Consider the following 144,179-nt stretch of genomic DNA (forward strand, 5'->3'; position numbering starts at 1 on the left):
TGTCCCTTTTACTCTACGATGCACCGTTTTCGAGATATTGAACATTATGCATTTAAGCCCCAAATTTAATGAATCGAACTAGCACGGCACGTTACCCTCTAAGCTAGCTTTCTTGACAAGAGCAGCAGCCATCTTGCGCAAGCATCCTTAAGGAGTCTCATAAGGTGTCGTGTATAGCCGCCATCTTGTGTACGCCATCTTGCGCAAGCATCCTTAGGGAGTCTCAAGCCATCTTGTGCAAGGACCCTTAAGCCGTCTGATAAGAGCAGTCGTCATCTTGAGCAAGCATCCCTAGGGCGTCTCATAAGGAGCCATGTATAGCCGCCACCTTGCGCAAGCATCCCAAGGGAGTCTCATAAGTACATATGTATAGCAGCCATCTTGCGTAAGCACCCTTAAGGAGTCATGTATAGCCACCATCTTGTGCAATTAGCGTTGAGAGATGGCTGCTGTAGAATTTTTTTTAAATTATCCGCCACCATATTACAAAGGTAGTAGCTAAATAGTGCTGCACTGAGGTTTGCGATGCAAGATGGCGGATGACAGCTGTGACGTAGAAATTGCCCACTACTACGATAAAGATAGCAGCACGATGCTCTGTTGATTACAGATAGCTGCTGTCAAAAAGAATTTTTCAAATTGTCCGCCACCACATGTTAAATGTATGTAGCTAAAGAGGGCAGCACGGTGCTCTGTTGATTAAAGATGGCGGATGACAGCTGTCAAAAAAGCACGTGGGTTTGTTTGCAAACAAGAGCGAGTGGAATTTTTCAAATTGCCGCCACTACATTTCAAAGGTAAGTAGCTAAAGTGTGCAGCACGGTGCTCTCTTGATTAAAGATGGCGGATGGTAGCTGTCAAAAAAGCACGTAGCTTTGTTTCCAAACAAGAGCGAGTGGAATGTTTCAAATTTCCTCCACCACATTTCAAACGTATGTAGCTAAAGAGTGCAGCACTGTGCTCCCTTGATTAAAGATGGCGGATGGCAGCTGTCAAAAAAGCACGTCAGTTTGTAAAGCACTTCGAATTTGCCGCCACCACATTTCAAAGGTAAGTAGTTAAGGAGTGCAAAACGGTGCTCTCTTGATTAAAGATGGCGGATGACAGCTGTCAAAAAAGCACTTGGCATTGTTTCCAAACAAGAGCACGTGGAATTTTTCAAATTGCCACCACCCCATTTCAAAGGTATGTAGCTAAAGAGGGCAGAACGGTGCTCTCTTTATTAAAGATGCCTGGTGTCACGTGGAATTGCTTGCCACCACATTTCAAAGTTATGTAGCTAAAGAGTGCAGCACGGTGCTCTGTCGATTAAAGATGGCTGCTGTCAAAAAGCATTTTTCAAACCACCATATTTGAAATGCAGCTAAGGAGGGCAGCACGCTGCTCTGTTGATTAAAAATGGCGGGTGACAGCTGTCAAAAAAGCACGTGGCTTTGTTTACCGATTCAGATCTTGCGCTAGTAAGGTTAGGTTGGCAGCACTGAGGTTTAGGCCCGTCAAGATAGCAGCAGTGAGGTTAGCGATGCGTTGTTGTCGATGATAGCTGTCAAAAAGCACGTGGTTTTGTTTACCAATTCATATTTCCCGCGTGAGGAGGAGGCCGCCGAATTGCCCACTTTATCTACTCATGGAGTCGCTCATATCTGCTACTAATCACAGGTACTGTAAAAGCCGTCGAGCCCTCGTTTGCTACTAATCACAAACCTGTTTCGTACCCAACATGGTGGTACTACGCGCAAATATAAGCGACCCATGGTGTTCCCCGCGTGGTGGTACTAATCACAAGTAGTTTCATGCTTCTAAGACAATCATCCCTTGGTCGCCCCTTTTAGTCGCCTCTCACGACAGGCGGGGGATACCGTGTGTGTATTATTCGTCTGCATGCCTCACCCACAGGGTGTAGAGAAAAAGGAAGAAATAAGAAGGGATCCGTCACTTCGAAAAATGAAGTAAGGGACGAAGAAAGGCAATGGCAACGAAGGGCGTGAAAATGAAATACTCCTTAGGCCTCGAATGCTCTAATACCGTCGGGGTCGAAAAAGAACAAGAGTTGTCCAAGGGAGGTCGGACAGAGTAGATAAAAGTGAGGAGCCTGGCATAAATAAGTGGAAGCAATGTCAGGACTCAGCTAAGGGCCCCTAGGTCGCCAACCCACGCTACCAAGTTGAGAGCCCCTTGGGCCCCTTTGAGTCGCCTCTTCGACAGGCAGGGGATACCGTGGGTGCATTCTTCATCTGCGTCCCCCACCCACAGGGGGTTATTTTAATTTGCTTATTTAGTGCACTGGTAAATGAACGATTTGGAGTCTCCCTCTTCAACTTCGGTTGTCCGACGTAGGAGAACAGAGACTTGTTCCATCCTGAAATACTAGCATGCATTCCTGTATGTGGAGTTTAAATGTCCTATATATCCTTTTAACCATTGTACTTGTGCTGATTTCACTGTTTCAGTTTCCTCAACTGCATGTACCATTCCCTCTTCTTTTTTTCCGTACCTTCATCAGCATGTACCCTTCCCACATTCACCACTTTCATTTTTTCTCCCACAAACCTTGTAAAATGATCAATAATTTCTATAGATTCCCTGGCCTTCTCCACTCCCTGTTCAATAATTTGACAAGGCAATAATATTCGGATTCTCTCTCCATCTCTACGTTTCCAAGTATTTAACCCGTAATGCTCTATACAGTAGGCGGGACAGGCCGGTGATCTACATTAAGTGCGCCGCATAGGCCGTGGATCTATATCAAGTACGCGATCCAGCCCAAGGTTGTATATAAGGTGCTCAGTACTGGGCGTGGATCTGCATAAACTGCGCGGCACAGGCCGTGGATCTACATAAATTGCGCGACCCAGGTCAAAGGTCTACATAAAGTGCGCAGTACTGGGCGTGGATCTATATAAATTGCGCGACCCAAGACATGAGTCTATATAAAGTGCGCAGCACTGGGCGTGCATCGGTATAAAGTGAGCGGCACAGGCCGTGGATCTATATACAGTGCGCGGCACAGAACGTGGATCTATATAAAGTACGTGGCACAGCCGGGATCTATATAAGTGCGCGGCAGAGGTCGTGGATCTATAGAAAGTGCGCGGCACAGGCCGGAAATCTATATAAAGTGCGCGGCACAGGCCGGAATCTATATAAAGTGCGCGGCACAGGCCGCTGATCTATTTTAAGTGCGCGACCCAGGCCAAGGATCTATATAAAGTGCGGGTACAAGGCCAAGCATCTATATAAAGTGCGCAACCCAGGCTAAGGATATATAAGGTGCGCGACCCTGGCCAACGATCTATACGAAGTGCGTGGCACAGGCCGGAGATCTATATAAAGTGCGCGGCACAGGCCGTGGGTATATATCAAGTGCGCGCCCCTGGCCAAATATCTATATAAAGTTTGCGAACCAGGCCATGGATCTATATAAAGTGCGCCACCACGGCCAAGGATTAAGTGCGTGACCCAGGCCAAGTATCTATATAAGGTGCGTGACCCAGGCCAAGTATCTATATAAGGTGCGCGGCACAGGCCGTGTATCAATATAAAGTGCGCTGCACGGCCAAGGATCTATATAAGGTGCGCGGCAAAGACTGTGGGTCTATACAAAGTGCGCGACCCTGGCCAAAGACCTATATAAAGTGCGCTAGCCTGAAAAATGATCTAGATAAAGTGTGTGGCACAGGCCGTGTAAGAATACAAAGTGCGCGGCACAGGCCGTGTATCAATATCAAGTGCGCGGCACAGGCTAAGGATCTAGATAAATTGCGCGACCCAGGCCTACGATCTATTTAAAGTGCGCAACCGATGCCAAGGATCTATATAAAGTGCGTGACCCTAGCCAAAGATGTATATAAAGTGCGCAACCCTGGCCAAAGATCTACATAAAGTGCGCGACCCTGGCCTACGATCTTTTTAACGTGCGCGAGCGAGGCCAAGGATCTATATAAAATGCGCCACTTTGGAGAAATCTCTGTACAAAGTGCGTGACCCAGGCCAAGGATCTATATAAGGTGCGTGGCACAGGCCGAGGATCTATATAAAGTGCGCGGTCCAGGCCAAGAATCTATATAAATTGCGCGACCCAGGCCAAGGATCGATATAATGTGCGCGGCACAGGAAGTGGATCTATATAAAGTACGTGGCAGAGCCGGGGATCTATATAAGGTGCGCGACCCTGGCCAACGATCTATACGAAGTGCGTGGCACAGGCCGCGTATCAATATAAAGAGCGCGGCGCAGGCAAGGATCTATAAAAATTGCGCGACCCAGGCCAACGATCTATTTAAAGTGCGCAACCGAGGCCGAAGACCTATATAAAGTGCGCTAGCCTGAAAAAGATCTAGATAAAGTGCGTGGCACAGGCCGTGTATCAATATAAAGTGCGCGGCACAGGCTAAGGATCTAGATAAAGTGCGCGACCCGGGCGTACGATCTATTTAAAGTGCGCAACCGAGGCCAACGATCCACATAAAGTGCGCGACCCTGGCCTACGCTCTATTTAAATTGCGCGACCGAGGCCAAGGATCTATACAAATGGCGCGGCGAGGGCCAAGATTCCATAAAAATTGCGCGACCTTGGCCAAGGATGTATATAATGTGCTTGGCACAGCCCGTGTATCAATATAAAGTGCGCGACCGTGGCCTATATCTATATAATGGGCGCTACCCTGGCCAAAGATTTATATAATGTGCGCGACCCAGACCAAAGGTCTATATAAAGTGCGGGACCGAGGCCAAGGACCTATGTAAAACGCGCGACCCTTGCCAAGGATCTATATAATGTGCCTGGCACCGGCCGTGTATCAATGCAAATTGCGCGGCGAGGGCGAAGATTCTATAAAAATTGCGAGACCCTGGCCAAAGATGTATATAAAGTTCGCGAAACAGGCCAAGGATCTATATAAAGTGCGTGGCACAGGTCTTGTATCAATATAAATTGCGCGGCACAGGCTAAGGATCTAGTTAAGGTGCGCGGCACAGGCCGTGGTTCTATACAAAGTGCGCGACCCTGGGCAAAGATCTATCTAGAGTGCGCGAAACAGGCCAAGGATCTTCGTAAGATGAGCAGCACAGGCCGTAGATCTATATAAAGTGCGCGACCCTGGACAAAGATCTATATAAAGTGCATGGCACATGCCGTTTATCAATATAAAGCACGTGGCACAGCCCATGGATCTATATAAAGTGAGCGACCCAGGCCAAGGATCCATGTAAAGTGGGCGGCTCAGGTCAAGGTCCTATATAAAGTGCACGACCCTGGATAAGATCTATATCAAGTGCGCGACCCGGGCCAAGGATCTATAGATGGTGAGCGGCACAGGCCGTGGTACTATTGAAGTGCGCGACCCAGGCCAAGGATCTATATAAAGTGCGCGACCGTGGCCAAAGACGTATATAAAGTGCTATCTATATAAAACGCGCGACCCTCGCCAAAGATCTATATAAAGTGCGCGACCCAGGCCAAGGATGTATATAATGTGCGTTTCACAGGCCGTGTATCAATATAATGTGCGCGGCACCGGCCAAGGATCTCTATAAAGTGCGCGACCGTGGCCAAAGATCTATATAAAGTGCTCGACCAAGGCCAAGGATCTATATCAGGTGCGCGGCACAGGCCGTAGATCTATAAAAACTGCGCGACCCTGTCCGAGGATCTATATAAAGTTCGCGGCACCGGCCAAGGAACTATATAAAGTGCGCGACCCTGGCCAAAGATATATATAAAGTGCGCGACCCTAGCCAAAGATGTATATAAAATGTGCGATCCTGGGCAAGGATCTGCATAAAGTGCGTGGTACGGACCGTGTATCAATATAAATTGCGCGGCACGGGCCAAGGAAATACATCAAGTGCGCGGCACAGGCCGTGTATCAATATAAAGTGCGCGGCATAGGCCAAGCATCTATATAAATGGCGCGACCCAAGCAAAGGATCTATATAAAGTGCGCGACCCAGGCCAGGGATGTATATAAAGTGTATCGACCCAGGCCAAGAATCTATATAAATGGCGCGACCCAAGCAAAGGATCTATATAAAGTGCGCGACCTTGGCCAAAATGTATATAAAGTGCGCGACCGTGGCCAATGAGATATATAAGTGCGTGGTACAGGCCGTGTATCTATATAAAGTGCGCGGCAACGGCCAAGGGTGTATATATAGTGGGCGACACTGGCCAAAGGTCTACATAAAGTGTGCCATCATGCCAAGGATCTATATAAAGTGCGCGAACATGGCCAAAGATCTATATAAAGTGCGTGACCCAGGCCAAGGATCTATATAAAGTGCGCATCCTGGCCAAGGATCTATATAAAGTGCATGCCACAGTCCGTGTTTCAATATAAAGCGCGCGGCACAGGCCAACGATCTACAAAAAATTGCGCGACCAAGGCCAAGAATCTTTATAAAGTGCGTGGCACTGGCCGGGGATCTAAAAAAAGTGCGCTCTACAGGATTTGGATCTATATATAGTGCGCTGCACAGGCTAGGATCTACATGAATTGCGCGACCCAGTTCAAGGGTCTATACAACGTGCGCGACCCAGGCCAAAGACCTATATAAAGTGCGCGCACCAAGCCAAGGATCTATCTAAGGTGCGCGGCACAGGCCGTGGATCTATATAAAGTGCGTGACCAAAGGCCAAAGATCTATGTTATTTGCGCGGCACAGGCCGTGGATCTATGTAAAGTTCGCGACCCTGGCCAACGATCTATACGAAGTGCGTGGCACAGGCCGTGTATCAATATAAAGTGCGCGGCACTTGCCTAGGATCTATATTAAGTGCGTGAGCCAGGCCATGAATCTATATAGGGTGCGCGGCACAGGCCGTGTATCAATATAAAATGCGTGGCACAGGCCAAGGATCGATATAAAGTGCGCAACCCTGGACAAGAAGTATAAAAGTACAAAAGTACGCGACCCTGGCCAAGGATCTATATAAAGTGCGTGCCACAGGCCGTGTATCAAATAACGTCCAAGGATCTATATAAAATGCGCGACGACGGCCAAAATGTATATAACGTGAGCGACACTGGCCAAAGATCTATATAAGGGGCGCAACCCTGGCCAAGGATCTATATAAAGTGCGCTACCATGGCCAAAGATCTATATAAAATGTGTGGCACAGGCCGTGTAAGAATATAAAGTGCGCGGCACAGGCCAAGGAACTATAAAACGTGCGTGGCACAGGCCGTGTATCAATATAAATTGCGTGGCAAAGGCCAAGGATCTATATAAAGTGCGCGACACAGGGTCAACGATCTATATAAAGTGCGCGACCGAGGACAAGCATCTAAATAAAATGCGCGATCCTGACCAAAGATCTATCCAAAGTGCGCGACTCAGGCCAAGGGTCTATATAAAGCGCGTGGCACAGGTCGTGTATCAATATAAAGTGCGCGGCACAGCCCAAGGATCTGAATAAAGTGTGCGACTGTGGCCAAACATCTATATAACATGCGCGACCCAGGCCAACGATATATGTAAGTTGCGCGGCACAGGCCGTGAATGTATATAAAGTGCGCGACCCTGTCCAACGATCTATATAAAGTGCGTGGCACAGTACGTGTGTCATTATAAAGTGCGCGGCGGGGGCCAATGATCTATAAAAATTGCGAGACCCTGGCCAAATATCTATATAATGTGCGCGGCACAGGCCAAGGATCTATATAATGTGTGTTGCAAAAGGCCGTGTATCAATATAAGGTGCGCGGCACAGGCCGTGGATCTATATAAAGTGCGTGACCCAGGCCAAGGATGTATATAAAGTGCGTGACCCTGGCCAAGAATCTATTTAAAGTGTGAGGCACCGTCCGTGGATCTATATGTAGTGCGCGACCCAGGCCAAAGATCTATATAAAGTGTGCCACCAGGCCAATGATCTATATAGAGTGCGCGAAAATGGCCAAAGACCTATATAAAGTGCGTGACCAAGGCCAAGCATTTATATAGGTGCGTGGCGCAGGCCAAGGATTGATAAAAATTGCGCGACCCTGGCCAAGGATCTATATAATGTGCGTGGCAAGGGCCGTGTATCAATATGAAGGGCGCGCCAAAGGCCAAGGATCGATATAAAGTGCGCGGCACAGGCAGTGATCTATATAATGTGGGCGATCCTGGACAATGATCTATATAAAGTGCATGGCACAGGCCGTTTTTCAATATAAAGTGCGCGGCACAGGCCGTGGATCTATATAAAGTGCGCGACCCTGGGCAAGTATCTATATAAGGTGCGCGGCACAGGCCGTGGATCTATATAAAATGCGCAACCGAGGCCAAATATCTATATAAAGTGCGCGACCCTGGCCAAAATTCTATGTAAAGTGTGCGGCACCGTCCGTGGTACTATATAAAATGCACGACCCAGGCCAAATATCTATATAAAGTGAGCGACCCTGGACTAAGATGTATATCAAGTGCGCGTCCCAGGCAAAATATCTATATAAAGTGCGCTACCCTGGCCAAAGATCTATATAAAGTGCGTGGCACAGGCCGTGTATCAATATAAAGTGCCCGGTACCGGCCAAGGATCGATATATAGTGCGCGACACTGGCCAAAGATGTATATAAAGTGCGCGACCCTGGGCAAGTATCTATATAAGGTGCGCGGCACAGGCCGTGGATCTATATAAAATGTGCAATCCAGGCCAAATATCTATATGAAGTTCGCGAACCTGGCCAAAGATGTACACTGACTGACAGAGCAAATACAACACCAAGAAGGAGTGGTTCGAAAGGGATGAAAGTTGGGGAAAAAACAGAGACGGCACGGACGAATAATTGATGTTTATTTCAAACCGATATGCAGGTTACACAATGCGCACGACATCGACTCAGTAGGATGTAGGACCACCGCGAGCGGCGATGCACGCAGAAACACGTCGAGGTACAGAGTCAATAAGAGTGCGGATGGTGTCCTGAGGGATGGTTCTCCATTCTCTGTCAACCATTTGCCACAGTTGGTCGTCCGCACGAGGCTGGGGCAGAGTTTGCAAACGGCGTCCAATGAGATCCCACACGTGTTCGATTGGTGAGAGATCCGGAGAGTACGCTGGCCACGGAAGCATCTGTACACCTCGTAGAGCCTGTCGGGAGATGCGAGCAGTGTGTGGGCGGGCATTATCCTGCTGAAACAGAGCATTGGGCAGCCCCTGAAGGTACGGGAGTGCCACCGGCCGCAGCACATGCTGCACGTAGCGGTGGGCATTTAACGTGCCTTGAATACGCACTAGAGGTGACGTGGAATCATACGCAATAGCGCCCCAAACCATGATGCCGCGTTGTCTAGCGGTAGGGCGCTCCACAGTTACTGCCGGATTTGACCTTTCTCCACGCCGACGCCACACTCGTCTGCGGTGACTATCACTGACAGAATAGAAGCGTGACTCATCGGAGAACACGACGTTCCGCCATTCCCTCATCCAAGTCGCTCTAGCCCGGCACCATGCCAGGCGTGCACGTCTATGCTGTCGAGTCAATGGTAGTCTTCTGAGCGGACGCCGGGAGTGCAGGCCTCCTTCAACCAATCGACGGGAAATTGTTCTGGTCGATATTGGAACAGCCAGGGTGTCTTGCACATGCTGAAGAATGGCGGTTGACGTGGCGTGCGGGGCTGCCACCGCTTGGCGGCGGATGCGCCGATCCTCGCGTGCTGACGTCACTCGGGCTGCGCCTGGACCCCTCGCACGTGCCACATGTCCCTGCGCCAACCATCTTCGCCACAGGCGCTGCACCGTGGATACATCCCTATGGGTATCGGCTGCGATTTGACGAAGCGACCAACCTGCCCTTCTCAGCCCGATCACCATACCCCTCGTAAAGTCGTCTGTCTGCTGGAAATGCCTCCGTTGACGGCGGCCTGGCATTCTTAGCTATACACGTGTCCTGTGGCACACGACAACACGTTCTACAATGACTGTCGGCTGAGAAATCACGGTATGAAGTGGGCCATTCGCCAAAGCCGTGTCCCATTTATCGTTCGCTACGTGCGCAGCACAGTGGCGCATTTCACATCATGAGCATACCTCAGTGACGTCAGTCTACCCTGCAATTGGCATAAAGTTCTGACCACTCCTTCTTGGTGTTGCATTTGCTCTGTCAGTCAGTGTATATAAGGTGCGCGGCCGTGACCAACGATCTATATAAAGTGCGTGGCACAGGCCGTCTATCAATATAAAGTGCGCGGCACAGGCCAAATATCTATATAAAGTGCGCGACCCAGGCCAAGGATGTATATAAAGTGCGTGGTTCAGGCCGTGTATCAATATAAAGTGCGTGGCACCGGCCAAGGATCTATATAAAGTGCGCGACCGTGGCCTATATCTATATAGGGGCGTGACCGTGGCCAAGGATCTATATAAGGTGCGCGGGAGAGGCCGTGGATCTGAATAGAGTCGCGACCCTGGCCAAGGATCTATATAAAGTGCGTGGCACAGGCTGTGTATGAATATAAATTGCGCGGCATAGGCCAAGGATGTATATAAAGTGCGCGACCCTGGCTAAAGATCTTTATAAAGTTCGCGAGCCTGGCCAATGATCTATATGAAGTGCGCTACCCAGGCCATGGATCTGTATAACGTGCGCGACCCTGGCCAAGGATGTATATAAAATGCGGGACCCTGGCCAAGGATCTATATAAAATGCCTGGCACAGACCGTGTATCAATATAAAGTGCGCGGCAAAGGCCCTGGATCTATATAAAGTGCGCGACCCTGGCCAATGTTCTATATAAAGTGCGCGACCCAGGCCAAGGATCTATACAAAGTTGGCGACCCTGGCCAAAGATGTATATAAAGTGCGCGACCCTAGCCAAGGATCTATATAAAGTGCGTGGCACAGGCCGTGTATCAGTATAAATTGCGCGGCAGAGGCCAAGGGTCTTTATAAATTGCGCGACCCTGGTCTAGGTTCTATATAAAGTGCGCGACCCAGGCCAAGGATCTAAAAACGTGCGCGGCACAGGCCGTGTATCAATATAAAGTGCACGACCCAGGCCAAGGATCTATATAAAGTGCGTGAGCCAGGCCAGGAATCTATATAAGGTGCGCGGCACAGGTCGTGGATCTATATAAAGTGCGCGACCCTGGCCAACGATCCATATAGTGTGTTGCAAAAGGCCGTGTATCAATATAAAGTGCGCGGCGCAGGCCAAGGATCTATAAAAATTGCGCGACCCTGGCCAAGGATCTATATAATGTCCGTGGCACAGGCCGTGTATCAATATATCGTGCGCGGCACAGGCCAAGGATCTGTATGAAGTGCGCGACCCTGGCCAAAGATCTATATAAAGTGCGCAACCCAGGCCAAGGATCTATATAATTTGCGTGGCACAGGCCGTGTATTAATATAAAGTGCGCGGCACCGGCCAAGGATCTATATAAAGTGCACGATCGTGGCCAAAGATCTATATAAAGTGCGCGACCCAGGCCAAAGATCTATATAAAGTTCGCGGCACGGGCCAAGGAAGCATATAAAGTGCGCGACCCTGGCCAAAGGTATATATAAAGTTCGCGACCCATGCAAAGGATCTATATAAAGTGCGCCACCCTGGCCAAAGATGAATATAAAATGCGCGACCCTGGCCAAGGATCTATATAAGGTGCGCGGCACAGTCCGTGGATCTATGTTAAGTCGCGACCTTGGCCAAGGATCTATATAAACTGCGTGGCACAGGCCGTGGATCTATATAAAATGCGCGACCCAGGCCAAGGATCTGTATAAAGTGCGCGACCCCGGCCAAGGATCTATATAAGGTGCGCCGCACAGTCCGTGGATCTATATAAAGTGCGCGACCCTGGCCAAAGGTATATATAAAGTGCGCGACCCAGGGCATGGATCTATATAAAATGCGCGACCCTGGATAAGATCTATATCAAGTGCGCGACCCTGGCCAAAGATCTATATAAATTGCGCTACTCCGGCCAAAGATCTATATAAAGTGCGTGGCACAGGCCGTGTATCAATATGAATTGCGCGGCACAGGCCATGGATCTATATAAAGTGCGCGCCCCAGGCGAACGATCTGTATAAGGTGCGCGGCACAGGCCGTGGATCTATATAAAGTGCGCTACCCAGGCCAAGGATCTGTATAAAGTGCGCGATCCTGGCCAAGGATGTATATAAAGTGGGTGACCCTGGCCAAGAATCTATATAAAGTGCGCGGCACCGGCCGTGATCTATATTAAGTGCGCGACCCAGGCCAAGTATCTCTATATCGTGCGCGACCCTGGCCAGAGATGTATATAAATTGCGCGACCCTGGCCAAAGAACTATATTAAGTGCGCGACCGAGGATACGGATTTGGATAAAAATGCGCGACACTGGCCAAAGATCTATATAAGGTGCGCGACGCAGGCCAAGGATCTATAAAAATTGCGCGACCGAGGATAAGGATTTAGATAAAATGCTCGACCCTGGCCAATGATCTATATAAAGTGTGCGACCCAGGACTAGGATCTATATAAAGTGCGTGGCACAGGCCGTGTATCAATATAAAGTGCGCGGCACCGGCCAAGGGTCTATATAAATCGCGCGACCGTGGCCTATATCTATATAAACATCTATATAAACGCGCGACCCAGACCATGGACGTATATAAACATTGGAATCGTCACTAAAATCAAACCATTTACATAGATAATACACAAACCTCATAGACATGTATAAAATCATTTTCGCATACCTTAAGGCCGCTATTAGCCGTGGGCGACTAGTGGCGCAACTAGTTGCCAGTATATTTAAGTACCGGGCGATCAGTGGCGCAACTTGTGAATACTTGCTCGGTTCATACCGCGCAATAGTCAGTTGAGAGAATGGCGTCCTACGAAGAACTTCTTCTTGTTGCTCTTCTATTAAAATGGAAAAACCGAAGGGTTAGGAAAGTGCGGAAAAATCCTATATTTGTTTTTCGGTTGACTAGAGGATTATATTATATATTGTTTGACGATCTAAATGAGGATGATAGTAAATGTTTCAATTACCTGCGCATGTCAAAGTCGTCATTTTGCGAACTGCTTGGCCACATAAAAGAATAAATGGGAAACGACATATGACTAAACAAGTGTTTCCCAGTTGAGTTGTAATTCACTAATAGAGCCATATAATGGATCAATGGTACTTGTAAATGTAAACGATTATAGAATTTATATGGGCATTACATACTGTATTTCCATATAAGAGTAGTAAACGTTTTATAATACTCACACACCGGGCGAGTTGGCTGTACGGTTAGGAGCGCGCAGCTGTGAGCTTGCATCCGGGAGATAGTGGGTTCGAATCGAACTGTAGGCAGCCCTGGAGATGGTTTTCCGTGGTTTCCCATTTTCACACCAGGCAAATTCTGGGGCCGTAGCTTAATAAAGGCCACGGCCGCTTCCTTCCAACTCTTGACCCTTTCTTATCCCCTCGTCCCCATAAGACCTATCTGTGTCGGTGCGACGTAAAGCCACTAGAAAAAAGAAAATTATAATACTCACCTAAAGTTATTTAAAATGCTGTTGCGAGAATTCGGTGTTTTTATTTTGTCAGTGTAGGCCTAAGCTTCAGTTCTGGAATCCCAAGTGACCGGTTTACATTCTAAGTCAAAAATGGCCATCATTTATTTGACTTTCAAATTATTTTGCCATCTGCTTCATTTGCTGTTGTAGTTTATTTGATGTCTCCATGTTCAATAAATAAACTATCACAATAAGTAAAATATTCACTCTGCCACAGCACGAGACCAAACAAGGTAATGAAGAAAGACAATGGTTAGGTGGATCGCTGATTCATTTGCGTTTCATCGTCCGCATTACGTCAAGCTGGTGTGAAAACACGAACTTGAGTGACGTTTCCGTATGCGTGGGGAGGTATATCCGGCGACTAGTTGCGCCACTAGTCGCCCACGGCTAATAGGCTACATTTACTGCAATGCCCCGTCACGCAGTTGATTAACTAAAAGTCGCCAGAGCAGTTGCCGGCTCAGATGACGGCCGGCAACTAGTTGTTCAGTTGCGCCACTAGTCGTCCACGGCTAATAGGCTCCATTTGATCCAATGGTCCGTGACTCGCCAGAGCAACTAGTTGCGCCACTAGTCGCCCACGGCTAATAGCGGCCTAAAACTTCCCCAGTAAACAAATCATTCAATTTATTTAATGTGCAAGTCACTTTGTAACCAAGAAATGATTCCCCTATTCTCTGTTCCAGTTGCATTTTCAAATTTTTCATAACAGTATATACCTAAAAGACTGCCAGATCACTCGCTTCAAGAGTAAGAATGCCTCATTGAAAATATCTGCTCAATGTAACGAAAAATGTAGATACAATTCTACTAGAAGTGTTTGCTTACCAGAATCTGATTCCGAGAAACCTAACAGAATATTTCTTAATGAATACTGGACAGTCATCAACACTTGAAAAGTAAGATACTATCGCTGGGAGGTTTCTCAGCAGTCTTTCAATAGCAGGTTTTATAGAAAGCCATCTTGTTGACACATGTCTTAACAAATTAGTGTAAGCAATATCAAGAAACTGAAAGAATTCTTTTAAGTGTGAAACTCTTTTTGCTGAATTTGAATTAATTGAATACTTTCATTATCAACATTTCAATATCAATTGACATAGAATTCATTCCAGCTTTACATTAATTGTGAACAACATGTGCACAACAATTAACTTGACCAAGGTTGGATTTTCTGCCTTTAGGTGTACATATACAGATATCCCCCCCAAAATTAGAATTTGTGTTGTCAGCAGTAAAGCTTCAAATCTGGGACAACATTAAACCATGTTCCGAAATTCTGTTATAAATTTGTTGAGACATTTTTATAGCACTTTCGTCCGCATCTTCATAGAAGTCTATAATTCTGTTACAAATACCTAGTTTTTCGTCGAAATACCTCACAGCTATTAGGAAACATTTTGGGTTTCCTTTATTTGAAGCATCAAAACCCACACCAAAAAGACATGTTTTCTTAATTCTTTTGTTACACATTCCACACTATATGGATCCAATACAGCTTTCACTAGAGCAGGGCCTCTTAGGGTGCATGCGCCTTGCAGTGCACGGGCGCAAGGTGCAGGAGACGACTTCACTAGTTGACCAGAGTGCAAACCCCCACTCGACTTTCCCTACACCTGTCTCACCCGTTCGGTCTTTCTTCGCCTTCTCCACCTTCCCCGCTGATCCTTCCCTCACTGCGAAATGTTTATATGCGGTGGGCGGTGATACTATTGTATGGGACAATATTACCAGTGTTAAAACACTCAATTTGGTTTGAGCAGACAATTTATCTTCTCTGACTCTTCTTTTCCTTTATCTTTGCAATGATACCAGTTATGCGTGGAACAAGGGACCGGCTGACAGCAATTTGGGAGCCTTCTTTAAATTACAATCAGAAATGGGCCTACTCGCACGTAAGCTAGTTTTCGTGCAAGTCCAAGCAGGAAAAAATACCTTTCACATTATGCAAGTGGAACCAAACAGAAATAATCTTAGCTGCTTCTCGATGCAGCTTAGGAAAATCTCCCTTCGACAAATTCTCGTAGAATTTGAACAAAGCCTTTGTATTGGAAAATATATATTTTTGATTAACATCACATAATTATTGTCCCACGGATTAAGCATTTGGCTTTATCGTCACGGCTGACAAAGAAATACGAAAGTTCCCAGTTCGGTTGAAATGGACTTTCGGAAGTCTTTGCTTTCTTCGAAACAAGTTTTTCTATTATTATGCTGTTGTCTTGCGCTAATCTTTTTCACTGATAAACAAGCCGTCTATCACCGAACGCTTCGTCGCTCTCAGCGCACTACACCATCCGAGTCAAGCCGAGTTGAGCCGAGTCGGAACGATGTACAGTGCACGGAGTCTCTGCGCCTTGATTTGCACGCTTGAGATTTTGAGCGTTTGAGAGGCCCTGCACTAGAGCCTCACACTTTGTCTTCCCACAAGATATTTCATTTGCTAGGGAAGAATCCGGAAATAATTCTGACAGAAGTTTGACGTTGTAGTCTGTGCTGACGTAACTTAGGTGGTGTTTTACAGCATGGTATACAAACGTAAGTTCCGATGCACTTTTCTGAAAGAAAAAAATAGGTCTACATTATAGACTACTCGTTTAAAGAAATCTACGCTGGCCCATCTCTTTCAATGAAAATGTTGACTTACCTACCTTTTCTGACTCGGAAGAATTTTTCTGAAAGTAGCTTTTCAATACAGTTGCATGCCGTGCTGAATTCTGCCTCTCCTTATGCGAAGCACTGTTGAAATGTTGCCGTACATCCGTTATTCCGCCATGACTAATAGAAAAGCTTTCTCCACCTATTGCAGTACACAGTCTGCATCTCGCTTTGTACTTATTACCCACGACGTACTGTAATTCTGGGAAATATTTTTCCCAGACGGAACGATACTGCTGCAACCTCCTTTTCTTCTTTGTGTCTTTCTCTTCAACTTCATCGATATCTTCCCTTTCTCGTTTATTTATAAATTTATCCATTACGGTTATCACTCAAAATATTCCATGTGGTTAATGTAGCTGTCGTTTACATAACACACTATGCGAAAGGAATGTCTTGTTTACCGCACACGTCCTGCGCCCGCTCACAATGCAACTCCAGAAAAAATGGAGGAGACTCGTTCTACATGCCCACTAGTACGCTAGCACACTGCCAGAGGCGCTGTTCTCAACTCTGATGGCTGATCATTGGTCAAAAATCAGAACACAGAATATTTTGATCATAACCGCGCACTTTTTCATACTATACTGTTGTCTAAACCGCGATAATTTAAAAAAACCGGAACATTGGGCGTACGGTTTAAAGAGTGCACCGTACGGGGAACAAAATGAGAAAAAACCGTATTGTTCCGGGCAAAACCGTACATTTGGCAACCCTGATCCTGGCACCCTTCTCTAAACTTTATTAACAGTGCACATCCTCTATCGTTAACATCACCGCACTCAATTCGTCACATCGTTCTACCCATCTTCATTCATGGCACCACAAAGACCTCTTCCATACCCTGGCCCGAGAGAGAGCGTAAATCTCTAGAGGGCCCGCCCCGCTCTTCGGGCGGAGAATGAAAAAAATAAAGGGCAGGCATATCAAGACGAGTTATCTGACTTACTGTATTTATAACGAATGCTGCGGAGCAAGACGAGCTCACTAGTTATTATTATTGATACCGTGGTTTGGTGGATCAGCAGAGGTGAAAGAAGGTGCTGGGATGAATAGGTCTCAATCTACGAAATTAAAGTTAATTTAAAATTTAACAAGCTTTTCAAGATCAAGAAATAACAAATATAACAGGTACTTAGTAGCCTAGCAACAAATCGAGAATGTACAATTACAGTGGTTACAGGATTTGGGCTCCGAGAGCCAGACACACAATTCTTGAGCTATAAGCCCAACTTTACCCATATACAAGATTCGACAAAGGGGCAGAAGACCCCAATCATGCCCAGGAGCTCTTGCTCCCAATTACACAGTAAAGCCTCCTCGAGGCACGCAGAAACAAGTTTTTTGGGAAGAGCAACCCGCTCTCAAAGTTCCAGCCTATCAAAGGCCACACCAAATTCCACCTTCAAGCTGTCCTCCAAGGACATAGACACAGGGGTAAAAATACCCAACCTACTGAGGCCTATTCACGAAAGAAACAGGACAATTACATGGCCCCAAAATACAAACTTGAGTGGAGGCGTAACTTGCACTCCGAATATACTTTATTAAAAACTATTTGGCTCTAGGCCGCTTATGCAAGGGCTAATCCCATACTACAGACGTGACTTATATAAAAAAAAAAAATTATATTACATTAGGAAGGGAAGAAACGGTTGTGAAAATAAGTTCACCTCAAAGCAATAGGAGTGGGAGCTCGAGAGGGTTAAGCACTCTCTATCCCAATATGTAGTTTAAAGAGATAGAATTTTTACCAAGTGTCTTTTACATGTTAGAGGAAAGTTACATGGTAAAGGCTTCGAACCTGCCCCGAGAGTTAGACTGCTGAGCTAGCAAGAAAAGAAGTTATTAAAAGGCCATTACCTTATTGAAGAACTGCTGCCCGACGAAAGAGGCGCTTCCCGCCCCCTGCTACCTAATTTACACTATGATAGATGTTACTGAAGTGGCCCGGAGACCCGAAAATCAGCAGTTTATATACCCTCGTGGAACATTCGAGACCTTTCAAGAATAAGAACACCCGCCCACAAGCTTTTTATTGGACGGCCAAAACATTACATGTCAAAACTGAAGAAGAAAACCAGGATCGGGGGAAAATTAATTACAGAAATTTGCGATTGGCCTATTTCAAAACTGGCGGAAAGAAAGGGTTAACATTGCCAATTTAAACAATGGCAGAAAGAAATGTAATAAGGAACCAACTTATAAATACTAAATTTCTTCCAAAAAAAAAGGTTCCTATACTTCGCACTAGAGTGCACAATTGTAGTTCTAAAGAGGTGCCATCTAGAAGAGAATGTTCACACTTCTTGCTACAGGGAAAACAAAAATACATCGAAAACAACACAGTTCAGAACACTTCAAAATTTACAAGTAGGGACATCTTCTGCGAAACTTGAGAATTAACACGGTAGTTAAAGTTCAGGCTTCCTCCAGTAGAGGAGTTTCAACTGGCGCAATGTTTGAATTAGCGGCGTGGAGGTGTACCGCCCGGTGCAATTATTATTATTATTATTATTATTATTATTATTATTATTATTATTATTATTATTATTATTATTATTATTATTATTCCGGGGTATTTGTGGATCGCAGAGGTGAAAGAAGGTGCCGGGATGAATGGGTCTAACTACACTGTCAAGAATAGAATTTAAAACTTAAAGTGAAGGTTATATTTTTAGACACCAAAAATGACAATTTTTACAAGTAGCAAACGTTAAATAAGATTGGTAAAAAAATCCAAGATTCAGAATCTTAACACCTTGGGCTTTAAGCCCCTAGCTGTACATTTCCTGAGTTACACGCTCAATTTTACAAAAATCACAAACTTACTCAAGCGCAGAAATCCCACTAATTCATGGAGCACTTGCTCCCAAAACACACCATCTAGCCTTCCAGAGGCATTCATAAATCTTACTTTGAAAAAGTTCTAACAGGCTCTTAGTTTCTTCTAGCCTATTCAAGGCAATATCAGAAAATTACAATCACTCGCCATCAAGGCACAGCTTAGAAATTTGAAACAGGGGTATCTTGTACCCAACCTATTGGGCCTTTGCGGAAAAGAACAGGTTAAGTAAATGGCCCGAAACACAAATTGAACGGAGGCGTGTACTTGCACTCCTAGATATGAACTCTTAAAACCTGAAGGGCACTAGGCCGATGAAACAGGGGCTATTCCCAAACTATGGAGGTGACTCGTATACGAATAAATGAAGACATTACGGAAAGGAAGAAAGCCAGTTATAAAACGTAGTCACCTCAAATCAATATGAAGGGGAACTCGAGAGGGTACATCACTCTCTATCCCCGATTTACAGTTAAAGATTTTATGAAGTTTTTACATTAGCCGGCAGAACTTACATTTTAGAGAAGTTGGTTACATAGTTAAAGTTTCGGACCTTTCCCTCGGGTTAAACTGCGAAGCTAGCAAGAAATGAAGATGTTAAGTGGCCATTACCTTGTCGGTGTACTGCTGCCTGATGAAAGAGGCGCCGCCCGCCTCCTGCTTGACACACATTCTAGGTTAGGTGATGATCAATTGGCCAAGAGACGTGAAAATCCGCAGTTTATAAATCCTCGGGGAAAGTTCGAGACCATTCAAGATTAACTAGCCACACCCTCGCAATTTTATTGGTTCATTTAAAAGTTACACACAAAATCGAAGAAGAAGGCTGTGATTGGTAGAAAATTAATTACAGAAATTAGGGATTGGCTGGATTCAAAACTGGAGGAAAGAAAATATAAATATTGCCAACCCAAAAATAAATGAACATCAATTAGAAAAAAATTATGAATACAAAACTTCTTTAAATCAAAAGTTCTTTCACTTCAAACCAGGGTGCATGATCATAGTTTTTAGCAGTGACATATATGGAAGAATGTCCAAACTTCTTGATGAGTGACAAATAAAACAACTAGAAATATAGTCAGTTCAGGAAACTTCACAATAACAAAATTATATCATATTTTAGTGGTGACATCTTCTGGGTAAATTTATAAGTTGGTCTAGTTTCAGTTTCACTGTTTCACCATTAGAGGAGTTCTTATAGGTGCTAGATTTAAATGCGCGGCGTTGGGGTGTACCTCCCGGTACAATTATTATTATTATTATTATTATTATTATTATTATTATTATCATTATTATTATTATTATTATTATTGTACCGGCTGGTACACCTCTACGCCGCACATTTGAATTTCCGCCTTAAAGTACTCTACATGAGAAACTCTGAACTTTAACAACTGTATCAACTCATACGTTTCTCAGAAGATGTCACTACCGTAAATTTTGTGATTACGAAGTTGTCAGTACTGTGTGGAGTTTAACTTGTTTTGTTTTCTACTGATCAAGAAGTGTGGACATTCTCTGATAGATGTCTCTACAAAAAAAACTATGACCGTGCACCCTGGTGCGAAGTGGAAGAACTTTATTTGAAGAAATTTTGTATTCATAAGTTTGTTCTTTACTAAATTCCGTTCTTTCATTTGTGGGTTGGCAATATAAATCTTTTCTTTCCGCCAGTTTTGAAGTTAGCCAATCAATTATTTCTGTAATTAATTTTTGACCAATCGTGTCTTTCTTCTTCAATTTTCATGTGTAACTTTTAGCCAGCCAATAAAAGACTGTGGGGGTGTCTTAATTATTCATGAAAGGTCTCGAATCTTCCCCGAGAGTATAAAAACTGCTGATTTCCCTGTCTCTCGGCCACTCGAACAACATCTAGCCTAGTGTATGGAAGTGTAGCAGGAGGCGGGAAGCGCCTCTTTCATCCGGCAGCAGCTCTTCAACAAGGTAATGGCCACTTAACCATCTTTATTTCTTGCTAGCTCAGCAGTTTAACCCGCGGGGAAGGTCCGAAACCTTTATTATGTAACCTATCTTCAAACATGTAAATTGCAGTCACTTTTGTAAAACTTCATATATCTTTAACTGTAAATCGGGGATAGAGAGTGCTTTTCCCTCTCGAGCTCCCCTTCACTTTTGCCTTGAGGTGACTATGTTTTGGTAACCTTTTCTTCCTTAATGTATTAAATGTTCTTATACGAGTCACCTCCATAGTTTTGGAATAGCACCTGGTTCATCGGCCTAGTGCCTCTTAGGTTTTAAAAGATTTCATGTAGGAGTGCAAGTACACGCCTCCATTCATTTTTGTGTTTGGGCCATTTACTTAACCTATTATTTTTCAACTAAGGCCCAGTAGGTTGGGTACGAGATACCCCCGTGTATTAAGTGTAAAAATCTGCTATGGCCTTGTAATAGGCGTGAAAAATTGAGAGCGGGTCAGCTCGTGTATATGTGGTAAAAGTGCCTCTAGGAGGCCTGACATGCTTTTTTGAGCTAATGCTCCTTGTATTAAGGGGTTTTCTGCCCTTTGAACTAATGTATGCCTGGGTAAAGTTGGCCTAGTAGCTCAAGGATTGTAAATTGGGGCTCGAAGCCCAGAACTTGTTAAGATCCCTGAACTTGTGCTTTCGTTTGTAAAACGTATACCTTGTACCTGATTTTTCATTGTTATTTCACCTAGTGAAAATGTGTTAAATCTTGTTGTCTATTGAAAATATAATCTTCGGTTAAATTTTAAGTTTTGGTTTCATATTCTGGATAGACCCATTCCAGCCCGCACCTTCTTTCACCTCTGCATTCCACGGGTAACTCCGTAACAATTATTATTATTATTATTATTATTATTATTATTATTATTATTATTATTATTATTGTGGTGGTGGTTGGTAGTGAGGTAATTTATGTAGAGGCGTACGCAGAATTTTTTCGCGGGTTGGGGGATATTAAATATCAAAATTTGAGGACCTATAAAATAATGTTGGGTGCATATTGTGAACTTAGAAACACTAAATAAATTAAAACTTTCCAAATAACACAATTAAGACACATTTGTATTCTTGCTGATGATTGCAATATCAGACGTCCTCTGGGGTTTTTGGCCAACTCATGCATGATCTGCCACGAAATTTGAAAAGTGGTCTGCGGGCTGGTACGGTGTCCACTCATCCTAGGAAGGTCAACTGAGTATAGGGGGTTCGATTCCCACCTCAGCCATCCTCGAAGTGGTTTTCCGTGGTTTCCCACTGCTGGAGGAAAATGCCGGGATGATGCCTCACTGAAGGCCACGGCCGCTTCCTTCCCTCCTCCTTCCCTATCCCAATCTTCCCCTCCCCCCACCAGACCCCTGTTCAGAATAACAGGTGAGGCCACCTGGAACGCGCCACGTTGGAGTATCACCTCTCTCCGTGCTACGCCTGCGTAGCAGGTTCGTCCCTACGTAAATGTAAACAACGTGCTGGTCTGAGTGCCTCAGGCGGTTGAAGCGCTCGCCTCCTGACCTCAACTTAGCAGGTTCGATCCTGGCTCAGTCCGGTGGTATTTGAAGGTGCTCAGGTTCGTCAGCCCCATGCCGGTAAATTTACTGGCACGTAAAAGAACTCCTGCGGGACAAAATTCCGGAAACCGTCAAAAGTAGTTTGTAGGATGTAAAAAATGATTATTAGTATTGTTATTACAGCCGAAATCGATTATAACGACCCCGAAGCGACCGCCAATCAAGGTCGTTACAGGCGACAGTCATACAAAACGTCTTTTCTTTTTTGCTAAAAATATCATATCTGTAAGATTTAGGCTGCACACTTACATGGTTAATTAATAGAATTAAATTAAGACTACAAAAAAACGTGCCGATAACTGAAATAAGTGCTGTATCTACAGTACAGTATTAGTGGAGAGGAAATGCGAGGAATTTTATTGGCTTTCGCTTGAAGAGTAAGTCCATTGATCGGCACATTATTTGTTCTTTGCTTGGTGAAGTAAAGATTCTTCAATATCGTTGTGCTCAGATAATCTGGCACGCTTGATTTGTAAATAATTCTCTTCGAAACGAGGCTGTGTTTTTTTTTTCTCTGTCCTTTCAAATTGAAGAAATTGTTCAGTGCAGTACATCTAATTCCTTCCCGACTCTGACATTTGTTTCCCCATTTTCTGAACGCCATATTATGTGTGAATTTTCTTCATTGTAAGCACTTTTCTTTTCTTTTGCAACATATTCACGGCGATTCTTACCTTGACCATTTAATAGATTTGAAATCTCCAATAATAAACGTTACATTGTCGACAGCAATCCCCAAATACGTAACATACGACGTTATAGCCGATACATTTATCCGAAAATCTATATATATATAATTGGATGTTGGTATGTTTGAAGCTAATAGACTCAAAAACTACTGGACCAATTTCGCTGAAATTTTCACAGTTTGTTCTTATTACATCTGAGAGGGATTATGAGGTAGTTTGAACGAAATCTGATTGGTAGTTCGGCACTAAGGGGTGAAAAATAAAACTGGGGAAGATAAGCAAACCGCAAGACAAGTCCGATCAGCGGGTTGCCTACCCAACAATATGTGGAGATTATGATGTGTTCCTTAAAACTTATTTCTGCTTTTATCTGAAAAAATTACTGTAGGGGCAAGAAACCCTAGCACCCCTAAAGGAAGGGGGTGAAACATAAAAATTCCGAAAATGACGATATTAGTGACGAATTCATAATCTTTGGCGTAGCTGAGATGAACTGTGACACTCTGAATGCCGTTTAAGTCAAAGTTCGTTCCCACTCGGTATGGTGAACATATTATGACTTACTGTTTGGGAAAGAAAACTTTAGGGTAAGACACATACGGGCGGGATCGTACAAATGAAGATATTACATTGGTATTTGGAAACTTCTTTAAAAATAAACACACTTTTTTATTTTTGGAAAATCCATAAACTATATTGTTGGTATTAAATGTTCATAAAATTATTGAAATGGGCAGGATAAACAATATAAAATGTCGTATGGCTTTTAGTGCCGGGATATCCCAGGACGGGTTCGGCTCGCCAGGTGCAGGTCTTTCTATTTGACTCCCGTAGGCGACCTGCGCGTAGTGATGAGGATGAAATGATGATGAAGACAACACATACACCCAGCCCTCGTGCCATTGGAATTAACCAATTAAGGTTAAAATCCCCGACCCGGCCGGGAATCGAACCCGGGACCCACTGAATTATGCACCTGACCGTTCAGCCAGCGAGTCGGACAGGAAAAACAATATGACTACGACAGACATATCAAGATGAGTTATCTGACCTATTTATAAGGAATGATGTGTGTACCGGGTGGTACACCTCCACGCCGCTAATTCAAACTTTGCGCCAGTTGAAACTCCTCTACTGGAGGAAGTCTGAACTTTATCTACTGTGTTAATTCTCAAGTTTCTCAGAAGATGTCCCTACTTGTAAATTTTGAAGTTTCTGAACTGGGTCGTTTTCGATGTATTTTTGTTTTGCCTGTAGTAAGAAGTGTGGACATTCTCTTCCAGATGGCACTACTGAAGGACTACAATTATGCACCCTAGTGCGAAGTGAAAGAACTGTGTTTTTGGAGAATTCATAAGTTTGTTCTTTGTTAAATTTCTTTCGGTTATTGTTTAAGTTGGCGATATTAACCCTTTCTTTCCGCCAGTTTTGAATTCAACCAATAAGGAATTTCTGTAATTAATTTTCCACCAATAATGTGTTTCTTCTCCATCTAGTGTAGGGGTTTTCGTTGTTAGCCAATAAAATGATTGTGGCTGGGTGTTCTCATTCCTGAAACGCCTCGAACTTTCCACGAGGGTATATAAACTGCTGATTTTCGGGTCTCCGCGCCACTTCAGTAACATCTATCAGTGTGTAAAGTACGTAGCAGGGGGCGGGAAGCGCCTCTTTCTTCGGGCAACAGTTCAACCACCAGGTAATGGCCGTTTAATAACTTCTTTTCTTGCTAGCTCAGCAGTTTAACTCTCGGGGCAGGTCCGAAGCCTTTTTTTACCATGTAACTTTCCCTAAAATGTAAAGACACATCGGTATCTATTCGATCTTTTTAAACTACATATTGGGATAGAGAGTGCTTAACCCTCTCGTGCTCCCACTCATATTGCATCGAGGTGAACGTATTTTCTCAACTGTTTCTTCCTTAACGTAATGTAAATTGTCTCCTTCTATAAGTCACCTCTTTAGTATGGGATTAGCCTTTGCATTAGAGGCCTAGCGCCGAGTAGGTTTTAAATAAAGTGTAGTAGGAGTGCAAGAACGCCTCCTCTCAAGTTGGTATTTTAGAGGCCATGTAATTGACCTGTTTCTTTACTTAATAGGCCTCAGTAGGTTGGGTATTTTTACCCCTGTGTATATGTCCTTGGAGGACAGCTTGAAGGTGGAATTTGGTGTGGCCTTTGATAGGCTGGAACTTTGAGAGCGGGTTGCTCTTCCAAAAATTTTGATTTCTGTGTGCCTCGAGGAGGCTGTACTGTGTAATTGAGAGCAAGAGCTCCTGGACATGATTGGGGTCTTCTGCCCCTTTGTTGAATCCTGTATATCGTAATGTTGGGCTTATAGCTCAAGGATTATGTGTCTGGCTCTCGGAGCCCAAGTCCTGTAACACTGTAATTGTACATTCTCGATTGGTTGCTTTGCTACTCTGTACCTGCCACTCTTGTTATTTCTTGATCTTGAAAAGAAAATATAACCTTGTTAAATTTTATCTTAACTTTAATTTCGTATTTTGAGACCTGTTCACCCCCGCACCTTCTTTCACCTCTGCACATCCACAAAACTCCGTAACAATGTGGATCAGCGCACGGGTCCACTAGTATGATATAAATACGTCTTTGTATACGATATGTCGTAATAAGCGACGCTGTACTAAGCGATTAAATACAATAATTATATAGGATTTAGACGGGAGGGATTCAGTTGAAGGATTCAGTTGAGGGATTCAGTTAGGTGGAAATGTAGTAAGCAGCCTGGCCTATGCTGACGACTTGGTCTTAATGGCAGACTGTGTCGAAAGCCTGCAGTCTAACATCTTGGAACTTGAAAATAGGTGCAATGAGTATTGTATGAAAATTAGCCTCTCGAAGACTAAATTGATGTCAGTAGGTAAGAAATCCAACAGAATTGAATGTCAGATTGGTGATACAAAGCTAGAACAGGTCGATAATTTCAAGTATTTAGGTTGTGTGTTTTCCCAGGATGGTAATATAGTAAGTGAGATTGAATCAAGGTGTAGTAAAGCTAATGCAGTGAGCTCGCAGTTGCGATCAGCAGTATTCTGTAAGAAGGAAGTCAGCTCCCAGACGAAACTATCTTTACATCGGTCTGTTTTCAGACCAACTTTGCTTTATGGGAGCGAAAGCTGGGTGGACTCAGGATATCTTATTCATAAGTTAGAAGTAACAGACATGAAAGTAGCAAGAATGATAGCTGGTACAAACAGGTGGGAACAATGGCAGGAGGGAACTCGGAATGAGGAGATAAAGGCTAATTTAGGAATGAACTCGATGGATAAAGCTGTACGCATAAACCGGTTTCGGTGGTGGGGTCATGTGAGGCGAATGGAGGAGCATAGGTTACCTAGGAGAATAATGGACTCTCTTATGGAGGGTAAGAGAAGTAGAGGGAGACCAAGACGACGATGGTTAGACTCTGTTTCTAACGATTTAAAGATAAGAGGTATAGAACTAAATGAGGCCACAACACTAGTTGCAAATCGAGGATTGTGGCGACGTTTAGTAAATTCTCAGAGGCTTGCAGACTGAACGCTGAAAGGCATAACAGTCTATAATGATAATGTATGTATGTTAGACGGGACCGTTATATTTCGCCGTTATATCCAGTATATCGTTAAAAGCGATGTCGCTATAAACGGTTTCGACCGCATTTGTAACCAATATGAAATTGTTCTAAATACATACATACATACATACATACATACATACATACATACATTATCATTATAGACTGTTATGCCTTTCAGCGTTCAGTCTGCAAGCCTCTGAGAATTTACTAAACGTCGCCACAATCCTCGATTTGCAACTAGTGTTGTGGCCTCATTTAGTTCTATACCTCTTATCTTTAAATCGTTAGAAACCGAGTCTAACCATCGTCGTCTTGGTCTCCCTCTACTTCTCTTACCCTTCATAAGAGAGTCCATTATTCTCCTAGGTAACCTATCCTCCTCCATTCGCCTCACATGATCCCACCACCGAAGCCGGTTTATGCGTACAGCTTCATCTATCGAGTTCATTCCTAAATTAGCCTTTATCTCCTCATTCCGAGTACCATCCTGCCATTGTTCCCACCTGTTTGTACCAGCAATCATTCTTGCTACTTTCATGTCTGTTACTTCTAACTTATTCATAATATATCCTGAGTCTACCCAGCTTTCGCTCCCGTAAAGCAAAGTTGGTCTGAAAACAGACCGATGTAAAGATAGTTTCGTCTGGAAGCTGACTTCCTTCTTACAGAATACTGCTGATCGCAACTGCGAACTCACTGCATTAGCTTTCCTACACCTTGATTCAACCTCACTTACTATATTACCATCCTGGGAGAACACACAACCTAAATACTTGAAATTATCGACCTGTTCTAGCTTTGTATCACCAATCTGACATTCAATTCTGTTGAATTTCTTACCTAATGACATCAATTTAGTCTTCGAGAGGCTAATTTTCATACAATACTCATTGCACCTATTTTCAAGTTCCAAGATATTAGACTGCAGGCTTTCGACACAGTCTGCCATTAAGACCAAGTCATCAGCATAGGCCAAACTGCTTACTACATTTCCACCTAACTGAATCCCTCCCTGCCATTTTATACCTTTCTGCAGATGATCCATGTAAACTACAAACAGCAAAGGTGAAAGATTGCAGCCTTGTCTAACCCCTGTAAGTACCCTGAACCAAGAGCTCATTCTACCATCAATTCTCACTGAAGCCCAATTGTCAACATAAATGCCTTTGATTGATTTTAATAATCTACCTTTAATTCCATAGTCCCCCAGTATGGCGAACATCTTTTCCCTCGGTACCCTGTCATATGCTTTCTCTAGATCTACGAAACATAAACACAACTGCCTATTCCTCTCGTAGCATTTTTCAATTACCTGGCGCATACTGAAAATCTGATCCTGACAGCCTATGAAGCCATTTCATCCCTGCCTTCCCACTATACTTCACCATTTCAGGTCTAATTTCATCTATTCCTGCTGCCTTATGACAATGGAGTTTATTTACTATCCTTTCCACTTCCTCAAGTATAATTTCACCAACATCATTTTCCTCCTCCCCATGAGCATGGCTGTTTGCATCACCACCATTATGATTTCCTTTTACATTGAGAAGATGTTCAAAATATTCCCTCCACCTTTCCAGTGATTCCCTGGGATCTATTATGGGTTCACCTGAATTACTCAAAACACTGTTCATTTCTTTCTTCCCTCCCTTCCTAAGATTCTTGATTACTGTCCAGAAAGGTTTCCCTGCTGCTTGACCTAGCCTTTCCAGGTTATTACCAAAATCTTCCCATGACTTCTTTTTTGATTCAACAACTATTTGTTTCGCTCTGTTTCTTTCATCTATGTACAAATCCCTGTCTGCCTCGGCCCCTTTTTGGAGCCATTTCTGATAATGCCTCCTTTTTACGTTTACAAGCCGCTCTCACTTCATCATTCCACCAAGATGTTCGCCTTTTCCCATCTTTACACACAGTTGTTCCTAGGCATTCCCTTGCTGTTTCTACTACAGCATCCCTGTATGCCACCCATTCACTTTCTATATCCTGAACCTGCTTACTGTCTACTGTTCGAAACTTCTCACTGATCATATCCATGTACTTCTGTCTAATTTCCTCGCCCTGGAGATTTTCTACCCTTATTCGTTTGCAGACGGATTTCACTTTCTCTACCCTAGGCCTAGAGATACTTAGTTCACTACAGATCACATAGTGGTCTGTATCATCGAAAAATCCGCGAAAAACTCGTACATTCCTAACAGATTTCCTGAATTCGAAGTCGGTTAAGATATAGTCTATTATGGATCTGGTACCCCTAGCCTCCCATGTGTAGCGGTGAATAGCCTTCTGCTTGAAGAATGTATTCGTAACAGCTAAACCCATACTAGCACAGAAGTCTAGCAAACGCTTCCCATTCCCATTAGCTTCCATATCTTCCCCACATTTACTAATCACCCTTTCGTATCCTTCAGTTCTATTCCCAACTCTCGCATTGAAATCGCCCATTAGCACTATTCTATCCTTGCTGTTGACCCTGACCACGATGTCACTCAATGCTTCATAAAACTTGTCAACTTCATCCTCATCTGCACTCTCACATGGTGAATACACGGACACAATTCTTGTCCTAATTCCTCCCACTGACAAATCTACCCACATCATTCGCTCATTTACGTGCCTAAGAGAAACTATGTTACGTGCAATGATATTCCTGATGAAGAGCCCTACCCCAGACTCTGCCCTTCCCTTGCTAACACCCGTCAAGTACACTTTATAATCTCCTATCTCTTCCTCATTATCTCCCCTTACCCGAATATCACTTACTCCTAGCACATCCAGATGCTTCCTCTTTGCTGACTCAGCCAGTTCTACCTTCTTTCTTCCATAAGCCCCGTTAATATTGATAGCTCCCCATCGAGTTCCATTTCGTTCGCCAAGTTGTTTCCAAGGAGTCCCTCGCCTGTCAAATGGGAGTGGGACTCCATTACTCCCATAGGTCCGAGGCTTGCTTAAAGTGTTCTGAGCTCTAAATAAATAAAGTCAATATAATTTTTTTCATACACTATCCTCAAACATCGTCCTTACATTTATTTCTGCAACAGAGGTGTAAAGACATGTGTAGATTTGTCGCATAAACATGTCCTGAATGTTGCCTAGATCGATGTGTGTATGTATGTTCAGTCTTCAGCCCTAAGGCTGATTGGATCCTCAACAGCTCCGCCATCAGCTGTCATAGATGGCCTAGGCATCACTGAAGAGGCGTACTAGGGAAATGCGGAGTGATGTAGTTTCCCGTTGCTTTCCTCACCGAGCCAGAAGTTACTGCTACATATCAGTCTGCCAAGCCCACTGAAATGCATGCACCAACAGACCCTATGAGCAACGTTTTCACACCATTCATAGCAGGGACTGGCTGCACAAGGAATGGCATTACTAGCATCACTCATACCTCAGTCACTTTCATATTGTCAAAGCCAAGGATAAGACAGAGACAGGTCAATGAAAGTAACAAAATTGCTCTAGCCCATACCCAAAGACATATTGCACTGTAAACACTAGGTCCTGCCAGCCAAGGATTGCCTAGATCGAAAGGCACTAAAATGTTTAATTAATAGGCAATGCCATAAGCTCTTAAAGCTACAAAATAGCCACTTACGGATCAACCCAGAAATGAGAAAACGGACCCTTATATATCCACATTATTACAAAATAGGCTTTTTGTAGGTGCACCAAAAAGGAGAAAATAAAAACTTTTGTGTGCACCAAACAAATTAAAAGGGTGCCGGTAGGTAATTTTATAAGCCCCAATACAATAGGTTCAAGTTAATGCAATATATTTTACAGTAGGTTTTATAATAAAAATAACATGAAAAAAGGTGGTCTCTCCCAGCTATTTCCTATTTTCTTTCCAGAAACGAGCCAAGTGACCCCCCGAGGAATACGTGACGTAGCTGTCATTTGGGAACACGTGATTTTAGAACTCCCATGGATTTCGTATAACTGCGCATGTCGGCCCCTCTCCCTTCCCCTCAGCTCAATGTGCTCTGTACGTTTCATTGTCAGTTTCGTCGTTGATAGCTGCACCTCGCGTGTTTTACTCTGGTGTCGTCACGCCAGCACAGCAGAGCTGTACGAAAGGTAGGCTATAATATTCACGAGCTTTATTCACACCGTATCCTAATTTAACCAGGCAATTTCTCAGCACTCTTGCGCTTCGGCAAATTAATATCCGACTGATAGCTTTCCGATGTTGGTGATTGTCTTCTTTTAGTCTTTACGGTTTCTTAAAATTTAATCAGATTCATATTGAACTACGGAGCATCCAAATGGCGACAGCAGCAGTGATAAGAATTCCTAACTTCTTTAAGTCTCCAGTTTGTCCTCGTCAAATGTGCCTCTACGGCGAGAAGAAGCGCTCCTTAAAACTCGTAGAATCGTTTAAGCTGCATACACATACTGTAGGTGGATTCTCCCTGATCAGACGTAATGAAACTTCAATTAGACTTAACAAATTGGAATTTTAAGCGTAGTAAGCTCCCGTAATATCTGTAGTTAAGCTCTAGTGTAGCTCTAATTTCTAGTTCTCTCCATGAAACTTTCATCTTGAACATACTATTCAAGTCTTCCCGAAGTTTAAATTTATCGAGATACGGTATGATTGTTTAATACTGAAGTATGAAGGTATCTTATTTTCTCCTTTTAGGCTTTACGGTTTCTTGATAGTGTACTATTGATACTGGTACAACAGTACTAAAAGCATTTTTTATATCACAGAAATTAGCGTTTCTATTTAAACCCTTAAAGTTCCTGCCATAACTGAAATTTCCAATGTCTCCAATACTTCAAAATGGACTAGACTTTTGCCGAGCAAAACCTTCAACGGCCAAACAAATTGTATTAAGGCGTATGTACATTTAAGATTTTCTCCCTATGTTTAGTAACAATTTAAAGAACTCCTTCAGGGAGGGGGGGAACCGTTGTGGTAATACGGTCAGATGCAGTGGTTACAGTCGGCTAGTATAGGTCGGTAGGTATACCGAAATTCAAAGAACTAGTCGATTTTAACATCAACCAGCCCTTGCAATTCAGAAATACCATAGCACTGTATAAATGTTGTAGGTAACTTAAAAGTAATCGCAATCAAAATTAAACTAGGCCTCAAATATCCTTCATTTTAATTGCTCTGACATTTTTGTGTAACGTTGGGTAAACTAGCATGTTTAACTGCGAAAATTAACCTTACGTGCAATCAATTAGAAAACTTGGTAGTAATTACAGAAATTTGACGTACGATTGTTACCATAATACAGTTTTAAGTTATCCTAAGTAGGCCTACCGGTACCTTTGTTAAAAGTACAGTACGCGAACTTTTTCTTGAGCCCTGAGCCCCATAGTACTGAATGGGAACTAGGGCTCAAGAAAAAGTTCGCGTACTATAGATTATAAAGAGAACGTCCATATTACTTGGAAATGTCGGAAGTAGACTATTTAGAAAATAGAAACGAATGAAAGTCCATAGATTTGCATACAGTAGATCTTGAACAAATAACTAGTGTAAACTATGCTATTATCACGAATGTTTCGACCTTCCTAACAAAGTTTTGGTGAATGCTGGTAACGATAATTACCCATAATTGAATTAAATCCCAATCCAATCGGCTTTAAGTTTTAAATTTTTAATTCTCAAGCGCTCACAACTTGCGCAATTCACAAAGCTTCGAAATTTTTGATGGCTTACTTCACACAAAGTAGGAAATAGATTTTTTTGACATATTAGGAAATGGAGAGCTATTGTACATTCCAGCTGTCTGGGCCTTACGTGGGCACAAAAGTAGATTTGTGTATGGTATCTCTATTAATACAAATTCCCGAATTTGTAGAAAGGCAAGGTAACATACAAGCAGCGTGAAATCCTTAAAACGCAGTCTGCGCAAGTTTCAGCGAATCCGTGTACCTTTACAAATAGGCTAAGTAGGTGAGATACGAAATTAACAATATCCTAAATTTGTTTCCTGAGCACATGTACAAATACGGCGACTTTTAATTATGTATGGTACATGAGAATTTTGATATGCTTTCAGAAGACTAGCCTGAATTATTTAGCGAATAATAGGCTAGGATCATGAAGATATTTATATTTCATGCCCATTAAGCCTGGATATATTCCGAACAATGCTTTATCATTGTTTACTTGCATTCCAAAATTGATTTTTCTCTTAAGGCCCCTTTACACGTTGACATCTACACAGATCTGTCTGTACAGACCGTGCTTGTGCAGACAAATCGAAGAGTAGTCGCGTGTAAATGAATCACCGGGGATCCTAGTTTTTGGTGCGAAGTCTGGCGGGGTTTGAACTAACACAGACCACGCGCCGACAGATAACTGTCCTTTAGTGTAGTATAGTGCCGTGCTCCATTGTTCGCTCTCAGTTAAAAGAACAGCTATGAGCGAGTCTTAGCAAAATTCGCGTTATTATGCACGTACATTTGCTGTAGTGATAAAGCAGATACTACAGCAGAAAATTTAAGATCCGCATAGCTCCTTCCAGTCTCCAGGAACCTCAATGTTACCAAGTCTTTCAAAAGCACTTATTAATTTTCTCATGACATTATCCTGTCTGCTTACACACGATGTGACACATTGCAACAGCAGTAAGAATGTATCTTCGTCCATTCTCAAATAGTTAAACCAGTCATCTTTTTCGAATTTCAACGCCTTCAAGTGACATGCTGTAGAAACCAGTCCTTTGTCCACCTACGTTGTGATTTCTCCCTCATAACTTCCGAAATAACACTAGACAGAAGAACCATTTTCTGATCTAATTTACATAATTTCGCCATGATCAGGAAATACTCTGCGATCTTGGATTACGAATTCAGGACTGTGCGAGAGCTGCACGTATGGTCGGGATATGTAAACGCAGCGTCAGCAGTGCTGACCAAATGTGCAGACGGTCTTTGCGAATGTGGTCTGTGCAGACAAATCTGAGCGTGTTAAAGGTCGCTTGAAGTACCGGTGCTTGTTTGACAAAGTATTGCTTGCATACTTCCTTTCGTACCGGGTGGTTAAATAAACTTTACTTACTTAACCCACTTTGGACAGGAAACTATTGGTAGTACACATACCAAACTCTTTAATGTCCTGATTATGGGCTACAAGATTTGCATGGTTCGCCACACACTGTCTTCATTAGGGAAACTTTCCCGCGTGTGCCGATCTGGAGAGAATCACATCGAGGTATCAGACATAACAATGGAAATGCTTCTTGCAGTCGAACATCAAGCTATTGTACACTTTCCTGAACACAGATGACCGGGTGGGGGCGGTAGAATTACACCCACGGTACCTCTGCTTGTCGTAGGAGGCAGCTAAGAATCTCCAGGGGCTCTTAACTTGGGAGCGTGGATTGCCGACCATGGGGTCCTCAGACGAGTCGTGGTATTGCTTTAACATGTGCCAGGCTCCTCACTTTCATCAATCCTATCTAATCTCCCTTGGTCAACTCTTGTTCTTTTCGAACCCCGACGGTATTAGAGCACTTCCATTTCCACGCCCTTCGTGGTCCTAGTCTTTCTTTGGCAGATAGCTTCATTTTTAGAATCCTTTCCATTTTTTCTCTATGATTATAGTGCTATATAGAGGATGGTTATATAGTTCTACTTCATGTTGAAATAATCGCCACCAACAAAAATGACCGCCATTTCGAACACACTTTGTAGTGTGACGGACGCTGTAGTCCCAAAATGTTCACAGGGAATGGCGAAATTAAAGAAAACAATCAAAAGAGAAGGTATACGCGAGAAATCAGAAGGGATACTCTGGAGTTAGGCAGAGGGCATACGGCGTGTACCGTCGACTACATGTTCATAAAAAAGTCGCTACAAAATGTAGCCTAACTGTTTCATTGGAATTAACGGTACCATAAACTGGGGTTTCTTTGACAGTTTTGACGATTTCTTCAATATAATCGGAATATTATGTATTGAGATTTTTCTATTATCGTATGCTTCCATCCTTTATTCATATTATGGAACAATTTTTATACTTGTATTTCCATTTAATCACTTAATATTTAAAAAAATTGTCCCAATATTACCCTGTTTGGTGGGTTACTTTGTGACGCCATCTTTTTACCATTGCATTTCCATGTTTGGTGCAGTTGTCACAGTTACCCCCATTAAGTGGTTACATAAAACTTCGGCTAAATATACAAGGATAATTTTTCAGAATCACGATAATACAAACACACTGTATATTTTTTAAACCCTCAGATATAACCACTTGAAATATTTGCATCATTCAACAGAGAATAGTTTACAAACTGTTTACCAGTACTTTGCGCTCTGTTTCCAGAGTTCTGGAATGTCATAAATTTCAAGTTTTCCCCTTTGTATGATTGTATTAATTTTACACAATATTTCGTCATCTGCGTACTATATTTCATCCTTGATATCCGGTCACTTCACGGTGCCATCCATAACACGGGAAACTGCACCTTGCTTGTATACTTTCGTTACGATTCCTGGATAGTACGGTACTTGCTTTCGAATATTACAGTAACGCGTGTTCCAAGAATCTTATAGGATATATCGAAGATAAGATTTTCACGAATAGGAAGTTCTTCATGGTCAGAATTAAATTCTTCTTTTGGTTCAGTATAGATGTCATCATTTCATTTTTTACATGAATCCTCTTTTCGTTGTCTTTAATATTCTTTGAGCGACAGTTTCCGTTGGTGTCACTATAGCTAGGAATCTCGTCTACAGTGTCAAAATCTGAAGCTGTCATACCTCTTCTAGGTGGCACATTTCGTTTCAATTTTCATTTCTGTTCGTGCTTAGTAATAACCCATTGAACAGAAATTAGTATACCGGTACGTGTGAACGTAGTTTAAACATTATTGTAGTTTATTGTAGGAGGTTAAAGTCAGAATTTGAACCTCACTTATCCTATTAAAAATTAGCGTGATTCCTACCTGTTTCCACTCATTTGACCGGGTCAGGAATGAAATGAAGCCCCGTTCTAGCGGCCAGGATGGGAATTGTGCCGACTCCCGACGCCTGTCGCACTCCTTTGGGGCAATCATTAATGGAATGAAATGATATTGGAGAGTGATGCTGGAATGAAGGATAACGGGGGGAAAAGGAGTACCCGGAGAAAAACCTGTCCCGCCTCCGCTTTGTCCAGCACAAATCTCACGTGGATGACCGGGATTTGAACCACGGAACCTGGTAGTGAGGCAGGCGCGCTGCCGCCTGAGCCGTGGAGGCTCTAGCGTGATTATTTTATTGTGAAATATGTGTAGTAGAACTGTGTAGAAACTCTCGTACTAGAATTGTTGTGATTAGGATAGGCTTAACTGCAGTTTGCCGGCCCCGTGGTAAAGGGGTAGCGTGCTTTCCTCCTACGGGGAGGCCCCGGGTTCGATTCCTGACTAGGACAGTGCTGGTTTGGGATCCACTCAGCCTACATAATTAGAATTGAGGAGCTAGCTGACGGTGAGATAGCGGCCCCGGTCTAGAAAGCCAAGAATAACGGCCGAGAGGATTCGTTGTGCTGATCACATGAATCCTAGTCATCTGCAGCCCTTCAGACTGAGCAGTGGTTGCTTGGTAAGCTAAGGCCCTTCAGGGCTGTAGTGCCATCGGGTTAGGTTAGGTTAACTGCAGTTTAGAAAATTCTTGTGTATTCCTTTCGCTATTCGGTAATTAACGGCAGTTCTCATCCTGTTAGGGTGTTGGATAAAAATATAGTACGACTAAGTAGTATTGTAGTGTAGTAGTATATTAATTACATTATTGTGTGATCTTTGTGTACTAACCTAGACAATATTTCTTGATTTCCTTTCATTTTTTGTGTATGTGCACAGAATAAGTTATTTTATTTCATTTTCATTATTCTGTAAAGAATGGCTAAGAAGTGCAAGTTTAGGAACTGTGGGATTATAAAGGAGGAGTTGGAGAGTTTGAGGATATGAGGATATACTTAGGAATATATCAGAAGACAGGAAGGAGAGTAGGCCTCCCTCAATGTACAGGATACAGTAGGTGTAAGAGGAATGGGAAGGAAAAGGCGATTGTAGAAAACAGGTGGTCTAATGTTTTAAGAGGAAGGACATTGCAGTCTTGTCGTGACACAGGATTTGGACCTCGCAGGAGGTTGGTAGTTTGGCTGGCAGGTTGGTTGATTAGAAAGTTCCCAAGCGGTTGGAACGAGTTGGTTAGGAAGCTCTAACTAGGTGAGAAGATATTGCTGCTCCCCTGATGAAAATTCACTAGTCTTGAAAAACTGAACTATGTACACTATACAAATGAATAAGACTCCTCCAGTGACTTGTCTTGAGCTGAAGTCGTCAAGGCAAGCCTTAATACTCGGCTACTAAGTTAAGACTTATTATTCTCGGTTGTGCAATTGTCTTGTCGACTGACAAGGATTCCTCCAGCAACTGCTCCGGCGAATTCTAACAGAAGGCCTCGAGGCCAAGTTACCGAGGCTTTTATAGGCACTAGGGCCTCACCCAAATGCTCTTGAAGCCCATTGAATGTTCCATCGAACGTTATCTTAGAACCTTCCTTGGTTCTAGCCAATCAGAGGTCTGTATCTCGTATAATTCCTCTATGACTTAACCTGCTTAGCGGCCAGACCTATGTTCTGTACGCTTATGACTCGTGACTATTACTCTAAGCCTTCTTGCTCAAGATTCTGAAACTCATTCTTTCAACCATATTACAATTTTTGGGAGTCACATATTATAATTTCCTTTACCATATTTGTAAGTAACCGTAATTATGAGTACTGAATCCCAGCTTCTATGCTGGTTAACTCCAATGTCAGGCCGCAGCAGTTCCTCCTGCTTCCCTATGGGTCGATCTTCGGAGGAAACTGCCGTCCTGAGTTCGTCCCGGGGAGGACATGAGAGGCCAAGGGCTCAATTCAGGACAGGTGTCTCTAAGAAATCTGTACAAGTCACTGCAGGTAGAACGCGAGATGGGGAACAGAGGACTGTTGCTGAGAAGTGTAGAAGTAGGAGGAAAGGAAAAGGTAGGAAAGGGAAATGTAGAGTAGAGGATAGGAAAAGACAGGTGGAACGAGGTCATGGGAGGGAGAAAAGGCAGGAGGAAGTAGCTTCTGCAGCCGTCAGGAAAGTTAAGGATGATCAGGAGGGGAGAGGATCAAATGAGGTGGGTACAGTTGAGTCTGTGGTCATGGGGATTCCATTGTTAGATGGGGGGAGGGGGAGCATTTGAAAAAGAACCAGGGTAGTGTTATCCTGGAATTAGGTTCAGGCCGATGTTGAGGAAAGTAGAAGAGGGAAAAGAAAAGGTACAATCAAAGATAAGCGTAGAGTTTCCCACCTGTTCAATACTACAAAATAGTGAAATTATTAAAACATCACTTTTTGTCACTTTGCCATCAGCCTAGGAGACTGTTGGACATTTTGGATAACTACATTAAAATACTTACGACATATGTATGTACATAATCAGGACCTTCTAGACTGTTTTATTACAGTTGTGTGTATACCTTGAAATAGACCAAATCAATTCTTATGAGGTTCTAAATAAGTCATAAAATTATACAGTCTTTTAAATATACAGCTCCTTGCATTGTCAAATTGTTTGTAACAATTATAAAAGTTTTGTTGTAACACCAAATTTTAGATAAAATTTCCTTTTTAAGTATATCTTATTCAGCTGTTAAGGACATACAGTTAGCCTTGAAGAGGTATAAAAACATTTAAATTTGTCTTAGGCACTCTTTAAAATAATAAACTAACAGCTGGTTTCATTCTAGAATATTGTATAATATAAGTATGTAGAAGAGCATTTTCAGTGACCAATTTTGATAGAAAACAGTTCCTCATAGAATGTAATTAATGAACCATATTGTGTTCATATTTTTGCTTATTCCACAAACCTGCTACGCTGGCGTAGCAGGGGGAGAGGTGATACTCCCACGTGGCGCGTTCCAGGTGGTGGATAGGGGGTCGTAACCGGCTTGCTGGCAGACTTGAGGGAAATAAAATACCTCTTGTGGACCAAACACCCACCCCCTGTGGGTGGGGGAGGCAGACGAAGAATTCACCCATGGTATCCCCTGCCTGTTGTAAGAGGCGACTAAAAAAGGGGCAACCAAGGGATGATCCAATTAGAACCATGAATCTACTTGTAATTAGTACCATCATGCAGAGAACACAATGGGTCGCATTTACTTGCGCGTAGTACCTCTATGTTAAGTATGCGATAGGTTTGTGATTAGTAGCGACAGTGTGTGAATCAGGAGGTGGGTCATACAGTACCTGTGATTAGTCCCCTATATGAGCGACACCATGGGATGAGAGACACCATGGTTCTGCCTTACCTATGCTCAGTTCCCACTATGTGAGGAATTCCATGGGATAGGAGTCCCTGTAATTAGTCCACTTATGTGAGGAACGCCATAGGTTTGCGTTGCCTGCAAATAGCGCCGCAATGTACGAAACACCATAGGTCTGTTACATGTGCGCATTACACTACCTGTGAATAGTACCATAATGTGTGGAATACCGCGAGTCTCTGCTACTTTTGATTAGTACCACAACATTACACATAGCATGGTTCTACTCTCCTAGTGATAAATACCATTATGAGGGGCTGATGACCTGGATTTTGGACCCATTTCGACTATAAGCATAATCAATTCAGCATCATGCTATAGTAGTAGTCCCTTGGTCAGTATAACTGTTGTTCTGTGCCAGCTTCTGTGCATGTGAGGCACTGTGGATCACATCCACTGATTGTTTTAAATTCATATCCGTCCATCCATTCGTTCTTCGTCCTCATGCTTTGAATTCTGGTCAGTGGAGGATTTTGGACTTTCAAGTTGTCATTTCATTTCGTCTCATTTCATACCATTACGGGCTGATGACCTGTGTTAGGCCCCTTTAAACAAGAAACATCAATCAATTTTTCCTTAGACTAACAGATTTAATGACATGTCTTGTATGGATACACTGAATCAGCTTAACTTAATGACGTCATTAGTATTTGGTCCTATATTTTAATATTGTATCCAACGCTATGTGGTAAACTTGAAGCCGTAAATTGATCGACGAGATTTCTTGAAAATACGCTGTTTTCAGGTGGATTGTAATGGATCGAGAAAGATCTCGAACCAAAATGGACCTTGAGTACCAAGTTAACAAGCGACGATTTAGAGAGGAACTTCTTGACATAAATAAAAAGTTCTTGACCTTAAAAAAGAAAGGTGGTAGTTTGTCACGCTATTACCTACAACGTAAGGCAAGCAGGTATAAATACCAACAGAGTTGGGGATGTGACAGATCTGGTAAATGCAGCACGGATGAAGTTTAAGGCAGCAGGAATACTGTGTAGGAGGGAAACTGACTAGAAGGTGACTGAAGATTTACATAAGACGTGGGGAAACTGGGAGTGAGATTTCTAGATCCTAATGGGTGGATAGGAGATAGGGATCTGCTCAGATGGCCTTCGCTTAAAACAGCAGTATAAGTTAGGAAATTAGTTTGTAAGGGTTATAAGGAGGTACATTCAGGGAAATGGGGTGGTCTAGGGAGCTGTGATAAGGGTACAAGGACCTGGAAGTCAAGTACGGATGACAAAAAAAAGTTAATATTGAACTGACAAACATGAAATGCTAAGTGTAAGGCAACTTGATATTTTTGGAGTGTACAGACTGGGAAAGGGTAGCATTGATGCTGATTCGGAATTATTAGCTAAGATAATTAGCTATATGGAAAATGCTAATGGAAAAGAACATGATTGTAGCGGGTGATTTCAATTTAGCACATGTCAATTCGGAAGGTAATGCAAACTGCAGGAAGCATCACCAACAAATGGCAAATAAGTTAATATGGGAAGGACAGCTGATCCAGAACGTGATGGAACCAGCTAAAGGGAAGAAGATTCTGCACGTGGCACTATTAAAACCAGATGAGCTCTATAGAGAAACTGAAGTAATACACGGTATGGGTGATCACGAACCTGTTTTTGTTGTAGTTAAAAATGTGATAGAAAGGAAGGGCTTAAAATTGTGACTCCTATGCAGTATCATATGGCTGATAAAACAGGCATGATGGAGTTTAAAAAAGTCAATCACTACTGATCTGCATTTAGGGCAGTCACCCAGGTGGTAGATTCCCTAGATTTCCCAGCATTTTCTTAAATATCGTTGTCACAGGTCAATTTTAATACTTTAGTATTAGTCACCTCCCCTATCTGGACATTATCCTTGTAACCAACAGTGTTTATATAGCCTACTGCTGCGAGTACTTCTTCCTTTTGAAGATCCTCTTGCACACACTCCTTGTTCATTAATGATTTCCAGGAATGTGTAAACATGTTCCTAAGTCGCTGACTAACTTTTGAAACATATACAACTGCATTTATATTGAAAAATCTGAATATCTGCATTTGAAATGGAAATTATGAAAATTAATTTATTAAATAAAATACACAATCATCGAACCCTGGACTCACACTTCTTACCTGCTTATTTACACATACGTTATTTGAAGGGCGCCAGCTACCACTCAGTGCAGCAATAATAGAATGAGAATCTTGACTATCTCTAGGGTGTGGGGTAATAAGCTTACTTTTGACAACATACCATATAAGTTCTGGGAAAAGGAGATTGGCGTTCGGTTTCCCCATTAATTTTGAGGTTAAGATATTTTACTGTCATTGAAATAATATTATGAAATCATTTGATAAAACAAAATATATTCTTTAAATAATACATAAAAAATTGTGAGTCTTGTTGTGATAAAACAGATGAGAATATGAAATTGACATTGCAACTGAAAGAAACTAGGCATGAATTTAAATTCTTCTTGACCGGACATTTAACAATTTATACAAAATACATCCCTCACTGTTTCACTTGACTGAACCTTCAACACTTTGAGTGTAATTACGACGTATTCCTTAAATCTGGTGTTTACTGTAGATGTGTCACGCCTAATTTGGTGATGTATCCATATGACTGCTTCTTCTCCATATCATATGATTTCTTGGTAAATCTGTATGGTATCACTTCTATGCAAGTGTGTCCCTCTGTGACTCCATGGTAAGCCTTTGCGTCCGTATCTTCAACTAGGTGACTGACCAACTTTGGCCTCACTCTCTCAATGACCAACAACTAATGTTTCATTGAGTCTTCATCTCGTTCACACTCGTTGACTCTCGTTGACTGACCGACTTCGGGCCTCTGCTTCCAATTGAATGACTGTTCACTTATCCATTTTGGCTTCTTCACTGTACTGCTTCCGTTTAACTAATGACTGATGCTACAATATACAGCCACCTTTTATAGACGTTGCATGGCACACCTACGTAATCTCCAGAAATAACAATGACCTACTCCCACAACGCCTCAAACTGTTGCATGTAATGGTGAAATCCCCTGGGGCTCCCTAAGAAAATCAAAGGAACAGAGCTCAGTGCTAAGTGAGCACGATGAAGTAGCCATGACGTGGCGATGCCATTTCCAACATCTGATATATAACAATTCTCACTGTACATATCTTGAGTGTTATTCTACACATACGTATATATGCATACATCTAATTACAATCCTGCAAGCGACAAGCATTGCAAATTGAATTGAATAAGAATGATAATTATAATAATAGTAATATCACAGATAAAATAATAATACTGATATAATAATAATAATAATAATAATAATAATAATAATAATAATAATACAGATATCATCTTGTAACGGGATTTGAACCGTTACAAATGTCCTTCTTGGAACCTGTTTCTGCCTTAGAGCACATACACATACCCTTCCATTTTTCACTAAATGAAGTCATTATGATAGGTGGAAAATGATAAATAAAAATTTAAACATACTCTTGCATGGGTTTCAAGCAGTTGTTGAGGAATGTGAAAACAGGTCTTTATAGTTGGTGAGGAATGGTAAAGGCCCACTTTGGTTTAGCAGAAGTAAAGAGACTAGGGGGATGATGCAGGTTGGAAAGATAGTTAGAAATGGCTGTGGAAGCAAGTAGAAATTAAAGGAACTTGCTAGGAAATTGAATCTAGCAAAGAAGGCAGCTACAGATAACATGATGATTAAGGATAATTGGCCATCATACACATTTTAGTGAACAATTGAAGGGTGCATGTACGTGCTTTAAGGCAGAAACAGTTTTCAAGGACATTCCAGGAATCATTAATGAACAAGGGGAGTATGTATGAAAGGGTCTTCAAAAGGAAGAACTATTGTCAGCAGTGTATAGATTGTTGGTTACATGGATAATGTCCAGATAGGGGAGATGACAATCATCATTTCCCTTTATCCAGCTGTAGCCGGGTAGGGGGAAATGTGGTTCCTCTCCACTTTCTTCGGTCTTTCCACCACTCCTCCTCCAACACTGTCCCAGTCCAGGTTTCTTTCTATAATGCTGCGTTGGATGGTATCCTTCCATCTCAATCGCGGTCGTCCACGGCCTCTCCTTCCTTGGATTTGCATTTCCATCACCGTTTTTGGCATTCTTTTGTCGCTCATTCGCTTTATGTGCCCAAACCATCTTAGTCGGCTCTTCTCTATTCTATCATTCATTTTTTCCACTCCAATTTCTTTCGGGATTTTCTCATTCCTTATTTTGTCTCTTCTACTCTTCTGTATCATACTCAAGAATTTCATTTCGGCTGCCTGTATTCGACTCTCATCCTTCTTTGTCATTGTCCAAGTTTCTGCTCCGTAAGTTGTTATGGGTACGTAATACATCTTGTACATAGTATCCTTTGCTTCAGTTGGCACATAATTGTCCCATAACATGTTTCTTACACTATGATAGAAACAACTTCCAGCTTGAATCCTTTTACTAATCTCAGCATCCAGTCGAGCATTCTCCATTAATTCACTCCCCAGGTATTTAAACGTTTCCACTACTTCCAGGGGCTTGTCTGCAAGTCTAATCTGACCTTTCCCTTCTTTCTCCCCTCTAGTCATAACAAGAGTTTTACTCTTTTCTACACTTATTTTCAATCCACTTTCTTCGATCTTCCCATTCACCACATTCAACTGTTCTTGAACCTTCCCGTCGTTTTCTCCCCAAATCACAATATCATCTGCAAATATCATGTTCATTTCTCTTCCTCCATATGCTGCTTTTGCTGTTCTCATGTCATCCATTACTATTGTAAACAGGATTGGTGATAGAACACTTCCCTGTCTCAGCCCACTAGTTATTTTGAACCAACTTGTCCTGCCAATTTGTGTTTGCACACAACTACAACATTCCTTATACAATGCCATGATCATTTTTATTAATCCCTGTCCAATTCCTTTTTGCACCAGACTGTCCCAAACTTTCATCCTAGGGACACTGTCATATGCCTTTTCAATATCAATGAATGTCATCACCATATCATTCCCGTACTCCCAGTGCTTTTCCATTAGTTATCTCATAATGAAAATGGGCTCTATTGTTGACCTTCCACTTCTGAAACCAAACTGATTTTCCTGTATCTGATTCTCAACCCTCAACCTTATTCTACTTTCCAGTATCCTTTCCATTATCTTAGCAACATGGGATATTAGAGTAATTCCCCTGTAGTTCTTCAAAACTTTATCACCTTTCTTGAAAACTGGGATGATTATTCCTTTTTGCCAATCCTCAGGGTCCTCCTTATTCTCCCAGACATTCCTGAGAACCCGATATGTCCACTGCAGGCCTACAGCTCCAGCTGCCTTTATCATCTCCACTGAAATTTCATCTATTCCAGCAGTTTTTCCATTCCTTATCTTTCTTACTGCCATTTCAATTTCATTCATTGTAATTTCTTTATCCATTTCTTCAACTAATTCCCTTTCCTGGTCGTCCATTGAATGACTGTCATCCGTTCTTATGTTCAGCAGCTTCTGAAAATACTTTCTCCATCTCTTTCTTATTTCTTCTGGCTTTGTTAAAATTATGCCACCTTCATCCTTCACAAATCTGGTGTTTACTTGATCTCTCTGTTTCTTAAGATACCATACAGTAATTTCTTGCTGCCCTGCGTATCATCTCTCAATTTTTGTGTGAATAAGGCCCAGCTTTTCCTCTTCTTCCTCCACTACTTTCTTGGCCAAATTCTTTGCCTCCACATATTTTCTTCTACTTTCTTCAGTCTTAGATGTTTTCCATGCTTTCCATGCCATTTTCTTTTCCTTCACTTTAATCTTTACCCTATCATTCCACCAGTGTGTTTCTTTGTCTTTCACATTTCCTGATGTTCTACCACACACCTTTTCTGCACATCCAACCAGTGCTTCCTTAAATCTTTTCCATTCCTCTTCAACATTCCCCACCTCTGTCCTGGGTACCAAGGGTATTATTTCCCTTTGAAATTCTTCTTGTATGCTTTTCTCCTTCAACTTCCATACCTTAATTCTTTTCTCTCTTCTTAATTGGGGTTTTTCAATCTTTCCAACTTTCAATTTTCCTATCACAACTCTACGATCTCCACCAAAAGCTTCTTCAGGCATGGCTGTTACATCTACAAGGTTCTTCCGGTGTTCTTTCTCTATGATTATATAATCAATCATGGTCTTTGTTTATCTGTCTCCCCAACCATACCTTGTAATCTGACTGTTCTTCCTAAACCAGGTATTTCCAACAATCATTTGATTCCTCATGCAAAAATCCACCAACAACTCGCCTTCTGGATTTACATTTCCATATCCAAAGGGCCCTACATCTTCCTTTCCTTGTCTTTCCATTCCAACTTGTGCATTTAGATCTCCCATCAATAGTACTTATCTTCTATCTGTCTCTCCACTTCCTCTAAGAAGTCCTAGATGTTCATCTATGCAACCAGTTTGTGGGGCATACAACTGAAATAGATCTTTGTATATTCCAGATATTCTTGGATTTCTCTTCTAAGTATGATGGCCACTCCATTTTTTGCTTCAGGTCCTCCGCTGTAATACAGCCTGTATCCTTCTCTCACAGGGATCTCCCCTGTACCCCTCTTCTTGGTCTCGCACAGTCGAAGTATGGCTATATCTTTTTCTATCATGAAGTCAACCAGTTCTGTCTTTCCCGTCAGTGTCAGTACATTAATTGTTGCAATTTTGATGTAGTTTGGTGCTGGTTGCTCATTTTTCACAGTTCCCCCAGCACCTGAAGAGCTGTGCGTCGCTTTTAGCAGGGGACGCCCTAACCTTTTCCGAGGCACCATATCTGCTTTGTCCATATAGGCTATTGTTACGATGGGCTCGCCACACCCAAAGGCATTTTATACCTACTGCCAGGTTCAAAATTAGGCCGCCCCTAACATGGAGACAGACGCCTTTCGTAGCCGCTCCTCTGGAGTACAGACGCTACAAGTATGCCCCTTCCGCCATCTCCGCCGTACTTAAGTCCACCTTCTCCGCCGTAGATGCCGTTGAGGTCTTCACTCGTAACCCTGAGCTGGGACCCATACCAGATGTTACACACCGGGTCAGTGTGCTCTGGGACTCACATAGGCAGGGGCGCCACTCCCTGGGTAGGGCTGCCTCCGAAGAGGGTCCCTACCTGCTACAAAGGTGACTAATACTAAAGAAGTATTAAAATTTACCTATGCTAATGACATTTACAAAAGGGTATAAAATATGAAAACTAGAAAAGCAGCTGGTATTGATGAGATTTCAGGGGATATACTACAGACACTCGGTTGGGATATAGTACCGTATCTGAAGTACTTGTTTGCATGAAGGAGCTATACCAAATGAATAGTTGCTATAGTAGCCCCTGTGTATGAAGGAAAGGGTGATAGACATAAAGCTGAAAATTACAGGCCAGTCAGTTTGACATGCATTGCATGTAAGCTTTGGGTAAACATTTTCTGATTGTATTAGGCAAAGTGGTTCCATAGAAGGCAGTTCGGATTTAGGAATGGTTATTCCACTGAAGCTCAACGTAAGATTCCAGCAATATATAGCAGATATCTTGGATTCAGGTCAAATGGACTGTATTGCGACTGACCTGTCTAAGGCAGTTGATAGAATAGATCATGGGAGACTACTGGCAAAAATGACTGCAATTGGACTAGAAAAGTGACTGAATTGGTGGCTATATTTCTAGAAAATAGATCTTAGAAAATTAGTAGATGAAGTTTTATCTGACCCTGTAATAATTAAGAGGGAAATTCCTCCAGGCAGTATTATTGGACTAGTGTTCTTATATATATTATATTATATCTATGATATGACTAAAGTAGAATCAGAGGTCAGGGTGATATTCTGTATAGAATAAGTTAAGGACTGTGAGAAACTACAAAATAACTTCAATAATGTTGAACAGTAGGCAATGGTATGATGGTGTTAAGTCAGGCTGCAAATTTCACAAATGGAAAATGTCCTGTTTTATTTACTGCATTAGAGTGAAAGTTCCTTTTGAGAATCACTGTTAAGTACTTAGGTGTTCATATAAGGAAAGATCTTCATCAGGGTAATCACATAAATGGGATTGTAAATAAAGGGTACAGATTTCTGTACATGGTTTTTAAGGGTTTTTATGGGTTGTAGTACGGATGTAAAGGAGAGGGCATATAAGTCTCCGGTAAGACCCCCAATTAGAATATGGTTCCAGTGTATGGGACCCTCACCAGGATTACTTGATTCAAGAACCGGAAAAATTCCAAATAAAAACAGCTCGATTTGTTCTATCTAGGTGATTTCCAACAAGAGTAACATTACAAAAATGTTGCAAAGTTTGGGCTGGGAAGACTTGGGAGAAAAGGAGACGAGCTGCTTGACTAACTTATTTCATATATCAGTACAGTAATGTATTTTGTGTGTTTTAGATGTTTTAGGCATATGTATATAATTATTTGATTTACACTTAAGGCTGATAATGGCACATGGATGACAAAACTAGTACCATTTGACATGTGATTGAATCACAATAAAATATATTGAATAGGTGGACCTTGAAAGAATTTTAATTTACTGTAATCCCACTTCAATACGGAACACAATGAAATTGATAACTATAAGTAGTATGTTCCGAGCTGTCAGAGACATGGTGTGGAATGACATTTGTAGGTAAATAAGTTTGAGTGGTGTCTTTAAAAGTAGGAAAGATTTTAATATGAAGACAAAGTTGGAATTCAAGAGGACAAATTGTGGCAAGTATTAGTTTATAGGAAGGGAGTTACGAAGTGGAGTAACTTACCAAGGGAGATGTTCAATAAATTTCAAATTTCTTTGCAATCATTTGAGAAAAGGCTAGGAAAACATATGGAATCTGCCACCTGGGAGACTGCCCTAAATGCAGATCAGTGGTGATTGATTCTAGTAGAATACATCGCACAGAAGCAGAAACTGGGAAAAACGGTAACTTCACCAGTTCTGGATAACTTGCTCAATTACTTTTCTAGTACCTACTTTCAAAGATATTCAAATGATATTCTTTAATTAAACACAGGTATTTCTTCTAGTGCCCCAGTAGGGCATCTTTTCAGCAAATTAGTAATGAGAACTTTGTCTCCGACGTTGACAATGCAATCCACCAAATGAATTAGACTTTAAATTCAGTTAGCTCGTATGCCTATTAATTAAAGCAAAGATGCCAGCAATCGTAGGACAAACTAAGCTTTTAAATATGCTAAACATCACACAACAGCCTGTAGGGAAGCTATACCTTTTCAGAAGTCTGTAAAAACCCTGGGTGTTGTCATGAATAACACATTAAACTGGAATGACCACATAACAAGCGTCTACGGAAAGATAAATGCTTTTCTTCACCCCCTAAAAATGAAACAATCCATTCTTCCACATAGCATGAAAATAAAACTTACTGAAACTCTCATTTTTGCAATAATTCACTACTGTGATGTATTCACCGATGCGACAGTAGAACAAATAATGAATCTTCAAATGGCAATGAACTCTTGCATATGATTTATATTATTTGAACATAAGGATTCATATTTCCACTTATGAGAAGTTATCCTGGCTGAAAATTAACTAAGAAACCTACATACTGCGATACTAATTTTTCGACTTCTGAATGAATCTACACCTGAATACTATCCTTGCATTTTAGCTTCCTCTCATCTATCCGTGGACATAATTCCAGATCGACTTCCATCCTTATGATATTGGTTAATCACTCATCTATAGTCACTCATTCCAGGTGTCTGGGCCAAGGCTATGGAACACACTCCCTGTTAGTATACGTAATAGCACTTCAATAGCCTCATTTAAATGGTCTTGTCAAGATTTCCTCTTCTCTAATTACTTGATCAGCTAGTATGAATGTTAGTGTAAGAGTGAGAGTATTATTTAGAGCTATTGTTAGGTGACGTAGATAGATAATACTAATCATTAAAAATACCTATTATAATACCATATTACTCCATTAATTTAGGTGGTTTCTAGAGACTGGTAACTGTTTTATTTTTCTCAATAGTGACCATGTACCGTAGGTTGTGCTTAAGTTTAAGAGAAGGCCATGAGTCCTGACTTTGCCACATACAAAGGCATAGAATAAAAAATAATAAAAAATTCCCTTAGCGAACCTGAAATATCTGCCTCGAATGAGTAAATTTATAATACCAATATAATGGGTCTATGATTGGACGTTATAGATTTTCAGGCACTCACCCCAGTTTGGTAATTTGGGCTAATCAATTGGTAAATAGCGCACCTACAAAGATGCATGGCTAGTGCCTGCTGTGGAGACTACTACTACTACTACTACTACTACTACTACTACTACTACTACTACTACAACTTTTTCATTCCTCTCCTGAAGGGGGAGATGGGCCTCTTAAATGGTAATGCAATCTCTCAGGCTGGGAGATTTATGGTGAAGGAGATGCACGGAGAAAGTTGAGGCAGTTGGTGGCAATGGCCTATAATAGGAACTGCCGTGGCCTTTGCCTTAGTGGAGGAGAATGGAAAACCACGAAAAACCATTTTCAGGACAGCAGACGGTTGGGGCCAGCCATGAGGTCCAGCCCTGTCCAGTCTCCTGAATGCAAAGGCGTAGAAACGGTAGAGCTGTGGCCACCCCTCCTCTGCTTGGTCGGAGTGCAGAACTGTTAGACCATGGACCAAGTGTGACCACTGGTGGTAGGCAAGCAGGGCAGGGAAAGGTCTTCATTCCCCTCTCTGGTCAGGAGATTCAGCGAGTTTGAAGCTTTGAAGGAGTTGGAGGTGGGTTGGTACGGTTTGATTCGGTGAAGATGAGTGGGGGGCTCAGAGCTCTTTATTTCTTATTAGCTTTTACAATATTTGAATACGGACTTATTAATACAGACAATTGAGTTCGAAATTTCATTTGGATACAATTGTGGTTGAATAAAATGACTGAATTAGGCAATTGCAGTTATATCAGTTGAATTTGGCAATTGCAGTTATATCAGTTATTTACATTAGTGGTTAATTGCATTTACAGAGTTTATACATTGAGATGAGTATACATACAGAGTGGGATTTACAATTATTTACAGTGTTGTTTAATGACAACATCGGAGTTTTTACTTAGAGACGAGTATATAGAGATGTATTTTTTTAAATACAATGACAGAATGAATTTGCAATGGTGAAAATTAGTTACAGATTTTTGTTTCTTAAATACAATAATTAAATATAAATTGTGTAATGGAGGCATGGTCTGAAGCTCTCTCCCACTGCTGCAATATTATTTTTGAATACATATCAGGATTCTAGTATTATATATACCATGATTAAAATATGTCCAGGTGCTCTTTTTTTTTTACAAATTATTGTGCTGCCGATAAGTACAAAAATGTTTTAACAGTTAATATCTGAGTGCTGATTCAAAATTCCAGAACAGCCGACAAAAATATATACAGAAATATTTATATGCTTGTTTTCAGATAAAAGGTTGATACAATGCTTGATCTATTTACTGTATTATTTACGGAGTATCAATGTACATTAAGGGGATACCCATGGAGCAGAAAGAGGTTAAAGGTGCCGGGGTGAATGGGTCTATCTACAATATCAAAATTATCTTTCTTTTAGAACTTCAAACTTAACAATTTTTCATAACAATGTAACATCAGGTACAATGACAATCTTGAAATAAGACTAGGAAAATACAAGATTAGTAATTTTTACAGATTCTGGGCTTCAAGCCCCTAGTTTTACAATTCCAGAGATACCCAGTTTACAAAACTTTAATTAAAAATAAGGAATCCTTCAATAAAGGACACAAATCCCCTAATTCAAGAGCACTTGCTCCCAAAATACAAATATCTAGCCTTCCAGAGGCACTCGTTACTATTACAAAACTTGAAGAGCTAACAGGCTGTTTCTTACAACCCGCTCAAGGCAATATTACTTCAAAATGTCACACTCTCTGAATTACAAATAGCAATAGTTTAATACAGGGGTATCTAGTACCCAACCTACAGGGCCTTTGCGAAAAAGAACAGGTTAAATAAACGCCCCGAACAGAAAGTGAATGGAGGCGAAAACTGCGCTCAGAGATAATGACAAAAAATTTAAATCCTACAGGGCTCTCGGCCAATGAAACGGGCTATTCCCCAAATTACTAAGGTGGCTTGTATGGAAATATCTTTAACATATTACAGAAAGGTTGCAAAACGTAGTCACCTCAAAGCTCAAGAGGGTAACTCGCTCTCTATCCCCAATTTACAGTTAACGATTTTATGAAGTTTTTACATTCGCCGAAAGAAAAGTTACATTTTAGAAAAGTACAGTTACATAATTAAAGATTCAGACCTTCCCCTCAAATAAAGCTGCAGAGCTAGCAAGAAAGAATGAAATTATGTGGCCGCAGTTGATGTATCCTCAGGGAAGGTTCGAGATCATTCAAGACTAATCAAGACACACCTTAATTTTTATTGGCAGATTCAAAGTGAACAAGAAATGCGGGATTGGTTGAAAATTAATTACAAAAATTTGTGATTGGCTAGATTCAAAACTGGCAGAAAGAAAGAAAAAGAAGTGTTGCCAATCCAAAAATAAATGAACAGAGATCAGTTATGGACAACCTAGAAATACAAAACTTCTTTAAATTGCAAGTTCTTTCACCTTGCACCAGAGTGCATGATCATAGCCTTTTGGTAGTGTCATCTGTGGAAAAATGTCCAAACTCCTTGATGTATAGCAAAATAAAATGAGGAGAAATTCAGTCAGTTAAGGAAACTTCACAACAAAACAATTAATATTTTAGTGGTGACATCTTCTGATTAAAGTTCCAAGTTCGTGTAGTATCAGTTTCACCTTTTGACTGATAGAGGAGTTCATTAAGGCGCTTATTTTGAATGTGCGGCGTTGAGGTACATACATGAAGTGCAACAATGTGGGGTTATTTTCTTCATGGTTGACAGTTTTGAGTGGGGAGGACGTCGCCGAGAGTTAACCTGGCTGTTTGATTGCATTCTTGTTTGCTTCGTTTGGGGTTGGGGGGTGACTTTAGGGTTTGGGGAGAAACTGGGGGATAGGGTTATCGACACAATTTCTCTTTATCTACCTTACCACTTCTCTTCGGGTTCCTGCTTTAGAGTAGGGGGAGGGATTGGTGAAGATGGGAGTTTGGGTGAAGAGGGGAGAGGGGTCCACAGATGAGTTGGTTTAGGGCAGGTTGGTCACGGTCTAGGGCTCAGCGGTAGGCACTTAGGAAATGGGATAAGACATAGGAGTAGAGTGTGGGAAAGGGAAAGATGTCAGTCAGGTTGGCAGTGGGGTAGTGGAACAGGAGTCGCACGTGGCGAACTGTGCGGCGTTCTATGGTGAGGAGGGGGTGGAATATATTTGGGTTGGATTTGGTGATAGCTGCCCAGGTGGTGAAGCCATAGGTCATGGGGGGTCAGACAAAAGAGTTGCAGGTGTGGAGGAGGAGGAGGGTAGGTTTGAGACCGCGCCTGGTCCCGGCTAGGTGGCCTACTAGCTGGGCTTGGGTGGCAGTCTTGGTTTTGAGGTACTGAAAGTGGGGGCGGAGGTTAGATGCTGATCGAATAGGATGCCTAGGTATTTCAGGGTGGGTTGTCCTAAAGGGAGTTTTGCAGATCCGGAGTTGAGGTGATCGGGATTGTGAGAAATACTGGATTTACCGCGCCTGCGGCAAAAGAGGATGGACTGGGTCTTGTCCAGATTTTGCTCGAGTTGTTACCAGTTACACCAGGTAGGATTGGACAGATCGGTTTATGGCTTGGACTGAGTGTAGAGGAGCTAGGATGGCAGTGTGGTTGGCAAATTATAGGAGTTGGGTGGGGGTTGGGGGGATATCGGCAAAGAGGACGAACGAGATGGGGGGAGAGGGGCAAACTTTGTGGGATTCGAAGTGTGAGGGAAATGGAGTGGGAGAGCTGGGCTGAGGGATTCAGTACGTAGGAGGATATGAGGTGGATGTAGATGTGGAAGGCAAAAAAATAAAGTTCAAATAACAGGGCTGGGTGCCAGATGGAGTCGAAAGAGTTGAAATAGAAAGTGATTAGGAGCACAGGGTGGGCTCGGTTGAACTTCTTGGAGGTGGTTTGGATGAGTCATCAGTTTGTCCTCTGTGGATAGTTTTGGATGGAAGCAAACTGGGATGGAGGTAGCAGGTGGTTGAATTGTAGGTGGGGGTGGAGCTCTATTATGGGATTTAGAAAGGACTGCCTGGATTTTGGTTAGTATGATGGGGGCATTGAGGGGGTGGGTTGAGGATGTGGAAGTTGGATGGGGTGAGGGGGGGGAGGAGGCGTGGTTTAGGTATAGCTGGGTGTGGAAATTATTGAATTCGGGGTCTCCACGAGTGTTGAAGTGGTTACGGATGTAGTGGGTGAAGGCTGCTGGTTTTTGTTCGGTGTTCATTGGCGCTATGCCCCTGTGGATGATGGAATAGTAGGGAGAGTTTTAGTACTGAGGGAGTTCATTTTTGCCCAGAATTTAGCTGGGACATATAAGGCATTGAGATTGGTGCAGGTTTGGGTCCAGGAGCGGCAGGAGTGGGATGCTAAGTAGTTTTGGATAGTTCGAAGGATTTGATGGTGGAGGCGTAGGAAGTAGGGGTCACGGGAACGCATAAATTTGTGGAGGTAGGAGTGGGATAATTTTTGGAGGTGGACGAATTGCAGGTGAAGACGTGGTTGGGATGGGAAGTGAAGGGTGGTGGGGATACTTGATTCTGAGGCAGATGTGACGGTGGAAAGGATGAAATTGTTTAGGTTGTCTACGGATGTCTTGTCGGAGAGGGGGGGGCATGAGGGGTGGGGGGTCTTCCAGGGCTTGGTTTGGTAGGAGGGCCAGTCGACTTTGGCAAAATTAAGAATTCACATACGGGGAGGAGGGGCACAAGGGTTAGTGGATGGGATTTGGAGGAGGACCGGGAGATGGTAACTTCCTATGCTGGGGAGTAGCTGAACTGTTAGGTGGGTTTAAGGAGTTGTGGGCTATAAGGGTGTCTGGTGTGGTGTTAGAAGTAGGGCGGGTGTGGTCAGGAAAGAGGATTAGGGAACAATTTTGATTGCTCACGAGGGTTTGGAGTTCCTTGCATGGCAGGATCGGAAGGTAAGATTTAGGTCGGCTAAGAGTATGAAAGGTGTTGGAACGTGTCACTGAGAGAGGTAATGAAGTCCAAGGGACCAGTGGTAGATGGTTGCTAGGTGTAGAATCTAGGAGCGGAGGTAGACTCTGGTATTTACGGCTTGTGGGGAGGTGTGGGGGTGGGTTGGGGTGAGGGGTCGGGTCGGGAGTGAGGAGCGGCTGGCTATAGTTGAGCGCCAATGGCCTGTCATCGGTGGTGGGAGACTTGCAGGGATGGAGCATAGTCTCATTAAAGAGGACTGCGTGGGTGGACGTTAAGACCGGAAGAATTGAATGTTGAGGAATATGGAGATGGGATCGGGAGGCCAGGAACGTCTTGGTGGGTTTTGGACCACAGTTAAACTAAGGTCTGGAGGCGGGTGAAGTGAAAATGGGTGCTTAGGTCAGAGTGGGTGGTTTGAAAATTAATGGTTTGGTTAGGGGCAGCCTGGAGTTGGACTAGGGCAAGCAAGCAGTGTTACGGGGGAATGCTCAAGAGGGAGATTGTTACGAAGTGGATTGTCTTCTAGGAAAGGGTGTGGGGAAAAGGGATTGTGTGAGCTGTGTAGGGGTGTTGATGGTTCATACTGGGACAACTATAGATGTTGATTCCCATAGGGAACCTGAAATATGTCCTGAATAAGTAAATTTATAATACCAATATAAATGGCCCGTTATTGGACAAGATAAATTTTCCAGCTAACTCATTCCTGGTTGCCAGCGTTTCACCCCAGTGTGCTAAGTTCGGCTCATCAGTTGGTAAATAGCATACCCACCAAGACGCATGGCTAGTGCATACCGTGGAGGCCACTGCTTAGGCTCGTTGGAGTCACCGGCAGTGCCAGTGCACTATGAGACACTCTCATTACCAAAAATTGATGCCTATCAGATGATTATCAGATGAGACAGTCTCTCACAGAGCATTGGCACTGCCGGTGGCTCAATCTAGCCTATGCAGTGGCCTCCATGGAATGCACTAGCCATGTGTCTTGGTGGGTGTGCTATTTACCAACTGATGAGCCAAACTTAGCACACTGGGGTGAAACACTGGCAACCAGGTATGAGTTAGGTGGAAAATTTGTCCAATAACGGACCATTTATATTGGTACTGGGACGACTAGTTTGAGGCGCTTTTCAGGTGGTTGGGAGTAGGTGGGGTGTAGTTTGCCACAGGCTTTTGCACTTTGAGGGTAGTTGTACATTAGCTCATTAGGTGGGGTGGGGTTAGGACAGTGACTGCACACCGGATATTCTGTAGTGCAGTATTTGGTGTTGTGTTGATTGCATGTGAGGCATTGCTTACACCTGATGGGTTGGGCAGCTGGGGCGCAGGAGGGTTCTACACGGTGGTGATGGCAGAATATGGAGACCTCACTGGCCAGGACGTGGTCTGTGTTCTGGGGAGTGGGAGAATCCTCACCATGAATGTGGGCCCCGAAGAGTTTGACATGGAAGACCTTTACCGGGATGCCTTCCTCATTTAGTTTCTGGACGATGACAGTCTGGGATATTGGGGTCAACCCCCTGGACCATGCAGCTGAAGACTGGTGGGAATGATGGTGGGAAGGGAGAGTAAGGGGATGTATCGAAGTGGGTTGCACCTTCTGAGCCTGCGAGCCATTGTGCACCCTCCTCTCCATTGATTTTATTACCCTCATTATTGGTGGGGTGTAGGTCGGCGATCTCCTCTTTGGAAATTAAATTGGAGCAGCTTCTGAAAAGTCTATTGTGGATTTCTAACCTCACGGGAGGGTTGGAGGAGAAAGTAGGTACTGTTCAGGGTTTCTGGAGGGTTCAGTGGTTGGCGATAGGGCGGTAGGTACCAGATAGTAAGGTAAAATCTGTGGTTGAATAGGTGCTGGGTGGGGGGAGGGGTATTATTTCCTGATTCTGAATCTGTTGGTGGATTGTTCCTTATGGAAATTCTAAGTTCCCATGGAGGGAATTAGATTCTTTTCCACCAATAGAGCATATCAAAAATCAGATCAAAAATTAAATGGGTGGCTTTTCCGGCGTTTGCTCTATTAACCAGCGTTTCGTCTTAGGTCTGACACTAGACTCTTCAGAGTGGGATGTGTCAGACCCTACCCACTGACGCTGGGGTGTATGCAGGTGAACTTATCAGAAGCTTATTTATGAAGCACAGTCTGATAACTGCATACGGGAGATAAAACTCCACAATGGAATTTAATGCCCGCCTAGCAATTCCAAATGGAAATTTTTGATATGCTCTATTGGTGGAAAAGAATCTAATTCCCTCCATGGGAACTTAGAATTTCCATTTGGAATTGCTAGGCGGGCATTAAATTCCATTGTGGAGTTTTATCTCCCGTATGCAGTTATCAGACTGTGCTTCATAAATAAGCTTCTGATAAGTTCACCTGCATACACCCCAGCGTCAGTGGGTAGGGTCTGACACATCCCACTCTGAAGAGTCTAGTGTCAGACCTAAGACGAAACGCTGGTTAATAGAGCAACGCCGGAAAAGCCACCCATTTAATTTTTGATCGGATTGTTCCTTGGCGGGCATCTTCATCCTGGTGTTCTCTGCGGGGCTGGAGATGAGTCGTTTGGTAACCACGGAGTAAGAAGAATCCCAGATGGGAACCGGGATTGTGGCTAGCTGGTGGATTATTCCTGTATATTGTGGAGGTTCTAGGCTGGAGCACATTAGTTTTAGAATGGACCATGCTATAGAGCATAGTCTGGTTGCTTGAGTTGTGGTGGTGGTAATGGTTGTGAATGTGGTGCAGGTGGTGGCAGCTGTGGAGTGATACATGGAGTCACAACACAGTAAAATATACACAGTAGGCCTACACACAAGTGGTTTTCATTGTATTTCATCCACTTCACTTAGCATGTAATGGGTCTTATAATCCAGTAGGGTTGCTAGGCACTTAAATGTCTATTGTGTGTTGGTACCCTGAGTCTGAGTGTGCCTAGGCGTTATGAAGGCACCTACACCAATTACTACAGAGTCCTGGGGTGAAATCTCATGAGAGGCCGCTCTGTCCTTATATATGCTATTTTGAGCCCCCCTGGGGAGCTGCGTCACAGTATGGTGTAGGGCCCCTCGTCGGACCAGGTGAGTACCAAAATAATCACTCACCTCTTCCTACCACTATGTCCTCTTGGATTGCTGGCTGTCCCTTGGTTGAGCTGGAGTAGTTCCACCCTTGCCGTAGAAGCGCTGGGCTATCAGGAGCTGGCTGGAGAGTTGCCACTGTTGCCGATAGAGCGCAGCTCTCTGTATACATGTCTTCTCACTTGTGGCCAATGCGTAGGCTATTTGAAGCTACCAGCAGTGACAATGCACTATGAGAGACTTAGTCTCTTTTGCAAAACTTGAAGCTTGCCAGGCCATCAGATGATTCCCTTAGGGAACCTGAATTATTTGTCCTGAATGAGTAAATCTTGCCAGTGATTTTGCCCCATTGTACTGGCAACAGGAATGAGTTAGCCTGAAAAACATCAAATAAGAAACCTATTATATTGGTATTAGAATTTTAAGAACCAATTAATTTCATATGCCAAGTCATTAAGTAAAATTAAAAAATGGGAAACGATAATTTCAATAGTTCCAAGCTATCTTGTTTAGTCTCGCCTACTGGTGATAACCACTTAATACCTCCATGTTAAAAGAAAACTCAAAATGAAGTAATCTTGCAAACTTTTGTATTCCAGCTCTATTTAAAAAAAAAAAACCTTAATCTCATTCTGTAAAGTAATTGTAATTTTACTGATTACTAATTCTAAAAGTAATTTGTAATCGTAATTGAGTAAAATAATTCTCAAGTAACTGTAATCGAGCCCAATTGCAATTTCATTTTGTCTTGTTCACTGGTCTTGAATTATTGGATGTTCTCCTGAACTGCAATATGGGCAGGGGAGGAGAGAATAACCATGCATTGCAGGCAGGCATGTGGCTTAAAGGCCTGAATGGCACTCTGCAAGAGATGGGTGATACAACGGTGGTGTTGTAGAATGAGTCGAAAAGTACCTTTCTATACAATTCATAAGGAATCAGGTGGTTGCATCTAGTCTTCTAGCACAGCAGTCTCTAACAGGAGCAGTAAACTGTCAGAGCTGTGCCAAGTTAGGAAAAAATACAATATGGTACTGTAATTTCGCATTTTAATTACAAAATAGTTTTCTTCATGTGTAGTATACCTTATACTGTACTAAGCATAATTTGTATTAAACATCTAACATTTGTTATACATTTTTTGAGCAATGAGTTCACTTAAATTCTTTAAGGCAATAAGAATTTGGTGTATTAAAAAATTTGTTTTGAACGAGCCCTCCTTGAGATCATTTAACGTCGGTCATATCTCGTACGATGTGATAACTTTTACACAGTTTAAAGTAAATCATGTATTGTTACAAGCAAATTAACTGTGTTATACTGGTAAGCATCAAATTTATTTGTGGGGTGCAAAGGGGAGGGGGTATTTTCTTCAGATAGGCCCGTATCATATGTAGGTGGTTTGAAAAGTTCTCGGAATGAACTAGAATTAAGTATCTTACCTCGGTGGAACTGCTTTTATTTTTCAACATAGTCTCCCTGTAGACTAATGCATTTGGTCCAGCGATGTTCCAATGCCTTGATCCCATCTCGAAAATGAGATTCCTCCAGGCCTGCTAAATACCTCTCAAATTTGGCTGTCAGTTCCTCCCTTGTAGAAAATCTCTGTCCGAGGAAAATTTTCAGCTTGGAATAGATGGTCTGATGGTGCCAAATCAGGTGAATAAGGTGGATGTGGCAACAATTTATACCCCAGTTCATGAAGTTTTGCCATGGCAATAACACTTGTGTGCAGAAGAGCATTGTCCTGATGAAAGATCACCTTTTTCCTTGCCAAACCAGGCCTTGTTTTGCGTATCATTTCCTGTAGTTGGTCTAGGAGGTTTGCAGAGTATTGCCTCTTAATTGTTTGGCCAGTAGGAAAATAATCTATCACCAGAATGCCTTTTGCATCCCAGAAAACTGAGGCCACGACCTTCCTGGCCGAATGCACTGCCTTTGTGTTCTTTGGTGGTGGTGAATCAGCATGTTTCCACTGCTTTGACTGCTGTTTTGTCTCTGGGGTATAGTAATGGACCCAAGTTTCAGCTGTAGTCACAAACCGGCGCAAAAAATCTTATTGGTTGCACTGAAAACGGGCCAGACTTTGTTCGGACATTTCCAATCTGGTGCGTTTATTTTCCGATGTCAAGAGCCGCGGCACCCATCTTGCGGATATTTTTTTCATACCCAATTCTTCCGTTAAAATATAATATACCCGTTCAGAAGACATCCCTACAGCTTCAGCAATCTCCCACACTTTCAGTTGACGATCCTCCAATGACCATTTTATGCACTTTTGCGATAAATTCTGGGGTAAATACAAAGTATGTTACAAGTGTTTATTTATATATCCACCTATTCAATACAAAGAAATCTTTTTAGAAATTAAATATTATTATAAAATGTTAAGGGACATGTTTCGCCCATATTAAGGGCATCATCAGCGTCAAATTCAAACCTGTATGGTGAAAAATCAGGATCCTGATTGCTCTTACAAGTCATAAAAAGAGGATATCATTATAGGTGTCAGTCTAAACATACAAAATATTAGAATGTCCTTGGCTAAAATTGCAGTATCAAGCTGCATGTCATAAGTTCACATGAGTATACTTTCCGGAGCGTTGAAAAACTTGTTGGGGTAGGGCAGTAAACAGCTGTCTTTATAATGAAACAGAAATGTGCCTCCTTGAAGATAAGGAAAAGCAAAGCTGATACACTGTTACAGATGTCAATATCGTATGTTGTGATAAGACAACAGATCTCTTAAATGGCTGTTCAGCTGCCTATAGTCTAACTGGCTGAAGGAGTGAAAGTCGAATGTGTTATAAGATAAGTCTTCCTTACGTAATTGTGGGAGCAAGGAAAAAGCATTCGGTTGTCTATAGATGTATTTATCTTATTTGAAGGACGAAAGTCGAAGGTTTATCGACGTTGATAGAGCTCTTTGGTGTGAAGTCTGTAACAAGAGGAGAGTGAATGCTTAGGAAGGTATTTTTGAAGAGAATGTGGGTTTAAAGAAAGGTAAAACATGGAAAATGTATAAAAACACTTACCCTTTCGTCTGTGAAGATGTAAATCAGTTATGGAAAGGTTAGTTGAAGAAAAATAACGTTATGTGTAGGTTCATTTATTTCTTTGACTGTTAATGCAGTTGCTATGGTAGCGTTGAATGACTGACACTTGTACTTCTGGTATTGTATCGATGTGAGATTGGCGGAGGAGGGTGTGGTTGAGGGGAGGGGGTAGGCGGAGCGTTAAATTTATGTGTTGTTGGTTGCGAGAGATTTACATGGTCGGACAGGGAGGGAGTCGTGTTGGGTTGCGGGAGAATTGTGGGGGCGGGCATGAAGGGAGTCAAGTTAGTTAAAGTTGTGGAGGTTCTAGAAGATGTTAACTTAAGATTTTTAAGAATGTAGTTATGTTTTGAATTTAGAGTTTGCAATAATTTGGGTAAACTTTCGTATAATGGATTCTTGACTTCAATTAAATCATTGAGGTTTAGATTTTTGTTGTAGTGTTGGTCCAAAAATATATAGATGGTTTCAAGTTCATTCATCAACTTTCCTTTGTCTACTCTTTTAATAATTGTGAGATCTCTTTCTATTGTTGTGAAGTGATGTCCTGTTTCTTTCATATGGGAGCTCACTGCTGAAAATTTATTGTGCTTAATGGCATTATAGTGTTCTAAGTACCTACTTTGAAAACTCCGGCCTGTTTGACCAATATAAGAGGCGTTGCATTGCGTGCATGTGAGCCTGTATATGCCTGATCCTGAGTAATGTTTTTGCTTGAATTGACTGTGTTGTGATTAAAAAATAATTTTTGGTTAGTGTTCTAAAAGCTATACTGGTATTTTTGTTTTTTATTGGGTTCAAGATCTGGTGAACGTTTGGATTGTTGTAGGTGAAGGTAACGAATTTGGATTTTTTGGGTTTGTCAGGGATGAGGTTTGTTGTTAATTTGAATTTGACCTTATTTATTAAACGGTTAATCATTTCATGTTTATATCCATTGATTTTTGCTAAATCCTTTATATAATTAAGTTCTGTTTGAAGGTTCTTGGGTGTGAGAGGGATTTTTAAAGCTCTGTAAATTAAACTGTGAAATGTGGCCAATTTATGGGAGTTCTGCAAAATTTTAAAAATTCACCTTACTACCAAATCACATTATGTGCTCTTTTGACATACTAATATGTATTCTAATGTACCAACAAAGGAAACTGTAAATATTATCAAAGACAACCTTGCAAAACACAGCAACCTCAGCAAGCTTGAGTTAGAAGAATTCATAAAAATCCTAAATTTTGTGCTAAAAAACAACTACTTCACCTTTAATGGTAAAATTTACCACCAAGATGGCCTAGCTATGGGTGATCCCTTATCAGGCATCTTAGCTGACATCTATTTAGATTCTTTAGAACATCATAAAATAATAAATAAAATAAAAGGCCTTAGCTTATGGCTTAGGTATGTAGACTCATATTAATGGCAACTTCGATTTTAAAATTTACAGAAAACCTACTCACACCCCATTAACAATCAAAAATACTTTACATCCTAACTCCCATAAATTGGCCACATTTCACAGTTTAATTTACAGAGCTTTAAAAATCCCTCACACCCAAGAACCTTCAAACAGAACTTAATTATATAAAGGATTTAGCAAAAATCAATGGATATAAACCTGAAATGATTAACCGTTTAATAAATAAGGTCAAATTCAAATTAACAACAAACCTCATCCCTGACAAACCCAAAAAATCCAAATTCGTTACCTTCACCTACAACAATCCAAACGTTCACCAGATCTTGAACCCAATAAAAAACAAAAATACCAGTATAGCTTTTAGAACAACACTAACCAAAAATTATTTTTTAATCACAACACAGTCAATTCAAGCAAAAACATTTACTCAGGATCAGGCATATACAGGCTCACATGCACGCAATGCAACGCCTCTTATATTGGTCAAACAGGCTGGAGTTTTCAAAGTAGGTACTTAGAACACTATAATGCCATTAAGCACAATAAATTTTCAGCAATGAGCTCCCATATGAAAGAAACAGGACATCACTTCACAACAATAGAAAGAGATCTCACAATTATTAAAAGAGTAGACAAAGGAAAGTTGATGAATGAACTTGAAACCATCTATATATTTTTGGACCAACACTACAACAAAAATCTAAACCTCAATGATTTAATTGAAGTCAAGAATCCATTATACGAAAGTTTACCCAAATTATTGCAAACTCTAAATTCAAAACATAACTACATTCTTAAAAATCTTAAGTTAACATCTTCTAGAACCTCCACAACTTTAACTAACTTGACTCCCTTCATGCCCGCCACCACAATTCTCCCGCAACCCAACACGACTTCCTCCCTGTCCGACCATGTAAATCTCTCGCAACCAACAACACATAAATTTAACGCTCCGCCTACCCCCTCCCCTCAACCACACCCTCCTCCGCCAATCTCACATCGATACAATACCAGAAGTACAAGTGTCAGTCATTCAACGCTACCATAGCAACTGCATTAACAGTCAAAGAAATAAATGAACCTACACATAACGTTATTTTTCTTCAACTAACCTTTCTATAACTGATTTACATCTTCACAGACGAAAGGGTAAGTGTTTTTATACATTTTCCATGTTTTACCTTTCTTTAAACCCACATTCTCTTCAAAAATACCTTCCTAAGCATTCACTCTCCTCTTGTTACAGACGTCACACCAAAGAGCTCTATCAACGTCGATAAACCTTCGACTTTCGTCCTTCAAATAAGATAAATACATCTATAGACAACCGAATGCTTTTTCCTTGCTCCCACAATTACGTAAGGAAGACTGTTATCTTATCATAACACATTCGACTTTCAGTCCTTCAGCCAGTTAGACTATAGGCAGCTGAACAGCCATTTAAGAGATCTGTTGTCTTATCACAACATACGATATTGACATCTGTAACAGTGTATCAGCTTTGCTTTTCCTTATCATCTTCAAGGAGGCACATTTCTGTTTCATTATAAAGACTGAGCTGTTTACTGCCCTACCCCAACAAGTTTTTCAACGCTCTGGAAAGTATATTCATGTGAACTCATGACATGCAGCTTGATACTGCAATTTTAGCCAAGGACATTCTAATATTTTGTATGTTTAGACTGACACCTATAATGATATCCTCTTTTTATGACTTGTAAGAGCAATCAGGATCCTGATTTTTCACCATACAGGTTTGAATTTGAGGCTGATGATGCCCTTAATATGGGCAAAACATGTCCCTTAACATTTTATAATAATATTTAATTTCTAAAAAGATTTCTTTGTACTGAATAGGTGGATATATAAATAAACACTTGTAACATACTTTGTATTTATGTACATTTCAATACGGACCTAACATGAGAATAACATGTAAATTCTGGGGTCGTAACACTTTTTGGCCGTCCACTACGCGGATCATCCAAGCTCTCCCGACCAAATTTAAACTCGCTGGTCTACTTGGCAACAGTTGAAAATGAAGGAGCAGAGTCCCCCAGTGTGTTCTGAAAGTCAGCATGAATTTCCTTTGCTTTCATACCTTTCTTTACACTGCTCAAATCTGTTTTTTCGATTGTGACAAATCACAATGTGGGAACAACAAAGCGTCATCACTACCACACTCCTGCAGCTAGAGCACTGATGCGCCACGTGTTCGCTCGCAAAGGATGTGTGATTATTGCGCGGGAACCTCGTTGCTCTAGCACTGACATCTAGTAGTGACTCCGAGAACTTTTCAAACCGTCCTCGTATTTGTTACACCTCCTGAGCCATGGTGCAGCAGAAGAATTGTAGTTATGGTCAATTGCAGTTTACAGCTATCCTTAACTTGGATCAGTTCATAATTTTCTGAATGATTGCTGGAAGTATTTATGCAAAACATTTTTTTTTAAAGCTTAGGGTGATTGCACGTTCCACATTACTTGCTACATTATATACTTGGCTGGGATAAATTGTAAGGCAGATGGGTAGTAAGATTCCTGTTAACAATTTGAATTACTGCCTAATGTTAAAACAACATACATTGAATGTGCAACGTTTTGAAAATGAGTGTTTTAAAGCGATTCCTTTTGTAGTGTACTGTGAAATAGTCATACCATATTTTTTAAATGCTTTGCAACTTGTACTACAGCTTTTCCATAGAATCTTTAAAAAGGAGTGTTGTAATATATCAAAGGGCTTTAATCTATATATATATAAAGTAACTTGTCCTGACTGACTGACTGATTCATCATCGCCGAGCCAAAACTACTGGACATAAAGAAATGAAATTTTGAGGATACATTCATAATAAGATGTAGGTGCTCGCTAAGAGAGGATTTTTGGATATTCCGTCTCTAAGGGGGTGAAAAGGGGGGTGAAAGTTTAAAATGAGTGTATCTATATCTCAAAACGTTAAAGGTTTACAGATATAAAAATTGGTATTTAGAATCTTCCTTAAAAATAAGGAAACACGTATTTTGTTTTCGAAAAATCCCAATGGGAGGGGTGAAAAAGTGAAATAGTGGTTGAATGCCTTTAATCAGGATACCGGTACTTACATCTCAGAAACTGAACAAATTACAGACCTGAAAATTGGTACTTTAGATCTCTTTTAAAAATAAACACTTTTTTTTGTTTTTGGAAACTCCAATTAATGGGAGGGTGAAAAGGGGGGTGAATTTTTAAAATTGGTGTATCTATATCTCAAAACTTTGAAAGTTTACAGATGTAAAAATTGGTATTTAGATTCTTCATTAAAAATAAAGAAACACGTATTTTGTTGTTTTCGGAAAATCCCAATAGGAAGGATGAAAAGGGGTGCAAAATTGTTCGAATGCCTTTAATGAGGATATTTATATCTCAGAAGCTGAAGATATTACAGACCTAAAAATTGGTATTGGGGAGCCCCTTTAAAAATAAAGAAACACGTATCTTTTTGTTTCCGGAAAATCCAATTATTGGGGGGTGAAAAGGGGGTGAAATTTTAAAATGAGTGTATCTATATCTCAAAACTTTTAAAGTTTATAGATGTAAAAATTGGTATTTAGAATCTCCTTTAAAGGTAAAGAAACATGTATTATTTTGTTTTCGGAATATCCTAATTGGAAGGGTGGAAAAGGGTGAAAAAGGGGTTGAATGCATTAAATGAGGCTACTTATATTTCAGAACATGAACATATTACAAACCTGAAAATTGGTGTTTGAGATCTCCTTTAAAAATAAAGAAACACGTATTTTTTTGTTTTTGGAAAATCCAATTAATGGGGGGTGAAAAGGGGGTGAATTTTTAAAATGAGTGAATCTACATCTCAAAACTTCTAAAGTTTATAGATGTAATAATTTGTATTTAGAATCTCCTTTAAAAATAAAGAAACAAGTATTTTTTGTTTTCGGAAAATCCCAATAGGAAGGGTGGAAAAGGGTGAAAAAGGGGTTGAATGCCTTTAATGAGGCTACTTATATTTCCGACCCCGAAGATATTACTGACCTGAAATTGGTATTTGGGATCTACTTTACAAATAAAGAAACAGGTATTTTTTTTGTTTTTGGAAAATCCAAATAATGGGGGGTGAATTTTTAAAATGAGTGTGTCTACATCTTAAAACTTTAAATGTTTTTAAAGATGTAAAAATTGGTATTTAGAATCTCCTTTAAAAATAAAGGAACACGTATTTTTTGTTTTCTGTAAATCCCAATAGGAGGGGTTAAAAGGGTGAACAATAGGTTGAATGCCTTTAATGAGGATACATATATCTCAGAAACTGAAGATATTACAGAACTCAAAATTTTTATATGGAATCTCCTTTAAAAATAAAGAAACACGTATTTTTTTTTTTTTTTTTGGAAAATCCAATTAATAGCGGTTAAACAGGAGTGACAAATAGGGGTGAATTTTTTGAAAGACTATATCTATAGAATATCTGAGAAACGTAAAATGTTAGAGGTAAAAAGTAGGTATTTGGAATCTCCTGTAAATGTAAAGAAACATAGGTGATTTGTTTTTGGAAACTCCGCTTTAGGTAACTAAAAAGGGGTGAAATTTTAAAATGAGAATTTCTACAGTATATCTCAAAAAACTTAACATGTTACAGAAGTGAAAAATGGTATTTTTATCTCTATTAAAAATAAAGAAACGTGTACTTTTAGTTTTCGGAAATACCACTTGGGTGGAGGGGGTAGTTAATAATGACTGAAAATGGTGTTGAATTCTTTTAATTAGGCTACTGATATCTCAAAAATGAAGATGTTACAGACGTGAAATTTGATATTTGGAATCTGCTCTAAAAGTAAAGAAACACGTATTCTCGGAAAATCCAATGAAGGTGGAGGGGGGGGGTTAAAGAATTGAAAATTGAACTGACTTATTTGTATGAGAATACATAAGCTAATAAAAACTAAAGTTGTTACAGACGTGAAAATTGGTATTTGGATCTCCTTTAAAAACAAAGAAAAACGCGTTTTGGGGGAAACCATCTTGGGGGTGTGGGGGGAGGGGGCTGGAGTGAAAAGGAGTTGAATTCCTTTCGTGAGGATAAACTGAAAAAGTTAGGGTCGTGATATTTGGTATTTAGAAGATCCTTTACTATTAAAGAAACAAGTATTTTTTGCTGGAAAATTCATTTGGTTGGGTGGGGAGGGGGAGGAGTGTGAAAGGAAGTGAAAAAAGTGAATTATTTTTATGGGTATACTTATATCTCAAAACTGAAGGTAATAGACGTGACCACATTGGTGTTTGGAATCTCCTCTAAACATAAAGAAGCACGCCTTCTTTTCATTCCTTTTTGGGGGATAAATAGACTTAACGGCGGTGGGGTGTCAAGGAGGGGAGACCAATTGATTTTACTGTTCGCAATGTACTTACAAAGAGCCTCCGTTGCTCAGGCGGCCTCTCACAGCTGGGTTGCGTGGTTCAAATCCCGGTCATTCGATGTGACATTCGTGCTGGACAAAACGGAGGCGGGACAGGTTTTTCTCCGGATATTCCGGTTTTCCCTGTCATTCATTCCAGCAACACTGTCCAATATCAATTCATTTCATTTGTCATTTAATAATCATTGCCCCAGAGAAGTGCGACAGGCTTCGGCAGCCGGAACAATTCCTATTGTCGCCGCTAGACGGGGGCTTTATTCATTCCATTCCTGACCCTGTCGAATGACTGGAAACAGGCTGTAGATTTCGATGTACTTATTCTGATCATAAACCGATCATTTCTAATCGTTACTGGGTTCGTTTTCAAGAACCATCTTTTCCTTCAGAGAACGTTCTTAGATTACAGTAGATTCTCCTGGCATATAAATAAAAATTTAAACACATTTGAAATAAACGATAGGAAAGAGATTGACCGTCCAATTGTTCACCTCTATAATAAGGTCAATAATGCACGGGAGTATGTCATTCGTATCGCCAGAAATCCCGCACACTTGCCTTGGATCGTCGTCAAATGTGCGGATCCCGCTGGAAACGGATCCTGTCGGGTAATGACTAAGAATGCAGTCCGGCCGCGGGTTCAGTACCGCCAAGGCACCCAAGAAGACACCACGCCGTATCTCCTGAAGGATTTGATCCATATTAAAAATGCTTATAGGAAAAGATGGCAACGATTTAGTTACCCAACTGACCGGGTGGAATACCTGGACCTAGCCGGGAAGTACGAAATCGATTGCTGGAAAGAAAGATTGAAAAATGGGAGGAAACTTGCCATAATCTATTAGAAAACGAGTCAGATCGCGAATTCTGGCCGATTCTCGCAGTAAACGAGTCAGATCGCGAATTTCGGCGGATTATATATCTACAACAATAAGCATTCAATTATAAATTTCAGTATAATACCGTAGCGAAGCACGGGTATCTTGCTAGTTTTAATATATATAGGAACTTGCTTACCTACAAGTTTCCTTTATTACAGTCGTATCCTTCAGAATGCTTCTCTACTGTGCTGGGTTTTTGTCCATCCTGTTGTGTGGAGAGCTGATTTCCAAAGATTGTACTCTCATCCTGTCAACTTCCATCTCATCAGATTGTCAATCAGGAATGTGTACTGATGTACTGAACTAACCAGGTAATTAATTCTGTATTTATTTAATGTTTGAAAAAGAGTTCTAAAGAACTTAATATAACTAATTTACAGCACTTATTTTTGAAATGACTTCAATTTTTTTCATATTGAAATAAAGATGTTCAAAAAAGTACTTATTTACAGATTTAGGCTACATTTCAGGGAAATGGTTCTAAAATATACTAAATGAAATTAACTATACAGTGCCAGTAATGCCTACTGCCTGATTTAGTTCCAATTACAAATTATCCTGATCTAACTGCATCATAATTTCTTATAACCATGGCCTATGGTATTTTCTCAGTTCTACTTCTCCATTCCTTAACTAAGTTAGAAAATGAAAATTGATCTCCTTGATTTTGGCTCGCCCACATTTTATTTACATATGCCACTTTTTAATCAGTTCTAAACTAGTAGAACTGATATATAGTACAGGGTTTGATATTGTGACCTCCTAGCCAGTTCTGTTAGATTCAGCAGTAGCTTAGGTGTATTATTGCAGAAATTCTTCTCAAACTACCTTCAATTTAACTACCACCGTGGGGACTCATGACTGGAAAGTTAGGAAGTGGCTAATTAGAGGATTCTGAAGTACATTCCTTGAAAAATGAACTTAGAATAATTCTAAGTTTTCACTTCATTACTCTGGCATCTCCTTATGAATAATCTTTCCAGGAATTCGTTCCTTATACTTACATTATCACCTATGATTGTTCTCAAGTCTTCCTTATGATGCTATTCTGAAAGTTTGAAAAATATGTTTCAGACTGGTATGTAGGTGTCATCCAATTTATTGCACACGTGTTCCTATAATAATTATTGTGGTCCAGATAAGGGTAGGGAAAGAGTGGCAGGGCCATATGGCTGGAGAAATGACCACATAAAGGGAAATATTTTTTCTGTGGTTCAGCAAAAACAATATATTGAAACGGTGAGTGATCGATCAGATCACTAACAAATAAGATGCATAATTTCATGAAAGGAAAACTTTCCCAATCAAGAGCTAAGCTCATGCTATAATGTAGGCAAAGAACAGTTAAATTCCCAAAAAGGTCAGAAAGTGTAAAAAAAAAAAAAAAAAAATAGGCCAATTCCAAGAAAAGATGCTGAACAACCTAAGCAATCCCATGTTACATAAAAATAAAACCTGATGGGGCATGAGGCTCAGAGGATAACCCCCACATTACCTTGTGACAAGGGGAAAACAAAAATTAATAGCCAAACGTGAAGGATATGGTTAAATTTTCAAAATACTAGTCAAAACAAACCAAAATAGAGAAAAGGGAAACTCGGGACTACACTTGTGCTTCCTTTTAAGACATAACACCCATTAGGGCAGTTACATTCACTGCTTACAGAAGCAGAAAACCTACATAATAAAATATTAAAAACCCTACATTAAAAACCAAAGCAGGTATGGTGCAACCCTAAACTTTACATTCTAGTACATTCCGATGCTTGTTTAAAGGGGCCTAACATCTAGGTCATCGGCCCCTAATGGTATGAAATGACACGAAATGAAATGAAAATTTAAAAGGACAAAATTCATCCACTGACCAGAATTCAAAAAGTCATGAAGAATGAATGGATGAATATGAATTTAATCAGTGCATCCGACCCGCAATGCCTCACCTTCCCAGAAACTATTACTGACAAAGGGACTGCATCCAAAGCACAATCCTGAATCGACAATGCTTGATGTCTGAAGGGGTTCGATATCCAGGTCAACGGTCCATGATAATGGCACTTATCACTAATAAAGTAGAACCACGGTATTTCTCAAGTTGCAGTACTAATCAAAGGTAGCGTAAACTCGCGGTGTTCCAAACGTTATGGTACTACTTACAAGTATTGTATGTCGTACAGGTAACGCAGACCTATGGTGTCTTGCACATAATGGCACCACTCAGAGGCAATGCAAACCCATGGTGCACCTCACATAGGTACCAGGCGAGTTGGCCGTGCGGTTAGGGGTGCACAGCTGTCTACTTGCATCCAGGAGATAGTGGGTTTGAACCCCACTGTCCGCAGCTCTGAAGATGGTTTTCCGTGGTTTCCCATTTTCACACCAGGCAAATGCTGGGGCTGTACCTCAATTATGGCCATGTATGCTTCCTTCTCACTCCTAGGCAAAAAAAGAAAGCACCTCATATAGGTGTACTAATCACAAGGACTCGTACTATCCCGTGGTGTTTCTCACACAGTGCGTACAAATCACAGGCAACTTGGACAAACGGTATCGCTCATATAGTGGTACTAATCACAGGCAACACCCAGACCCATGGTGTTTCTCACATAATGGTACAAATCACAGGCAATGTAGGCCCATGATATTCCGCATATAGTGATAATAAATTACAGGTACTGGAATCCCACAGTGAACCGCTCTACTGCTACTAATCGCAAACCTCTTGTGTATTTAACATAGTGGTACTACTCGTAAGTAAAGGCGACCCATGGCTTTCCCAGTGTGATGATGCTAATCACAAGTAGTTTCATTGTTCTAATTTAATCATCCCTTGGTCACCCCCTTTTAGTCACCTCTTACAACAGGCAGGGGATACTGTGGGTGTATTCGTCTGCATCCCGCCAACCCACAAGAGGTAGCGAGAGAGAGAAAAAAGAAAAAGAAGGGATCCGTCACTTTGAAAACCGGAGTAATGGATGAAGAAAGGTACGGGCCACGAAGGGCGTAGAAATGACTCCCTAGGCCTTGAATGCTCTACTACAACCCGGGTTGGTAAAGAACAAGAGTTGACCAAGGGTGGTCAGACAGGATAGATGAAAGTTAAGATTCTGGCACAAGTGAAAGCAGTGCCAGGACTCTAAGGACCTATGGTCGCCAATCCATGCTCTTCAGAAAAGGTGTGTGATATTAGAGCAGGTAGAGAGTAGGTTCTGCAAGATTATGGGCCTACCCTTGTGCACAGAGAGTGCAGGAGCGAAGATGCTGTGTAAAGAGTACATCAAGATGGATATTTTAAAAAGTGCTTGGTTACTGGTGTAGATTAAGAGAAGGTGAAGGGGGCCTGATTCTACAGTCGGCCTACCAAAGTCAAATGGAGGACAATTATGGTGATTACTGGGTGGAGAAGGTGAACAATACCTTAGATAGACTGAGGTTGGGCGAGTTTTATAATTTTAAATGGGGGAGGAGTAGGGGCACACATTGGAAGCATGTGATTAAGAGGGAGAGAGATATTGCTGACAAAGAGCTGGAGGCCGAATGTCGGATGAGGGCTACCCTAAAAATGTTTGAGGGTAAATCAGATGGTAAATTTGAATGGTAAATGTAAAAAGGGTGGTGAGAAGAGGGCTAATCTGGTGGTGGTTAGGTGTATATATTAATAAAGGTTGGATGAAGTTAAAAGTAAGCACGTTGTGTGTATTTGGTGAAGAAAGGAAGGACTTTCATTTGCTGACAGTGTAAAATGCTGGAAGAGAGGTGTGTGTTTAATAAACAACAGTTGGAGTGGATTTCTCATCCATGCAATGGAGATAAGCTTTTGAGGTGGTTAGTGTCAGAATGGAAGAGTGCGGGAAATTTGTGTAGGTTTTTGACAAAAATCAGAAACAAATGTACGGCAGCCTTAAAAGGCAAAGTCTCAGTTGTGCCAAGAGGCGGAAGATCTTAATAGTAGTTTGTCATGACACAGGCAGTGTTAAATCTCGCGATTCAGCACAGAGAAAATGTCGACCTTCCTCGCCGCTGGCTAGCAGCGGGGAAGGGGGGAGGGAAGGTGCTGGCATGTGCCACCACAAGGAGGCATCCTAGCATATGTAATAGATGCTAGATCAGAAGGAATCGGGTGACACATGCCATCACATACCCAGGAAGTGAGGTTGTTTTACCTTGGGTTGCCGTATTTTGCCTTTTTTGTTTTCTATTTAACACAGTTGGCCACGAGGCCAGTGGGTTTACTTTTTCCTTGTTTTTGTGTTTAGTGTTAGGTCCACCAGCATGGTGTATTATATCCTTAGAATGTACTGTCTATGTAGTCTTGGTTTCATGGTTTTTTGTTTTAGCTTGTAACTTTCCTAGTTTTGCTTGGTTGTTTTTTCAATTGAGAATTTCCCTCCACTAAGATAGATTAGGTTGTGAAACTGTAAGATCGGGAGAAAAATAAAGGTTTCTATTCTATTCTACTAAATTTAGTATAATGGTCTATGAATTGTATGTGAACAATAAAATTTCGCTCTAAGTACTTGCAACCCATGCTCCCAAGTTGACAGCCCCTGGGGCCCCTTTTAGTCGCATCTTACGACAGGAGAGGATACCGTGGATGTATTCTTCACCTGCATCTCCCACCCACAGGGGATCTAGTACATTCTAGAATAATCTGTTAGCCACCTAGTCATACGGTCTAGGATGAAGCCTACATTACATGTTGTCCCAGCATACCAGCTGCCTTAAGCGAGGTAGCAATTTTAGCTGCACATCCCACAATAAAGATTTTTCGAAGGCAACTGGCCATTCCTATTATAATGGCAGACTGAGCTATGACTGGTTGAAAAAAAAAATTGGAGCAACCCTTAGAAGTGACCAAAGAGGAAGAGGTGCTAACCTTTAACCATTACATTTCTCAATAAATGAAAGTTCCAACATTGGTAGGCTCAGCAGAACTTCATATTAGGGTAGATTTCAGAGTATCTCCAAAATGTCACTACTAGTAGATGTTTAAAATGCTGCCAAATGCTAAGGGGAGGCCCTCTTCAAGTTAGTAATGATTATACAGGGTGAAGCGTAATTCGCGCACTCGGGCGTCGCAGTGCGACTCCTCACACGCTAGCAATAAAAAAGTCTCTTACAAATTTTCGTCTTGCGAGTATATCCGGTAGAAAACGGACGTTGAAAAGTAGCAATCTGGCAACACTGTAACCATATGTAGGGCAACTACTGCTGTCAGCACGTTCTTATCGTGCTGTACAGTTGGTGCAGTGGGTAGAGTTTTTGGTTGGCATGCAGGAGGTCGATGGTTCGATCCTGGGTTGAGGCGCATTTTTTATTTGCTAATTTCCATCTGACATTACCTACTGTAATACAGTAAGACACAGTTTCTGAGGTCACATGTATCCTACATTTACATTTTTTAACGCTGAAACAATGTAACGTAAGGCCCTAACGAAATGTAATGGACCTGAACGAGGCAAGAATAATAGTTGGTACTAATCTATGGGACCATTGGAGGAGGGTACAAAGAAGGGTGCAAAGAAAACAGGTTTTACATCTAGTAGATGAAGTGGTGCGAATAAATTCACGCCCACGACGGGAAAGGGCGCCTTTCAAAGCTGACCAATGAAAACGATTGTTCGTCCATTTCTAGGATCGTAGTATGTAAGTGCAATGGTTTCTAGAGGACCCGCTGCAATTGCTGTTGACGATTAAGATGCCAGATACCATACCACCTGGACAACATTTACGAAATAAAAAACATACGCCTCAACCCAGGATCGACCACTCGACCTCCTGCATGCTAACCCAAAACTAACACTGCACCAACTGCACAGTATGAGTAACTAGTGCTGACAGAGGTAGTTACCCTACATGTGGTTACAGTGTTGCCAGATTGCTACTCTTCAACGTCGTTTCTCTGCCGGATATACTCGCAAGACAACATTTTGTAAGAGACATTTTTTTATTGGTGGCATGTGAGGAGTCGCGCTGCGACGCCCGAGTGCACGAATTACGCTTCACCCTGTATATATGAAACACTAATGTGTATGTCACACAAAACTCAAGCTCTTGAACTAGAGGGAGTTGAAAGTTGCAGTTTGCAACAAAATCTTCCAAATCGTCTCAATAGTACAGGAAAAGTCTTGTATTTCTTGAAAAGTAAACAGAAATATATTATAGTCCATTGTGCAGTCAGCAGGATCAAATGCACAGATTCATTGTTGCTAGACAATATAAGTTGATCTATTTTAAGTTCATAATTTAGAATGCCATTTTTGGTCCCAGACACGAGCCGTATTCAGTAGATAATAATCCAAAACCGTCGTGTGTACATGTGCGATGCTCAGTCAAATCTATGGTAAGCAGGGATTTGAAATTAAGAGGCATATTCTTAGATGAATCTTTTTTACAGGTCAAGACATGCCTTCATTATTACCTTTTATAGTTTCAATGATTTACTTTATGGGCAAAGCTCAATATTTACCTGATATTCATTCATTACATTCACTTAAAATGTTCACGCATGGCTGTGACAAAGAGAAATTCTTGCTCCAAGAAATGAAGCTGTGAAAATCATGAACAAGCAACTTTTACAAGAATTAGTGTTCTGCAAATGTTCAAGTCTATCGACACTATGTAATACAGATGAGGCTGTTAACTACACAACAAAGCTTTCGAACAATTTAGTCACCTGGAGTACCCTCGAACATCTTGGAGCTGAAGATTGTGGCACCAATCATCCTTCTCAGGAATGTGAATCCTCCTTCCCTCTGCAAGAGAAGACTAGAGGAAGTGGTACCGAATATTAAGACACCATGATTGGACATGCCACGGGCAATGTATAAGGGAAAGTCAATATGTATCTGCAATTTTTCTCTAATTGTTTTTAGGTTGGCTCTATAGCATTGTGTGCTCACCAGCTGCTAGATGGCACCATTGTCTAAGTCTGTGATGGGTTTCATTATCAGATCAGTACAGCTTGTGCTGTTGAGACATAAAAATGGGCACGCCTCTCTCTGTTTGCATCAAAGAATGGCGTTCCGTAATCAGTTTTTTGTGGTGTACAAGGAGCGGAAATTCATAGAACAGTCACTCATCTGTTATTGAGGATCATATCAGTTTTTCAATATTGGCGTCAGTTACAGCTGCAGATGGACCCCCGGATCTTTCCTAGTCTTTCATGCTCGTGCTCTCCCTTATGAACTGTTCAGTCCACTGGTAAACACTTTGCTGTGGCAAAAGATTATCCCTGTATTGTGCTAAGTCTCTTATGAATTTCTGCTCCTGGTACGCCCTCAGACCAAAAAAAACACTGATTACAGAACTGTTCTTCCTTGGTGCAAACAGTGTGGCATGGCCATCTTTGTCACAACAGCGCAAGGTGTACTGATCTGATAATGCTGAAGCCATCACAGGCATAGACAACGGTGTCGTCTAGTGGCTGGTGAGCACATGCCATAGAGCCAATCTAAAAAAAATTGGAACAAAATTCCAGGTACTTAATTGACTTGCCTATGTAGTAGTCATTCCTGAGATTCAAATCACTTTGGATATACCATTTCAATTTAGATGTCTGCAGTCCCTGTTTCTTTGACTTTCGTATATGCATCAAGGCACAAGGACAACCGCTTGAAGTTGTAGGACTCAAATCTTCGGAAACTGTGCTTCTTACCATGGTCAACTGTACATCAGTTGTTCAAGAGTTGGAAAGGCAAATGCACTATACATCTCAGCACCAAATGGAAGGACACTTAATATAGTTTATCCGGAAGCTCTATAAGGAAAAATTAGATTTTTATACAATTTGGTCTTTTATATTGTTTTAATATTTGTACCATCCTCCGACCCAGTATCTTAAACATTGAAAGTAACATTATAACAAAAAATAATGTAATTCATGCCATTTATGTAAAATCAATGTGTGTTAATATAGACCTAATGCTCTTTTGCTTTTAAATAGATGGTATAAAAATATCTAACGGTTGAATTAACAAACTCGGGCAAAGCTGTGGGTACATGCTAGTAATGATAGCCATACGAAATGGAGAGTTACAATTAAAGGCACATTGTGCAGAGGAAAGGGTAATAATAGGCCACTCAGTTTTACATGTAAGCTTTGGGAAAGAAACTTAGTCGGCAGATGCAGAGTTGGTCTCTACTCACAAGTGGCCACGGCTGGTCCGTTGTCCTGATACCTCTGCACTCCGAGAGGCCATCCGAGCAGTGGAGGGGTGACCACGGCTCTACCCTGACTCTACGCCTCTGTATTCAGGAGACAGCTGTCCTGAGAATGGTTTTCCGTGGTTTCCCATTCTCCTACATTAAGGCGAATGCTGGGACAGTTCCTAGTATAGGCCATGGCCACCAACCCTCACCTTCATAAATCTCATTCAAATCTCCTGGCCTGAGATGGCGTTAACCATCTAGGAGGCCTGACCCCCCCCCCCCCTCCCATCAGGGAAGGAATGAAAACGTAGTATGAAACTTTGATTATTTTATGCACATTTGTGAAATTACTAGTTAGTTTGATAGAAGGCAGTTTGGTTTTAGGCAAGGTTACTCCTGTGAAGCTTAACTTACAGGATTTCAGTAAGATAGAGCAGATTCGGGTCAAATTGACAATCACTATTGACCTATCAAAGGCTTTTGACAGGGTAGATCTTGAAGATTGACAAAAATGAGGGGTGTTGGAACAGACAAAGTGATTGGTGGGTAAATTTCTCGAAAACAGAACTTAGCAATTTAGAGTATGGTGAGGAGTTACCTGATCCTGTAATGATTAAGAGAGGTCCTGCAAGGCAGTGTTATCAGACCTCTTGTGTTTTCTTATGAGAGTAAGGTACTGGAATCGCAGATAAAGCTTTTTACAGATGTTATACCGTAAGAGTAATAAGTTATACGATTGTGAGCACGTGCAAGAGGACCTCAAATGTTGGACAGCAGACAAGGCTATGATCATTAATGGGCTGAAAAGTCAGGTTGTAAGTTTCAAAATGAAGTCCTCTGTTTTAACTGTTTTGATGCAATGACGGTAACTCATGGAGATCACCATTTGTTTTTGTTATAGTCATCAATCCAGACTGGTTTGATGCAGTGCTCAATGCCACCCAATCCTGTGCTAATCTTTTCATTTCTACATTTCTATTACATCCTACAACTGCTCTAATCTGCTTGCCATATTCATACCTCGGTCTACCCTACCATTCTTACTGCTTACACTTTCCTCAAAACCAACTGAACAAGTTCTGGGTGTCTGCTCTAGTGTATGGAACCCACACCAGAATTACTCACCAATTAGATTCGGTATCTCTCCATGATTTGATCTACCCATGTCACCTTCAACATTGTTCTGCAACACCACATTTCAAGAGCTTCTATTCTCTTTCTGAGCTAGTTTCACTTCTGTAAAATAACGCACTCAAGACTAATATTCTCAAACAACATTCTAATTCTTATATCAATGTTCAAAGTGAGCAAACTTATTTTCTTAAGTCCTTCCGTGCTTGAGCTAGTCTGCATTTCATGTCATCCTTACATTTGCCATCGTTAGTTATTTACTACCCAAATAACTATTTCTCTACTTTGACTTCATTTCCTAATCTTTTGTTTTGGACTGGCTTTAATCTTGTACTCCTTCCCCAAGACTGTCCATACCATTCACAATTTATCCAAATCTTCTGCAGTCTCAGAAGAAAAAAACCTTAGCAAACCTCAGGACTTTTCCTCTCCTTGTTCTATTACTAAACATTGAAAAATATCTAAGTGTTTAGATGTTAATATAAGGAAAGGATCTTCATTGGGATAATCATGACTGGGATTGCATGAGTTACAGATCTCTTCAAATGGTTGTGGGTTTTTAGACATTATAGTAAGGATGTAAAGTAGAGGGTGTGTCACTGGTAAGACCCCAATTAGAATATGGTTCTAGTGTATGGGACCCACACCAGAATTACTAAGAGAACTGGAAAACAGCACAATTTTTTCTTGGGATTTCAAACAGTGTTACAAACACATTGCAAAATTTGGGCTGGGAAGACATGAAAGAACAGCTGGTTGACTAAGTAGAATGTTTGGACCAATCAGTGAAGATGGTTTGGAATGAGTGGGGTTTATAAAAGTAGGAAAGATATACAATTAAAATAAGGTGGAATTAAAGACAAATTGAGGCAAATATTTTGTAGGATGAAGAATAATTTATCAAGGGATGTTCAATAAATTTCAAACTTCTTTGAAGTCATTTAAGAACAGACTACATAATGAAATATGGAATCAGTCACCTGAGTGACAGCCATAAGTGCAGATGATATAATAATAATAATAATAATAATAATAATAATAATAATAATAATAATAATAATAATAATAATAATAATTGTTACCGTGTTTTTGTGGTAGTTATGCATGAAAGAAGGTGCTGGGTGGTGAATAGGTCTGAAGCTACTAAAGTGATATTAATTTTAAAATTTAACAAGGTTATATTTTCTTTTCAAAATTAGGTAACAACAAATAGAACAGGTACTTAGTAGCCGAAACACGATTGAAAAATACATTTACATAGGTACCCCATTTGGGGCTTCAAAATTCAGAAACATAATTCTTGAGCAATGAGCCCAACCTTACAATGAACACCATACAACAAAGGGGCCGAAAACCCCCAAACATGCCAGAAACATTTGCTTCCAATTACACCCAAAAGCCTCCTTGAGGCAGAAACACAATTTTCAAGAAAGGGCAACTTCCCCCTAAAATACAAGCCTATCATAGGCCACTCCGAACTCCACCTTTAAGCTGTCCTCAAAGGACATATACACAGGGGTAAAATACCCAACCTACTGAGGTCTGTTAAATGACAAGAAGGTTAATGCATGACCTCTAAAATACAATTTGAGAGGAGGCAAACTTGCACTCCTAATACACTTTGATTAAGACCTACTTGGCACTAGGCCGTTAATACAAGGGCTAATCCCATGCTAAAGAGGTGACTTAAGAAAAGAACAATTTGTTTTACGTTATCGAAGAATAGGTTGAGAAAAATAAGTTCACCTCAAAACAATAAGAGTGGGAGCTCGAGAGGGTTAGCACTCTCTATCCCAGTATGTAGCTTAAAAGAGAATAGAAGAAAAGATCGTTACATTTTAGGAAAAGGTTACATGGAGGAACGCTTCGCACCCGCCCCGAGAGTTAAACTGCTGAGCTAGCAAAGAAAGAAGTTATTAATCGGCCATTACCTTGTTGTTGACCGCTGCCGAGGAAAGAGGCGCTTCCCGCCTCCTGAGTACCTTACGCACTGAAAGATGGAACAGAAGTGGCCCGGAGACCCTAAAATCAGCAGTTTATATCCTCTCGCGGAAGGTTCTAGGCGTTAGGGGAATGAAAACACCCTCCCACAAACTTTTTATTGGGTAGGACCCCGCAACCGATACAAGTTGGGGGAAGATACACCAGATTGGTCAGAAATTAATAGAAGAATTTCGGGATTGGATACATTCATAACAAGGGGAAGAAAGGGGTAAATATTGCCAACTTAAACAATGACAGAAAGAAATTTAACAAAGAACAAATTCTTGAAATTAAATTTTCTCCAACAAAATAGTTCTTTGACTCCGCACTAGGTTGCACTATTGTAGATCTTCAGTAGTGTCCTCTAGAAGAGAAAGTTCACACTTCTTACTTCAAGCGAAACAAAAACACATCAAAAATGACACAGTTCTAAAACTCCAAAATTTACAGGTAGTGACATCTTCTGAGAAGGTAGAAAATTAATACCGTCAATAAAGTTCAGACTTCCTCCAGCAGAGGAGTTTCAACAGGCGCACATTTTAAATTAGCGGAGTGGAGGTGTACCGCCCGGTATAATAATAATAATAATAATAATAATAATAATAATAATCTTTTAGAGTTTACCCTGCTCTGAGGCAGTGTCCACTACTTTGCTCTGTCAAATGGGCCTGGTCAGTATAGGTCTGCAATCCTGAGGTGGTCATGCAGGGCTGCAGTCTTTCTACTGATCCTCTGCTATTAACTTGCAGTGCAAAAAGACATCTTTGCCACAATTAATTCCTCTGCTGGAAATATGTAACTCTAAGAGCCCAGACGATTGTCACTCATCCTCTCTGATTGGAGCCACTCCACATCACCAGCATACGTAGTCACGTAAGTGTTGGGTCAGACATCCACCATAGCATCTTTGTTTCATTACAGTGAATTGTTGCTCCATTTCCTTAGTGACCAGCAATCATTTGGCACCATAGAGAGTGACCGGTCAGATGACGAGTACATTTTTTCAGCTAGTCACAAAATTTTCTATTTCAGGACACCAATCATAGTCTGGCATTTAAGCCAAGCATTGCCTACGTGGTTTATTTCTTGCTGAAGGGCCCCATCCACAGGAATTATCTAACTGAAGTATTTAAGTCTTCGTCTTGTGCAATTAGATACATTGTAAATGGTATCTCTTCCGTTAAAGTCTGCGGTAAGAAATTGTCAAACCCTTACCCCATTTCTCTATGGGATCGGGTATGGAGCAAGATGAATCTTCACAGCTGTTATGACCAGATAACCTTCCTGATGTCAATCAAGTCACAGAAGTTGAAGAGATATGTTAAGTGATGTGATAGAGTGAAACTTGGTGCTGGCTTATAGCCTACACCTGTTGAATAGCACCAAGAGGTCTGCTCAAGGAATATCATCCCCATCCGATGGATGAATAGTCATATGCCCTCACTCCACATAAACACTGTCGAGAGGTTGGAAATTGAACCCAGGCTTTTGGCTTGCAATCTAGTGATCAGAAATCATACTACACCACCTCCTGGTGGCGAACATTGATGGTGAAAACACGTACGCCAATGGGACTCAAACCAACTAACCATGGTATCAGACCAGGCTTCTGTAGTGAGAGATTTTCTCTAAATTCATCCACAGGCCAAACTTCAGGCAGTTTTCCCAAACTTGTCCTTGCTCTCAGTGGCATTTCTGGATTGCTCATGGCATTCTACAGTATTCAGCTGCTGTAATGTGTATTCATGAAATACTGTTTTGTTTTTTAGTGGAAATATCACATTTTGAACAGATTGCTCCTCAATTATGATGAAAAGTAGAGTTGAGAGCTGATTATTTCTGATACCAACAAAGATTGGGAATAATCTTAAAAAGCCAGCAACTGACTACACACTGCTTTTGGGACCTTGGTAAGGCCTTCACCTTCCTACTATTTTCTCTGGAACATCATGCTTTTGTAGGGTGCACCAAATCTGCTTGAGGCACATGACCAAACCTTTTCTAGATCAAGAAAGGAAAGGTAAAAATGCAAAGATTTTTTGCACTGTTCTTCCATCGGTAAACAAGCAGCATGAATAGTCGGTTCATACCACAACTTTACACATCATACATACATTACATACATTATCATTATAGACTGTTATGCCTTTCAGTGTTCAGTCTGCAAGCCTCTGAATTTACTAAACGTTGCCACAATCCTCAATTTGCAACTAGTGTTGTGGTCTCATTTAGTTCTATACCTCTTATCTTTAAATCGTTCCTATAATATCTCTACTATAGCATGTTTATCCTCTCATCCTCACCTTATCTTGCTATTTCTCTCTCGTTAATTTACTTGCCCACAGTTCTACATTTCCCTTACTCTCACAGTTCATTCATCTTATTTACATCTTTTTGCCTTTAAAATCTCACTAATTGCACATATCTTTACATTACCATTTTGATTATTATATCATCTCTTTACAAGTTCTCTCTCCATTTACCTTTGTCTCGTCCCTATCTACTATTTCCTCTTCTTAATACTAATATCTACAATCCTTTCATTCTGTCATTACATTAACTGGAACATAACACATTTGGCAACGTAATACAATCTTCCTTCCATATTTACCCTTTTTTTTTTTTTTTTTTCAGTATATTCAGATCTCTCAAACATTCTTCCTATTATTCCCTTAATTTCTTTAAGAATCTAGCTCTAGCCAAATTTAAATATTTTGATATATTTGTTCCTCTTTCCTATTCTCTACATAGCCATGCCATCATCTTATAACCCTTTTCTACTTTTTCTCTCTCTTTCTTATTCAACACTTTCTTTTTCATCTCTTCTAATTCACTACATTTAGAAAATATATGCATATCCGACCATCTCTCTCCACATAAAATAAATCTATCCTTATTTTCTCGACCTATCTATCCTATATTTTTTTGGAACTCCCATAACCCACCAGTATAATCTTCTTTTACCAGTCCTAACCTCAAATTCAGTTCTCAGGTTCATAGTTTCTACCCATTTGTTTAATACTGATACCGAGTCTCTTTCCCTACATTCCATTATTAAAATCTGTCTTTCTATATCAGCCACTCTTTTCCACCCTTCTCCATACCCATTCTTTCCTCTCTCCCCATCTTTCACACCATTGATCTCCTAACCCTAGCTTTTGTAATTTATTTTTGCACTTATTCACCCAGTATTCACAGTTCTCCATACTTTCATGGAACCTATACACCTCTTGTAATAAATCCCCTCCCTTTCCTTCTTCCAATCTCATCCAATACTTCATTACCCTCTTTGCTATAGTAATATCTATCAATTCTTTACATACTAATCTAGTCCCCACATTAGCAGTACAGTTAGGAACCCCCTTCATAATCTTACTAAATTTTGCCACCACCCGGTTTAATTAATTTCTATTCTCCTCTAATTCCCACACTTCTACCCCATATAACATTTTTCCTTTAACCATTGATTGGAACACATTCTCTGAATTTTGTATTTAATATCCAGGAATTTATTCTCTAATACCCCCACTACTGCAAGTGCTCCCCTCCCTTGAAGTTTAGCTCTTTTGGTCTGTTCCTTCCATGTTCCGTTCCTACTAATTATTACTCCTAAATACTCAATTTTTCTCTGGTCTGATTTCTTCCTGCTCTACTATCCAAAATTTTTCTTTCTTGCCTTTCCTTTTCCTACATACCATTATCTGCGTCTTCTGTACATTTGTTCTAAGTGCCCATCTTCTAGTATATTCCACCACTTCTAGCCCTTTTTTCAACCCACTTGCTGTTAGTCCCATAATCAATAAATTGTCTGCAAATACCAGTCCCGGTATCTCCTGTTTCCTTATCCAAGGACATTGCCAGCCCTTGCCTCCATGTCTAATATGTTGTTTATAAACAATAAAAATAATATCGGTGACAGCTTACAGCCTTGTCTCACACCCCTCTTCGATTCAATACACTTACTCAATTCACCCCCCTGTAATTTAATTATCACTATTACTTCCTCATATATTCCTTCTATTGCCATCCTCATTTTCTTTGATAACCCAATATCCCTCAATCTAGTAAACACCTCCCTATTCACTGCATCGAAGGCTTTCTCTAAATCTAATGCTGCTACATATAATCTCATGCCTGCTATCTTGACATTCTTCGTAATTAAGGTATCCAAAATCCATATATTATCCACTGTATTTCTCTTTTCTAAACCCACTTTGATACTCCAATATCCTTCCATACTTCCCTGCCCAATTTCTAATCCTATTGGCTAAAATTCCTGTATACACCTTCGACAGCGAGTCAAGGAGTGTTATTCCTTTGTAATTATTAGGATCACTTTGACTCCCTTTATTCTTGTATATAGGACATTAATACTCCTTTTCTCCATTCGCTAGGAAATTTCGCAGTTTCCCATATCTTGTTAAGAAATTTAACAATCGCCTTCAACATCGATTCATTTGTGCCTACTTCCTTCCATACTCTGTTAGTAATACTATTTGCCCCACCCGCTGCTTTCGTTTTTATTTTACTTTAGACAGGAAGTAATTAATGTGTTATCTCCTCATCTAGTAACTGTATTCCTACTTGTAATTCTCTTGTAATATTATGCTTATATCCCCATGCCAGTCTCCTCTCCCACTCAAAAGACCTGTAAAATATCCTACCCACTAATTTTCCTCTATGCTTGTTCCCTTCCCCGTAGGCCTAGTTCTCTTTAGTTTGTTTCCCATATCCTCTCAAATCTTTTCTCTTTGCAATATCTGTTCACTCTTTCCGCTTCTCTTTCCAGCATTTATTTTTCTCGTTGAGAAACTTCTTGTATTCTCTTCTTAATTTACAATATTCCTCTTTTTTCTTGTTTCCCTCCTTTCTTAAACTCTGCTAGTGCTGGCATAACTACCTCACGTTCCCTCTTACAGTCTTCATCAAACCACCGCGTGGCTCTGTTTTTGTCTCCCTCTTCTCTTGCCTTCACTTTCTTTGTCTTCTTCTTCCAGCGCCCTTTCAGATTCTACCCTTACACTATCTCCCCTCTCACTTAGCTCCAATCTCAATTTCTCAATCGTAGTTTCACTCCAAATACACTTCCATCCCTCCTTATGCCTCACCCTCTTACCTAACTCTCTTCCCTTCAACATTATCCTCTCTTAATTTTATCTTAATGGGCATGTGATCTGTAGTCCCACATTCTACCACCTCAAAACTTATTTTCCTTAAAGCTGTTTCCAAGCTTACTCCTATATCTACCACACTCCCTCCCTTCGATGTGATGAATGTCAATTCTCCCATACTGTCTCCCTTCATCCATCCATTTAAGATATATAATTTTTCTATAGCACATAGCTCTAGCAACTTTACACCATAACTATTTATATCTTTGTCTTTATTGCTTCTTCTGTACTCTCACTTTGGTATCCTCCCTCCCATAATTTGGTACCCTATTACTCACTCTTGCATTCCAATCTCCTATTAATATCTTTCCATCTTCCACATATGCACCTTTAATTTTATTTATTTCTTCAATCAGTTCTTCAAAAAAAATTTATTCATAAACTGAATCCTTAGGATGATTGTACAATAGAGCTAGACAAATTGCCTCCTTCTCTTCACTTCCCATTTTAACTCTAAACCACACCACCCCTTCTACCTCGTTCTGTATTCTCTCTACTCTCCCTACTATCTCATTTTTTTATTAAAACTGTTATCCCACCAGGATTTCTTCCCATCCTCCCTATTTTTTTCTTAGTGACGTTGACTACCCTATACCCATCCCATTCAATTTATATCCCTTTCCCTAACCAAGTCTCTACTAGGGCAATGATCTCAAACTCCTTGACTAATTTCTCTATTTCTTTATTCCCTAGCTTCCCCATCAACCCCTCAATATTCCACAACCCTATCGTCATATCTAGTTACTTATTCCCTCCCCTTTCTGCTTCTGTGCTTCTCCACTTCCACCCCTACTCCTTGTCACTCTTCCTTGCAAGTCTTCTCCATCTCTCTCCTCTTCCTTTCTCTTGTCCTCCTTCCCTTTCTGGGCCGATGACCTCGATGTTAGGCCCCTTTAAACAAGCATCATCATCCTCCTTCCCTTTCTCCGTGCCTACGCCTTTTTTCCCATAAATCCTTCAAACTTAATGATCTTTCCTTATTTGGTACCTGTCTTCTCTCCATTTTATTTTCTGTATTCCTTTCCCTCGGGGAGGGTGAATTCTTACGCTGCTTCCTATTGTCTTCAATAGCACTTTTCACTTCACTCTGCACCACTTGACACATTACTTGCTTCCTCCACCTCTACGCTGCGCTGACTCTGCAGTCCCGACCATCTGGTTGCTGTCTCTGCTGTTCAGCAGTTCTCTACTTTCTGCACCTGATAAGATGTGGACTTCGCTCACTTCCGTGATATCACTCTCCTCTACGTCACTGCCACTTCTCCTTGTGCCCTTCCTTGCTACTTCCTCTGCTGTCAAGGATTCCTTCTGCTGTTGTTGGTGTTCAAGTTTTTTTAGCCAGCTTACCCTCCATATAAGATTCCATCTGCCATCTCCAACCACCAATTGTTGCCCTCTAATAATATATGCTTTAAGGCCTTGTTTCATTGCATCTTTTAAGTGTCTGTTCAGGATCCTGTTCTTCTCGATGGCTTCCCTGTTCATCTCCCTTCTTATCCACACTTTCTCTCCTTTTAAATTGCTCGAATTTATCACAATGTCAGCCATCAACGTGGATAATAATTTCACTCTGATGGGCCTTTTTCCCTTAACTTTCCCCACACAATGCACATCGTCTATATCAACTTCATTAAAGTTGATCTTCATCCTATTCTGTACCACTTCCACCACTTTGTATACTAGTTCCACTTTTATCTTTTTCTTCTTGAACACCATATTTAAAAATATTCTTTCTCACACTATCTTGCACACCCCTCTCTACTAGTCTCTGAGTTTCTCTCAGGTCTCGCTCCAAACTTCTTACTTTCTGTTTCAACAAGTCCAACTCATCTTTATTACATCCTTCCTCTTCTAATATCTTCTTTACGTCTTCCTTAATACTCCACTTTAGGTCCATAAATTCCTTGGATAGCTCTTGAAACATTTCCTTTATTTGCTCCGTCTGACAAGCCATTTATCTCTTATCGCTTCAAACTCTTCCCATCCAATAGAACCCACTGGACCTGGGCCAGGATTAACTTCCACTCCTATTGTCAACAGCACCATCACCACCGCCGCCACCAGTAGAGTAGCCACCATCCTCCTTTTTTCAGCTCCATTCTTGTCTCCATTCTGCTTCCCTTTATACAGTTCTATCTACCTGTCACTATCCTGTACTGTGTCAACGTATTACCCATTGCTCCGCGCTCCACTCAGCACATCCGCACTCCTTGCTGACTGAAAGACTGGCGTAAAATGCTGCACATCACATCAGTTACTTTCGTCTCTTGCTAGTTCACCCTACAAGATTTCCAGACTAGTCGTTGGGAGGTCTGATAACTTCCCTTGTCTAACTGTCCAGAAAGGGATGGTGGTGAAGTATGTCTGCTTTAAGTTAGAATCATTTGTCATTTTAATCTTGCTCTATGCACATCCGTTTTACTCTGGAAACTTTACATCTTCTAACAAGGGAACTATTGAGAAGTTCACATCAAAATGGTGACATTTTGCAAAGAGGATATCAAAGCATACAATGACATTTTGCAGAGAGGAACAAGGGGATCATAAAAAGCAATGTACAAAAGTTTAGCTGCAATTTTGAATTGGAAGGTGTTTGAATACTGGTATTTGCTTTTCAACTGGCTGATGTTCCACTGTTTTGCAATTGCCAAAGTACTCATGAGCGGATTATTGCAAACTCTGTCTAGGATTGCTTCCTCGTTCTCACCAGATGTTACTTTTCTCTCGAACAGGTGGTACTCTTTGAATCGCTCCTGTTCTCTGTACAGTCTTTCAACACTGCTGAAAGTACAGTACTTGCAGTTGGATGTCTCCTTTCTGGTACAGACGTAGTGCCTGGCATGCATTTTTCCTTGCTTACCCATACCTGTCTCTGGTATAGTGGTGAGTGTGATCAGCTGCTATCCATGGAGGCCTGGGATGATTCCTGGCTCTGTCACAAAATTTTAAGTGGTACAAGGGCTTGAATGGAGTCCACTCAGCCTCTGGAGGTCAATGGAGTAGAGTGGGGAGATTAAATTCCCTCAGCCATTCTTGAAGTGGTTTTCAGTGGTTTCCCACTTCTCCAGGCAAATTCTGGGATGGTACCTAACTTAAGGCCACGGCTACTTCCTTCCCCGTTCCTTCCAATCTTCTCATCCCCCACATGGCCCCTGTTCAGCATAATAGGTGAGGCTGCCTGGGTGACTTACTAGTCCTCCTGTCCAGTATCTTACGCTCCAGCATCATATTGATTTAAAAAATTCAGTGCTGGAGGATTCGAACCATTAATAATACGTTCTGCAAAATTGCTAGGCTAGCATTTAACCCCATGCAGTGTGTGTGTGTGTGTGTGTGTGTGTGTGTGTGTGTGTGTGTGTAGATTAGAGTACATTACTCGGTCAGTTCACTATTTCCTATGCTCATGTCACTGTAACCTCGTTTTAATCATTAATTTTGTGCTTTGCTTCACCCATTCATTAGGCATGACATATTAACATAGTAGACTAATGTAGATAAATTATTTAAATGATGTAATGTTTTTCAAACGGACTGTCAGCTGTAGTCATTGCTTGCATGCTGAGCTAAGTATTATTTACCACAAGTTCAGAAATATGGAAGGTCTACAGAAAAAGGGCGAGACTAATGTAAATATAAAATGTTCTCTTTAGTATCACAAAGGATACCAATATAGAAATATTGACTTTGACATTTTCACATGCTTGTTGGGCTGCATAAAACATTAGTAGGTGCAAGAGAATCAGCTGGTATATAAAATCAATATTTTCAAGATGCATTCTTTTGAGTCTCTACTGTAAATGTTACAAAATAATTTTTAATTAGATTGCTGCATTTTCTTAGTGCTTTCACTGTCCGTTTGGTAAAGCAGCACTCAAATATCATGTGACACTGGGGTTAATTAATTAGTCCTAAAAGGGAGTTTTAGACATGATTTAATGTATCTGCTTGAACTTGTTGGAGCTGATGTGGCATGGACTCGGTAAGCTTCCTAAAGTATTCTTTGTTCAAAGCCATCTCCTTGGGTGCCTCCAACATAATGACCCACAAAGCATTGTGCAAAAGTGGGAGAAGGTGCGGCCAGTGGCTTTTTTTAATGGCGTTTTCACCTTGCCCATGTGTGCTTAATGGGGTTAGCCTGGAGCTTGAGGGACCCCACTGATAATGTCAATGGAGCCCTGCTCGGAAAATGAGCCCTGAACATGTGGATTGCCTTAACTGGATGGTACTTTCACTCAGTCATAATATTCTGGCACAAGACTTCTCTATTCAATGAAGCATTTAAGCCCCATTAGACGATATCTGCTCCAGACAGATATGCAGCTGCTATGTGAACATACTGCTATATATACAGAAATGGACAAAAGTATTCATACCCCAACCCATCCAAAACAAAATGTTTTATTGCTGGACCAATATGGAGTACAGGTAAAAATTACAAACCCAAAGTTATACCTTGTACAGCAGTGTACATTAAAAAGCACAAAATGAACTGGAAGTAAATAACAGTACATAAGAAAGCAACAAATTCGTACTGCATGACACTATTTGTCTGGACATAAGTATTCTTACCATATCTCAGAAGAGTTCACAACTCAATGAAGAAACAGATATTACCAATGAATATTGAATTTTCACGACCACATTGTAATCGAAACCGAATTTCAACCTATTAGGTCGTGTTACGTACATTTAGTACGTGTTGAAGAGATGTTAAGTACAGAACAAAAATGGCCAACCAGACACTAGTGGGATCTGAACCCACAACCTCCCGATTTCGCATCGGTTGCTCTACCAATTGAGCAATGGTGGCCTACGCCATCTTTGTTCTGTTGGAAAGGATGTAAGCTACAGGTCTGGTACTATTACCATCACACTGTAGGGTGCGTGTAAGTTGCCCGTTGAGGGCCAAGTCAATGAATATTGAATTTTCACGACCACAGTATGATAGTAGTAGTACCAGACCTGTAGCTTAGATCCTTTCCAACAGAACAAAGATGGCCTAGGCCACCATAGGTCAATTGGTAGAGCAACCGACGCAAATTCAGGAGGTTGTGGGTTCGGATCCCACTGGTGTCTGGTTGGCCATTTTTGTTCTGTACTTAACATCTCTTAAACACGTACTAAATGTACGTAACACGACCTAATCGATTGAAATTCGGTTTAGATATTACCAACTCGATCAGTAGTGAGATTTTTTTTGCCTTTCCTGTATATTATTTCTTTTAACCTGCTGGGCATTGAGAACACCAGTTTCCTTGTTAGTTCAGATGAAATGTTCCCCCATTCTTGTAACTGTTTTAAGTGTGCTTCACTTATGTGGTGTTTTCTTAGTCTGGACTCCAATTCACTCCATAGATGTTCTTGGGGTTGGTATCTGGCAATTGGGGACGTGTTTTTGATGTGTGCGGCATGTTGGAGTACCCACAAACTAACAATTTCTGCTGTATGTACGAGGTCATTGTCGTTGGAAGTAAAACTCGTTAGCAATCCCAAGCTTTTCGGCACTTTTGTGAAAGTTTTCTTTCAGGATGTCCAAATATTGAAATCTGTCCATAGTCCCCTCGATAAATACCAACTCCCCGACACTTGAAGCGGCCATTGAGCCCCACACCATAACCCCCCACCGTGCTTCAGTGGTAACGAGGTTCTGTTCATCAAGCTCTGTGTTAGGGAGTCTGGACACTAAAATGTGTCCATCACTTTGGAAAATATCAAATTTACTCATCTGTAAACATCACTGTCGACCAAAACGCTTCATCTTTCGCCACATATTCTTTTGCAAATTGTAGTCTCTTCCATCGATTCACTTTCGTTATGTGCGGTTTCTTTCTTGGGACCCTAGATCGATACCCAGAACGATGAAGGACCCTCCTTACTGTTTTTGTGTGACACTGCATGATGGAAATAATCTGCCATCTGTGATGCTATTGCCAAAGATGTGTGTGGTTGTTTTTAAATTGTGGTTACTATGATCTTGTCCGGTCAGTTTCTTCAGACATCCACTTCTTTTCTTGCTTATAAAAACACCCTGTCCTTTTAACCTTTGTATGATGCTTTGCACAGTTGTTTTACTTCTTCCAATTACGTTTCCGAACTTGGAATACAATTCTCCTTGGTGGTGCAGGCGTAGAATAAGTCTTCTCTCTTCAACAGAATTTTCCCTAGTTTTCCTCGCCATTGGACTAGTACCGTCTGTGACCAGCTGATCAGACAGTCTCTGTCCGCATCTACTACACAACTAATACCACGAAACACAAGTTTCTACTTACTCGATCAAACCCCATTTTTACATATAAGGTATGAATACTTATGTCCAGACAAGTAGTGTCATGGAATGCACATTTGTTGCTTTGTTATTTACTTCCAGTTTATTTTATACTTTATAATGACCACTACTGTACAAGGTATACGTTTGGGTTTGTAATTTTGACCTGGACTCCGTATTATACCAGGAATACTGTTCTAAGTTAGTCCCTGATATGTGAAGTTATGTTACCCGCCGAGCGAGCTCATCCTGCATCCCGCAGCCTGCAAGCATGCCAGCTGAGAGGGACGAGGAGTTGTGACGTCACAAACTATGGAACTCGGTCAAGGCCATGTTGTGTCAGCAGATAGAATGTTCGATTCTTTCCATTGTTAATTTCTTTTGAGTGGATTAAGGTACGAAGAGATGAACTACGTCGTCGTGTAGCCCAATTTTTTATGATTGACTCCAAAGTTTGAAAGAAATATGTTTAGAGTTAAGGGAGATATTAGCAGTCACAATTTCTTGGATACCGCATAGAAAGGAAGGCATTCCGCCTGTCAAGCCCCTATACTGAATAAAAAAATACGGTATTAAAAAGAGAGTAGCAATCATGTACAAGGCCTTAATTAGGCCAATAATAACTTACGCAGCCCCCGCCTAGGGCCACACTGCTATGACGAATCTGGATAAGCTGGAATTAATACAAAATAAATGCATTCGAGCAACGGCCAGACTCCCGTCTGACAAACCAATACGCCACCTACGCGAAATTGCGAGTGTCGGCTCGATAAGGAACACATACGAAAACAAACACTCCGAATGTACACAGTCATACTCCATGCTGAAACACATTCTCTTCAGCCACAGGGTTAGGAGGCCGGAGGTCCAAAAACTCCCACCCCCCCCTCCTAAGCTGACACAAACTCGCTACACTGCTCCACTTAATATTATGCATACGCCACACTGCAAACACCTGTATATATGTACATCTCTATGTCTTTATCCTAGATTATGTTATGTTGTGTTACGTTATGTTTCAGATCTAGCCACCACAGGGAACCAAGCGAGGGAGGATTGAGAGAAGAAACACACCATGACGAAGGCAACACAGCCATAATAAGAGACGACCCAATCCACCCCCGCCTCCCGCCAGAGACAAGGGAGTGGACAGAAAACCTACCCTTGCAGCTGTTATTTAAATCATGTAAATATTTAATGCCCTATTTTACAGAATGAGAGTGGAAGAGCGGCCTGCACTCTACAGAGAAACATAAATGTATATATGATGTATGTATATAGTATAGTTACAGGTTGCAGAGACAGTGTGCCACCAACACCACAAAGAAAGGACATCAGGCGAGAAAGAAGCCCCTTACCTTAAGTAAGGCTTGGCTCTACTCCCCTTCTCCTTAAAGGAGACTTGGCACCAGGGACCGCTGGCTGCTGAACCAAGGGACTAACCTGTGGCCCAAAGCCCAGACACTAGCGGACTCTAGCCGTACCAGTTAGTGACAAGGACTGATTCTCATAATTGACAAAAGCAAGGAAAATGGTTATGACTGCATGACACATACTCCTAACACAACCTCTGGACTTTCCCAGCCCACATACTTACATGTGCTATCAAAAGATGTCAGGTTTTGCATGTAGGCTCTTCTTTTCAGCCTGTCGGCAGCCCTGAAAATGGTTCTCCGTGGTTTCCCATTTTCACACCAGGCAAATGCTGGGGCTGTACCTTAAGGCCACGGCCACTTCCTTCCCACTCCTAGCCCTTCCCTGTCCCATAGTCGCCATAAGACCTATCTGTGTCGGTGCGACGTAAAGCAACTAGCAAAAAAAAAACATGCCTTGTAATCTGTCTAACATGTAAACAGGCAGATACTCCTTGTATTACTTCCCCCTCTTCCCAGCTCTCTCTTTCTACTTAGAAACTAATAGCATGTCGGCAATGTAGATTGAGTTGATAGCCATGACGGGGGAGCTGGCTATGGGGCCCCCCGTACCACAGTCAAGGCTGGACGGTCGGCTGTTGGTCATTCTGCTGCAGTGATGTAAGTTGCCAGTTCAACTCTCCGTTGAAAGTTCAAGTCCACGTACTATTGAACTGATTCTACAACACATCTACAAGACATAAGATTTGCAGTATCGTTTGTGTGTGGTAATAGGAATTGCGTATAAGTTGAGATGTGAACAGTTCAGGTGTTTAACTATTTACAAGAACAGTGTGACTCAAACTTACATTTCCTCACTAGTACGATATTACACTACCAAGTACTTAAACGTAATTTGATCTTTGTATTACAAGAGATGATACAATTTGAATGACTTAAACTTTACAAAGTTATTTAATATTGAATGCTGAAAGTGATAAAACTTTGTAGTTAGTGAAATGTCAAAACTGTACACCATAATTTTGTATTTAACCCTGACAAGTGATAAAACTATGCTAATAGTGAAACATAATTCAGTATTTGACTGTTGAGGTGATTGAATTTTGTGGTAGTAAAATATCAAAGTGCATGATTACTCTACCAAAGTGTTAGAAAATTTCATTAAACTATACGTTTGTTACAGGTGACTGACACAATTAGTTGAATTTAACAGTGCTGTCGAACTTAAGATTTATTTTCCGAGTGACCAGATTCTTGATTGAACAAAATCTCGGAACTGTGGTTAAATAATCTGGTGCAGTTAACATTTCTTAATTTTCCAGATAGGACTTATGTTGAACCCAGGATGGTTCTAGACAGGACAGTAGTATTTTTTTGCCATTATTCAATCGTGAACGGGACTAAATTCACGGAACATATTCTTTTTCCTTTTATTTCAAGAATTCATTCGAACTTGAACTGTGAAAGGTTTGAAAGAGGAATCTTATTTTCTACGTCATTATTCAGCCAATGTTCTCATATTTAACTTTGATAAAGTGACACATTTTTTTCTGTTGCTGATACATCACAGATTTAATTAAGAGTTCACTTTATTACTTACCTCAATCCAGTAGTAATAACTGTGTATGTCAAGCTCAGTGATATTACATCGCAATTATCTAGTGTAATCACACTGTGAGAACAGCTTATCACTTGTGATTTGATTAAAATTGCCATTAACAATAACTTTGTTTTTGCAGATCAAATACTTCGAGTCCATTTCGAATCCTAGTGCAGTGTTACAACCAAGACTACGAGTGCTCCTAGATCATCCAGATCTCCTAGATATTCTAGACCTTCTCGGAAGATGGTGCCACTATGAACGAACCTTGCGATCCCGCAGTGTACCAGGACCAGCTCAATCCCAGGACAAATACTTGTTGTAACTGCTGTGCTGAGGTGATGTTGAATTCTGATTTTATTTTATGAATAAACTTTTGAGCAAAATTAAAACATTCCATTATACTTAATTTACTTCCCTCTCCTCTGTAACAAATCTGATAGACCGGACACCCCAGTGTCGAGTCTCATGTTCAGCCAGTAGTCGGAATCAACTTTTACAGAGAGGGAAGAATAAGTACAAATGGCGCCCCAGACGTATAGGGGCCGATCTGAATAGCATACTAGGGCGCATACATATAAATGACGCTTCTAAAGTATGAGTCGATCTGAATAACATAATAAAGTGAATAAGTATAAAATCAATTTAAATCAGCATATTAACACAGATGCTCAGACTTTCAGAACTTGATCTGAATAAATATTCTAAGTGTACCAATAGATCTTATAAACATTTAACTGAAGTACATAAATATTGATTTTCAGATCGTATTAATTTTAGCAAAGTGCAGTGATAGAAATATTAACATTGTGTGCTATTTAAGAAAAACTACAAATTTTTTTTTTCAAAGTAATATCATTAGACTGTCCTGATCTTTGATGTTGTATGTGAAATACTTTCTCTGTCCCAAAATAATAGTTGCATTTCTTTCACAAGTAATTTGACAATAAACGATACAGAAAGGAATATACTTATAACACTAATACACCACACCAAGCAGATGCTATTGACAGTACAACTGCACCTGATCACTCAACACGTTCCAAGGCAGCAGGAGCCGATATGGCAATATCGGAATCACACTGTAGAACAAGAGGTATTATTAACAGGAAAAGCACCCGAAAGGGCATATACAATGATTACATCAAATTTTTAAATTATTCTTTGCTAATTTGCGTGATGCTTTTGGTCCTTTTTGAACACAACCCAATATAGTATTTTTCGCAGCACTTTCCACAGAGCGAACATGTGCAATTCTCGTTTGGTAAGTGGAATTTCTTATTGCTACATAACTTGTGGTGGTAGCCATGAATGGCTAGTCTTGTGATTGTCTCTTTGTTCTTCGTTAGCGTTTGTCCATGATCTGTCTTGCATTGCATCGGTACTGTAAAATTCCAGTGCCTGGTAAGCGTCAGTAGATGGCAGGCTGAGCTTATACCTGATATCCTCTATGAAGGAGGTCTCTCTTGTTAATTCATAGGCAAGTCTCGATGGTGCATACTTCCCTATTCGCAGGCAGTGCTTTATGAATCTTGCTTTCACCTTTTCAATTCTCTCGAGGTTATTGTACGTTAGATTTTCCCATATTAGTTCTATGCCATATGTTATTGGTGTTATTGTGGCGTCGAAAAGAGTCATAGCTGTATTCAGCGATAAGCGATGTAGATTCTTGAGTCCACATGTTTTTAATAGCCGTTGTCCTTTCTTCCACAAGGTAGCTGAATGATCAACCCATTGTCTGCAGGGTGATGCCTAGGTATTTAAATTTATTAACCACTTCCATCTCTTCGTTGTTCAATAACAGCATGTCCTTTGGTGATGCTGTTCCCCCTTTCCTGAATGTCATCTGTGCTGATTTATTCATGTTTATCTTGAAACCATTCTCCAGTGCCCATTTTGCCAGGGCTTTTAATGTCGCCTGTAATTTCTCTTTGTTGGGGTCCGCTATGACCATATCGTCTACGTACATCTCCGTTGTATTTCGAAGGATATTGGTGATGTTCGCAGTGCCTATATTAAACAGTGTTGGGCTGATGGGGTCCCCTTGTAGTAGACCATTTGTCTGCCTGATTTTGTTAGATGTTGTTATTCCATCATCTACTACAATGTCGTATGTCAAGACGTCTTCTATTATTTTACTAATGTAGTGTGTCTTTCCAATCATGTCTTCGATGTTTTGCAGTAGTTTTCTGTCTATAAGATCAAAAGCCTTTTTGTAATCAATGAAGACTGCGTAGTATTTTCAGTTGGGCATTCTTAGTGCTCATTCTGAAATTTTACAGCTTGTTTTGTTTATACCCTTCCTGAACCCAAATTGGCATTCTGGTATTTTTGAGTCTACTTCCTGTTCAAGTCTCCCCGTTAGTATTTTAGTATAGATTTCGAAGATGTTATTCTCCAGTGCTATTCCTCTGTATGAATTTGTCATTTGTTTCCCCTTTACCTTTGTATAGCATTTTGATCTTCGCAGTTCTCCAGCTTTCCGGTATTGTCCCTGATTGCAGGCATTTGTTGAAGAGATTGGTCCATAAGGGAAGTAGTATTTCCAATGAGTCTTAAGATTTCCATGCAAATATTACCTGGCCCAGGGGCTTTCCTACTTTTCGCTTTAGTGATGTCTGCGATCTCTTCTGGTGTTATCGTTAGTGGATTTTGAATCCGTTCCTCAGTTACGCTTCTGCACACAGCTACATTAATGTTCTGTTGATTTAGTTTTCTTGAAGTGTTCTTCCCATTCTTTCATCGGTATAACTGTGGCTTGTGTTACATTTCGTTTCTTCAGGGCAATGAATGGGTCTATCTTTGCTGCTTCTGCGATTCTATTCGCTTCTATGAATGCAGTTTTTGTTTCCTTCAAAAGTTGCTTGTAATTTCTCCTCTTAGTTGCATAGGTTTAAAGATCTTCATCTCTTCCTGTTGTTTTGGCTACGTATAACGCTTCTAGTGTGTCTGTACGTATTTTATAACATTTTTCATTAAACGAGGGCTGAGCTCTACGTTGTCTTCGTGGAATAAGAGCTTGTTGAAGTATGTTATTGATTAGTTCTAATGCTCCAGTTGTGTTGCCCTCATCTATGAGCTGCGCTGAAGTTTCTAGTTGCGTCTCATTTTGTTTGAGGATATTTATATCAATCTTTCTTGATGGTCTGTCGTTGATGGTCTTAGTCATGTATTTTGTCTGCATATTTTCTATTTCAAACGTAGTTTCATTGGGAATATGTTTTCTGATTGGTGCTGCAGAAGACGACCATAAACCTTCTTGGGCCAGATTTCGAACATATTTTCCTCTATAAAATACTAAATCAACTGAACTGGTGCTGTTGTGTGCGAAGTATGTTTTGAGTTCTGGGTCGTTTACAAGTTTGAAGCCTTCCTCGCTGAGTGTTTCCAGAATCAGTTCAGTCTTGTTACTGATTTTATCTATTCTGCAGTTAAGATTCCTGCTAAAAGGACTGACTCATCATGTTTCACCTCCGTCAATGCTTTCATTAGGTGTTCTATTGCATCTTCCGTTGTCCAGTGTGGGGGCATGTACAGGCCTACTGTTGTGAGAAGTGTTGTTCTTGTTATTAGCAGATTGTCTTCTTTCGTGGCGCTGGTTATCTTTCCAATAGTCGGTTTGAAGAAACATGAAACACCTCCCTCCGGCCTACCGTCAGTAGACTTTGCGAATGAATGTGTACTGTAAAATCCTTAGATGTGTATTGGTTCTAAAAGGAAAGTCTCTGTTGCAATTATATCTATGTTTACAAGTGTCTCGTGGGGAATATGTATCAAGGCATTTCTTGCACCTTCTGTGTTCCATAGCAGTAGTTTTAGCTGTGTAGTTTTATTAGTGTTGGGGCGGAAATTCTCATTCATTTCTTCCTTGGCTTCGCATGAAGCAAAATCTTCGGAATACTATATCCTTTGGCCAGAAGTCTGCTCTATATACAAGATCCATATATTTGTATGGTATCCCTACCTTGAAGGATTTCCTGTTGCCAACCGTTCTGAGTTCTTCACATTCTGTCTCCCCTTCTATTTTGTTTTTCTCTAGATATTTCTTTATTGATTCTGTTGAAGTTCCCTTGCTTGCTCTACCAATAAATAGCCAGACTTTTTGTTCCGCAGCCCTTAGCTCGTAGCTATCATCCGGTTTGGTTCCTATGGATTCATCTGCTTTCCGTTCCTGTCTCGTATCTTGGTCCTTTCTGCTACAGTGTCCCGGTCATTCTCATTCTTCCGTTGTGTAGAAATGTCCTGTATCAGTTCACTTTTGTTGTTGCAGTTTCTGTTTCCTCATGTGAGGCAGGTTGTAACAGTTCTTTCCATAAACCTTAATGCATTCAACCATAACTTGTTGCAGGGTCAGGAAAACATTGAGTGTCTCAGCAGGAAGGTCGTTGAAGGCTTTATCAACAGCAGTAACAAGTTCATCTACTGTGGATGTTGCCTCTTGATATTGGAGAGACTGTATGGCATGGAAGAAGCAGAGATCTAGGACATTTATATCTGGGCTATTTGGAGGCTGACAGTACAATTGTATGGTCAGACCAGTATTAGAAGCGGCAGCTTTAAACTCAGGATCAGACGGATCAATGTGCGGTTTTGCATTATCCTGTTGTATGTAGATGGGTTTTGATGCTGTCCATGAAGGCCATTTTAACTGGATAGCAGGAAGAACTTTATCGATGAGCATCTTTCTGTATTCGTCCTGTGCAACAGATTGGATAGGTTTCATACCCAGTGTCCCCCGAGGCTTATTTTTGCTACTGAGTTTTGCTGGTTCCTGGACGATGAATGGAAATACCGCAAGTTTACCATCAAAGTACTGGTTACGCATTGAATCAGGACGGGGACGTGCCACTGCTGCTAGAAACATCACCTTCATAATGAAGAGATTATTCTGACAGGTTTGATGTGGATAGGGTTCTTTAGCAGCAAGGTAAAATAGTCCTTTATCTGCAGTCATGTAAAACCATTTTTCATAAACATGAATCCGATCAAAAATGTCCTGAAATCTTGTTCTGCGTATCAAAATTGCTGGATCAAACACTGACAAACGAAATTGCAAACGTTTCTGTTCTCCTGTGAAGTTCAGTGTTGGTTTTAGTTTTGATGAATGTCATCGAACAGCTTTTTCTTGGATTCTGTGATGCATTGTTGATTTTGCCATACCCAAAGCAATAGCTACAGGTCTGATAGTCTTTCTTTGATGCAATGGAATGTTTTTAAGTCTGTCCTGATCTATGCATTTCTTTTTTCTACCGACTCTCCCTTTCATTCTAGTGGAGACATTTGCAACTATGTTCTCATTCATTGTGGAGTTCTCACCTTGTTTCCATATGCGCTCTATGGACAGTCTATGAATGGCAGATTTCACTTGTGATTTGTTTAAAATTGCCATTAACAATAACTTTGTTTTTGCAGATCAAATACTTTAAAGAGTCCATTTCGAATCCTAGTGCAGTGTTATAACCAAGACCACGAGTGCTCCTAGATCATCCAGATCTTCTAGATATTCTAGACCTTCTCAGAAGATGGTGCCACTATGAACGAACATTGCGATCCCGCAGTGTACCAAGACCAGCTCAATCCCAGGAGAAATACTTGTTGTAACTGCTGTGCTGAGGTGATGTTGAATTCTGATTTTATTTTATAAATAAACTTTTGAGCAAAGTTAAAACATTCTATTATACTTATTTTACTTCCCTCTCCTCTGTAACAAATCTGATAGACTGGACATCCCTTTGTCGGGTCTCTTGTTCAGCTAGTCGTCGAAATCAACTTTTACTGTTACAGTATTGGTCCAGCAATAAAGCATTTTGTATTGGATGATTAGGGGTATGAATACTTTTGTCCATGTCTGTATATCTTGTCATATTGGGCTCTCTGTAGCCTGTAAACATGAACTGGCCTGAGTTCTGCTGAACTGAAACAAGCATTGTCAGAGATTACATGATCTTAATTAACTCCATCTTTGCAAAGGTGGACCAATTGACCTGTTCATTTTAGACTCTTTGTTGGCAGCTTTTTTGCAATGGTGTGATTTCTCGTTTAGACAGTGCATGGACATTCAGGAAAACTGATTACCTGCATAAGCTATGCTGAGTATAAGAACAGGCTTCTCTGTGAAGTTCCAACTAATGTTTTCTTCCCTATTAGAAAACTGCTATAAAACAGAGCTGGAAGACTTCCAATGTTCCCCGACATCTGCCACTGCTGTGTATCTCTGAGTGGCCCTGGGTGAAACTCTGCACTGAATCTCTGCCTCCTGAATGTTAAAATTGTTGCTGTCTTGATGTGTGAATATGCCATGGCAGAATGAAGTGGCCAGCTTCATGTGTTTCGTGCCTGACTTCATTGTAGAGTATTCATATGGGAACAAATGGAAATAGTTCGTGCTGGGATTTTGACCTTAGCTGTTATGAATTTTGTATCCTACAGCTGACAAGTTGCTGTGTGGAAGCATGCTGTGTGCTTATAATTTCATAATAGTGCTGTATGAAAGTGCATATTGTAAGGAGAGGACAGACTGATGCAATGAGTGTGAACTATGGGCTGTGTTGCAAAACTTGCCCAGGAACATAGAAGACTTCTTACATTTCATTACATTAGGAAATATAATTTGAAAATTGAACATTTTTGTCCTCAGATGTGACAATTTATTTGTTAATCTGTGCAAAGCTGCCTGCCTGGTGGCCATGATTAACGTGTGAAGTCTATATGGTCTGGCACTGTGGTTGAAAAACATTTAATCATAAGAATGTTGGCTGGCAGGATAGAGGAGGTTGTGGTATACAATATTTAATTAGATTGTGTGCCAAAAGCCAGGATTAACTTGCGGAGTGAGGGCATATGATGCTGTTGGCAATTTGTCCATTGGAAGGGGGTGTAAAGCATTTAGCAGACATCAGTGGTATTTGGTGCGAGTAGGTTATATGCTGGCACTGGGTTTTACCATCTCTCTTTCTGCTATCATATTTTCACATTTATTTCATCTTACTAATTCCTGAGGTTGTCAGGAAGGGCATCTGGATATAAAAAACTTATTATAAAGATTCAGATATTCTTTCTGCTTTTGACTTACAAGGGGACATTCCCTAATTGTCACCACAGATTTTGCTCAAATTTATAGAACATGCAGGGCTTGGCTAGAAATAAAAGTACCCTAAGTGGGAACTCCAGATGGCCAAGCGTATAGAAAATAAAAATGTTGACGTGGCTCTCGCACTGTATAAGCCACTTATGTTAGTGTGCACGCCAAGCAGTAGTTGGCGTAGCGGTAAGAGCTCGGACTAGTAATTGGACGGTCGTGGGTTCGACTCCCTGTGTGGAGAACATTCTCAATCTTTATATTATTCATTTATTTTAATTGATTTTATTTACTTATTTATATGCAAAAGGCATATAGGATGTCATTTTTTAATGAGCGCACAATTGTAGAAAGTTTGGAGTTGCAAACATTCTCGATGTGTTAAAACAGAAATTCTTTTTTCTCCTATATTGGTTATCACCCTTCGTTGGGGAATGTGCCATAAACTTGAATAACGGTTTTGCTGTAGGATTAGTTTTAACCTGACAAGTGAATGTTGCTCCTGGTGGCTGTACACACATTTTTGGTGCGGGTAGAAAAAAGTGACAATGAAATCCCAATTTTTTACCTTTTCTATGCCTTTTGCATATAAATAAATAAAATGAATTATTCACATCTTTGCTTAATTGGAAAATGAATAATATAAAAGTTGACAGAAAAAAATTAGTCTTCACACAGGGAGTCGAACCCACGACCATCGAATTACCAGTCCGAGCTCTTACCGCTACGCCAACTACTGCTCGGCGTGCGCACTAACATAAGTGGCTTATACAGTGCGAGAGCCACGTCAACTTTATTTTCTATACACTTGGCCATCTGGAGTTCCCACTTAGGGTACTTTCATTTCTAGCTAAGCCCTGCATGTTCTACAAATTTGAGCGAAATTGGTGGTGACGAGTAGAGAATGCTCCCTTGTTAGTTTATTTATAAACTACCTAGAAAAAATAATTTAAAAAAAACATTGTACAGTATTATACTTGAAAAAGAAAAAACTCAATTTAGAATGACATTTTTGTTCTTAACAGATCAGATTCTATCAAATCACACTAAAATGCTTAGAAATATTTATATTTTTTATCTTTAAAGAATGAAACATGTCATTCTATACTGAGTTTTTTTTTAGTATAACACTGCACTGTTTCCTAGTTAAGGTAGTTAATAAATGTATTACTCAAAATTAGTTTTGGCAGACTGAGGAACCTAACAGTTTTAAATTATTCATCTGATTGTCATCAATTGTAGCTGTTAAAGTAGAATAATGCAATACACCATACTTCCTACAAATTGATTAATTTTTATAAGTGTAATTTTTAGATTGTGAAAGGTTGTTTTGATACCTATTGTATATTTAGTTTAAATCTTATGGTTATATGTGAAACTTGATATTTATGAATACATTAAAGTTGTATTTGAATAAAGTGTTCCAAGAATTACTTAGGTCTTGACTAATAAAATTTAAAAACAAAGGACTTCTTTGAAACTTGTAAAACTGATTTTCAGGTTGTAAGTCAGGAATTGTTGGTAGACTTCAATCTAAAGCTTTATAATGAAACAAGATTTGTAGGACAATAATTTTGACTTAAATATTAATTAGTTGTTCTTTTGTTACAGCATGAGAGAAGAACTGTTGGTATGAGAATGTCCAATTCTGTAACTTCTGTACAGAAATCTCTTGAAATCAAAGGCCCAATGATTCTGAAGGTCAACATGGTGGCAAAGTGCTGAGTGTACTGAGGAATGAGGGCATCCTAGTAGTCCAGATACAGAAGTACTCTTTGGATCAAGAGCTGTCCCATTCTGCAGACACATGGTCAGGGAAGTTTGCAAGGACACTGACTTGAGTGGTGCAGTAAGAAAACCTGGTGGACTGTTTTGTAAAGGTCACTGGTTTTTAAAATATTACTGCTTGTAAAATGAAAATTAATTTTTTTGCTTGTGCATATTTTACTTAACAATATAAGCTGATAAAATGTATTAATGTCTGACTTTCTTTAATAAATGAATTTGTATCAAATGTTCAATTTATCTTCATTATCACAGTCACATTCCCTCCTTATTAAAAAAATACCTTTCTAACATGTTTTTCACATCTTTTTTTCCAAGCTGGCATGAGAGAGAACATATTTACACTTATTAGCTGTCCAAATTTTTGTATCAAAAAATTGGGACTTTGCTTTTTTTTTTTTTTTTTTCTTTTTCCAATTTTTAGGCCTACAGATTCCTTCTCTAAATATCTTCAGATTAAAAAAAAAATTACTTTCTATATAAAACTCAAATATTAGAAACAATAAGCAAAAATTTGAAAAATTCCTTTATTTTTTTTAAAAAAATACAAAAATTATCTGGAATTTACAAAAAATCAGCAATTTTGGCAAAAAAAAAATTCCTAAAAATATATCCTAAGTCCAACACCTCATTTCAAGTGTCCAGCCCCAGCGTTGAAACTTCTATGAATCACGGAGTGTCCTGTTCAAAAAAAGAAAAATAAAGAAAAAATTAAACTAGTGGGGACATGTGAACAGAGAAATATAAAATGCATGAATCTAGGAACCACCTAAAATTCACTGCATTCTGTAAATCACTTTGCCTACAAGAACTACTCAGTACTGAAAACAAAAAAATACATTTATCTGAAACACAAGTTCAGCAATACATTTTATACTACTTTCTAAAAACATGACCTTGTTCATTTGCTGTGCAAGTAAATCAACATGAGGATGACTCATTTGAATGCCTTCAAATATAACTCCACTGAACCTGTTAACTTAGATGGTAGTGTGCTGCCATTCCAAACCTAACACTGCAAGTCATTCCTATCAAGGCAACTACAGTACTTGAAAATCAATTAAAACCTACAACCTGTTTTCCAGTCAGTGACTGGGTCAGGGATGGCTGGAATGAATGAATGAATGAATGAAGCCCCTATCTTGCGGCGAGAATTGGAATTGTGCTGGCTGCCGAAGCCTGTTGCATTCCTCTGGGGTAATGATTAATGACTGACAGATGAAATGAAATGATAATGGACAGTGTTGCTGGAATGAAAGATGACAGGAAAACCGGAGTACCCAGAGAAAAACCTATCCCACCTCCACTTCGTCCAGCACAAATCTCACATGGAGTGACGAGGATTTGAATCACGGAACCCAGCGGCAAGAGGCCGGTGTGCTGCCGCCTGAGCCATGGAGGCTACATTACAGTAGTTATTTGATCATTTAAACACCTATTTTGTCTTAAATGCCGAAGTTCACCTAGTAATAGTTTGGGTTGTTTTATTTACGGGCATGTAAAAAAAACTCATTTAAGCACTCTTTGTTTGGTGCTATATAAAAGCATCTGCATAAGGTTTAAATTCTCATGCATTATCAACTAAACTATTATTAATAATAATTATGTTACTTGCTTTACTAACTACTTTTGCAGCTTTTGGAGACGCTGAGGTGCCGGAATTTAGTCCCGCAGGAGTTCGTTTACGTGCCAGTAAATCTACCTACACAAGGCTGACGGTATTTGAACACCTTCAAATACCACCGGATTGAGCCAGGATCGAACCTGCCAAGTTGGGTTCAAAAGGCCAGCGCCTCAACAGTCTGAGCCACACAACCCAGCAATTTAACTATTAGCTGCTGTCCTCCGATGCCCGGAATCATTTCCCCGTACCGCCAGATATTTCAAAATTGTGGGGGGGCTTGTATGTGGTTGAACTACTGCGTGCAGCTCGACTCCATTCGAGGCGTGCCTCAAAAGAGCTGCACCACCTCAGAATGAAGACACAGGTTTACTAACTGCAATACAACAACGGTCATCTAAAAAAAAAACTAATTTTAGTATTTTTAACTCTCATTCTCAGAGTAATTTGGGGCAAACTGCTAGCGTAGTTCTTTACAGAATCCAAACCACAGAGAAGTAAGAAAATCTTATATTCATTAGCTAGGATTTAATCTGCAGCTGCCTTGGTGATCAACCAGTGAGAATGTCAGCCACTTGTCGCATCTCAATAATTCAGAATTTTGCCCTCATATTGTCCACCTTTTTTATCTTCAAAATCAGTTTCAAAATCTGATGAATCAAGATGACTCAGCCTTTGCCACCAACACTTGGGGTTTAACAGAATATGCTATTTCTGCCTGGCTGCGTCACTTCACTGCCAGTACTTTATGAAGATCAAGCCCAGTAATTTTACATCTCTTCTAACAGAAAATTCCCCATACCTTGCAACCTGGTTAATGTCAATATAGACAAGAAGTTATATTTTAAGAATCATTGCTAACCCATTCACATATTAACCACATTTAGAAAAGTCTATAATGCTCTCCTAATCTGCCATAGTGAATTAATCTTCAGTTAGTGCAAATAAACAAGGTCATGACAGGGAGAGAAAGTAATGTATTGCATGGCTATCTATTAGTTACTCATCAATGAGAAATGAAATTATTTTGAGACACTACTTAAATGGAGTTCTCATCACTTGATTAGCAAATGCTTGTATGATGCAAGATGCCTACTCCCCATTCAATAAAATAATTCGTACCTTATATTATGTACAAATTCACTCTAACAATTTTGTGCATTGACAATAATTAGTGAAACAAAAATATATCTTAGAAATGTTCTGTTGTAATTAATTTGCTTGGGATGAACAGAAACCTCTTATAATTTTCATTAAAAACTTGGAACTATTTCTCTATATTTTTAAGATCAGGTATTTTCCATATAATCACAAAATTGAGTCCATGTTAAAAATAGAATGTTTTGTGGGGAAATAAGGAAAAAAATATTCTTCAACATGTCTGTGTAATTCAACCCCATGAATGAATTAATGAATTGCGAGGCATACTAATGTGATTTTGAAAGACAGCAAAGTCTCAGCCAAGAGCAACTTGCCTTGATGCATATTTCATTGGCAAGCAATTACTCTCACACAATCTGCACAACTGCTAGTTAATGGGGAATGAATGGAATTGCTCAAAGAACTTTCAAGAGATTCGGACTCCATTGTAGTTAGGGGTTTAATAACAATTGTTAAGTAGCTTAGATAATATAGTGTGATGTACAGAATACACTGCTAATCATAATTATTACACTGTACTTTTGGCGATATCCATACAAAGTGTTATTCAACTACATCTCCAATGCATTCAGCCAGTTTTACTTGTACACAGGAAAGCATTAATTAGCTTCACACCGAGTGTGGATAGGAAATATGCTGGATCTCATTAAGTTCATTATCAACACATCAACAGTTATCTATAGTTTTTCATGTTTCTTAAATTATTACTTATTTTCTTCTACAGTGAATCAGCTTCCTGCTATGGCACCGTGACTGACTGACATTGCACGTGCAATGCTATGCATATCTCCTCACATTCCAGTCAGTAAGCATTAATTATTAATAGCCTTCCTGTTGTGTCAGTACAAGAAACACTGATGCATCATAATGTAATAGAATGGGAACAACTAAGTGTACAAATATTCATCAAAGTAAGGAAGCTAAGGAGAGAGATACTTTTTATTTCATACTTCCTTGTCTACTCGCAATGACATGTAATAAATTGTGTTTATCCTAAGTTTGTTCCTATTCTCTCCCTAGCTTCCTGTGTCCTCATTAATGGCTCTGTGTCTGAATTATGCATGCAGCACTTAGCTTCATCAAAGAAGACAGATTCTACGATACAACAGACATGGCCAACCTTCTCATATCAATCCATAATTTAACATAAATATACACCGTAGTTATATTAAGTTTGGACTAGTGGTTTCAACTGCAGTACGCTGAATGCAAAGCATAAAAATTAAATAAATTGACATTTTCGATAGTACAACAACACACCTCAATTTTAAGAGTATCTGGATGTGTAAAGTAATGGACATTCACATGTTGGTTCTTCACTTTTTTTAATAGAGTACGTTTCTTTCAAAATATTCTTGCAACTGAAGTGTATTTTAAATAGCTACATAAATATGGTCATATCTCTGCCACTCCCCAAAAGAAGTCGGTTAACATCCCATTTCCAAAAATGACTTGTAACTTTTAGGTATGCTTTCCTCTGGAGCCATGAGAGCTAGAGCAATCAAACACTGTATACTTCTTTAAACGCCAAAACGCAACAAAGGTGGCTTGCAAAAGCATATTTTTCCCTAAAAATATAAGTAGTATGGCACTAATCACTCCAAATTATTTCATGTAACAACCAGTAACTTGCACAAAAATAATTATGACTCCAAAATAAATTTAAAATGTACCTGAAGTTGTGGCAGAGACTTGAATTTTAAAATCTGATATTGCCATTTGCATCTCTCTTGATGTACTAAGACAGATAGTTGATACTGGGGCAAATATTCATTTATGGGAAGGGGAGTTAGAGATTGGAAGGACTTACTAAAGGAGATGTTCAATAAAATTTTAAATATCTTTGCAATCTTTTAAGAAAAGGCTAGGAAAACAACAGATAGGGAATCTGCCACCTGGGTGACCACCTTAAATGTAGATCAGTAGTGATTGATTGATTATCATGTATTTTGCTCTAGTTGCAAGCTTATCATTTTCTGTGACTACTGATATCAATATCACTGTGATCATAGCCACAAGACCTCCAGTTTTACATGGAATCTGAACCACAGGGACAAAATATTTCATTTCAAATATCCCACATGCATTCAACCCATAGCACCTTCATTAGAAGAACATGACAAATTCACTCGGCAAACATATCAATGTACTGGAATGACGATAATGTTGGCAAGAGTGCATGGAAATTTTCTTTCATAAAATAGTATAATTTCCAATACAATCCCAGGGGTATTCGAAAGAAGCCTCCCCAAAGAATGTACCTTGCAATTTTTATGGTGTGGGTTACTGTAGTCACGTCCTAGTTTGTGAACCATGGGCAATGGCCGAGTGGCCTAGTAAGTAGTCATGAGAGTCGGGATACCATTTGCTACGGAATAGGAGTGGGCATCTCGGACATATTGTGAGTCATAGCCCTCCTGAGCTCGGGTGCCTAGTGCTATACAGTCCACCGGCAGTAACTAATCTCAGCATGCTCAGAACATTGTACAGAAGTTTCACAAAGTAAGGTCCAACCTTTTCAATACAAATTCCGAGTCGTATAAGATGTTATCTACAACATTTATTCAATAGTGGTACCGGTTTCGACATTTAAAATTTAAAATTCTTGATCATAAGAATATTATTTAACCAATGAACTTTTATCATACGACTGACTAGCAAGTCTTTTACTTGTCATAATAGTTTTTAATGAGTTAAGGTTTTAATTATAGATTTAACTGGATTTCATGCCAAACATTTTAAGACATGTCATGAATTTTAAGGTTGCCTATTTTCCGAAAAAGCTGAAGATGACGCAAATCCGCGTCGAAACTAGTCCTGTGAAAATTTAATATGTTGTAATTGAATAACAGCATTAAAATTGTATTGAATAGGTGGAAACATCAAGTTTATTTATTGTAATTTAAAATGTCATCATCAGCCTAAATAAGGATATCAAATTAAAGTTGAAAATCAAGAAAAGAGCAGTGCTGCAGTCTTCTGAATTCTCTACTCCATTCAAAGAAAGAGAAACTAAAGCCGCATTAAAAAGTATGAAACTTGGAAAAGCTGCAGGATTTGATGGAATTTATCCTGAATGTTAGGCTCATTGCGCACCAGCCACAATAAAATGGTAAACCAACTTCTTCACTAACATTCTGCAAACTGGAAACATCCCACCTCTGATGAAGAAAACGAAGATAATAGCCATACTGAAACCAAATGAAGATCCATCTAAAGTGGAAAGCTACCTTCCAACAGCACTTCTAAGTGACACATATAAACTCCTTGAGCGACTGATCTACAATAGAATTTATGAAACAATCAACAGCTACATTCCTATAGAGCAAGCATGATTTAGACCCGGAAGAAGTTGTCATGATAAGTACTGTCTCTCACCATGTATATCAAAAATGGATATGAGAGGAAATCAGTAAGCGTGGCTGCCTTTTTTGGATCTATCAGCTGCCTATGATACTGTCTGGCAAGAAGGACTCCTAAAATTTTTGAGTGTTATCCCATGTCATAAACTTACGGCCTTACTTAGCAATATGCTTAGTAATAGGTACTTCCAGATCTACGCTGATGATAGAAGTAGAGTGTTTAAATTAAACGATGGTTTACCTCAAGGATCAGTCCTCGCCCCCCTTTTCAGTCTGTACATATGACTTCCCAGACACATCATCAAGAAAATTCATTTATGCCGATGACATTTGTTTCGTGACTCAGTACGCCAACTTTTATGACGCTGAAACTACTTTAGCCACTGATCTGGAAGCCTTGGATGTATACTTCAAGAAATGATGCCTTCACTTAAATCCTCAAAAAACAGTTATATCTACATTCCACTTACGCAACAGACAGTCTAATTACAAACCAACAATAAAATTCCGAGGTCAAGTGTTGCCGTTCTGCAGTACACCAAAATACTTGGGAATAACACTTGATAGAACTTTGACTTTCAAGCAACATCTCTCAAATGTAGCTCCTAAAGTTAAAACTAGAAATAACATTCTTCAGAAACTTGCTGGTACATCATGGGGAGCCAATTACTCATGTTCTAAGATCAACAGCATTAGCCTTATCATATTCTGTTGCTAAATACTGCTGCCCCGCTTGGATCAATAGTGTTCAACTAAGAAGATAGATGTACAACTCAATCAGGCAATGCGCATAATCACGGGATGCATTCGGAGCACGAACACGCTATGGCTTCCTGTTCTCAGCAATAATCCACCTCCAGCCCTAAGACGATCAGATGCTCTCCTAAAGGTTTGGAAAAACATTCAGCAGAGCCGCCAACTACCCATCCATCAAGATATTACACACACTGAAGTCAAGGAAACCACCCTGGCGTACAGCAATGGATCTTGAAACAACCTCTTTTCATGTTAACAGTTCGTGGAAACAGTCTTCAGTAGTCAACATTTAGTTGAGAATCCTTCTAAACGTGTACAAGGACTCAATCTTCCAAGACGACAGTGGAGAATCATCAATCGGATGGGCACATGTGGTTATCTATTGTGCAAATGGGGTTGGACTAGCTCTACAGATTGTGATTGTGGTGCCTCTTCTCAGCCAATCCACCACATAGATGCTGACTGCCCAATTCGAGCTTTCAAAGGAACGCTAATGGACATTCACCGCACATCGGATGAAGCAGCTGATTGGGTCAAAATACTAGACCTAGAGTTGTAGTATTGTACGGACCCCACTGTCGGCAGATGGTTTTCCATTTTCACACCAGGCAAATGCTGGGGCCGTACCTTAATTAAGGCCGCTTCCTTCCCAATCCTAGGCCTTTCCTATCCCATCGTCGCCATAAGACATATCTGTGTCGGTGCGACATAAAGCAAATAGAAAAAGAAAAACTATATATATATGTGTGTGTGTACATACTGCGCCCTGGTGGGGGTGTGATAAGCGTCATGCAATTATAATTAGTTATGGAGGAATATATATTTCATTTTCAGAAGCAAGTAGATCATACTGTACATACAGTAAGAACAGGCCATGCCGAGATGGCAGGTTTCACCATACCACAGACTGTTGTCTCCATTGAGATTAACAAAAACAATGAACAGCAGAATTAGAATTCTCAGAAATCGTGACGAGGGGGAAAGAGAAAGGCACGAGTTGTTGACTAGTTGCGGAAGGTTTTCATAGCCCCGGGCAGTCTAGGTAGTGGAAAGAGCGCAGAGAGCCGGGTGCAAATTTCTGAGAAATGATGGCGGGGCATCTCCATGTAACTAGCGGGAGTTGAACGTGGGGTTGGCACTGGAAGAAAAAAATATGAGCCTTCCCGGTCACTTGGTTTAGGTGGACCAATGGAAAAATTCACTTGACCAAAGCAAGGCGACAACTTCGTATTGTAATAAGCACTAGCGAGGCTAACTCCGTGGATTAAACTGATAGAAGGAAGTGAATTATCAATTCAGAATAAAGTGGAATTTAGGAGCCTTACTATGCCATAAAACTTATAAAAGGTTAATAATTGCGGGAGATTGCATGGTGTAATTCTGAGAATTCATGGACGCGATTCGTTGATTGGCTGAAGGCAAAGGACGCCACAATAGAGCGCGAAACCCCGAGCCGGGATACGGCAGCTAAATTCGCAAATATAACGATTACCAGCGAACGATAATAGTTGAGAATTGATATAGAGCCTTTGAGAACATAATTACATCATTGGATCATATATTAAAGCCAGGGCCAAACCGCAAAGTGTCGTATGAAGATATCGGGACTGCGCGTCCCAAGATGAACTCCGGTGAACTCGGAAGAGAGGGGATACAAGTATAAATATGAGGTCGTGGACAAGGACTGACAACTACTTCTGACAAAGTGTTCGGGCGGTCACCACGCCAGGGGTGCAAAACTAGTTTTGACAAAGCGTTCGAGCGGTCACCACGCCAGGGGTGCGTGACAACTTCTGATATTTTGTTCGAGCCGTGATTACGCCAGAGGTGCGAGTGTGTACTTACTCGTGGAGTAGGGTTCGAAGTATTATATTGTCACATAGGACAGTGATTCATGACGTGATGTAGCTCATATTGCAGTCTTGAGCAGTATACTAGTATGAAGTGTTTCAAATAGACAGGACTCAGTAAAGCATAACTTACGGAGTGTGAGATTCTACCAACAGATTAGGAAGTGCGTTACACGAGAACGGTCACGAGTGTTTATGTCACCTAGTAAACAGTCGATTCTAAACTGATACCTGGTCAGCTACACGAACGTGAGACGGGAAAATCGAGTGCGCGTCGGGCTGTTGTAAAGGGATCCCGAGGTATCCCATGTTCCTAGTGTCCGGGAAAGGAATGAAGAATGTATATCTACATTAAGTGGGCTAGATACAAGGCCGAGAGTGTAAAATTTGTGAGTAGAATTTAGGGTGGAAATTATTCCAAAGTGCAACAGTTAATTTATTTGTTTTTATTCAAAATGTGTAAAGTTGAAAAGGGTCAAGGATTAATTCTTCAAGCTGGCATGAATACCAGTGGAATGCAGGGCTAAAGACTGGACGGGGCCTGTGCTTCTCGTCTGGTTTTAGCAGACTACAATGGCAGAGATGAGTAACCTTTTAAAATATTTGTAGATTGCTATCGTTAGGGGGAGGAAATCATATTAATTTATCATGGTAACTTGATTGTAAAACGAGCCGTTTCCGGCTCGTATAAATTCAAAGATAGATAGACAAAGGGACAAATTAATATGTACATGATTAGTTCGAGCACTCATCATAATTTTGATTATTAAATAAGAGTATAGTGGGGTTGAGTTGTTCATTCAAGTGCTTGAGTTGTTTGATATGATATGGAGCACGTTTCACGTAAAGATAATGTTAATATTCATTTAGAAGTGCTTCCAAAGTGTTTTTCCGTTATCGGAACTTTTATAGATATTAAGGCATGTTGTTAAGATAATCCAGAGGTAGGATTGCCAAGTGATTTAAATTGTTGTGGGACGGAATGAAGTCCATTGATTTGTTTGTAAATATCGCGAAGTTCGCCAGTGGACAAAATAATAATAATCTGTACAAGTGTCGAAGTAGTACATTAAAATTTGGTAATGTGTAAAGGCGTATTTAATAATAATCTTTGAGAATAAAGGCACGGCCCTAGTTGGATAGAATGACAGCAAATTAAAGTAATTTAAATGTGGAGATCGCATGTGTCGTGAATAATTATAATTTGTGCAGTGAATCCGGTTTTAACACTAATTTTTGATTTAACGTTTTTGGACTCCATAATAATCATAAAATAATTTGGTAGAAACGAGATAGGTACTTTTATAATATGGTCACGCTATGTTTGAGGCCCAGAGTGATTTGAGCCAAAGGTGGAGATTTGGAGTTTTGTGGGACAGAAATCCGGCCCGAAATGAAAGTGAATTGTACTGATGTTGATGAAGAAATAGATGGATCTTAAGGCCCACATAGAGGTTGTATTTATATACCGGTGTATTGAGTGGCAGAATAGAGTCCACACACCGAGGGTTAATTAGTGAAAATGTTTTGAAGAGTTCCGATGGATAAATGGACTTCAAAATGGAAAAGGAAGGAATAATTTAACACTTGCAGAGATTGGAGGTATTTGCCCAACTGCGAGGTGTTATGGGATTTAAGAATTGTCTTAGGAGCATATGGTCTCCATGAATTAACGACAGTACGAAAATAAGGTTGCGGGTTCGAACACTATTATGTCCCGACCGATTGGAATTCGGATCTTGGTGATTTCTGTTTGGGAGAGAACGTATGTGACTAAATTATAAAGATGGGGAATAAAAATAAAGATTCTCGAAAGAATAATAATAATAATATTCCAAGTAAATCATATCTGGATTGATTTGTGCCAAAATAAATCGGAATTGTAAAAGGGGTTATGCGTTAAACATATTAAGAGTGGACTACCGTGTAACAGGCGAAATTTTTTTAAATGAATAATAACAATAATAATAATAATAATAATAATAATAATAATAATAATAATAATAATAATAATAATAATAATAAAACTTTTTTTGAAGAAGAATTTTTTTTATAATTTGGACATAATAATGATGTTGGGAGTTGAAATGAAAAATTTGAGATTTTTAACTAATAATAATAATAATAATAATAATAATAATAATAATAATAATATTTGAAGAAGGAGAAGAAGAATAATCGAAGAAGCTACTTTTATTTATTTCAGATGAAAATAAAAATCGCGAAAAGTTGAAATATTATTCCGAGGATGATTACGGGTTACGATAATCATGATCTCCACAAATAATAATAATAATAATAATAATAATAATAATAATAATAATAATAATAATAATAATAATAATAATAATAATAATAATAATAATAATCATAATATTTAATAAAATATTTTTTATTTTTATTTATTTTTCTTATTATTTCGGATGATGATGATGGATGATACTAGGGAAGTCAGCTGGAGAATTAACGTAATAATGTCAATTGGTTGTAAATAATAAGTTAAGTTAATATGTGTAAAATGAAGGCAAATCCCTACATCTGGACCATTAGGTTAGAGTCCCTTTGTCGTATTCCTTCAACTAACGATTAGCATATCTTGGTTAGGAACCCGGGGAGAGTTTGTAGTTTCCCGGGTTGGTCTCATCTCAATCAAAGTGGAGGCGATAACGTGGTCCATGTGATCGCGCCTACTTAGCCAACAGGTAATTGGTCCATGATCAAATATGGTCATGGTGTTAACGAAGGTAAATCTGATACCTTCAGACATCAACGGTTCCACCACCCAAATGGAAGGGTGGTCAAAAGTGACAAATATTATGTAATCATTTTTCAGGAATAATTTGCCAAATTACCGGCAAATCAAGGGTCAACAGATTTTGTTGTGTGTAAAAATTATTTTGTTTACTTAAATAAAATGCTCCTTTAGCATTTGCAAGGAAACAGTTCCAGGTTCTTGTTCTTGTAGAATAGTAAACCCTTGGTGACCGTTTAAATATCCGTCCCCATCCCTAGGATGGAGCCTTCATAATTTCCCTTTGATCTGAATAGATATATAATTTGTGTGTTTTATGATGAGCCTTAAAGATAAAGATTAGAGTGTCCCGTTCAACCCTGTAGTACTGATTGGATGGCGCCCTTACATTTAGTTTGAGATCTTATATCTCAAAATAATTTTTTATTGAGTATTAGTTGCGATGGATTCGGACCGTAACACTCCGAGATAAATGCTGGTTGGGACTCAGGCTTTGAGCGGGTACAATACATTCATCATACAATAAATAAATAAATAAATAAATAAATAAATAAATAAATAAATAAATCAACCTAAATCACACAAATTGAGCAAGTACATTATTAATTAAATTGTTATGGTGACATATAGGGATACATAACGTCATACAATATTTTTCACCAAATAAATAATTGACATGTTTTAGCTGTACGATCAACATGTGAAAGTCTTTAAAAATTTCTTTATATTGCGTGTTAAAATTAAAATAATAATATATTCATAGCAAATACATGATACACTGATCTTGCTGATCTGTTTACATGCTAATACTCAAATCATCACATGCCATTTTACGGTTGCATTTTAATCTTTAGAGATTATTTGTCAATCCATTAAAACACTTGTTATTAGGATGTTCAATCAATCAATCAATCAATCAATCATTATTGATCTGCATTTAGGGCAGTCGCCCAGGTGGCAGATTCCCTATCTGTTGTTTTCCTAGCCTTTTCTTAAATGATTTCAAAGAAATTGGAAACTTATTGAACATCTCCCTTGGTAAGTTATTCCAATCCCTAATTCCCCTTTCTTTAAATGAATATTTGCCCCAATTTGTCCTCTTGAATTCCAACTTTATCTTCATATTGTGATTTTTCCTGCTTTTAAAGACGCCACTCAAACTTATTCGTCTACTAATATCATTCCATGCCATCTCTCCGCTGACAGCTCGGAACATACCACTTATCGTAATTTATAAGCTTCATATCCGTATTGATAATTCACACAAATGCAAAGAGGATAAGAACTCCACCTAATCAATACTTATTTATTATTATTATTAATAATACAGGACCGGTTTCAACCCTAACGGGTCATCTTCAGCTGGACATACTTGTTTACAATTGTACGATGTATTATACGTATAAGTATGTCCAGCTGAAGATGACCCGTTAGGGTCGAAACCGCTCCTGTATTATTAATAATAATAATAAATAAGTATTGATTAGGTGGAGTTCTTATCCTCTTTACATACCACTTAGTCGAGCAGCTCATCTTCTTTCTCCCAATTCTTCTCAGCCCAAACTTTGTAACATTTTTGTAACACTACTCTTTTGTTGGAAATCACCCAGAACAAATTGAGCTGCTTTTCTTTGGATTTTTTCCAGTTCTTGAATCAAGTAATCCTGGTGAGGGTCCCATACACTGGAACCATACTCTAGTTGGGGTCTTACCAGAGACTTATATGCCCTCTCCTTTACATCCTTACTACAGTTCTTAAACACCCTCATAAACATGTGCAGAGATCTGTACCCGTTATTTTCAATCCCATTTATGTGATTACCCCAATGAAGATCTTTCCTTATATTAACACCTAGATACTTACAATGATCCCCAAAAGGAACTTTCACCCCATCAACGCAGTAATTAAAACTGAGAGGACTTTTCCTATTTGTGAAACTCACAACCTGACTTTTAACCCGGTTTATCAACATACCATTGCCTGCTGTCCATCTCACAACATTATCGAGGTCACGTTGCAGTTGCTCACAATCTTGTAACTTATTTATTACTCTATACAGAATAACATCATCTGCAAAAAGCCTTACCTCTGATTCCACTTCTTTACTCATATCATTTATATATATAAGAAGACATAAAGGTCCAATAATACTGCCCTGAGGAATTCCCCTCTTAATTATCACAGGGTCAGATAAAGCTTCGCCTACTCTAATTCTCTGTGATCTATTTTCTAGAAATATAGCAACCCATTCAGTCACTCTTTTGTCTATTCCAATTGCACTCATTTTTGCCAGTAGTCTCCCATGATCCACCTTATCAAATGCTTTAGACAGGTCAATTGCAATACAGTCCATTTGACCTCCCAAATCCAAGATATCTGCTCTATCTTGCTGGAACCCTACAGGTTGAGCTTCAGAGGAATAACCTTCCCTAAAACCGAACTGCCTTCTATCGAACCAGTTATTGATTTCACAAACATGTCTGATATAATCAGAAAGAATGCCTTCCCAAAGCTTACATGCAACGCATGTCAAACTTACTGGCCTGTAATTTTGATGATAATGATGCTTGTCGTTTTAAGGGGCCTAACATCTAGGTCATCGGCCCCTGATGGTACGAAATGAAATGACACAACAAAAGAAACAAAAGTTTTAAATCATCCACTGACCAAAGAAAAAAAAGATGACATGAAGAATGAATGGATGGACATGAACCCAAAACAATCAGTGGATCCTACCCAATAACTACCAGAAAGAAAGAGCGTTACCAACCAAGGGACTATTCAAAAAGTACCTGATGATGACAATAACGCTTCTTTTCTAAAGGGGTCCAAAATCCAGGTCATCGGCCCCTCATGATGGTACATGTCGCTAGTAAAGTAGAACCATGGTATTTGTCATGTTGGGGTACTAAAAGTAGTGAAGACTCACGGTGTTCCACACATGATGGTACTACTCACAAGTACTGTGCGTCCTACAGGTAATGCACACCTATGGTGTTTCTCACACAATGGCGCCACTCTTAGCCAACGCAAACCGATGATGTTCCTCACCTAGGTGTACTAGTTACGGGTGCCAGTATTCCCGTGGTGTTCCTCACATAGTGGTTAATAATCACAGGCAACGCAGACCCACGGTGTCGCTCGTATAGTGGTACAACTCACAGGCAACGCGCAGACCCTCGCTCACATGGGTACGACTCACGGGTACTGGAAACCCATAGGAGAACCAACTCATTGCTGCTACTAATCACAAACCCATTTCGTACCTAATATAGTGCTACTACTCGCAAGTAAAGGCAACCAATGGTGTTCCCCGTGTGATGGTACTAATCAAAAGTAGTTTCATGGTTTTAAGACAATCATCCCATGGTCACCCCTTTTAGTCGCCTCTCACGACAGGCTGGGGATACCGTGGGTGTATTTTTCGTCTGCGTCCCCCACCCACAGGGAGTAGAGAGATAGAAAAAGAAGAAGAAGAAGAAGAAGAAGGGATCCGTCACTTCGAAAAATGAAGTAGCAACTCTCCATTCATTTGGTATAGCTCCTTCAAGCAAACAATAATCAAATAAGTACTTCAGACATGGTACTATAATTCAACCCATTGTCTTTAGTATATCCCCAGAAATCTTATCAATTCCAGCCGCTTTTCTAGTTTTCAACTTTTGTATCTTATTGTAAATGTCATTGTATTTATTTATTCGTGTCAGAGGTACCAATATACACTGACTGACAGAGCAAATGCAACACCAAGGAGGAGTGGTTCGAAAGGGATGAAAGTTGGGGAAAAAACAGAGTCGGCACGGAAGAATAATTGATGTTTATTTCAAACCGATATGCAGGTTACACAATGCGCGCGGCATCGACTCAGTAGGATGTAGGACCACCGCGAGCGGCGATGCACACAGAAACACGTCGAGGTACAAAGTCAATAAGAGTGCGGATGGTGACCTGAGGGATGGTTCTCCATTCTCTGTCAACCATTTGCCACAGTTGGTCGTCCGTACGAGGCTGGGGCAGAGTTTGCAAACGGCGTCCAATGAGATCCCACACGTGTTCGATTGGTGAGAGATCCGGAGAGTACGCTGGCCACGGAAGCATCTGTACACCTCGTAGAGCCTGTTGGGAGATGCGAGCAGTGTGTGGGCAGGCATTATCCTGCTGAAACAGAGCATTGGGCAGCCCCTGAAGGTACGGGAGTGCCACCGGCCGCAGCACATGCTGCACGTAGCGGTGGGCATTTAACGTGCCTTGAATACGCACTAGAGGTGACGTGGAATCATACGCAATAGTGCCCCAAACCATGATGCCGCGTTGTCTAGCGGTAGGGCGCTCCACAGTTACTGCCGGATTTGACCTTTCTCCACGCCGACGCCACACTCGTCTGCGGTGACTATCACTGACAGAACAAAAGCGTGACTCATCGGAGAACACGACGTTCCGCCATTCCCTCATCCAAGTCGCTCTAGCCCGGCACCATGCCAAGGGTGCACGTCGATGCTGTGGAGTCAATGGTAGTCTTCTGAGCGGACGCCGGGAGTGCAGGCCTCCTTCAACCAATCGACGGGAAATTGTTCTGGTCGATATTGGAACAGCCAGGGTGTCTTGCACATACTGAAGAATGGCGGTTGACGTGGCGTGCGGGGCTGCCACCGCTTGGCGGCGGATGCGCCGATCCTCGCGTGCTGACGTCACTCGGGCTGCGCCTGGACCCCTCGCACGTGCCACATGTCCCTGCGCCAACCGTCTTCGCCACAGGCGCTGCACCGTGGACACATCCCTATGGGTATCGGCTGCGATTTGACGAAGGGACCAACCTGCCCTTCTCAGCCCGATCATCATACCCCTCGTAAAGTCGTCTGTCTGCTGGAAATGCCTCCGTTGACGGCGGCCTGGCATTCTTAGCTATACACGTGTCCTGTGGCACACGACAACACGTTCTACAATGACTGTCGGCTGAGAAATCACGGTACGAAGTGGGCCATTCGCCAACGCCATGTCCCATTTATCGTTCGCTACGTGCGCAGCACAGCGGCGCATTTCACATCATGAGCATACCTCAGTGACGTCAGTCTACCCTGCAATTGGCATAAAGTTCTGACCACTCCTTCTTGGTGTTGCATTTGCTCTGTCAGTCAGTGTATAAGAAATCAATTCAAATACAATTCAAAAAATTAAATAATAAAAATATGAAGTATGTTAATTACACAAAATGAAAGACATATGAACAATTTAATTGTAAAAAAATTTAAAAAGGAGAAAGGAAGTATTACATGAAAATATCTACACTATATATACATTATTTACACCAGTTGTGACCAGTATTTGGCTACATTGATGGCACTGTTTCTGGCCAGTGCCAATTCCAACCCTGTACATGAATCTGGGCATAGACGACAGTGCAAGAGGTGCGCAGAAGTCTGTTCCTCTCCACATTCGCATAATGAGTCCCCACCATGCACGATGCCCCATTTCACAAGATTGTCCTTAGATCTTGCAACGCCGGTCCACAGTCTGTTTAATGACTTCCATATACACCATCCCTCTTCGTGACCACGTGGCAACTTCTCTTCAATTTCAACACGTTCCGGATGATCTGGGTACCTTTGTTTCCATAGCTTAACCCTGGCCTTTTTTGGGTCAGAATCAAGTGGAGCAGAAGATTGTTATCATATGTAAATTTTAATCTTTAGCACTAGTCTCCTCCTCTACTTGGACATTATCCTTGTAACCAACAATCTTTAAATACTGCTGACTGAATACTTCTGCCTCACATACACATTCCCCTTGTTCATTAATTATTCCTGGAATGTCCTTCCTGGAACCTGTTTCTGCCTTAAAATACCTATACATACCCTTCTATTTATCACTAAAATTTGTATGACTGCCAATTATGCTTGCCATCATGTTATCCTTAGCTGCCTTCTTTGCTAGATTCAATTTCCTAGTAAGTTCCTTCAATTTTTCCTCGCTTCCACAGCCATTTCTAACTCTCTTTCTTTCCAATCTGCACCTCCTTCTTAGTCTCTTTATTTCTTTATTATAATAAGGTGGGTCTTTACCATTTCTTACTACCTTTAAAGGTACAAACCTGTTTTCACACTCTTCAACAATTGCTTCAAACCCATCCCAGAGTCTGTTTACATTTTTATTTACTGTTTTCCACCGATCATAGTTACTTTTTACAAACTGCCTCATGCCTGCTTTATCAGCCATATGGTACTGCCTAATAGTCCTACATTTAAGGCCTTTCTTTCTAACACATTTACTTTTAACTACAACAAAAAACAGCTTCATGATCACTAATGCTATCTATTACTTCGGTTTCTCTATAGAGCTCATCTGGTTTTACCAGCACCAAGTCCAGGATATTTTTCCCTCTAGTTGGTTCCATCATTTTCTGAATCAGCTGTCCTTCCCATATTAGCTTATTTGCCATTTGTTGGTCATGCTTCCTGCTGTTCGCATTTCCTTCCCAATTGACATTTGGTAAATTCAGATCCCCCAGTACAATCATATTCCTTTCCATGTCGTTTCCCACATAGCTGATTATCTTATCAAATAATTCTGAATCCGTGTCAGTGCTACCCTTTCCCGGTCTGTACACTCCAAAGACATCAAGTTGCCTATTATCTTTAGAAATGAGCCTTACACCTAGAATTTCATGTTTCTCATCTTTAACTTTTTTGTAGCTTACAAATTCTTCTTTCACCAGAATGAATGCTCCCCCTCCCGCCATTCCTATCCTATCTCTACGATACACTCTCCAGTTCCGTGAGAAAATGTCTGCATCCATTATATCATTTCTCAGCCATGATTCAACTCCTATTACAATATCTGGTAAATATATATCTATTAAATTATTTAATTCTATTCCTTCCTTTACAATACTTCTACAGTTCAACACTAACATTTTTATGTCATCCTTACTTGACTTCCACATCTCTGTACCAGTGGCGGCTCGTGAAAAAATCGTCCTACGTGCTACAAAAAACGCTAAATACGCTGTTTTCAACCTTCAGTGCAAACAGGATCTTGGAAATATAGATCCTCACTAAGAACACTAGTTTAATTTCACTTGATATACACTGTAGTGGATAAGTAATTGGATAAATCTCCGTATGAACTTTAACACTAACACAGTGATAGAAAAACACGCTCCAACAATATAACCACGAGATCAAATGCCGCAGAAAGCAAATGAAAGTGCTGCCAACCAACTGAATCATTGAGGCGTCCTCTATTACCAGCATAATTTACCTTCTAACGTGGGATAACATTTAGGGTCAGACCAAGATTCTTTGACTCACGTACGAATTCCTTATTTTTGAAACAAAAGGAAGATGGATATTGGTTGGTTACCTTAATAACAACATTATGTTTGCGATAGATTGCCCCCAGTTACGCTGTACATTTGAGCCCAGATGATGCTGCTCTCTAGTGGCAGGGTTCAACATCAGGGTAGCAGGAGGCATCGAGCACTTCTACCCCCTTGCGGGAGGACAGGTAACTATAGACGGGATCAGTGAAAGTTCATCCCGGTTGATGGTATACTCCACCGGCTACGGGGAGTGTTGCCAGCTTGGCTGCGCCTGCGTATTGCTTCCTCCAGGCTACAGGCCAGAGCTCATTTCACATGAGCACGAGAGGAGTTGCCCGGGAGAACAGAGCTAGGTGTTCGACAGATCTCGTCCTAATTTTCACAAACACAAATTCATACAGTACTCAAAACAAAGAAAAGGCACCAGGATAATTATACTGATAACAATTAATTCCTTACAGTTCCAAGCTATGTGCTGGAGCCCGGTAGCACGTACTGACCGGCCGCCACTGCTCTGTACCCTTATCACCGCTCCCTACACAACCCCGTTTCCCTGAATGTACCTCCCTATTACCCTTCCAAACAAATCTCCTAACTTATACGTAACACTGTGGTTTAAGTGAAGGCCATCTGAGCGCAGATCTCTATCTCCTACCCACCCATTAGGATCTAGAAATTTCACTCCCAGTTTCCCACACACCCACTCTGTAGTCTCATTTAAATCCCCAACCACCCTCCAGTCAATATCCCTGCTACACAGAATTCCACTGATAACAATCTCCGCTTCCTTAAACTTCACCCGTGCTGCATTTACCAGATCCCACACATCCCCAACTATGTTGGTATTTATACCTGCTTGTCTTACACTGTTAGTACCCACATGAAAAACTACCGCCTTCTCCTTTCCCCTCCTCCTTCTCTTCTACTTTCCTCAACATCAGCCTCAACCTAATTCCTGGATAACACTCTACTCTGGTTCCCTTTCCACCACACACTTTCCCTACATGTCTAACAATATAATCCCCCATGACCAGAGCCTCAACCCTACCCACCTCATTTTATCCTCTCCGCTCCTGGTCAGCCCTATCTTTCCTGACAGCTGCAAAAGCTACTTCCTCCTCCCTTTTCTCCCTCCCATGACCCTGTACCACCTGTCTTTTCCTATCCACTACTCCACATTTCCCTTTCCTACCTTTTCCCTTCCTCCTACTTCCACACATCTCAAAAACAGTTCCCTGTTCCTCATCTTCCCTCGGTTGTTCTACCCGCAGTGACTAGTACCGATTTCTTACAGACACCCGTCCTGAATTCTGATCTTGAATAGAGCCCTTAGCCTGCAATCTCCTTTCCCTTAAAACATTAGACCACCTGTCTTCTACAATTCCCCCCCTTTCCTTTCCATCCCTCTTTTACACCCACTGTGTCCTTTACATTTTTTGAGGGAGGCCTACTTTCCTTCCTGTCCTCTAAGAGAATCCTAATTATCTCCCTCAAACTCTCCAACTCCTCCCTCATACCCCTCAATGCCTCACTACACCCACAGTCCCCACACTTGCACTCCTTAGCCATTCTTTACAGGAAAAAATCAAATTAAAGGAAAAATAAAATAACTTATGTGCAAAAAAATGAAGGAGGGATATATTGTCTGGGATAGTACTCAAAGATCACACGACAATAAGGTAATTAATATACGACTACACGACAATACTACTTAGTCAAACTCTATTTTTTTCCTACAACACCCTAACAGGATAAAAACTGCTGTTAATTACTGAATACCGAAAGGAATACACAAAAATTACACAAATCTAAACTGCAACTGTTGTCCAAATAAAAACAGAAATTTAGTTCATAACTCATTGCTCGTTTAAATGAACCTTGTGGAACTATGCATTAGTATATCTCATAAAACACACGTCATTTTACGGTTGCATTTGAATCTTTAGTGATCAGTATTTGTCAATCCATTAAAACACTTGTTATTTAAATGTTGTCCAAATAAGAATAGAAATTTAGTCGATAACACATTGCTCATGTAATGAACCTTGTGGAACTATGCGTTAGTACATCTCATAAAACACGTCTTGAAAGGCTTGTTAAAAATTACACTGATACATATATAAAATTATATAGTAAGAAATGGCATCATTTAAATCGTAGTTGGTTGTCCTTCTGTTCTTCTCTTTGGGTGTAATACAGGTGATCTAAAATTTCTCAGTCCAATCAGAAGGATTTGAATCAGCCTGAAGAGAAACCAAAGCAAAAGAGGAATAAGTATTAAAGTTTAATGGGCCTGGACAAGCTAATGGTGTATGTAATGTACGGTATATGTGGTTCACCTTGGACAGCGTGCTGAGAAGTTAGATCTGTGAAAAGGAGTTGCAGACTATCGTGCTGACATGGAGGATAGTGAGGTAGATTGTGGCTGGAGGGGAGAAAGGAGTAGGTTGGGGAAGGAAAGGGTACGAGGAGGAGCTTAAGGCAAGTCTTGTGAATAGTGTGTTGGGTGTTTGTAACGTAATAGGGTATTGTGTATCGCGCTGAATGTTGACCGTCTATTCAGGAGATCAACACACCTAAAGACTTTCATTAAAAATTCAAAGAGGATGTTGGTTTTTTCTGAGATTTCATTCACGTTCGAATTGGAGTTAAAGAACTGATCCAAATGAATGAAGCAACCTTCTGTGACGTCGAGAACGAGGCCTTTGTTTACATTCATGAGAACCTCTAAATCCTGTTTTATGGTGCTGAAGTTATGCTTTGAATCTTAAATATGCTGTCCAAATGCCGAATATCTATTAGATTTTATAGCATTTACATGCTCCATGTATCTGATTTTGAAGCTCCTCCTGGTCTGCCCAATATACGAAGACTCACAGTTTTGACACTGGAATCTGCAGATGCCAGACTTTTGATAAATGTCAGTTTTATTTACTGAGCTGATATTATATACGATATCCATATTTCTATTATCGGTTCGATATGCAATTTTAGTATTGTGTCTCCTCAGAATATTCTCAATGCTGTAAATATCTTTATTGAAAGTGAAGGTTGAATAATAATCAGGTTTAGCTTTTCCTCTAGTTAGTGTTGAATTTAAGCGATATTTGTGTTTATTGATGATGCGCTCAATAAATTAATTATCATATCCGTTATATTTAACTATGAAGCGAATTGTGTTCAATTCTTTATTTAAATTTTCTTTAGTTAATGTTATTCTGAATGCCCGGTCTACCATACTGCTGTAGGTAGCACATTTATGTGCTTTGGGATGGGAAGAATCTTTCCTGATGGTAGTGGCTGTCAGTGTCCGTTTCCTGTGTATTTGATATTCTGTAGAAGAAGGAAGGCTGTTTAACGTGCGATCCAGAAAATTTATGTTTCCATATATATTGACTATTTGGAACATATGGCAATTAACAACAATAGTGGCTTCGCGAACATAAAATTCTAGGCCAGGTATGTGGATGACACTCATTATCCTCGATGAAAGAATTACTGATGCAGTTTCCACTCTTAACAATTTAAACAATATTGATCCGCAGACAAAGTTCACTCTGGAATCCGAGTCAAATGGAAGCATAAATTTTCTAAATCTCATGTTAAACAGAATTCCTTCTTCTATAGAAAATCAAATGTAAAGGAAATCGACACAGACAGCCAATACCATCAGGAAATATTCTTTCCATCTCAAAGCACATAAATGTGCTCACCACAGCAGTATGGTAGACTGGGCATTCAGAACACCGTTAACTAAAGAAAATTTAAATAAAGAATTGAACACAGCTCGCTTCATAGCTAAATATAAGGGATATGATAATGTATTTATAGAGTGCATCATCAATAAACACAAATGTCGCTTAAATTCAACTTCAACTTTGCTAGTTGCTTTACGTCGCACCGACACAGATAGGTCTTATGGCGACGATGGGACAGGGAAGTGCTGGCAGTGGGAAGGAAGCGGCCGTGGCCTTAATTAAGGTACAGCTCCAGCATTTGCCTGGTGTGAAAATGGGAAACCATGGAAAACCATCTTCAGGGCTGCCGACAGTGAGGTTCGAACCTACTATCTCCTGCATACTGGATACTGGCCGCACTTAAGCGACTCAACTTTAACTAGAGAAAAAAAAACTAAACCTAATTATTATTCAACCTTCACTTTCAATAAATATACACTGACTGACAGTGACAATGCAACACCAAGGAGGAGTGGTTCGAAAGGGATGAAAGTTGGGGAAAAAACAGAGACGGCACGAATGAATAATTGATGTTTATTTCAAACCGATATGCAGGTTACACAATGCGCACGGCATCGACTCAGTAGGATGTAGGACCACCGCGAGCGGCGATGCACGCAGAAACACGTCGAGGTACAGAGTCAATAAGAGTGCGGATGGTGTCCTGAGGGATGGTTCTCCATTCTCTGTCAACCATTTGCCACAGTTGGTCGTCCGTACGAGGCTGGGGCAGAGTTTGCAAACGGCGTCCAATGAGATCCCACACGTGTTCGATTGGTGAGAGATCCGGAGAGTACGCTGGCCACGGAAGCATCTGTACACCTCGTAGAGCCTGTTGGGAGATGCGAGCAGTGTGTAGGCGGGCATTATCCTGCTGAAACAGAGCATTGGACAGACTCTGAAGGTACGGGAGTGCCACCGGCCACAGCACATGCTGCACGTAGCGGTGGGCATTTAACGTGCCTTGAATACGCACTAGAGGTGACGTGGAATCATACGCAATAGCGCCCCAAACCATGATGCCGCGTTGTCTAGTGGTAGGGCGCTCCACAGTTACTGCCGGATTTGACCTTTCTCCACGCCGACGCCACACTCGTCTGCGGTGACTATCACTGACAGAACAGAAGCGTGACTCATCGGAGAACACGACGTTCCGCTATTCCTTCATCCAAGTCGCTCTAGCCCGGCACCATGCCAGGCGTGCACGTCTATGCTGTGGAGTCAATGGTAGTCTTCTGAGCGGACGCCGGAAGTGCAGGCCTCCTTCAACCAATCGACGGGAAATTGTTCTGGTCGATATTGGAACAGCCAGGGTGTCTTGCACATGCTGAAGAATGGCGGTTGACGTGGCGTGCGGGACAGCCACCGCTTGGCGGCGGATGCGCCGATCCTCGCGTGCTGACGTCACTCGGGCAGCGCCTGGACCCCTCACATGTGCCACATGTCCCTGCGCCAACCATCTTCGCCACAGGTGCTGCACCGTGGACACATCCCTATGGGTATCGGCTGCGATTTGACGAAGCGACCAACCTGCCCTTCTCAGCCCGATCACCATACCCCTCGTAAAGTCGTCTGTCTGCTGGAAATGCCTCCATTGACGGCGGCCTGGCATTCTTAGCTATACACGTGTCTTGTGGCACACGACAACACGTTCTACAATGACTGTCGGCTGAGAAATCACGGTACGAAGTGGGCCATTCGCCAACGCCATGTCCCATTTATCGTTCGCTACGTGCGCAGCACAGCGGCGCATTTCACATCATGAGCATACCTCAGTGACGTCAGTCTACCCTGCAATTGGCATAAAGTTCTGACTACTCCTTCTTGGTGTTGCATTTGCTCTGTCAGTCAGTGTATTTACAGCATTGCAAATATTCTGAGGAGACACAATACTAAAATTGCATATAGAACCGATAATAGAAATATGACCAGGCGAGTTGGCCATGCGGTTAAAGGCACACGGCTGTGAGTTTGCATCCGGGAGATAGTGGGTTCGAATCCCACTGTCAGCAGCCCTGAAGATGGTTTTCCGTGGTTTCCTTTGTTCACACCAGGCAAATGCTGGGGCTTTACATTAATTAAGGCTACGGCCGCTTCCTTCCAACTCCTAGGCCTTTGCTATCACATCATCGCCATAAGACCTATCTGTGTCGGTGCAAAGTAAAGCCACTAAAAAAAAAAAAAAAAAAAGAGAGAGAGATATGGACATAATATATAATACCAGATCAGTAAATAACTGACATTTATCAAAAGTCGAGCGTCCCAAGATTCCAATGTCAAAACTGTGAGTCTTCATATATCAGGCAGACCGGGAAGAGCTTCAAAATCAGATACATGGAGCACGTAAATGCTATAAAATATAGTACACATTCAGCAGTCGGACAGCTTATTAAAGATTCAAAGCATAACTTCAGCACCATAAAACAGGATTTAGAGGTTCTCATGAATGTAAACAAAGGTCCCATTCTCGACGTCACAGAAGGTTACTTCATTCACTTGGATCAGTTCTTTAACTCCAATTTGAACCTGAACGAAATCTCAGAATTTTTAATGAATGTCTTTAGCTGTGTTGATCTTCCGAATAGACGGTCAATATTCAGCGTGATACACAATACCCTGTTACGTCACAAACACCCACCACACTGTTCACAACACCTGCCTTAAGCCCCTCCTCCTACCCTTTCCTTCCCCAACCTACTCCCTTCCTCCCTCTCCTCTCCAGCCAAAATCTACCTCACTCCACTCCACGTCAACACGATAGTCTGCACCTCCTTTTCACAGATCTAACTTCTCAGCACGCTGTCGAAGGTGAGCCACATATACCGTATATTACACACACCATTAGCTTGTCCAGGCCCATTAAACTTTAATACTTATTCCTCTTTTGCTTTGGTTTCTCTTTAGGCTGATGCAAATCCTTCCGATTGGACTGAGAAATTTTAGATCACCTGTATTACACCCAAAGAGAAGAATGGAAGGATAACCAACTATGATCTAAATAATACCGTTTCTTACTATATAATTTTATATATGTATCCGTGTAAATATTAACAAGCATTTCAAGACGTGTTTTATGAGATATACTAACGCATAGATCCACAAGGTTCATTACACGAGCAATGTGTTACTGACTAAATTTCTGTTCTGATTTGGACAACATTTGAATAACAAGCGTTTTAATGGATTGACAATCACTAAAGATTCAAATGCAACCGTAAAATGACGTGTGATGATTTGAGTATTAGCATGTAAACAGATCAGCAAGATCAGTGTATCATGTATTTGCTATGAATATATTATTATTTTAATTTTAACACACAGTATAAAGAAACTTCTAAAGACTTTCACACGTTGATGGTACAGCTAAAACATGTCAAAACTTTTAATCAATTATTTATTTGATGAAAAATAATGTATGATTTTATGTATCCCTATATGTCACCACAACAATTTAATGAATATGTACTTGCTCGGGCCGATGACCTTCGATGTTAGGCCCCTTAAAACAACAAGCCTGTACTTGCTCAATTTGTGTAATTTATGTAATTTAGGCTGATGATGACATTTTAAATGTTGAAACCGGTACCACTATTGAATAAATGTTGTAGATACCATCTTATACAACTTGTAATTTGTATTGAAAATGTTGAACCTTACTTTGTGAAATCTCTGTGATCTCAGTTCAATACAAAAACAAAATGAAGTTTGAACAGAACATTTTAATCAAGCCTTGACCCTACGAGAGTCCGACTTCCATTTGACAGGTGAGGAACTCCTTGGAAACAACTTGCAACAACATGGAATTCGATGGGAGCTATCAATATTAATGGTGCTTATGGAAGACTTTTTTAAAGAATTTGTTTTGTGAACCAAATCACACAGCCACATGCTTGGTGCTAATAGAAGAAAGAAAGTAGAACCGGTTGAGTCAGCAAAAAAGATGTGACTGGATTAGAAGTTACTGATATTCAGGTAAAGGGAGATAACCTGGAAGAGATAGGAGATTATAAAGTGTTCTTAACAGGTGTTGGAAAGGAAAGGCACACTGTGGGGAAGGACTGTTCTTCATGAATACTACTGCATATAACATAGTTTCTACAAGGCACGTAAATGAGCGAATGATGTGGGTAGATTTATTGGTTGGAGGAATTAGGATTCACCCATGTTGTAAAGTTCCAGGCGCCACAGTGTAATTATGTTAATTTTATTACAGTATGTCTAATTAATTCAGGAAAGGTATATTTTTACGCCATGATATTTATCTCCATACTAATTTTATTATAATTCATGTTTGATCATTTGCTCGCTATCATTTCATTACTTTGTAACTACGACTTTTAAACGAGGGCTGAATATCCTTATATTAACTTAGATTCTTGTGACATTCGTTTAAATTTAACTTGCAGTAGATTTTCCTCTATCTTGCCACATCATCGAGGAAGAAGAAGCGACGCATTTAGACCTCAATTCCTGGGAAAAGACGGCACGTGTCCAAGCGCTGTAACCGCAGCTACTGTGTTCCGAGCTGGGTAATTCAAACTGGTAACCGCCTACATTTTCAAAGGAGCATCCCGTTGCCATGGATACTGAGTGAGATGACTAATTGAAGAACAGTTGATAGCATCGTTGGGACCCATCATCTTCGATATAAGAAGTAGGGAGAGACGTGTCACCTGATTGGACCACGTGTTTCGACCTGTAATTAGAGCCAGTAAAGTTTATTTAAGGGCATGTCGGAGCTCCTGGCGTTATTATATCTTGTATTTCATTTTAGGTCTGATGACTTGTCTTATGGTTGATGTACCATAGTGGACTAGTCTGATAGTTTATCACTTCTTCATTCTTCACTTCGTTACCACAACGTGGTACTTAGGAATTTCTGAATGATGGGTGTATAGCCACTCTCATTAGGAAGTACGAACAGCTCTACTACTACACCGGTTTGTACCAGTCAAAAACAATAGGTAGCATTAAGCTAGCTAGAAATAAAACTACCGGGCCGTGCGTGTAGAGGCGCGCGGCTGTGAGCTTGCATCCGGGAGATAGTAGGTTCGAATCCCACTATCGGCAGCCCTGAAAATGGTTTTCCGTGGTTTCCCATTTTCACACCAGGCAAATGCTGGGGCTGTACCTTAATTAAGGCCACGGCCGCTTCCTTCCAACTCCTAGGCCTTTCCTATCCCATCGTCGCCATAAGACCTATCTGTGTCGGTGCGACGTAAAGCCCATAGCAAAAAAAAAAAAAAAAAAAGAAATAAAACTACAGAACAAATTTTCAGTAAAGCTGGAAGGACTTTTAATTCAGTATCCTCTCTGCATAACCCAACGGGGTTTTTCTAACATTGATTCAGGGCTCATCTCCAACGTATGGGATAGAGTGAAACAAAAGTGGTAGTTTCGAAGCCGTCATCAAATTAGTGGTTGATGCACTTCGCAAGCCACGAATGGTACTTGACGGTAGATGGAGATATCTCGAAGACGACCGGTAGTGTTCCAGCTATAAGGATGAAGGCGTTCCAAGGACCAGCAGAACAAGACCACATGGTGAGCAAGCGAGTTAAAAATATTGTAAGTTTCTGCGAGGTAGAGTCATTTGATTTTTTGTTAAATTCATTTCCTACTTTAAATTCAGTTCTCGTAAAACCATCGTCATTTTTATTCAGTATAATAAATGTGATTTTCTTGGTTCACTTTAATCAGTCTGCCTTAATTAGCCTTTTGATTTCTAATTCTCCTGCTTAACGATTAATGCGCTGTCACCCCATCTCTGGGATGAGAGTCCGTCCGAGTTTTCTTATAAATTTTTTGCTTTTAGGTCATAAACTTACAGACTGGCGCCCTTAGCTTGGATAGTTGCATTTTTCGCTCAATTGTTGGGCAGGTTGAGGGAACAAATTAAATAATAGTTCTCCATCAAGGGGCGAGTCACAATGTGAGGATGCACATAAGATAAATTTAACAAGTTTTATGAATCATAGCTGGGGAGAACTGTCTTGGTCTATTCACCTTAAACGGGTGCAGATGAAGATAAAGTTGTAAGTTTCATTTAAGAAGCATTGGGTGTCAAGTTCAATAGTAAGGATAGGATAGTGCTAATAGGCGATTTCAATACAAGAGTTGGAAATACAACTGAAGAACACGAGAAGGTGACAAAGGTTATGTTACAGAGAGATTCCCACCTTCCAATACTTCTCAGTTTCTTATAGCTAGTTTATTATTTACATACATAATCCAGCTTAATCTCTGACTATAATACTAAACAGAACATGTTTCATTCCAATTATGGAAGATCTTCAGCTAAAAGATTAAACAAAAATTGAAAAGACAAATAAAACACTTGTGATGATTATGATTATGATAAGATAAAATGTTCGTTCATGTTGGGTCAAAAATTTCCAACAAGTCAATGTCAAAGTTAACGAATAAAATCAATGTAAGGGGTCTTCTTTTAAGGCTGGCGAAGTATAGGCTTGTTGAATCTTGAAGGTAAAAATTAAGAATATAAATATTTTTTTAAAATATGATTTTCGGGGCAACTCTTGAAAACAACCATAGTTGATGTTGAATTTAAAGTTTCACTGTAGAAATAAGTCTGAAACGAGAAAGAAATTTAAGTAAGAAGGGTGGTATTTTAAAGGAGAAAACATTGTGAGGACATAATATTGGTGAGGTGTATAACGATATGAGAAATTATTTACCTCATAGTCAGTTGTGTTACGTTTTGCATCCTCCCATACACCGTGTCATCAGCTGACTGAGTTTGTATGTGTGTGGGGAGCTTGTGGTAAGCGAGGGAAAGTGGAAAGAGAAGTAGGGGAAGTTTGCTAGTTGCTTTACATCGCACCGACACAGATAGGCCTTATGGCGACGATGAGATAGGGAAGGGCTAGGAGTGAGAAGGAAGCGGGCATGGCCTTAATTAAGGTACAGCCCCGGCATTTACCTTGTGTGAAAATGGGAAACCACGGAAAACCATCTTCAGGGCTGCCTATAGTGGGGTTCGAACCCACTATCTCCTGGATGCAAGCTCACAGCTGCACACCCCTAACCGCACGGCCAACTTGCCCGGTAGTAGGGGAAATATGTTTGGTTTTTTTTGCTAGTGGCTTTACATCGCACCGACACAGATAGGTCTTATGGCGATGACGGGATAGGAAAGGCCTAGGAGTTGGAAGGAAGCGGCCATGGTCTTAATTAAGGTACAGCCCCAGCATTTGCTTGGTGTGAAAATGGGAAATCACAAAAAAATATCTTCAGAGATGCCGACAATGGGATTCGAACCCACTATCTCCCGGATGCAAGCTCACAGCCGCGTGTCCCTGACCGCACGGCCAACTTACCCGGTAGTAGGGGAAGTAGGGGGAATGCTGTGTAGGGTGGAGCTAACAGAGGGGAAACATACTGGATGTTTTTCCAACTTTTTTTGATGGCTTTCCTAGATAAATCAAATTTGGTAGCCTCTTCTAACAGTATATCGATATTATCTGTTATTTCCCCACAGCGTAAGGGAGGACGCAAAACATAACACAATCAACTATGAGGTAAATAATTTCACGTATCCTTATACACATCCACGAACCTACTACGCTGGCGTAGCAGGGGGAGAGGTGATACTCCCACAGGGCGTGTCCCAAGTGGCGGAGAGGGGGGTCCTAACCGGCTTGCTGGTGGACTTGAGGGAAATAAAACACCTCTCGTGGACCAAACACACTACCCCCTTCGAGTGGGGGAAACTCGTGCAGAATACACCCGCGGTATCCCCTGCCTGTCGTAAGAGGCGACTAACAGGGGCCCAAGTGGCTCTCAACTTGGGAGTGTGGATTGGCGACCACGGGGCCCTTAGCTGAGTCTTGGCATTGCTTCCACTTACTTGTGCCAGGCTCCTCACTTTCTTCTATCCTGTCCAATCTCCCTTAGTCAACTCTTGTTCTTTTCCGACCCCGACGGTATTAGAGCATTCGAGGCCTAGGGAGTCTTTCATTTCACGCCTTTCGTGGCCCTTGCCTTTCTTCGTCCGTTACTTCATCTTTCGAAGTGACGGATTCCTTCTTTCTTCTTCTTTTCTCTCTCTCCTTACCCTCAGTGGGTGGGGTCGCAGATGAATAATACATCCACGGTATCCCCTGCCTGTCGTGAGGGTCGACTAAAAGGGGCGACCAAGGGATGATTGAATTAGAACTATGAAACCACTTTAGATTCATACCATCATGCGGGGAACACCATGGGTTGCCTGTACTTGCGAGTTGTACCACTATATTCGGTACGAAATGGGTTTGTGATTAGTAGCAGACTGGCCGGGGGGTTTCCAGTACCCGCGCGTCGTACCCATGTGAGCAACACCGTGGGTCTTGGCATTGCCTGTGAGTTGTACCACTATATGAGCGACACCGTGGGTTTGTGTTGACTGTGATTAGTATCCACTATGTGAGGAAAACGACGGGGCCCGTGGGACCGGCGCCCGTGACTAGTACACCTAGGTGAGGAAACTCATCGGTTTGCGTTGGCTCTGAGTGGCGCCATTATGTGCGAAACACCATAGGTCTGCGTTACCTGTACGAAGTACAATACTTGTGAGTAGTACCATCTTGTGTGGAACACCGTGAGTTTTCGCTATTTTTTATTAGTACCCCAACATGACAAATACCATGGTTCTACTTTACTCACGACATGTACCATTCTGTGGAACCTTAGACATGGATTTTAACCCCTTTAGACATCAAGCATCATTGTGCTTTATGAGTGGTCCCTTGGTCAGTAATTCTATTATTTACAATCTTTTTTAAAAGTCTGATCCACTGTTTTTGTTTTGTTTTGTTTTTTTGTTGGGTTCATGTCCATCCATTAATTCTCCACGACATGTTTTATTTTATTTTGGTCAGTGGATGAATTTCAACTTTTTGTTATTTCATTTCGTACCATTAGGGGCCGATGACCTCGATGTTAGGCTCCTTTAAACAACAAGCATCATCATCACCTTATACACCTCACCAATATATGTCCTCACAACGTTTTCTCTTTTAAAATACCACCCTTCTTACTTAAATTTCTTTCTAGTTTCAGACTTATTTCAACAGTCAAACTTTAAATTCAACTTTAACTACGACTGTTTTCAAGAGTTCCCCCGAAAATCATATTTAATAAATCTTTTATATTCTTAAATTTACCTTCAAGATTCAACAGCTTCCCCAGCCTTAAAAGAAGACTGCTTAAGTTGATTTTATTCATTAACTTGGACATTGACTTGTTGGTAATTTTTAACCCAACACGAACAAACATTTTTTCTTATCATTATCATAATCATGGTTCATGGTGTGGGGTTACTGTAGTCACGTCCTAGTTCTTGAACCATGGGCAACGGCTGAGTGGCTTAGCAAGTGGTCCTGAGAGTCAGGATACCAGTTAATATGGAATGAGAGTGGGCATCTCGGACATATTCTGAGTCATTGCCTTCCTTCTGCTCAGGCGGCTAAGATTATACACTGGTGGTCCATAACCCGTTAGAGGAGAGATCCTCACTTGGACTATGTGCAAGTAGGGTAGCATCCTGCTTCATGAATTTACCAAAATCAGAACATTTTAAGCAAGCCTTGGACCTATGGGAGTAACGGAGTCCCACTCTCAATTGACAGGCGAGGGACTCCTTGGAAACAACTTGGCGAACCAAATAGAATTCGATGGGGAGCTATCAATATTAATGGGGCTTATGGAAGAAAGAAAGTAGAACTGGCTGAGTCAGCAAAGAGGATGCATTGGATATGCTAGGAGTAAGTGATATTTGGGTAAGGGGAGATAACGAGGAAGAGATAGGAGATTATAAAGTGTACTTGACGGGTGTTAGAAAGGGAAGGGCAGAGTCTGGGGTAGGGCTCTTTATCAGGAATACCATTGCACGCAACATAGTTTCTGTTAGGCATGTAAATGAGCGAATGATGTGGGTAGGTATGTCAGTTGGAGGAATTAGGACTAGAATTGTCTCCGTGTATTCACCATGTAAGGGTGCAGATGAGGATGAAGTTGACAAGTTTTATGAAGCATTGAGTGACATCGTGGTTAGGGTCAACAGCAAGGATCGAATGGTGCTAATGAGAGATTTTAATGTGAGAGTTGGCAATAGAACTGAAGGATATGAAAGGGTGATTGGTAAATGTGGGGAAGATATGGAAGCTAATGGGAATGGGAAGCGTTTGCTGGACTTCTGTGCTAGTATGGGTTTAGCAGTTACTAATACATTCTTCAAGCATAAGGCTATTCACCGCTACACATGGGAGGCTAGGGGTACCAGATCCATAATAGACTATATCTTAACCGACTTCGAATTCAGGAAATCTGTTAGGAATGTACGAGTTTTCCAGGAATTTTTCGATGATACAGACTACTATCTGATCTGTAGTGAACTAAGTATCTCTAGGCCTAGGCTAGAGAAAGTGAAATCTGTCTGCAAACGAATAGGGGTAGAAAATCTCCAGGACGAGGAAATTAGACAGAAGTACATGGATATGATTAGTGAGAAAATTTGAACAGTGGACAGTAAGCATGTTCAGGATATAGAAAGTGAACGGATGGCATACAGGGATGCTGTAGCAGAAACAGCAAGGGAATGCCTAGGAACAACTCTGTGTAAAGATGGGAAAAGGCGAACATCTTGGTGGAATGATGAAGTGAGAGCAGCTTGTAAACGTAAAAAGAAGGCTTATCAGATGGCTCCAAACAAGGGCCGAGGCAGACAGGGATTTGTACATAGATGAAAGAAACAGAGCGAAACAAATAGTTGCTGAATCCAAAAGGAAGTCGTGGGAAGATTTTTGTAATAATCAGGAAAAGCTAGGTCAAGCAGCAGGGAAACCTTTCTGGACAGTAATAAAGAATCTTAGGAAGGGAGGGAAAAGCGAAATGAACAGTGTTTTCAGTATTTCAGGTAACCTCATAATAGATCCCAGGGAATCACTGGAAAGGTGGAGGGAATATTTTGAAAATCTTCTCAATGTAAAAGGAAATCATCCTGGTGGTGTTGCGAACAGCCAAGCTCATGGGGAGGAGGTAAATGATGTTTGTGAAATTATGCTTGAGGAAGTGGAACTCCATTGTCATAAAGCAGCAGGAATAGATGAAATTAGACCTGAAATGGTGAAGTATAGTGGGGAGGCAGGGATGAAATGGCTTCATAGAGTAGTAAAATTAGCGTGGAGTGTTGGTAAGGTACCTTCAGATTGGACAAAAGCAGTAATTGCACATATCTATAAGCAAGGGAACATGAAGGATTGCAACAACTATCGAGGTATCTCATTGATTATTGCACCAGGCAAAGTATTCACTGGCATCTTAGAAGGGAGGGTGCGATCAGTCGTTGATAGGAAGTTTGATGAAAACCAGTGAGGTTTCAGATCACAGAGGGGCTGTCAGGATCAGATTTTCAGTATGCGCCAGTTAATTGAAAAATGCTACGAAAGGAATAGGCAGTTGTGTTTATGTTTCGAAGATCTAGAGGAAGCATATGATTGGGTACCGAGGGAAAAGATGTTCGCTATACTGGGGGAATACTGAATTAAAGGTAGATTATTAACATCAATCAAAGGCATTTATGTTAACAATTGGGCTTCAGTGAGAATTGATGGTAGAATGAGTTCTTGGTTCAGGGTACTTTCAGGGGTTAAACAAGCCTGCAATCCTTCACCTTTGCTGTTAGTAGTTTACATGGACCATCTGCTGAAAGATGGCAGGAAGGGATTCAGTTAGGTGGAAATGTAGTAAGCAGTTTGGCCTATGCTGACGACTTGGTCTTAATAGCAGATTGTGCCGAAAGCCTGCAGTCTAATATCTTGGAACTTGAAAATAGGTGCATTGAGTATGGTATGAAAATTAGCCTCTCGAAGACTAAATTGATGTCAGTAGGTAAGAAATTCAACAGAACTGAATGTCAGATTGGTGATACAAAGGTAGGAGAGGTCGATAATTTCAAGTATTTAGCTTGTGTGTTCTCCCAGGGTGGTAATATAGTAAGTAGATTGAATCAAGTTGTCGTAAAGCTAATACAGTGAACTCACAGTTGCGATCAGCAGTATTCTGTAAGAAGGAAGTCAGCTCCCAGACGAAGCTATCTTTACATCGGTCTGTTTACAGAACAACTTTGCTTTACTGGAGTGAAAGCTGGGTGGACTCAGGATATCTTATTCATAAGTTAGCAGTAACAGACATGAAAGTAGCAAGAATGATTGCTGGTACAAGCAGGTGGGAACAATAGCAGGAGGGTACTCGGAATGAGGAGATAAAGGCTAATTTAGGAATGAACTCGATGGATGAAGCTGTACGCATAAACCGGCTTCAGTGGTGGGGTCATGTGAGGCGAATGGAGGAGGATAGGTTACCTAGGAGAATAATGGACTCTGTTATGGAGGGTAAGAGAAGTAGAGGTAGACCAAGACGACGATGGTTAGACTCGGTTTCTAACGATTTAAGGATAAGAGTTATAGAAATGAATGAGGCCACAACACTAGTTGCAAATCGAGGATTGTGGCGACGTTTAGTAAATTCACAGAGGCTTGCAGACTGAACGCTGAAAGGCATAACAGTCTATAATGATAATGTATGTATGTATGTATGTATGTATGTATGTATGTATGTATGTATGTATGTATTATCCAAATCACCACAAGTGTTTTATTTGTTTTGTCAATTTTTGTTATCTTTTAGCTGAAGATGTTCCATAATTGGCATGAAACACGTTCTATTTAGTATTATACTCAGAGATTAATCTGGATTATGTTATGTAAATAATAAACTAGCTATAAGAAACTGACAAGTATTGGAAGGTGGGAATCTCCGTGTAACATAACCTTAGTTGTGTTGAGCCAATACGGGACAAAATATGAGATTTATAAGCTACTAGCTGACTACCCGGCGTAGCCCGGTTGGTTTAGGATGTTTACTTTCAAGATTAGTATCACCAGTTAGTTATGTTAAAGTGTTTTTTTATAGAATTTCTTTCTGCGATATGGATTTTTACCATCTATTATATAGTTTTAGAGTTATTTAGATGTATTTGATTTAAAGTTTAAAATTTTATCCTTGTGGAAGCTCGAATTGATTGGGAAGTATTTGATCCTTTCAAAAAGATAATAAGTGATAACTTCATGTATTTATCAGTCACGGTATAGATATGATCAACACGATTTCAACTGTCATTGAGTCTCTCACCAATCAGCCTTGAGACCCCAAACACAGTGGATTCAACACTTATCTCGGTCATTTTATACTATTCACTACAAAACCCCTTTCAGTGTACCGTCCCAATGGAGGCTGAACGTCGACTTAAACGATATTCAGGGAGTCCCAACAATGAATCCGACATTAATATCGGTTATTTTCTATTATTTTAAAATTTTTGACGGCTATTTTTACATTCATTGTCACCCAATCAATCAATCAATCAATCAATCAATCAATCAATACTGATCTGCATTTAGGGCAGTCGCCCAGGTGGCAGATTCCCTATCTGTTGTTTTCCTAGCCTTTTCTTAAATGATTGCAAAGAAATTGGAAATTTATTGAACATCTCCCTTGGTAAGTTATTTCAATCCCTAACTCCCCTTCCTACAAATGAATATTTGCCCCAGTTTATCCTCTTGAATTCCAACTTTATATTCATATTGTGATCTTTCCTACTTTTATAAACGCCACTCAAACTTATTCGTCTGCTAATGTCATTCCACGCCATCTCTCCGCTGACAGCTCGGAACATACCACTTAATACCAATATAATGGTCCGTTATTGGACATTATAAATTTTCCAGCTAACTCATTCTTGGTTGCCTGCGTTTCACCCTCGTGTGCTAAGTTAGGCTCATCAGTTGGGACTTAGCACACCACCCAAGACGCAAGGCTAGTGCATACCGTGGAGGCCACTGCATAGGCTACATGAAGCCACCAGCAGTGCCAATGCACTATGAGAGCTATGTCTCATTTCCAAAATTTGATGCCTGCCTGGCCATCAGATAATACAGATGTTGATTCCCAAAGGGAATTTAAAATATTTGTCCCGAATGAGTAAATTTATAATACCAATATAATGGTCCGTTATTGGACATTATAAATTTTCCAGCTAACTCATTCTTGGTTGCCTGCGTTTCGCCCTCGTGTGCTAAGTTAGGCTCATCAGTTGGGACTTAGCACACCACCCAAGACGCAAGGCTAGTGCATACTGTGGAGGCCACTGCATAGGCTACTTGAAGCCACCAGCAGTGCCAATGCACTATGAGAGCTATGTCTCATTTCCAAAATTTGATGCCTGCCTGGCCATCAGATAATACAGATGTTGATTCCCAAAGGGAATTTAAAATATTTGTCCCGAATGAGTAAATTTATAATACCAATATAATGGTCCGTTATTGGACATTATAAATTTTCCAGCTAACTCATTCTTGCCCTAAATGCAGATCAGTATTGATTGATTGATTGATTGATTGGGTGAAAATGAATGTAAAAATAACCATAAAAAATTTTAAAATAATAGAAAATAACTGATATTAATGTCGAATTCATTGTTGGGACTCCCTGAATATCGTTTAAGTCGACGTTCAGCCTCCATTGGGACGGTACACTGAAAGGGGTTTTGTAGTGAATAGTCCCAACTGATGAGCCTAACTTAGCACACGAGGGCGAAACGCAGGCAACCAAGAATGAGTTAGCTGGAAAATTTATAATGTCCAATAACGGACCATTATATTGGTATTATAAATTTACTCATTCGGGACAAATATTTTAAATTCCCTTCGGAAATCAACATCTGTATTAACATACCACTTAGTCGAGCAGTTCTTCTTCTTTCTCTCAATTCATCCCAGCCCAAACTTTGCAACATTTTTGTAACGCTACTCATTTGTCGGAAATCACCCAGAACAAATCGAGCTGCTTTCCTTTGGATTTTTTCCAGTTCTCGAATCAGGTAATCCTGGTGAGGGTCCCATACACTGGAACCATACTCTATTTGGGGTCTTACTAGAGACTTGTATGCCCTCTCCTTTACATCCTTACTACAACCCCTAAACACCCTGATAACCACGTGCAGAGATCTGTACCATTTATTTACAATACCATGTATGTGATTACCCCAACGAAGATCTTTCGTTATATTAACACCTAGATACTTACAATGATCCCCAAAAGGAACTTTCACCCCATCAATGCAGTAATTAAAACTGAGAGGACTTTTCCTGTTTGTAAAACTCACAACCTGACTTTTAACTCCGTTTATCAACATATCATTGCTTGCTGTCCATCTCACAACATTTTCGAGGTCACGTTGCAGTTGCTCACAATCTTGTAACTTATTTATTACTCTATAGAGAATAACATCATCCGCCAAAAGCCTTACCTCTGATTCCACTCCTTTACTCATATCATTTATACATATAAGAAAACATAAATGTCCGATAATACTGCCTTGAGGAATTCCCCTCTTAATTATTACAGAGTCAGATAAAGATTCACCTACTCTAATTCTCTGAGATCTATTTTCTAGAAATATAGCAACCGATTCAGTCACTCTTTTTGTCTAGTCCATACTGATCTGCTTTTAGGGCAGTCGCCCAGGTCGCCCCTTCTCAACCTCCATACCAATTGCGGTGGAGTATGACTTATCCATCCAGAGTGTCACAGTTCAACTCCGTGAACTCGTAAACATTAATATCAGTCATTTTCGTTTATTTTTATATTTCACCACCTACACGAGGAGTGCTACTGGTGTTTTACATCAAAGAAAGGACAATAAGTTCCACTTTTTCAATACTATATATTGTGTGAAAGTTTTACATTACAGTTAAAACATCACAACTTTGTATGTATTTTCAAAATGACCACAAGTGTTTTATTTGTTTTGTCAATTTTTGTTATCTTTTAGCTGAAGATGTTCCATAATTGGATCGATCTATCTTCAAAATAATCCATAACACGCTCACATATTACCCCTACCGCCGTCCGCGCCCACCCGATTATAGTCCCGCCTCCACCGCACTTCCCTTTTCCCTTACTCAGTAACTCCGCCCCTCCTTGCTTCCTTCCCTCTTCACATTCAGCCTGTTAGTTCCACTCTGATACATCTACTACCAACTTGGCACCTGAGGTGAGTCCTTCATTTCGCTAATATTTCACGAATTTTAACTCCTTCCGATTCTCATATAACTTTAAATCGCGTTTTATTTCTTATAGGTTCCGACATGGAGCAGGATCTTTCCAAATCATTTATGTATTCACAACTTACAACATAAGATCTTCAAGTACCACCTTAGCAAGAACCTCAATTACTATTTTCTCAAAATGATATAAACCAACATTCCAGAATATAAATCGACAAATTGAACTGTTCAATGGACACTCTAACTATCAACATCAATACGTAGTGAAAAATTAACTCATCTATTTCTGCTTGCATTGAACATTTTAACATAATTCTTCCTTTCTTAAGTCCAAGTTGAAGCTCGAATTGAATTTTATTGTACATATTTTATGTGGAACACCATTTGACTAAATGTTTGTTTACCTTTTTAATGTGTCAAACATGGCTACATGACTTCAACGAATCGACTGGTCAAAAAGTTAAAATATTACAGACTTAAGCCTACAATCAAATTTCACTATAACTATATATTACAAAAACAGAATTTCTCTTAACAAGTTATCCTTTTAATTAGAAATATAAGGTGTACACCTTACAGAAATATGACTATTCTCATTTTACTGACCTTCAATCTATATATGTATATATTATTTTAATTATACAATGTATCTTTTAATTTACCATTGTAATTACACCATAAGAGTCATGATTTATACTTGTCTTTGTACAATTATCCTTGGCTGATGATGACAGAGAATCTGTCGAAACCGGTACCGAATGTACAAAAGTTGTGATGTTTTAACTGTAATGTAAAACTTTCACACAATATATAGTATTGAAAAGGTGGAACTTATTGTCCTTTCTTTGATGTAAATCTTGTTTCAATACGGAACCTAAGTATGAAATTCTTAACGTTAACTGGTGTTTTACCCAATAGTATTTTTTTCAGATAGTAAGTCATATGTGTACCAATTTCGTATGAGAAACATACACGACGCCCGGAGTATCAATATTCGTCTCACTACTCCACACTATTTTCGATTATTTTTACATCTCAGCCCTTCCCACCCCACTCGTAGCATGCTAGGTCTACCAGACCTCCTCGCAGTTTGTCTCACGATAGTAAGTCTACCAAGTTTGGCTGAAATCTCTCCCGTAGTCCAGAAAACTATGGACTCAACACTAATATCGGTCATTTTAGTTATAATTATATTTCCCAAAATCTCGGTCATTTGCACATTTTCTTTTCTTCACCCCTTCTCACAACCCTACTTACTGGGGCTCAACTTGGACTTAAACGACATCCGGGGTGTCACTATTCATTTCAGCCATCCTGAAAAGTATGGATTCGACACTATTTTCGATTAATTTTATGTCTAACTCACCCCCACCCCAAATTCGCTGAACTCTCTTCAATAGGGAACACTACGAAATTCTTATCTCTTAATGTTGAACATGGACTTTTAAAAATCCGGAGTGTCACTATACATCTCAGCGACGCCGAAAACTATAGATTCGTCACTATTTCCGATTAATTTTATATCTCATTACCCCTCGCTCCCCACCCCAAAGGCTGACGAACTTTGAATTTTAAAAATCCGGAGTGCCACTATTCATCTCAGCGACCCCGAAAACTATGGATTCGACTTATATTTTCTATTACTATAATTATTATATCTCACTCCCGCCTCGTCCCCCCCCCCCTCACTAAGGGTGCTGAATATGAACTTTAAAAAATCCGAAGTGTCACTATTCATCTCTCCGACCCCGAAAACTATGGATTCGATACTAGTTCCGATTATTTTTATATCTCACTCTCCCCTCGTCCCTCACCCCAAAGAGTGATGAACTTGGACTTTAAAAAATTCGGAGCGTCACTATAGATTTCAGCGACCCCGAAAATTGTTGATTTGGCACTATTACCGAGCGGAGATCCCTTCGTGCATGAGGAGACACATTTTGTGAGTGTAGACACACTCAGAATCAGGTACATCTGGCAGTCTACCCAAATATGAATCAGTTGTGCTCCCAAGATCTTCTGTAGGCAGTCAATACCTACAGTATCCTCGCTCCTGATTTCAAGAAGAATCATGTACTACGAGTACCACATGAAATTTAAAGATAAAAATTTCATTGTTCCGTATTGAAATTATTGATGTTAAAAATTAAATAACTGGAAAGGAGGTTCAACCTATTCAATACTCAAAAGAAAGAAACGTAGCAATCACATTTCTATTTAAATGGGACCGGTTTCGACCTTAGTCTAGGTCATCATCAGCCATAAAAAACATGTAAAATGTTTATGAATGTTGGAGGTCAGGTTTCACACTCTGTTAGGCACAAAGACACGACACCACATTCTGTCCTGCACAAAGTCACAACACTACCAATCAACATGCGAAGATCAAAAAGGCTTGAATTCGCAGACGAACAGATCTGTAGTAGAAAGCCGCCAGCTCCCGGTGACCAGCGCGGCACACTCAAGGTCACGCGCTGCGGCCAAACACCAAAGTAGAGTGGAGAACGTTTCGAAGGTCCAGAACCTGTCACGGCTGCGGGAAGCCAAGTACGTATATAAAAATATACGACGCCAATTAGTACAACCGAATGAGCACCCGTACTCCAGTTAAGTTCTTGGTAAACAGTTGACTTGAAAAAACAATTGTAGAGAGAAGAAAAAATGTAGTAAAAAGCGCAATATCGGAAAACAAATGAAAACTTATATGCACAGTGCGCTATTTTTTAAAAAGAAAAAATTTTTAGGTTATGATTGAAGTAGTCGAAGTTGGCGCAAGACAAAAATTTTTGAAAGAGGAGAATAAATTAAACGAGGAAGAGTGATAGTGAAATAAGAGAAAGAATAAAAGAAATTGAAGTTA

At 40.6% G+C, this 144,179-nt stretch overlaps 1 long non-coding RNA gene across 2 annotated transcripts; it reads left to right on the forward strand.

Moving 5' to 3' along the window:
- The first annotated feature begins 30,822 nt into the window (after window positions 1-30,822).
- LOC136872527 (uncharacterized) lies at window positions 30,823-102,791 on the forward strand. Of its 2 annotated transcripts, none has more exons than XR_010859938.2 (3): window positions 30,823-30,891; window positions 68,259-68,411; window positions 102,461-102,791. It is a non-coding gene; the product is annotated as an uncharacterized lncRNA (long non-coding RNA). The 2 variants fall into 2 exon arrangements; XR_010859937.2 differs by lacking the exon at window positions 102,461-102,791 and adding an exon at window positions 93,911-94,106.
- The last annotated feature ends 41,388 nt before the right edge of the window (window positions 102,792-144,179 follow it).

Source organism: Anabrus simplex, chromosome 4 (assembly GCF_040414725.1).
Source record: "Anabrus simplex isolate iqAnaSimp1 chromosome 4, ASM4041472v1, whole genome shotgun sequence".
In the NCBI taxonomy this organism is placed as follows: domain Eukaryota; kingdom Metazoa; phylum Arthropoda; class Insecta; order Orthoptera; family Tettigoniidae; genus Anabrus; species Anabrus simplex.